The 144179-nt window shown below is 46.2% G+C and overlaps 1 protein-coding gene across 2 annotated transcripts; it reads left to right on the top strand.

Annotated features, from left to right (window-relative positions):
- Positions 1-52178: 52178 nt before the first annotated feature.
- fut8b (fucosyltransferase 8b (alpha (1,6) fucosyltransferase)) lies at positions 52179-120941 on the top strand. Of its 2 annotated transcripts, none has more exons than XM_029254247.1 (10): positions 52179-52405; positions 94026-94630; positions 104579-104697; positions 106804-106966; positions 107907-108021; positions 112045-112282; positions 113697-113943; positions 118511-118687; positions 119208-119358; positions 119715-120941. In XM_029254247.1, exons 2-10 carry the CDS (start codon positions 94428-94430, stop codon positions 120042-120044), a joined length of 1743 nt encoding a protein of 580 aa, XP_029110080.1. In that variant the 5' UTR covers positions 52179-52405; positions 94026-94427; the 3' UTR covers positions 120045-120941. The 2 variants fall into 2 exon arrangements, with proteins under 2 accessions (XP_029110080.1, XP_018590779.2); XM_018735263.2 differs by having other exon boundaries at positions 106801-106966.
- The last annotated feature ends 23238 nt before the right edge of the window (positions 120942-144179 follow it).

Below are 144179 nucleotides of genomic sequence, written 5' to 3'. Positions count from 1 at the left end.
AGGAGCATTTAATGTGGGAAAGATTTAAGATGATGAATGACGCTCCTGTTACTTTTGCAATTAAACGTTTGTACCCTGCTCTTGTTCAGGAAAATGTTAATCATCAGCTTTTCACAGGGTGTTACATTATGGTATCAAGGACCTGTGAGGGGGCAGTTTCCAGTGACTGAGATTTATTTCCATAACCAGTAATGGCATAATAAAAATTTATATTTTCACTGGCATTTATACTCCTGTTGATTCTGTCAAAATGACCACCTAATTTTGACTTTCTATCAAACAAACAAGTCCATCTGACCTTACAGGCTGGAAACAGGGATCATGTCTGATGCAGTGGCACAGTGAGTTGTGGTGCAAGAGGATGTGGGTTTGATCCCTGCAGTCTGCATGTTTTCCCTGTGTTTGTGTGGGTTTCCTCCCACAGTCTACAGACATGCTGTTTAGGTTCACCCATAGTGTGTGAGTGACAGAGAGAGAGAGTGTGTTCCACTGATGTATGGATGAGTGACCCCTTGTAAGGAGTGTATCCTGCAGTGTAAGTCACCTTGTTGAATAAGGTGTGTGGGCTAGTAACACTACATAGAATTCATTTGAAGTCAGTTTGGAGAAAAGCATCTGCTAAATAAATAAATGTACTGTGGTCATATTCATACTTATCATTCCTGCCAAATGCTGATATATAATGAGTTTGCATGCTGTTGAAGTGGTGCCAAATTCCCATTAAGAGTTTTATGCGGCAGAAAAATAAAATTTTTTCTTCTTTTAGTTATTTACATCGACTGTCTTTTTTTGCACTATTTGCTGAGTCCTTTGTTGTTCCAGTCATTTCATTATACAACATATGTGCGCTCCTGTAGTCTTGTTCCTATCTATCTATCTATCTATCTATCTATCTATCTATCATCTGTTTTTAAATTATTCAAATCAATCTTCATGCTCGAACGTGTCACAGTACTGTATGGGAGCGTGCGGCACCTGAAGGTGTGTGGGGCAGTTCTGCCTTGAGGGTACTCTTCCTTTGGCCCATACAGTACACTCCAGCATCAGGTGAACCGTTACTTCCTCTCTGGTTAATGACTGTTAGAGCAGAGTGGACGTGCAGGACTAATGGCTATTCCCAAAGCTCCCGCTGTGTTGCTAACGTCTCAGAAGCTGCGAGACGGAAGGCATGTGCTCCTGAATAGAGCGCGCAGCACGTCTGGACCCATTATTGGTCTGGATTGACAGACCTGTCAATCTCCAGTACAGAAAAGCACAAACAGGGTGTTAATCATTCATTCTGTAGCTAATTTACTTGTGAGAACAGTGGGGAGTTCTCTTAAGCTGTAAGGAAGCAATGAAACAAACAAACAGCTCTCATACAAGACCTCCTGCAAACACTGAGCTACATTCACATGCCTTGATGTGGTTCAGTTTTCTCCTTCTTTGCCCTCCTCTGAATATCCTTGCCAGGCTCTATCTGTTTGCCACCGCTCCACCGCATTCCAACCTTACGCCAGAATTATTTATCAGAATGTCAACATGTTCTGCATCCCCTCAGATCCTCATCACTGCACACCTCTACATTACTATTTATCCAGTCTGGATACTTATTCATACTTCTCTGCTCCAGCTTCTGCTTGTCTGTATCCATAACACTTCTCCATCTCCACCTCTCAGAACCTACTTGTACCCCTGTGCCCCTACGTTTCACTTTTCTCTGATGCGCCATGCCCACCTCCTCTCTTGAAGATCCCTCTCTCTGCACAGTCATGACACTTCTGCAGCGCTGTACAATTTGCAAGATTTAGCAAGTTTAAAATGCACCGGTCCAGAACAAAACACTTAATTTCCAGATCTCTGTGCGCTGCTCTTTTTTTCCCCAAAGGAGCTTCAGAACAGTACGATTCAAACCTCAACTTCTGTTTTCCTCTAATTGCCCTCCCATCTCTTTCATGCCTCTCAAATTCCCTGTTCTCTCCTTCTACACATTTTCTTAATGAGCATCTATTCTGTCCTCTACATTTTACAAGGCTTCTGTAAAGTACGGCTGACCAGATATCATGCTGCTTTGCTCACATGAAACTAAAACCATGAAACAATGAAACAGTGGAGATAGTCAGTATTGCGCGTCCCACTTAGAAACTTATCCCCTGCAGTTCTCCTCTTCTTCTGACGCTCCTGAGATGTCTCAACACAGGAAGAACAGAGTGTGTTGTAAATAATCCATTTTCCTTGACAGACGAGGTTTCTCAGCTTCAACAGCATTCAATAACATACCAACTATCAGCAACTCAAGCTCTCTTTTTTCTAGAAACTTCTCCTCGGAGGCAACCTTGATAGATTAGGAGCAGAGAGAGCCGTCATTCATCAAGTTTCCTGAGATGAATCACAGCCTTTTTACTGGCAACGTGAACATCTTTGAGGGAGAAGGTTGCCGGGCCGCTGGGCGAGTTTTCCGTGGTGATGCTGTCTTCGGGATCTTGGAACAGTTACCACAGTTATGCTCTCTACTGTGGCACATCCGCAGGCTGACACGGAGGCAATCGCTTACAGTACACACAAGGTGAGCAGCTCCTGCGATGAGTCCCGTGGCCTGCCTCATAGCCTCATAATCCACACTGACAGTGCCTGCCTTGGGTTGCATGATTTATGTTCCTTTAAACCACGACCAGACTTGCCGAGTGTCACCCTGCCTATAGCCTTACCTGAACAGATGAGACTATAAATATAATAAATCCTCTGGCATGCTGTCTGTATCTATTAGGTATAATTTATTGTTTATTCTCAGGTGGCTGCTCTGCTGGCTTTTTCCCTGCAGAGCTGTCCTGCCACACAGCCCCAGTGCCCTCGCAAATCTGCCACATGTCATGTGACAGATATCCATGGGCTGAGAGGTGGGGCTTGATCCTGACCCTGCTCCCCTCTGAATTTCTGATTGAAAGGATCACTAATAGTGTTCAGCTTGCATGGACTGTTCAATACTATTAGTTAAATAATGCAAAAAGGAAGTTTTTCTCTGCAGATAGGTTGAGAGGGTTATATCAGCATTGGCAATACGGATGGTACATCTCAAGCTGGCACTCATTTTAACCTGAGTAATTTGCTCCTGGCCATTACACATACACCAAAACATCTAGTCAGAGATGTGGAGAGCCCCCCAGAAGAGGCTCTAACGTTTTGAGGTTGCCAAAATGGAGCGGCAGGGGGCCATTCAGCACATTCGGAAACCATTTCCTCTTTCGCTCTCAATGCTGTGGATCTGTTACGTCCTCATGCTTCCTGAAAACATGTTTACTCAAAATTACACAAATTACACTGCGTATCCGACACATGGGCCTAGTGTAAGCACCGAAGAGCGTTAACCCCGGGTTACGCTTCTCATGCTGCCCATGTCTACTTTGCCCTGTTGACCCAGAAATGAGTCGACCTCAGGGTGTGCTTCTGTAAAACATCCCTCACAACCCCCCATCCCGGAGCACAACTCAAAGCCATCCCTGTCACTTCTCTTTAACATCTACCCTTTGGGTTTACGACTAATGCAAGCTGAAGCCTATTGATTTTATAATTCCCCTTTTGACAGGGAATTAGTACCTCCGGCTGGCCAGGCTGCTGCTTTCTGCTTTTATGAGACAGGAAGGGAGGTAGTGGCATTCTCCTGTCACCCCAGCCTGTGGTGGCTCCACCTGACCCCTGCTCCCTTTTCAGCCCTCCTCTCGTCTCGTTCCTGCATCCTCCTGCCTCTCAAGACTTCCTCTCCACCCGTTCAGTCTTTCCCTCAATTGAAAATGGTTATGTACAGGAAATACATCTTCTTTTTGAAATGTTTCTCATGATGGCTACACTATTTCTGCCACAGTTATTATTTTTAATATATTTTATGCTACCACCACTGTCTCTTGTGTGACACGTCACCTGGCTCTTCCAAAGTCCCGAAACTTCCCTGCTCCAGAAACCCGCCATCATCTTGACCGCTCAAACTCCACTGTGCACCGTGTTAATTTCTGATTGTCGTCCTACGGCACTTTATCACGTCACTTTCGGTTTTCCCAGAAAGTGCTTGCTAGTGGAGAATTCTGACATCATAAATCCAGATCTCACAGAGCTCTGAGAATGAAAAATGGATGTGTCTACAGATAATGCATCATCAGATTTGATTTGTTATGTAATCATAAAACTGAGTCACACTCATTCTTGAGATTCATAGATGTATTTAACCAGTGAAAATAATGACACGACCAGTCATGTCGATGAAAAGAGGATTAAGCACAAAATGCTTTCGAATATAAGGACTGTATGAAATTACAGTGAAAATAATGTGTGCAGTATAAAATTGGGCTCTATTTGTGCATTTATTTTTTGCACCACAGTCTTCTCAAGGACAAGCATGAAGGAAACGACTGACTGATTTGTTTTTTTAACATGAACATGCTGGGAAGCAATTGAGGAGCTTCAGTGCATTAGCGGGATGCTATCAGCAAAACCCGTTAACAAGTACACTCCTTTTTCCATGCAGGATAATGGCATCAGAATAAAAACTCTACCTGTGGGGTTTAGAAAGGTAAGGTAGGCCATGTCTGTGAAGAACTGACAAATATTGTACAGATACAACTTTTCTTTAGGTTCCTGATTCTCAAAAATTCTCAATGAAAAAGCTCTTGGGAAAGCTTACAAGATCTTGGCACGACTACAAGTTCTACTTTAGCCCTTGTTTAAAGTCATTCATTGAGCCGACGCTTTTCTCCGACGCAACTTATAATATTTAGCTCCTTGCAATGATCTGCCAATTTATACAGCCAAGTCATTTTTACAGGAGTAATTTGAGGTAAGTACCTTGCTCAAGGCCACTACAAAAGTAGGTGTGATATGAATCTATGACCTTCCGACTTGAAGGCGGCAGCTCTCACCACTGTGCTACCAGCTGCCCTTATTAACACCACCATACACAAAGCTTTCTTCGACTTATGTGGCACGTGGAGTTTAAAAAGAACTCTGTGCTTTTATATAGAGCAGTGGTGTGAATTGACCACATTAATTGGAAGCAACACTTCATGTGTGGAAATGTTGCACCTGGGTGCCCTTCCTCCTAAGTAAGAGCTGCGGAAGTGTTGATTGCAACAGCTGGCGTTCTGTGGTACTAAGCCTGCTTTACAGTTATTGGTTATGGCCAGGTCACCTTTAATTGGACTTTTAACTATTCCCTACAAAAATATAGAGATATATTTTGAGCTGTATTTATTGCAAATAAATCAAACGTGTTTAATATCATAATGTGACAATGCTAAATTAGAGCTCATTTTATTGATGCTTAGACTGCCAGATCACTGTCAGAGCTACTTAAATAAACCTTGCTGATTTTCAGTTTTTTGATAATTAAAAATCGATAAAGGTCTTTGCCCAAAGAAAATGGGATTGCATGTTCAGCCTGTTTTTCCTCACATAAACCCACCATCAATAAAACTTCCACAGCACAGGTAAGAGAGGCAAAATGAAAATGGCAGTAGAAGCTCCTTTCCACCTGTGAAAGATGATCTCAGATGACCTCTGCAGATTGAAGTCAAGAATGTCATAAGAAAAGTGCAGGAACAAGGCTTGGCTCTGGATCCTACGTCACCCCTTGGAATCTGTCCTGATTAATGCATACCAGTTTTTAGGTACTCCATGCCTTATCTTATGTAGAATTCCATAAAAGATGTCAGGGCGACCCCAACCAAAAAGCCATAAATTATTCCTTTTCCCAGTTCTCAGCCGGGCACTGTGGTCATTGCTGAAAATTGCCTGTCAGCTCTCCGAACCATTCTCCAGAAATGTAAAAAAGGTGTTTTTTCAAGACTAAAATGAAGCTATAATGAAGGGATAAATAATCCATGCTTTCCCAAGACATCCACCCTCGTCAATTCCCGAATTAGTTTTTTTCCCTCCCACATTAATGTTATAGAAAAATTCAAATCAGTCTGATGCTGTTTTTATGAACAGAGCGGAGCTCCAGTCATCAAGTGAAAATCACATTGCAGTTGCTTAGGAAATGACTTGAAATGGTCAGAAAAAACTGACCAAATCATCAGAATAAAGCCATCTCCCTAGTAACCAAGTGCAGTGCAGTATTAAGAATTAAATAGTAATGCATGGCTATTACAACCACCTGAACCACGTGAACCGCCACCTTACCGTGGTGGAGGGGTTTGAGTGCCTGAATGAGTCCAGGAGCTATGTTGTCTGGGGCTATATGCCCCTGGTAGGGTCTCCCATAGCAGACAGGTCCTGGATGACAGACGAGACAGAGCGCGGTTCAAAAACCCCTTATGAAGAAAAAATCAAGGCTTTAGTTTACCCCGCCCGGTATGGGGTCACCGGGGCCCCACCCTGGAGCCAGGCCTGGGGGGGGGCCTCGCATGCGAGCGCCTGGTGGCCAGGTCTATGCCCACGGGGCCTGGCCGGGCTCAGCCTGAAGCCATGACGTGGAGCCGCTCTTCGGTGGGCTCACCACCTGCCGGAGAAACCGTAAGGGGCCGGTGCATTGTGATTTGGGCGGTGGTCGGGGCCAAGTGCCCGACCAACCCAAACCTCGGGCGCCAACTCTGGTTTTTGGGACTTGGAATGTCACCTCACTGGCGGGGAAGGAGCCTGAGCTGGTGCAGGAAGTTGAGAGATACCGTCTAGATATAGTCGGGCTCACTTCCACTCACAGCTTGGGTTCTGGAACCACTCTTCTCGATCAAGGGTGGACTCTCCACTATTCTGGCGTTGCCCAAGGTGAGAGGCGGCGGGCGGGTGTGGGCTTATTAATAGCCCCCCAGTTCAGCCGCCATGTGTTGGAGTCTACCCCAGTGAATGAGAGGGTCGTCTCCCTACGCCTTCGGGTCAGGGAACGGTCTCTCACTGTCGTTTGTGCTTATGCACCTAGCGGCAGTGTAGAGTACCCGGCTTTTTTAGAGTCCCTGTTGGGCGTGCTGGAAAGCGCTCCCACTGGGGACTCTGTCGTTCTACTGGGGGACTTTAACGCCCACGTGGGCAGTGACAGTGATATCTGGAGGGGCGTGATTGGGAGGAACGGCCTCCCTGATCTGAACCCGAGCGGTGAGTTGTTATTGGATTTCTGTGCTAGTCGCGGTTTATCCATAACGAACACCATGTTCATGCATAAAGGTGTCCATCAGTGCACCTGGCACCAGGACACCCTAGGTCGGAGGTCGACGATCGACTTTGTAGTCGTTTCTTCTGACCTTCGGCCATATGTCTTGGACACTCGGGTGAAGAGAGGGGCTGAGCTGTCAACTGATCACCACCTGGTGGTGAGTTGGATTTGATGCCGGGGGAGAAAGCTGGACAGACCTGGCAGGCCCAAACGCATAGTGAGGGTCTGTTGGGAACGTTTGGCGGAGGCCCCTGTCAGAGAGGTCTTCAACTCCCACCTCCGACAGAGCTTCAACCAGGTCCCGAGGGAGGTGGGGGACATCGAGTCTTAATGGACTATGTTCCGCGCCTCCATTGTCGGGGCGGCGGTTCGGAGCTGCGGCCATAAGGTCTCCGGCGCCTGTCGCGGCGGCAATCCCCGAACACGGTGGTGGACACCGGAAGTAAGGGATGCCGTCAAGCTGAAGAAGGAGTTCTATCGGGCCTGGCTGGCTCATGGGACTCCTGAAGCAGCTGACAGGTACCAACGGGCCAGACGGAGCGCGGCTCTGGCAGTAGCCGCGGTAAAAACTCGGGCTTGGGAGGAGTTCGGTGAGGCCATAGAGGAAGACTTTCGGTCGGCCTCAAAGAGATTCTGGCAAACCGTCCGGTGACTCAGAGGGGGGAAGCGGTGTTCCACGAACACTGTTTACAGTGGAAGTGGTGCACTGCTGACCTCAGCTGAGGATGTCCTCGGGCGGTGGAAGGAGTACTTTGAGGATCTCCTCAATCCCTCTGACACGCCTTCCGTAGAGGAAGCTGAGGCTGGGGACTTGGAGGGGGACTCGTCCATTACCCTGGCTGAAGTTGCTGAGGTAGTCAAAAAACTCCTCGGTGGCAAGGCTCCGGGGGTGGATGAGATCCGCCCCGAGTTTCTCAAGTCTCTGGATGTTGTGGGGCTGTCTTGGCTGACACACCTCTGCAGCATCACGTGGAGTTCGGGAACGGTGCCTCTGGACTGGCAGACCGGGGTGGTGGTCCCTCTTTTTAAGAAGGGGGACTGGAGATTGTGTTCCAACTACAGGGGGATCACACTCCTTAGCCTCCCTGGGAAAGTCTATGCCAGGGTACTGGAAAGGAGAATCCGACCGATAGTCGAACCTCGGATCCAGGAGGAGCAATGCGGTTTTCGCCCTGGCCGTGGAACACTGGACCAGCTCTATACCCTCACTAGGGTGCTGGAGGGTTCGTGGGAGTTTGCCCAACCAGTCCATATGTGTTTTGTGGACCTGGAGAAGGCATTCGACCGTGTCCCTCGTGGCATCCTATGGGGGGTACTTCGGGATTATGGGGTTCGGGCCTCGTTGCTACGGGCTGTTCGTTCCCTGTATGACCGGAGCAGGAGCTTGGTTCGCATTGCCGGCAGTAAGTCAGACCTGTTCCCGGTGCATGTTGGACTCCGCCAGGGCTGCCCTTTGTCACCGATTCTGTTCATTATCTTCATGGACAGAATTTCTAGGCGCAGCCAGGGAACGGAGGGTGTCTGTTTTGGTGGCCGCGAGATCTCGTCTCTGCTTTTTGCGGACGATGTGGTCCTGTTGGCTTCATCAAGTCAAGACTTGCAGCGTGCACTGGGGAGGTTTGCAGCCGAGTGCGAAGCGGCGGGGATGAGAATCGGCACCTCCAAATCCGAGGCCATGGTTCTCAGTCGGAAAAAGGTGGATTGCCCCCTCCGGGTTAGGGGGGAGTTGCTCCCTCAAGTGGAGGAGTTTAAGTATCTCGGGGTCCTGTTCACGAGTGAGGGAAAAATGGAGCGGCAGGTTGACAGACGGATCGGTGCGGCGTCTGCAGTAATGCGGTCATTGTACTGGTCTGTTGTGGTGAAGAGGGAGCTGAGTCGTACGGCGAAGCTCTCAATTTACCGGTCGATCTATGTTCCTACCCTCACCTATGGTCATGAACTCTGGATCATGACCGAAAGAATGAGATCGCGGATCCAAGCGGCAGAAATGAGTTTCCTCCGCAGAGTGGCTGGGCGCACCCTTAGGGACAGGGTGAGGAGCTCAGTCACCCGGGAGGAGCTCGGAGTAGAGCCGCTGCTCCTCCGCATCGAGAGGAGCCAGTTGAGGTGGCTCGGGCATCTGTTCCGGATGCCTCCTGGACGCCTCCCTGGTGAGGTGTCCCCGGCTTGTCCCACTGGGAGGAGGCCTCGGGGCAGACCCAGGACACGTTGGAGAGACTATGTCTCCCGGCTGGCCTGGGAACGCCTTGGGGTTCCCCCAGAGGAACTGGAGGAGGTGTGCGGGGAGAGGGAAGTCTGGAGGACTCTGCTCGGACTGCTGCCCCCGTGACCCGGCCCCGGATAAAAGCGGAGGAAGATGGATGGATGGATGGATGGATAGTAATGCATGGCTATGACAAATATCCCTCAATTACCCTTACCAGCTGAGATGTTGACCCATATTCAAAGTTTTCATTTACTGTTACTGTTGAGAACTCAGCGCTACTCACGATCCCTATGGATCCTGCCATGAGACCAGGACTCCTGAAAAAGCCCATATGTACTGACTTGAGTTAATGCTGAACATTTTTTTCAATAAAAATATGTTACGCAGCTGAGTAATTGCTTTTAAAAGTCAAGAACAAACAATATTACAAGCGTTCATAATCATGATATTCAATCATTGTGAAAGAGGTCACTTAAATGAATGAAATTATTCAAATACCTTTTTTGGGCAATTAATTCCATAGCTGTGACGCATACAAATCCTCCTAATTAGACTTCCACCAACCTTTCACTCCCTCGGGCTATATTCTCCATAAACTGCTCTGTTGCAGTTTTCAAAAACCTGCAGAACTTATAATTTGACTTACTTTCATAAAGTAAACATTTTTCATGCGCTCTGCTCGTCGTAACCCTTTTCTTTGAGTGGGGCAGGACTTCCTCTTCCCAACGTCGTTAACATGCTCATCTCCAAGAAACTATGCAGTAATTCAGCATACATAACGCTGAAGATGTCGTCAAGAGACAACAACGACTGAGACTAATATTTCTGCTCCTGCTGCTGCACGGTTGTTTCACGTCTACTTTGTGACAGTAAAGCCCGAAAGAGACCGGTAATAAGCGATTGCTATTCTGAATATGGGTATTTATCATTAAAAGAAAAACAAGCCTCAGATTAATTTTTAAATAGGTAATGTGCGGTTCAAGGTCCCACTTGAGATGAAAAATTACAAATATTGTGATTATCGATTGTTTTGAACTCGGCTTCTGCGCTAGCATCAAAGGGTATGCTAATTATTTGTTTTTTATTTATTTATTTTTTTTTTAAAAAAAAAAGCTGTTGACTCTTAGGCCATTAGCAGAAAAAAAAAGTATAATAATCCTCTATCTTGACTGAGAAATTAAATATTCAAATATTCCCTTTCTGGATGTCTGGGAAGCTTTGAAAATAAGTGTCCCCCAACAGCAGGCATTTCATAAATAATGGAACATAGTTGAGTGAGGTGGATTTAGGGCCAGATGTGACTGGCTCAGCAGGTGCAGCTCCACCTGTGCATGCCTCTTACCTGGTGCAGAGCTCACCTGCGACTGGAGGATCACAGGCACCCCCTAACCCCAGGCCCAACTTGTGTCCGCTCAGCTCCTATCTGCGGGGCAGCTTTGGCTCAGTGTGGCATTTATTTTCCAAGAGGGAAAAGCGTTTGTGCGGCGAGAATATTGAGATGCGATTACCCCAGAGACAGTGCATGATTACAACAGATGAGTCCGTCTCGAGGTTATGCTTTCATTCTTGTCTCATAAAACCCAATTAAAAGTTTTTTGTACTCTTCCATTTAAAGTTGGATCTGTGCAAAACATTTCACACCCTGAAATTGTACTATGCTGCGAAATGTAGTCTTCTCCTTAAGGGAATGCAGATGCTCATCGGCACACTGACATATGCACTATGACTAAATACGTATGTGCAGAACATATTCTTCATGCACACTTTGCACACTGTGGTGACAGTAAAGATTAATATATATAATATTGTCTGTATTGTTTTTATTCCATGTTTTAATGAGCTGTGTGTGGTGAGATTTGTATTTATCTCCAGTGTGATTCCAGCAGTTGTCTTTGCTGCAGGGACTCTTCCGTCCACAGCGTGGAGGATAGCTCAATCAGTCCCTATGAGCTGCATTCGCTCCCAGAGTTCCCTTGCCTTTGTTTTTCTGTTCAGGCTTCCGCCAGAGGTCCAAATTACTGATTTGTTTTGTGATTTAAAATAGACCCATTCAGCTCCTCTGTGACAATGGCCATCAAACCCAGTGTTTGGGTCTCCGTTATTGTGTGTGTGTGTGTCTGTGTGTGTGTGTGTGTGTGTGTGTGTGTGTGTGTGTGTGTGTGCAAGTGACTGTCTGAACTGTTCGTGACTTGGCTCTGAATTTCGAGGTTTGGGAAGGCTGCCATTTAAAGCGCACTCCTTGAACCACCTACCAGAGTACTTTTATCGGAATTAGGAAAAGAAAAAGTGATTTCCATAATAACAAGCACATTTGTCCTTTGCAATGCAAGACGGAAAGAATGGGGGAGAGCAGATATCAATTAGCCACTAATCCTTTGGAGTGCTGCAGATCCTGAAGCAACGAGGAGGAAGATGCACAGGGTGAGCAGTTCACCACGAGAGGGCCTAAAGGCGCGCATAGAATGCGTAAGTAGGATAAACAAGTACAATATTCATCAAAAAAGATCTTAGAATAATTTGGAAAAATGGACAAAACAGGAGTATAAGTATCAAATGCTCCATAGACACTGATAATTGCTCTTTCAGCTGAACCCAAAACTTTCAGTAGTGTAAGTTATACACACATCTGAGATATGCACGCGTGTCTGTGTCACTGTGTGCGTATGTTGTGTGAATTCATATATGTTTCAGCTCATGGGAGATGGAACCATAACAGTGATTTTGGCTGTATTAAACCAGTGAGACTTAGACCTGATACCAGTGAGAGCACAGTCCTAATTGTCACGGTAAAAGAAGCTGTTTCTAGTAGCAGAATATTCAAGAACAATATAAGACACATCTGGACTGCATTTTTGGTTGGGGGTCCACTGCTGCCATATATCAAGTTTTGGCTCTGGTTTCATTTCCCAAGCCTCTAATTACACTCGATTTTTGACATTTTGATTGATAATAAAGACAAAAGTGTTTCCAGTGAAGCCATCCATCCATTCAATATCAATAACCACTTATCCTGAGCAAGCTCATGGTGATACAGAGGGTATCTCGGAAGGATTCCTCACAAGGCTGAGGGGGGTACGCCATGGACAGGATGCCAGTCCATTGCAAAGTTACTACACGCTCACACATAGTCACTCCCCCATTCGCACACTACTGGCAATCTGACATTACCAGTCCATCTGAACTGCATATCTCTGGAATGTGGGAGGAAATCAGAGCATCCCGTGAAGACATGGGGAGAGCACACAAACTACACACAAACTGAGTGGGGATCGAATGTTCTCTCACAACACCCGGGTATTGTGAGGCGGCAGCGCTACTTGCTGCACCTACTGTGCCACAGTTAAACATTTACGTGTTTGTATATTTGTGCACACATTTGAACAAAAAGAGGAGACAGACTTTTAGCTCAAATGTTACGTGCTAATACTCCAAAGCAAAATACTTTAACTGAATTGCTTGTTAAAATCCACAGCCGAACCAAACACAAGCATGTACATTTACCTGTGCGAGTCTCCAGCAGTACAGTCTGCTTATTTTTACATTTTATGTACTCTAGACAGCAGGGCCCTTGATAAGAAAACAATCCAGAGGGACTGTAAGGCATTAGAATCTCAGGGAAATAAGCCAAAGCAAGCCCGTCTAAATCCTTGTAAATCAATAGTAGTAATTTAAACTCCATCTGGAACTGCGGAGCTCTTTTGTGAAGAATTGCCAGAACTGGGCGGTAATATGAGAAAAGTTTGTTTTTTTTTTTCTGAATACCTTCACTGTTTTTCCATAAATAAGGAATTTTGAATGAAAACTTACTGAACCCAAGAGGTACTGCTGTTTATGCTCAAAAAAAGGCACTCTAATTTTGGTTTTGGATAATTTTCAGAGTTATGTTTCACATGATAAAACAGAGGTCAAGGTGTAAAACACGGGTGTCTTTTGTGGGCGCATATGAAGGTAAAAGCAGTTGAACTAAACAAAGTGAAAATCAAAGCTTAAAAACCCCATTGTTGATTTCTTGGTAAAACACAAGGCGAGTCGTCTGCAGTACCCTGACTTCTGCATCTTTGCGATCTACATACTAATGAAGACATTCTCATGACTGTCATCAGAAGAGCAATGCAAGTCAGGTCTTTGATTATAAATAATGTCCCTAAACAGAATGAAAATCATGCAGCTGTATAATTACTTGATTAAAAAGTGTTTTCTTTACCATGTTACGAAAGATAAACTGCTGAGTTAAAGTGTAAAATATAATTTTACTCAATCAATATATATAATCATACATTGTCTCCTAAGTACGTTCTCCATAATTAAAGACTTAGAACTACATTTATCTAATACCTGTGGTTATTTCCAATGCAAGGCATGGAACAGCATCATTTAGTCTGAAGTAATGATGTCCTGAAGTGCCATTTTCAGCATGCTTGAGACATGTTGCTGACGTACGCCTTAGAGGTGTATTTTAAAGAAATAGCACACTTAAAGAAAGTTTATGGAAATGGTATTTCAAGCATAACATCGTTCAGTTACTTCACAGGTACTTAAAATAAATTGAAAATAGATCTAGAATGAACAAACTTTTTGTCTCCATACAATGAGCTCACCTTGAAGGTATAGAGAGCAGTCAGCCGGTCTTGAATGCTGTCTCTGAGCACACTGCAGTAATTTGCCAGTGTTGAACTCCGTGCGTCCTTCCCGTCTTCTCCCTCCTGATGGCTGATATTACACGCCGGTATATACTTTTAATGTATAAGGCTCCCAGCTACTTCTGAGATATACCCAATGAAGAAAAATGGCTACACTGCTGGTGCATCAATAAATCTCACAGATTGGTTTCAGGCACAATTTTTTTTTTCTTGGGGAGTACCTTCTTTGAATGAGCAGATCTAGCCATGCATAGGTTTGGCTATTTTCATGGTAATCAACATCTTGTTATATTCCTCTCATTAGCACAAGCAAATACCGTACATGTTACAGCATCATTCATCATCGCAGGAAGTTTCTGTCTTCTTTCTCTGAATGATTATGAAAAGTATTGCGTTAAATAAACGATGCGTTCAGGTGGGTCTGTCTTGCAATGGTTTTTCCAGTGTACATCAATTTGCAACACTTTTTGTGTGCAGTTATACTCCGCTGAGGTGCTGCTAAGTACAGTGGCACATTATGCAAGCAGTAACCTGCAGCCCACACATCAAACAGCAAAAACATACTCACACACACACACACACACACACACACACACACACACACACACACGCACACACGTACAATAAGTCAGACAATCACTCAACTCAATAAAATGGAAAGGAATCTGAAGGTTACAGATGCCTTACCCGTGTAACCCAGCTCAGTCTTTAAACAGAACGTGTTCCACTTGAAGGGAATTTTCTCATTTGATTGAAATCACTGCATAAATCTACATTTGGAAATAACTCAAGGCTTGAGGTGACTTCTTACTGGTTAAAGACACAGCCTTGCATGTTAAAATTTTCTGTATCTTTAAACATACTGAGGGGGTGCGGTGGCACAGCAGGTTTGGCCAGGGCCTGCTCTCCGGCGGTCCTTGGGTTCCAGTCCTGCTTGGGGTGCCTTGCAATGGACTGGCTTCCCGTCCTGTGTGTGTCCCCTCCCCCTCCAGCCTTACGCCCTGTGTTGCCGGGTAGGCTCCGGTTCCCCGTGACCCCATATGGGACAAGCGGTTCTGAAAATGTATGTGTGTGTGTGTGAATTTCTTTGCCGATTCCTGACCAAAACTAGCCAAAAAGAGCAGCTTCCCCATCTATATGGTAATCAACTATACTTTTATACAATTTACAATTTATATTTTTTACAATTAAACAGATCCAGACCCACAGGGATTAAAGTTCGAAGGTACATGTTACTCTGGAGAAAAGGGGTTGCGAAATTTCTGGAACACTGGCAACAGAACTTGGGTCCACTTTCCCACGGAAGAGGGTCAAACTTCAATGTACCCAAGGGCCATGACTGAGGGGCTCAATGGAATGGACGGAAAGGGGTTGCGTCAATCTCAGCTGCACAGCTGCTGCAGGTGGCTTTTACTTCATAGCTTTTCTGCCACAGGCAGCAAAGGCCAAAGGGAGAATGATATAAAGCCAATCTGGTATTTCAGGCAGGTGGCCATTTTGGCATCAAGGGAGAAACTGCGGATGGCTCTTAGACCAAGGGGCACTTACTGGACACCAGGTGTGCCCTGCAAGAGCTTGCAATTTACAACAACACACTTACTTGTTGAGTTTCTACTGCTGTACCGCTGTGCATTACAGCAATGCTACTGCCAACAGTTTCTTCTTCAATGAGTTTGGGAGCAAAATGTCATCATACAGCATGTAATTGCTGCCTTCAAATCTGTCAAAAATGTACGGGTATTTATGGGTCCCCTCACTTTGTATTTATAAATTCGAGCATCCCTTGGATTCCTGAAAATGGTGCGGTTATTGAAATTTCAGATGCTGAAAGCCTATTTATCACTTTTTTAAATGGGGAAAAATGAGTGCGTTCCCAGCCCATCGAAAAACCCCAAACAAATTTTCAAATATATCAGTGGAAACACCTATATAAAACATCTATATAACTATTAACCTTGCAGTAAAATATAAAACATATTTACACACTTACTGCCCTGAAACAGTTCCTGCCCTTCTTTTAAATTGATCAGTTCTACGCAGGATGAGCAATTAAACAATAAGAGATCAACTAAGCATGTTGCATTTATTAAGAACAGCTTCATAAAACTGTGCAGTGCTGCAAAAATGCACATACATACTCAAAAAACCATCAATTAAACTTTTCCTGCTAATTGCTCTGCTGTCTCTAGAATCATTCAATTAAATAACACACTCAATGGGACCGAGAGACACTTGCAATTCCATACACTTGCCGTCGTCCCCAACTTTCTCAAAGCTACACTCTCAAATTCCTAACGCAACAGATGGTGCGATCTGTATACGGACACGCCAACTAGAGTACATTACTACACTTTCCCTTCACTGTGACGTGAGTTTCATTTCTTTAAAAAGGCTTTGGACAAATTTTGCTGCACTGATTTTTTATTCCATAAATCAAAAACTGGGCATGTAAAATCAAGGACCATTATCCTTATAGAGAGCCTGTAAATTTAGGGATGCATATGTGTGTGTGTGTGTGTGTGTGTGTGCTCAGGTGTTGAAGTGATATGTGCCAGCAAATAACATTGCTTTAAACACATTTCAATCAGGTTTTACCTTCAACTGGCATTTTCACAACAAGAAAAGTGGTGAAACACTTTACCACTGTGTACGATTTTTACCCTCTACTCAGAAAGCGTACCCTTAGGGAATGGTCTGTTATGGAAAGATTGGATTGGTTACCATCCAGAAACACATATATCAGAACAACATATGTGCCATGGGTCTTGTAGAGTAAGGCACTCTGAGAACAAGAACGACAAGGGAGCTATCGCATGCAAGGTTGATTTCAATTGGACTTTTAGTGAATCCAAATCAATGCCAATAACTGGTGCACAAGTTAATTTCACTGTTGTACTTGGCCTGGGCTCTCTTTCTGTGTTAAACAAAACTTGAACAAGCTGTGAAGTACTTAACGGCAACACACAGCATAGTTATGAGTCACACTAGATGGACTCAATGGGGTTGAATGGTTCCAGTGTGACAGCCATGATGTGTTAAGAATGAATACATAGAGCAAGTTACAAAACTGCGTGATGTTTAACTTCAATACTTCATTGAAGTCTGGCAGCTAATACATAGAGAACGTAAGCCTCAGCGTGCGGGGCCTGTCAGTTCCACTGATGTCAGCAGTCACTGCAAGAAAAGTTTTCTTTTTTCTGTACTTTGAATGAAAAATATCATTAATATTGAAGTCATTGTTGTGTAACCAATATAATATAATTTAAGGAAATATAGTCCCTGTGCAAATTGCTGATTCATTATTGCTGTAGCTACAGCTAGGACATTTCCTGGCAAATGTTTGCAAAGGGTACCCAAAGCTACCTGAGTTAGCACAGGCTATCTTTTCGCTAGACTTATTCCAGTTTATCACATGCATCAGAAGCAAAACAATAAGCTGCAAATGTGTTTTCCATCATTTGAAGCTTTTCAACTGATCGACCTGGTGCCAGATACAAATTTATTTTTAAAAAAGTACTCAAACTCTCCATTTCACTTTATAATTACAGGCTTCTTTAACTGTGGCTGTCAGGATGACATGCTACAACACATCTGTTGTGACACAAAATGATTACACCACTTTTTCTTCTGAAACAAGGGTCTCTGAACTAGTTGGAAAACCGATAATCCTCTCTGTAGCCACTGATAAGCCAGTCGAGAAACACTTAGTTGATTTGCAGTCGCCTCAATTGACTTTCACTTCTTAGTAGCAGCAAATTAAAGCAGAACAAACCCTTTTCATCACAGTTAAACCCTTTGTAATTCTGGACAGTATTTGCTGTAGTGTTTAATGTAAACAAAGCATGACTGCAATTAATAATTTAAAAGAAAATAAAAAGATTTCTATTTATCAATAATTTTTCCCCCCTCAGCATTTCTGAAGTTTCCTGCAGAAACACTTGTTTGTCACTTATTTGGCAGCAAAATGCTCTCAAACAGAATGGAACAACGGTGTTATTGATAGGGGCAACTTCATGGAACTGTACGTTGTATGTTCCGGTGGATCTTTTTTTTTTTATTTTTAAAAAAATCCATGTTTCCAAATTATTTATCTGTAATGTAACGTAAATGTTTATATATTTAATTAAAAAAAAACATTATTAGGAAGGTGATTAGAAATCGTCGATGTTCGGATAAAGTTTTATGCAGGTACTCATGTGATGTACATTGGTTCATATGTTAGAAAGTAACAAACTAACTATCTTAGAATCACGTGTCTGCATCTGTGTCAATGCACACATTGTATTTTCCATGAGATGTACATTGCTTTGGAGAAAAGCATCTGCTAAACAAATGAATGCAAACACTCACATTGTCTACAAATGCTTGTCCCAAGCGGGGTTGCAGCTAGCCGGGGCCTAACCGGACAACACAGGGCGCAAGGCTGGAGGGGGAGTGTACACACCCAGGATGGTACACCAGTCCATAGCAAGGCACCCCAAGCAGGACTCAAACCCCAGACCCACCAGAAAGCAGGCAGAGGCCAAACCCCCTGTGCCACTGTGCCACCATGCCCGCTGTAGTCAATGTAAATGTAAATTTATTATAGCTATAGCCAAGACACGAACAGAAATTACCCAACAAATAAGCAGAGAAACATATCTGTTATTGTTCATTCTTGACCGCAGACTGAAAGCGAACGGATACTGACAAGCATTGCACGCGTTTGAGTGATGAATTCGTTGTATCTTTGGCACCAGGTCTTTGTGTCCTTAACATGACAGGCAGTTGGTATTTATGGTCAAACACTTTTTCTCCCCATACTGTCCACCATTGCTCTCCCGTGCCGAGGAATATGGCACTGGAGTGACGACATATTTCTATTTTAAACTTTAATGATTGTCGAAACTGGTAAAAGATAATAAATGCCCCACAATGCACTGCCCTCCTAATCACAGTGTTCACTGCATCTCACCCTGTGTTTACATTAACACTAAGACCCTACATTGGATCAGAGGTTCAAAAATAGAACAGAGAAGAATAAGTCTTTCAGTAAATTTTCTGGAAATTTTTAATTAATTGTAAGTTTATTTAATGTTTTTACAGAGCCTAACCTGTGGAAAAAATCAACGGATTAATCTGCTTTATTAAACATTGCAGTTGTGTATTCAACATTGTGCTTCTATTTACAAGCATTCTGATGCAGACCTCTGAGTCTCAACTCTATTCAAGTTTGGGATCCAAGTGTAGCAGGACTAAGCAATGTAGGTTCTTATATTTTGTCCTCAGTTTTCTCTATACTCTATTTTATTCCTCACAGAATGAAGCTGTGTTCTGTGTGTCACAAATAAAAAATAAATCCAACAAGACTTTGCCCAAACTTACCAGTCCTTCTACACAAAAAGTTTACAAGAACTATGTTTATTGACCAGTTCTCCCACTCCTTTTATTCTCTTTGTCAGCATGAGACAGGTATCAGTCTTGTCAGAAAAAGAAAACTTGGTGAAAAGCAGTTCCATAAACTTTTCTCAGACACAAAATGTTGGTTATTTAATATTTATCTTCCCTTTTCTGGGTCTGTCAGAGTTTCCTGAGACTGAGGGTTCTTGGAGGAAAAAAAACCAGTCTGAGGGTGGAGACTGTGTATATACTGTATGTATATACATATATTTGCATATATTTTTTTTATTCTGATGCACTTTATCTGATTTGCTGAAAGAGTCTCTAAACCCAGATCAGAACATTATTATTCCTTATTATTATCACACCTGCAGTAACAGTTTCAATATTAGGGATTTAATTTGGATCTTTCACAGCGCAAGTGAAATTCCAGTTTTTGTACACCGCCTGCAGTATTTCTTTGTGTTTAGCCAGCTGTGATCTGATGTACCAAATGACGCTCTGACGTAGGTTTATTTTAATTAATTTAATTTTCTGTGTTTCTGTGTGAATTCTTTGTCGACTGAATGCTGTTGTGTTTAGATATCATCCAGCAGAAATGAACAGTGAAAAAGCCAATAACCTCAGTGGTTAACCTCAGTCATTGTGCTCTGCAGAAGATTAATATCTAGCCACTGGCTGGCAGAAGAACAGCAGACTGGAGGCCTAACTAAGAAATCAATCTCTAACATGGGGAATATTGGACTTCTAAGAGAATAAAATGTGAGCCAGTTCTTACCAATTGTTTATTATTTCATTTGTAAGCCAAGGGTATTACATTTTTACAAGAGCTGGAAAGCCAGCCCATACACAGAAAGAGGAGCAAAGGTGGACAGATAAGCATCAATACGCTTCCCGAACAAAACCACAGAATTTGTAATGTGAATTATCTTCCAATGTACTCATAATATTTTTAAGGCAATTTTTAATCTACATAAGTAGGTGGGTTTATACATCTGTATAAATATGAATTTTATCAATATTCTTTATTATCATTATTACTGAGATAGCAATTTGCTACCTTAATGCCAAGCTGATGTAAAGGAGCAATGTCACAATTTCAGTGAAGACCGTGTTTGCTCGACAGCCATGTTTTCATCCAATGAACAGAATATAGTTCTTGAAAATTAAATGCAGCACACCAGCAGTCCAGCAAATGAGTCCCTTGGCAGATATGTGCTTTGATGTATATTTATGAAGTCAGCATGAACCAGAAAGGTTGGTGTGATTAAATAATACATTTTTTTACCCAGCATGAAGATTCTGGAACCTTGGGGGTGGTCTCTCTCTGCGTTGTATAATTTGGTGTATCTATTCTTATTGTTAGAAAACAGGCAAATATTGATAGTTCAAGTTAGCTGAAACCCTGTTACTCTCAGAAAATACTCAGGACTGGGTAACACTGATATTTACTATTAGCATTAGCTGAATAGTGAGGATACAACTCAAAAGCTGACCGACCTCCTGTCCAGCCTACAGTAACTGTTGGTTTTGGTTAATACAGGAATGCTGGCCTCGCCCTCTTGTCATAAGCCTCATACTGATTCATTTATTATGGTTACGTTCATTCAATAGAGTGCAAAACCAAGATACAGAGAGTTATACCAAAAAGGAGTCTACTTCCCATCTCATCATGGGTTGCTATCACCAATGTGCATTTGTGAAGGGTGGAGGGGGGTGGTCGATGGGGCGGTTTCCCCAAACTCAGACGAAAGGCATGGCACTGTAAATCCAAGGTTTTTTGGGTGCGGTGGGGGTGCCAGCAAGCCCACTGAGTAGTAGCACAACCAGAAAGACTATCTTTGACGCAGCGGCGAAAATAAACAGCATCACCGGGGAATCAATTGAGCCAGGCTGTCAGAGGGCTGTCACATCCCCACCAATGATCGACATTCTTGAATGCTCAGAGCCCATTTCCTGCCGCCGGGGCATCCGTGAGTAAGTGAACTGCACCAGCCAAGTGGAAAGATTGCGATGGAGGAGCGCAGGGAAATTTCTTGCTGTTGCAATGCTACATCAGCATAAACGTCAAGGCCACATGTGGGTGGCTTCCGGGGGTGCATTTCGTATCATTAAATTTAAAGAATCATTTGTACGACTTCTCACGGTTTCAATGCATACTGCTGTGAACATTATCTGCCTACATCTTCTTCTTATTAACTATTCCACTGAGGGTTATGAAACAATGCATGTTTAACTTGTTGGTAAATGTGGAAGCTAAAAAGACATTATATATTGTGTCGGATGAATAGTATTATTTAATGAGGTTTAATTTTAAATAAAGGGCCGCACGATGGTGTACTGGATAGTGCCGGTGCCTTACCTCTCCTGAGCTGCGCTTTTGGGGATGGGTTTGAATCCAACTCAGGCTGTGGGAAGTTTCTTGTCCATGTCTGGATTTCTTCCTGAAGTCAAAACATATGCTTCATGTGAATCTGTGACTCTAAATTGCGCTTTGTGTGCATGCATGGATGAATAAATGTATGTGATTGCAATAATGATGATGAGAAGAGGACAGTTATAGAGAAAAAAAAACCTATGCATAGGATGAATGATACTAGTTGGAAAGACACTGTGCTCCAAGTAGTTTGAGTTATACATCATAAGCTAGCTGTGATGTGTTTGCATCCGTTTTAGGGTATATCCTGCCTTATACCCTATGCTTCTAGGATAGGCTCTGGGCCACAACACTGCATTAGGGCATTTGGATATTGATCATTAATGTGTGAGTTGTGACAAATTTTGAATAAATGTTTTGTTGAAAATATCCTAAAAAGTATATTACTCTCAAAAATCAATAGACTAGTAGCCGAGTCTGTTTATTTTGTGCAGATAACATCAAAACATAGTAGCCAAGCATGCCATCTGCACTGTTTTCAACATTAACATGGTCCAAAATGACCATTTTCAAATTGAATATAAATATATTTTTGGCTGAATGTCAACGTGTTGATCAGATTAAGACACATTTTTGTAGAGACACATTGAAGTTTTCAAAGGCTTTGTTACAAGCAGCAGTAAATGGAAAAAAAGGTCAGCAACCTGTTTTCGTGGAAGTAAAAAAAAAAAAAAAGCGGTTGAAGTGGAATACATGCCACGGCAAGGTGCAAGTCAATGAGAGGGTTTGTGGAGGACAATGAGGAATGGACTCGTACACTCAGAGGTTGGCAAATGGTGCGAAAGAGGTTGCCAGAAGCTGTTTCCTCAGCACTTTTCTCAGTACAGGTGGAGTGAAATCAGATAACCCAGTGAGAAATTCAACGCATCCTTGAATGAAGAAGGGTAAGAATTGCTTCCCGTGGGCATATAATTAATGCGGTGACCTTCATAACAGTCATTAGTGATGAAATTTTATTACAAAACAAGAAGCTTTGGACAGGTTTTCAGTCTCTGCAAAGTTGAGATGGGCAAGGCGGGAGAAGGAAGCGCCACTGAGGGGAAGGGTAAATAGAAACAACAGCCATATGTGGGGCGCAGCTGTTGGTCCTGGGGGGCAAAAGCCCAGACCAGGGAAGCCGTGATGAACTTCTGGAAAATTTGGCTAAAGTGGACAGGTGGAAATGCAAGCTCCCACAGAGATCACAGGTGCACAATTAGGTCCATGGCTGCATTAGCAGTGAAACGAGAGGGAGTTGGTCGAAGGGGGGGGGTGGTGGCAGGAAGGAATGGCTGAATCCATTCAGTCCTTGAATTAAGCAGCCCCTGCTGCACCCATGGTGAGAAGCTGCAGCGCTGTACACATCTGTGGAGATTAGAAACGGTTTGTAATGGGAATCCTTAAAGCTGGATGCCTTGCTGACAAGTTGGAGAGAGGCCCTGTCCTCCAAAATAGACAGCTGATAGTGGAATTTACAAAGCAGGGCTTTGCTTTTTGTGCCGTGCATCAGGGCGACCGTGATGTGGAGTCATACCAGTGCATCCTGACGAACACGCATTGTGCTTGTGCCTACACTGTGTGTATAACATTACCGAAGTGTCAGCAAACATCAAGGCACACTATTTTTAACAATGGATAACATGCGATATCACGTCCAACCAGGAATCTCTTTATATTTTAGCCACAATAGCACCTCTGGGGGGAGAACCTATTGAGTTGGACAAATCAGACAACCAGAAGCAAATTGCACTCAAAAAGTACCCGATAATTCTTTGCCACGTATATTGGCATTTTCAGTTAATTATCTATGCCTCCTTGTTATCGCACTGAAATCCCTGCGCTCTCTTAAGTGGCGCAAGACAGAATGAAATCCTGCTACAGCTCCATGCATGGCCAAGATGGGAAGCTGATCTACAGTGAGATTTGGCAATGTACTCATGTTTTCATAGAGACAGAGCAACTGCAGTCATGGGAAAATACTGGGTCAGCGTCACATGATTTTATATCCACCCTGAAAAGGATGTACTCATAAAACCATTATAGCACATCAGCCGCTGATCTCAAGACTCTGGTTTCAGAAGAAGCATTAAGGATGTAGCACATTTGCTTGTGTAACTCCTTAGAAGTCTGGGTTTTACATATCATGCATATTTTTAATGCTGTTAGTCATGTTGTGGTGGGTCTTCATGGTATTCGCGCTAATCACAAACCGGGAACGGGGGCACGGTGGGTACCGCACAGCTCCTGGGGTGCGGGTTTAGATCTGGATTTAAATGCTGCTCATTTTGTGCAGAGTCTCCCTATTCCTTTTCTCCTCATGTTCATGTAAGTTTCCCCTCAGTGCTCTGGTTTCTTTCCAAAGTCTGAAGACATGTTCTAGATGAATTGTTGATTTTTAACTGCCTTTAGTGTGTGGGCGAGAATGTGCATGAGTCCAGTTTCTCTGTAGAATAAATGGGTACATAACCGTTCATAGCTTAGCGTGGTGTATCTAGCATTGGCAATTGTCTCATTCATATTGGCCTCAGCAAAATATAAAATAACGCTGAAAATGATGTTTGGGCATGTCTGACAGTTTGCAGTGGTGTCCCAACCTTAGTTCTTCAGTCCACATTCACTGATTGCGCTGAAACCATTGCAATGACGCTTTCCTAAATGTGAGATTCTTCACACTCAACTGCTCCAGTGTGAATCAGTATTGCTGAGGAGTTATGGTCCGATCAATACACGCCCGTAAATCCACAGTCCCCATGATGGCTATCGATTCGGCATTCAGATCTTGATATCTGCTTCAGGGCTGACCTAAGGCGAATGTAGTCACCTTCTCTATTTTTAGGATATTCTGATAGCAGAGGTAGAAGAATTCTGAAAGATGTACTTTAAGCGAATGTTAAATGATACCAGGGCCACTGCAATATGTACTTGTTACGTGATAAAAGGAGGCAAAGTTTCTCCTCTTCAGGTTTTTTTTTATTATTATTTCAGCTGTAACACTTCAGGCTGTTGACCCCAGCCTACCCAAAACTGAGAAGCCGAAGTGGGTTCAGCAAAAACCTGAACACAATTTAATTGCCTTGTTTTCATGCTGACAAATAGTTGGCATTGACCTTCTTCTGTCAAAGACACACTGTCGCCCATTATTTTTGATACTGCAACACTGAACTTCACTTGAGGGTTTCATTGATTGTCTTGTCCCACTGACTCTGTACATCTTTCACATGAAGCTTGTTTCAAACATAGAAGACCAGCAAAAATGAAGATGATGGGAAAAGGCAATGATTATTGATTACCACTGTAACACAAAAATTTGCTCTTAATCTGTAAAAATATATCATTTACAAGAAACAAAATCTCTTAAATCTTACTTCCACTAAGTGCAATTAAATACAACAGTCTTTAGAGTTTTAAATAGGTTTTAGAACTTCTTAAATACTTTTGGTTGTTTTTGAAGTTTCAGGTTATTATGGCCCTAAGTATGAAGAGTGTGTGCATCTCCTAGTGTTTTATTCCCTAATTGAAATGTATTTTTGTTTCCCCTGAATCACACACACAGTTGGAACCGCGTGTCCCATACAGGGTTGCGGGGAGCCAGAGCCTAACTCGGCAACACGGGGCATAAGGCCGGAGGGGGAGGGGATACACCCGGGACGGGACGCCAGTCCGTCACAAGGCACCCCAAGCAGGACTCGAACCCCAGACCCACTGGAGAGCAGGACCCAGTCTAACCCACTGCGGCCCCACGCCCCCCCCTCCCTTGAATCAGCATATGAATAATTATTATCCATTTACACAAATTTGTCTTGTTAGATCAGCATGTACAGCAGTAGCAAAAATGAGAACCTCATCACCTAAAATAAGAATGAAAATACTACAGTACAAGAAATGAGAACAGCATTTGGATCAACAATCATTAAAATACAATGAAGCACAATGAAATGAAGTGCAACAATAAAAGAATAAACTGATCTCACATATACATAAAATATAGCAAGTGAACACAATGAAAACTGAACCACAAATAATAACAGACAGCTTTCAATGGGGGTTCATAGAAGCTGTATACCTATGGTTGAAGCTCCTCCGATCTACACTTATAACCCTAATCATTGACAGAACTGATGAGATTGAATGCAAAAATAACAGTCGTTTGCCTCTTGTCTTTCCAGGTGTATTGAGACAATCCTTACACTCTTTTGTCTGTCATTTGTGCAGACTTCAGTCTTATACGAAGTCCCCGGCCCAACCGGGTTCAAGTCAAGTTCTGCCGAAACTAGATGGCATTGGTCTGTGTTTGGTCCTGCAGAACTGCCTCTGCAGTAGGTCATTCTGGAACCCGTGATGAAACGTTGATATGAATGCTGAATGCAGCGTTCTCTCCAGCCCACTTCCCACCCCAGAGAGTATGACTCGCGCCGTGTGTCACAACAGCGTCTCCTGAATAATCAAACGATTTAATTTGGACTATTTCCGGGTATCACTGGACTTTTTTGACTTTTTTTTCATACTTCTGTTTTCCGGTTTTGGAGAAAGACTGACTTGAATTTTACAATATTGACTGTGTGATTAGCACTTATTTTTGGTACCCAGGAGAAAGCAGCTGCAGAAACGTTGGAATTCCGAACACCATTTGTGACCAGACATTTGAGCGAATATAATGCACAGCAGGGAAACTGGAACATTAACTTACAAAACAATAATGACTTGTGTATTGGTCTTTCAGTAGAAAAAGTGCCAGCAAAATGTTGCAAGGCACAATTTATGGTTTAATAAAATCTTTATTTCAACAAACAAGAACAATAAACGAGCGGCACGTTGCAGTCCCAGCAGCCTTCAGTAGGATACTGGTAAAAACAACATTTGATAAAGACCGTCGTTCCTGCAACATTTTCTATTGTCTGTCAATATTACCAAGCCCCAGCTGACAGGGATGTGCTTTTATTTTTCCTACTGTCTTCCAAGACTTCTTCTTAAAACTCCATGCAGTTGAAGTTTGTAAGGCTCCCAGGGCCTGCTCCTTTTTTGTTTCTGACTCAATCCTTCAATTTTTTTTTTCTTTTTTTTTTTTTTTTTTTTACGTGACAGGATTCCACGACATCTTGGTGTGTGATGTATTTTTCAGCAACCATACCCACCTTGGCAGGTTGTAAGACTATTCGTTTTGGTTAGTTTGCCAGTGTGAGTATTGCAGGAAAGATTAGGTATCATTTGTTGGATCATAAGCAGAAGTAAAGCAAACTCCTTTGTTCTTGGCCCCATCTTCACAGTTGGGTCAGCTGATGATGGTGACAAGTCTACATGTACTGTACACCACAGCTATTCCACTTTGGGTCTTGAGGGCTAAGTCCAGCAGTTTTACAAATTCTCCTTGAGCCGTTGAGAAAGGTTGATCACTGGCTTCATTCAACACAGCTAGATAAATCAAGTGGTTTGCCGCTTGGTTGGAGAAAAAACCTCCTGGACATAGCCCCTCTAGGCAGATAGTTGAATATCACTGCTGTCCACATTCAGGTTGCCTCATATTTCATCATTGTAATAGCTAGAAAGTAAACATAGTCCTTCATCTCTTCAACCCGCACTTCTTGTGCCCTGAACAGAATCCAGCTTTTGACAGGCTCTACAGTCTATTAACTCTCTTTCTTTATATTTGCCTTTACGGTGCTCTGACCTGTGGGCACCTACATGTACAGGTTTTCAGGCTCCGTAACGCCTGTATGATGGTGTTTTAGTCATTTTTTTGCAACACAGTAATCTGGCTATGAAGCATTCTATGTTGCCAGAAAGCAAATACTGTAAAATATTATAGATGAAGAAGGTCTGATACCACTATCAGCTGTGTAGCTGCCAAGGGAAGCCCATCATGTCGTGCTCTTCACAGTGTAGAAATCCACACTATGAGTTCACTTATCTTGTCACCAAGGCTGGTTTTAGACGAATAAATGAGTTTTTTACGTGTACAATGGTCTCTGAAAATATGTGCAAGCTTTTTCCCTTAAGCCCCACAAATGAACCTGGGATTCCCTCAGGATTTGCAAAAGGCACAAATTTGACTTGTGATTTCCTACTCATGAAATAGAGGGTTTGGCTCTGATTAATTTCCTACTGATTTTCAACCTGACCAACCTGTCTGTAATTTTTGTTTTTTTTTTGTAGAATGAATTTTTTTTTTTTTTTAACCAATTCATTGTGGGATAAATGGAAAGGCATGCCTTAGTCGTGTGTCCTAAAACCAGTCTACATCTGTAGGTTAAATTATGTTTGAGGAAAAGGCCTTGTGAGCAAAAGGTTTCATCTTCAAGTCTTACGGTATACACTGTTCTTGCAGATTCACTGTACTTAGCTTCAGTCAAATCTGTATAACTTGATATAATGTATTAATCTCAGCTAAAATAAAATTCTGGTAAACAATAAGAATAGAGTGCATATACAGTATTGCTCAACATACAGTTCAGGAAAAAAGTTTGTGGCCAGAGATAACAAACTCATACCTAAACTAATTTAAGAGTCAATAGTCAAGAGAGGCTTTATTGTTATTTCACCCATATACAGCTGGTACAGTATACAGTGAAATGAAACAATGTTTCTCCAGGACCAGGGTGCTACATAAAACAACACAGAGTTACCTACACAGGACTACATAAAGTGCATGAGTGGAAGACTTGTACAAACAGTGTTTGACATTTCAACAATCACTAAAACAGGACAATGGGCACAATAATGGACAGTTCAGCACCGACCAGTGCGCAAGTTCCAGTGTCAGTCCAGTCGCTGGGTATTGAGGAGTCTGATGGGTTGGGGGGAAGAAACTGTTACACAGTCTGGCTGTGAGGCCTGAATGTGTCGGTACCTTTTGCCAGACAGCAGGGGGGTGAAGAGTTTGTGTGAGGGGTGCATGGGGTCATCCACAATGCTGGTGGCTTTGGGGATGCAGCGTGTGGTGTAAATGTCTGAGATGGAGGGAAGAGAGACCCTGATGATCTTCTCAGCTGTCCTCACTACCCGCTACAAGGTCTTGCGATCCGAAATGGTGCAATTATCAAACCAGGCAGTGATGCAGCTGCACGGGATGCTCTCAATAGTCTCTCTGTAGAATGTGGTGAGGCTGGGGGTGGGAGATGGGCCTTTCTCAACCTTCGCAGAAAATAGAGATGCTGCTGGGCTTTCTTGGCTATGAAGAAGATGTTGAGGAACCAGGTGAGGTTCTCCGCCACGTAAACACCAAGAAACCTGGTGCTCTTGACAATCCCCACAGAGGTGCCGTCCATGTTCAGTGGAGCATGGTCGCTCCGTGCTCTCCTGAAGTCAACAATTTACATTTACAATTTCCATTTATTCATTTAGCAGATGCTTTTCTCCAGAGTGATGAACATCTCATAATACAATGTGTGGATCACATTAGAAGAAAGAGAGACAATGGTTGCAGACATGTGATTCTTAAGTAGTTAGTTTGTTCCTTACACCATATGCACCAATGTTCACCACACAAGTAGCTGCATATAACTTTATCAGAATATCGACAATTCCTAATCACCTTCCTAGTATTTTTTTTTTTTTTCTGAGATACATATAAACATTTACTTACATTACAGGAGTAGCTGCGTAAAGCATTGATCTGGGCATGATCCTGAAATTATACTGCATGAACATTTTCCTTGCATGAACTTAAGAGATCACGGACGAAGTACGTCTGGAAGAGGTGAGTTTTAAGACCCTCTTTTAAATGTGGACAAAGATTCAGCAGTTCTGAGTGAGAGGGGGAGGTCGTTCCACAATGGAGCAGAACTGAGAACCTCCGTGTTTTACCTTTCGTACGTGGGACCACCAAACAGGCAGATGTGGAAGAGTGTAGCAGTCTGGTTGGAGTGCAGCGGATGATCGAGTCTTGTAGATAATTTACATTTATCGGACGCTTTTCTCCAAAACAACTTCCAATGAACACTATGTAGCGTTATAAGCTCATACCTTATTCACCGAAGATGACCTACAATGCTAGACACACTACTTACAAAGACCCATGCATACACCAGCAAAACGCACTTTCTCTCTGTTACTCACAGACACCATTGGAGACTTTACAGTTACCGGTCCACGTGAAAAGTGTGTCTTTGGACTGTGGGAGGTTGCCACTGGACAGAGGAGTGAGCGCAAAGCAACCCACAGGTGTCTTACATCCTGGGCAATTGCTGCAGAAGAGCTGGTCGGCTGATTTCCTGCTCAAACTTGTTAACCAAACACGTAATAAAAAAAAAGTGTTCCAGCAAGTGTACTCAGCCTTTTGACCGATATTGCAGGCATCACAAGTAAAACCCAAGCAACGAGAGAGTCCTATCTCAGATGTTTTCTCTGCTGCACTAGTGAGCACGCAGACACCATGGGTGGAATTACCCCAAAAATAAACCATTCATCCAATGCTTTTCTTTGAAACAACTTACAATAATCTACCCTTTTATGCAGCTGACTAATTTTTGAGTGGTGCAATTTAGAGTAAGTACCTTGATCAAGGGTACTGCAGCAGAAGCTGAGACTGGAACTGGCAACCTTCAGTTGCTCAGGATGTAGGACACTTGTGGGTTGCTTTGCATTCACTGCTCTGTCCAGTGCATCTCAAGACTTGCCAAAGTTGCATAGGTGTACTTCTTTCACTGCTACTGTAAATGCACCACCAAGGCTGTGCTTCTGCTTTTCACATTATACTTGATCATGTTCTCTCCTTCTCCAACACTCACCTGTCCCCCAAAGTAGCAGCTCATCAGCAGGAGAGAATTGAGGGAGTAGCCCCTTCACACCGAGGCCAAAGAACCCCGCTTTCTGCTGAGGACAGAGCTAGAGCACGTGCACACTCCTTCCAAAGGGTCATGAAGAGAAATTGATCCTGACCTCAACAGCTGCATGGTCACCCACATTCCCTCCAAGACAAGAATATTGCAGTTTTTCCGTCCCACACATTTTCATGGCTGTTCTGTTGTGTCCTGTGACTGTGAGCAGTTTATCGCGACAGCCTGTCCCTCTCACCTTAAAAAGACTCCCTGGGAGAAGCACTGCATGAAGCCTAATCTAGATCAGAGGAATAAAATGTCAGTGTGGCAAAGTGTCTGTAACTGTGGTGGGTATGATTAAGTCTACTCTCTGGGCTGTCTGGGATCCCATCTTTGGCACCCAGACAATGGCAGCCTTCCTGCCTCTTTTCTGACCAGCTTCAAAGAAAAGCTCTGCGGCTCTCATTGATCCCAGAAGCGGGGTGGTGGTGCGAGCGGGGGTTGCTGGAAGCATGTGCCTTGGGTGCTGATGGCATGTAGGGTGTCCACTGCAGAATCGCACAGCTATCGAGGCAAATTCACTTGTGGAATTGGTTGCTGCGCTGTCTGTTCTCTCAGGTCCATTTAGTGTCTCATGTCTCAGCAGCGATAGACCAGCAGAAGAGCCACTCGGGGGAACTAGAGAGGCCCCTGACTGTGCAATCTCATCAAGCACTTTATCATCAAAGTGTTGTGACAGTTTTAATTTATGTTTGAGCATTCGCACTAATATTTGCTGCAGGACTTCACTTGTAATCACATTTCTATTGCTTCCTGCTTGGTGCTACGATGTCGGGCCAGCTCGTTGCAGTCTGAATGCCCCCAAGGTCATCCTGAGATCACGGCCCACTGAACATGCTCCCGCTTCAGCCAGTGAGTTTAGACGGAGTCGGTGGAGCGGGCTCAAAGTGAGCATACTCCTGGATTAAACCCGACCAGTGCCAGCTGGCTTCAGCCCTGCTGGAAAATTGAAACCAAAAAAAAAAATAATAATATTAATTATCATTATAATAAACTCCAATCAGGTGCAATTCGACTGGGGAAATAAGTCCACGTTGAGGGGGATTATGGAGGTGAAAGCAAGAGCTAGAGAGTTGCTAGTTCAAAATTAAATATTTCCCACGTACTGCAGATTTCGGTTTAAGTTCGAAACCAGCTCGAGGTGTGTGGAGTTTGCTTGTTTTTGTCGTTTCTATAATCTAAACAAATGCGCAGAAGTGTGCAATAATAAAGCGCTTTGGTTCCTTATACCATAAAAACCACAAGTGGTTGCCATGAGTTGAGTTCAACTCAATGGCATACATAGATTTTACATTTAGCTGATGTTTTTCACCAAAGTCACTTACCATGTTAAGGTTACAATTATTACACTTATACAGCTGAGTAACTTTATTGGAGCAATTTAGGGTAAGTACCTTGCTCAATGGTACTACAGCTAGAGGTGGGGATCAAACCTGCAACCTCAGGGTCCAAAGACAGCAGCTCAAAACCACAACACTAGCAGCTGTCCCCTACTAACCTGCAACTGCCTAAATATATACACACACACACACACACACACACACACACACACACACCTTCAGAGCCACTTGTCCCATACGGGGTCACGGGGAACCGGAGCCTACCCGGCAACACAGGGCGTAAGGCCGGAGGGGGAGGGGACACACCCAGGACGGGACGCCAGTCCGTCGCAAGGTACCCCAAGCAGGACTCGAACCCCAGACCCCAGACAGCAGGACTGTGGTCCAACCCACTGCGCCACCGCACCCCCATTGCCTAAATATAATTTAATACAAATACCTGATCCCTACATACCAGCAGTATTGCACTAGTGAGAATGGTAAGACTGAATTGTGTATATGTGTTGAGACACACACAGTATGACACACCGCAGAGAGAAAAAGAAATCTCCATTTAGAGAGAGCATTATTCTTATGAACAAGTCAGCATGAACAAATTCAGTTATTTTCAGCATACTGAAAATAAGAATACCTTATACCCTATACATGATACACTATACCCAACTCTATACACTACAATCATGTCTGAAGTCGAGTGTTGTAATATTGCAGGCAAGTCATGGCTTCTCCAAACACTAAAAAGATGTGAATTTCAATTAAATTTTGTTAAGGCATCAGAAATTTAACCACAAATACTAATATTACAAGTGGCAGAAAAGCCAAATATGTGATTCTATTCCTTTTTTCTCATCACAGACACATGCAAAAATTTTTTGTCCCAAAATTCAAGGATTATTAAATGATTCAATCAACATTTTGGCTTTATTCGGTGCCAGAGTTGGAGAACCTTATTGTGTATGAGACAGTGCATTTTACATCGTCCTCCCAGATGGAATTCGGTGTAGGGTCCTGGTAAGGCTCCAGGTTTATAACTTTTTATTTGCTGATCCAAAGGGGTAAAAAGTATATGCCTGACAAATGAGTGCAATTCCTTCTACAAATCTTCAGCTGTTCTACTTGATGAAGTCTAAAACTGGAAGCTACACTGTCATTTTAATAACAGGTTCCTCTTAACAAATAAACCCTGTGTCTTGTGTACTATATGGCTGCACTCCCTACTTTTCACATGCAGGATCAATTTTTATTATTAAAAATAAGAATAATAATAACAGGTCCATTCAAGGACCCATAATTCACAAGCAAGAGCAACCATTTCCTATTCCCTTAGCCGACAGAAATTAAGTTATATTATATTGCCCAAGTTTTATTTCCACTTTTGTCATTACTGGACTGTCACACACAGTTACTCTGGATGTGTGGGTGATCAATGCCCATTGAGCAATCTGAATACTTTAGTTACAGCCATTTACCACTATTCTTTAAAAGAAAGCTGGCATCTGGGTACAGCTGTCCTGAATTATATTTGTGCCCTAAGAGCTTATATTGTGTCTAACCCCATTTGGAGGTCAGCCCTCATGAGTTCCTAACCATCATTTTGACTATAGTGGATCTACAATTTCTTCTTTTTCTCCAGTGAAATGCCCTAAAATTCACTCCTGAAGAGCTTGGCTTATTTTTCACAAATGGGGGAAATTTAGGTTGGGATTTAACTCTTCCATCTTGCCTTCTGGGCCTGTAGTAATATTTTTTGCAGTATTAATATTATGATAGAGATTATACTCTTTTTCTGGTCTTGGTAAAATATTTCTCCAGCTTTAAACTGAAGAATGGCTACAATGCAAAGTAAATGAGCAGAAGAGTGTTTGGTGCTCTCACTCCGTTACCTCTGCAAACTTCTAACAAAAAGTTTCAAGTTCCAACTCTGGGACTGGAGATAAAGCCCAGGCTCTACAGCTTCCATCTGTCCACTGGGGTGGGTAGGTGGTGGAGGGGTCCATTTAATGCAAGGTCATCCCAGCAAGCCGATCAGGAGAGGATAACAGGATGTCCGGGCGAGGGCTCTGAGCAGCGTGACCAGAAACAGCCGACTTTGCAGGTGAGACAGACAGTCCCTGTGTGAGGATAACAGCCTCCGCCAGAAGCAATTAAATATCGTACTGCCTGCAGATGGTGAGAACCTGACAGCCCCCATCCCAAAAACACTTTAGCTGCCGAACAACACCAAGGCCAGTAGTTTCCCAGGAAAATAATGTGAAGGAATCAATCACATGCAAGAACAAACAATAAAAGTGTAATGTCACTGCATTACTGAGCACAACTCAGGCCACTCGGGACATAAACCGCAAAAATGCCTCCCACATTAATGAAGTCCACCTTAAAGTGGTAGAAATGGCGTGCAATGTGTGATGTGAACGTTAAGCGAGGTAGTCAGACCTCCACCGCTGCCTGAGCCTGCCTGACAGAACACATCACCTTGCTTGTTGCCATACTGCTCAAAAAACAAGGAATTATCAGCCTGTTCACCTGCAATAATATCAAGCTTCATGCAAATTGATTTCAGTTGCACCCAGTTTACCGGACTGCTCCCTTATGTGTGCTACGATGTGACGGCATCAACCCGAAATGATCCAGAGGGCCCATGGCGATTACTGTGACTGGTATCGATCATGCCTTCCCAAAAAAAGATGATGAAAGAAGCGTTTAACCACAAGGGCCAAAAGTCAGAGGTATTTGTGGGAGGTTTGGAAGGAGGTCGTATGTTAAAGGAACTTTTCTCTCCTTTTTTACACATTAATTATAGATATTGTCTTTAATAAGTCAATTCATCTTGTGAGAGGCAAGGGCACAGTCCAATTTGCCTCTGATCTCCGAGTCACTTTATTGAGTGGTCTTCAGTGGAGTGGTTGAGTAGTACTTGCCAGGACTCAGGAGAACGGCTGCCTGCAATTGACTTCTTTACAGCCTCGCTCCGCTGCAGGTTAAAGTCATTTCCATACAGAGGGATGAAATGAAAACTCAGATTGTGCTGAATCACTCGTTCTGCTGAATCACTCGTGGCACATCCAGGCATGTACCTGAATTCCGAAGGAGTCCGGCTGATGTCAACGTCCATTGCCACATCTGGAGGTCACTCGGGTGGACGTGTATTACTGTAACGTCCCTATATGGACGTAGTGGTGTGGAACTCACACGCAGAGTGAGAATAAGGGTGTACAGAGTAAGTCAGAACCCAAAGTGCAGGTGTGAGAGGAGAAACATGGAGCACTTTAAACAAGGACCATGAGTGGAACAGGACACGCACATCACCGCATGGCTTAAACAAGGCTGAGACGCAGGACTAGGATGGGGCTCAGCAGTCAAGCAAAGACGGGACAGAGACTCAGGACTGGAACAGCAACACCCCGACAAGAACTTTGGAAAACGGAGAGCCAGGTGGCCTGAGGGGAGCCAGAACCACTAGAGAATGACAGGTGAAATCAGTAGGTAGCTGATCAAGAACCCACAAGTTTGCAGGCTGGTTGTTTGCCTTTTATAGCGTCTTCTCCAGTCGAATCAACGGGAAGAGCTGCGCTGCATTCTGCCAGGGGATTTGGACCCAGACCTCTGCTGGTTCATGACATCGCTCCTCATGGCAGACACAACACCCATACTGTGGGGGTCAGAATTTACATGAATATTTCTGGTGAGGCCATCTGGCACACAAGGGGTTTCAGAGGTGGGAATTTTACCCCTGGCGGCCTGCAAGGTTTCGAAGAGGTATTTTCATGCTGGAGGCCCGAAAGTCCCTAAAGATGAGAATCTTTCATGAAAGAATTTGGCACTACATGTCAGCTTTGAACAGCATGACCTGGGCTCCCACTGGCACGGGTACTCAGTGTTGGCATTTCTGAATTTTAACCATCAGAGTGCCTCCACTTTTCAACATACCCACACCTTATGGATTTTTGTGGGCGTCGCCTTTCTCGCTCCATTCAAGCAACGCTCTGACGTGCGGCGAGTTCAACCCAGAAACTGGACACAATCCAGCCACTGAGCGACTGTAAAACGAAGAGCTTTAAGCTTAGATAATCGTGCTTCTCCGACAAATCTCCAGCTCTCACTCAGCGCTTCAGACTTCATACTCCTCCGACTCCCTTCTGTCTTTTAACGCGAGCTGCAGCCCTGCTGCTCAAAGATTTACGCCCCGTGCCGCAACGGTCGGAACGACAGCTACGCACGTACTTTGGCACAATATTCGCAAGCACACGCTCAGCCTGGAGCGCTGAGTTAATGTTCCATCTAGACCCCATCAAATGCCATCTCTCTTTGGAGCGGCAGCTCGGAAGTCCCACACACAGACCGCTGTCCCCACCCCTCCTTGCTGCATGCAGCTGCCAAGCGACACATTAATAAAACATTGACAATAACCCGGGCGATCAATCAGCTCTTTGGGGTGTGGTGTGGGGGTGATAAGAGCACCCCGGAGCAGAGCGGCACCACCCATTTACAGCACCCCTCACCCCCAGCTGTCTGTCAAGGGCTCTTTGCTTCTTGCTCTCTCTCTGCCCCCCCATCTTTACCCTTTTACTTCTGCTCCAATCACTGCAGCACATGTGTCTCCCAGGCAGCCGGCAGGAGTCCACTTGAAAGAGCTGAGAAGAGGAGGGAGAGGATTGCAGAGAGACGATGCTGAGACATCCGAATGCTTTAGACCCGCCTCTCTCCTCGTTTGCTTCCGACACTCCAGGGTGTGGTGAGGCGGTTAAGAACTGCCCGGGATCCTCAGGCTGCATCTCCCACCTACTAGCTCAGAGCCACCGGGGGATGTGAGCAAACAGGATGTCGAGCTTCTGATGGCATCCTTGCAAATGTGTGATAGCGATTGGGCCATATGGGGCAGCAGGTCACTGAACACGGCGCAATATGTTTTCACTATTGCAGGACAGGATCCATAAACAGAACTGCAGGGGATCCCCAAAGACAGGCTCGGGAACCACTTATCTAGCGTATAAAATGGCACGCTTGCGGAGAGTGTGCCCTCCTCGGGATGCCATTTTTCTTGCTATAGAAGACCGTGATCCACCCGCACAGAGTAATACATGACCGTCAGCAGAGGCAGCTCCAAAGAGAGGAGAGAAGGAAACACAACTATTTCCATCAGGGGTATCACTTCTGGTGAAGCTGATCGAAACGGATGTTTCTCTCCCTAGACCGAGCAAAGATTCCCCTGAAAGCAAATATCTCAAAGTTTAATTTTTTAATTTGGCCATTCGAAATTGGACTCCTTAGAATGCCTTCCTCGGAGCACGCGGGACCAACACCAGCCTAGCAAAAGCAAGACTGGATTACTGATATTGCTGCACGGAGAGGTGCGACAGGATCTTCCATTAACACTATCTCTCCAGCTAATGAACACGCGCAGACGCGCTGAAATGTTGCTATCTAATGCCATTAACAAAGTGCGGGGGTGGGTGGAGTCCTATCGAGCCCTGTGGCTGTCAGCTCGCATTGTGCCCATCAGATGCATCTCATAACCGTATCCGTGAAAGTCCTACGGCTCGCTTTTCACAACTTCTCCCAGGCAACTGTAGATGAAATCAACTCCATAAACAGCTCCAAGGACAAGGCTTGTCATGGTGCGATGATCTCAGCTCCGTGCTGTACTCCTCAAAACAGTCTTCTATGAGGTCAGCCACCAGAAACTAGAATGACAGCCAAGAACGAGTCGCGATCACTTCATTTTCTGCTTTGTGTCACAAGGGGATAGCCACTCGGGCTTGTCTTTTCTGCTCCGTGGGGAGGGGAACGCAGACGGTCCCAGGCCGCTGACGCACCTTAATCAACGTTCATTTCATTTCAGCAGCAGTTCTCACCGTAGCATTAGACCTTGGCCAACGTTGCCATGGGAACGCAAATTCTGAGCACCTCCCCCGCCAAGAGGAGGCCTTTGCAAAGTGAAACAAACCTGGAGGTTGCTGTGAAGGGTGAGCTTGGGGAAGCGTGCTCGTCGGGCTCCGCACCACCACGTGATTTTGCGGGGTAAATCCAGCACCTTGCCACCGGTCTTCCTGTGCATTTCTTGCACCCTCTCTCCCTTCCACCGGCCCACCGCCCCAGATGTACCACTTACAGCCGGCAAAACAGGCACGGCAGACAGACGCAGATTATATTTTGAAATCAGCAATGTCTTCAACCCCGGGAATAGTTCCAGCGACTGAATCAGAAAGCCAGCCAATTTATCCAGCTTGTTGACATATACATTTGCATTCCCAGAAAGAGGGTGCTCACATCAGATGAGCATCATCATAAGCTCCAGAAAAAAAGTAACCACGGCTGAACTGTTGTGTTACTGGAATTGCCATCACGGGGTACATGGGAAGGCCTTCCTTGGGGAGGAATTGTAAGTATTGAATGCATGCTACAGTGGCTTTCGCTAATCCCCTTATTTTTCTTCACTCTGCGTTTGTATCACTGTATCAGACGGTCGTCTAATCACTTTTTCCACGTGGCCCTGAGAGCCACTTAGCGTAACTGATCGGAATCGCAGACGTCTTAACGAAATTGTAGGTCCCAGATTTCTGCACCGCGCTAAGTTATGCTCAGCGTTTTCCAAATTTCCGAGGGCGGAGGGTACAGCTGTAGGGCAGCTCACTGTAAGGAATATTTACCAGGAATTTTAAGCTTGACAGCGAACACAAAGGAGTGTGACGGCAGTAAGGTCAGGAGGGCCGTCTTCTCGAAATCGCCTTAGAGGAGTCTCATGGCAGCCAGACAAAAGCGTTGAGTGGGGACGCCGGGAAAGAAAAGCTGACCAAAGCTTCGAAAGATGCTGTGCCGTCAGGCAACACCATGTTGGTCAACAAGATAAATGCCGCAGTCAAATAGAAAAAAAAAGCTTAAAGGTGAATACAGGTGACAGATAAATATAATGCCCTATTTTCTAATGTAAGATAGATGAAGGCAAAAATAGACGTACACTTGGCCCAGTCTCCCATGCCGTACGGGGTTTCTTTTAGACACCGTGTAGCCTAACATATGAGAACTGTGTAATATTATCACTTCTGGTGGGGGGATGTGGTGGCGGGGCTGGTTGGACCGGGTCCTGCTCTCCCTTGGGTCTGGGGTTCGAGTCCCACTTGAGGTGCCTTGCGATGGACTGGCGTCCCGTCCTGGGTGTGTCCCCTCCAGCTTTATGCCCTTTCTTGCTGGGTTAGTCTCCAGCTCCCCTGCGACCCCTGTATGGGACAAGCAGTTCAGACTGTGTGTGTGCATCACTTCTGGCTCATTTTATAAATGTTTATACTGTGACACCTTGGTCATCTGTAGCCTGCCACATCACGACATAACCATTGATTTCCACATATTGTCTTCCGTGAATTCAGCCATGATGTGCTTTTTATGGGTCTCTTAACCTTTGAGCTTTCACAAGGATGAGTTGCTGCAAATGTTTTCACTCCACCTGATGCAACTGTGGGCACACCAGTGCATTAGGTAAATATACTGTGATTTTCAGAGACGAGTTTCTAGCAAGCGTACTCACACTTTTCACTGGCCCTGCATGCAAAAACTCCCACCGGTAAAATATCAAAATAAACAAGAAACATTAAAAGTAAAATATTAATGTATTGCAGCACATTATAAATACATGTGATAGATGTGGGTGGGGTGTGGTGGTGCAGTGGTGCAGTGGGCTTGGCTGGGTCCTGCTCTATAGGCGAGTCTGGGGTTTGAGTCCCGCTTGGGGTGCCTTGTGATGGATTGGCGTCCCATCCTGGGTGTGTCCCCTCCCTCTCCAGCTTTGCACCCTATGTTGCTGGGTTAAGCCCTGGCTTGCTGGAACCCCGCTTGGGACAAGTGGCTTCAGCCTGTGTGTGTGTAGATGTGTAAACTAGTCAGTTGTGAAATTTAAAAAGTCAGTTTTCCTTAGTGTGTCAGTTACATTTATATTTGCCATTCTCCAAAGTGACATAAAACATCTCTGAGAACAATACAAAGAGTGCACCACATCAACAAAGGAGAGATTTGGATCCAAACACGTGATTCCAGAGTATGTTCAATTTGTCACATACCACAGTATAAATCAGTGTACATTACACCAGTTCCTGCATATAGATTTTATTAACAGATAAAACAAAGGACACATTCATAGAGCACATAGCAGAACAGAAAAGAGAATCTGAAACAGATGAGCTTTGAGGCCCTCCTTGAAAGGGATTCAGCAGTTCTGAGTGAAAGAGGGAGGTCATTCCATCACATTGGAACCAGAACCAGGAACCTTCATGCTTTGGATTTTAGACAGCTTGTGCATGGAACCACCAAGCAAGCAGAAGTGGAGGAGCATAGCAGTCTGGTTGAGGTGTAGCAAGAGATCAGGTCTTTGAGATGTTGGGGAGCAGATCCACTCATGGTCTTGTAGGCCATAACATTATTATTATCATCGATTATTTATTTTATCACTTTTTGAACGCTCATCTCCAGGTAGAATTATATTCATAACATCCATCCATTGTTAATAATTGCTCATCCTGAGCGGGGTTGCCGGAGCCTTACTCGGCAACAAAGGGCGTAAGGCTGAAGGGGAAGAGGCCGCCAGTCTGTTGCAAGGCACCCCGATCAGGGCTCAAACCCCAGATCCGCCACACAGCGGGTTCAGCCGGTATCTAACATGTGGCGGGTCTGGGGTTTGAGCCATGATTCGGGATTGAGTCCTAATTGGTGGCTTGATTGTCAAGACTTGATCAAGCGCTACACCCCAGTCAGACCCCTTCGCTCATCTACTTCTGCTCACTTGGTGGTCCCACACACAAAAAGTAAAGCATGGAGGTTCTCGTTTCTGGCTCCGTTGTGGTGGAATGACCTTCCCCTCTCACTCAGAACTGCAGAAACTCTGTCTACATTCAAGAAGGGTCTGGAAACTCACCTTTTCCAGACCCATTTCACCTAAGATCTCTCCAGCTCATGTATGGTGTAAATGTTCACGCACCGTGTTTTTCTAATCATCCCCAGATTACCCTTTACACAGCCGCTACTCCTGTATTGTATGTGATTGTTTGTTTGTGTACCTTATTCTTTAAAAAAAAATGGTAGGTGGTTACCAGGATTCATCTATCCTGCGTTTTATGCACCTACTCGAGCGATGAACCTCGGTGCATCAAGTGGAAAGTAACAAACTAGGTTTACTTTAAAATCACATGTCTGCAGCCATGTCTCTTTCTCTTAATGTAATGCACAAATTGTATTTTCGCTGAGATGTACGTCGCTTTGGACAAAAGCATCTGCTAAATGAATAAATGTAAACCCACCGTGCCACCACCCTTATATTCATAACAGATTCTCACATTTCAGCCTGACCCTCCAGACTTTACCCCACCCTCCTCATGATGAAATCAGAGTCTTGCTTCCACTGTGTGTGTGGGTAGTGAGGAGGTATGTCATGTGCTATCTCCTGCAGGCTGCTCACGCTCCGTGTTGATGCTGCATTTAAACCCTGCCATTGTCCTGAGTCCTCCAGCGAAGGCTACGCACCGCAGGCAGCTATTCATACTTTTCATCAACAGTTGCTTGAGATTCTTGTTCATTGTCCCGTGGTCATCTGAGCCGGAGCATGATCGGGATCCATAACGCAGCGTCCTGGAAATACTGCATGGTATCTTTGGGCTCATTGTCTCTTCACAATGGAAGTTGCTACTGATGTCATCTAACAAGAGAGGTAGCAGACTGTATATGTATAGATGGGTGCACATTCGGGCCTCTTCTGGATCACACGCATTGGGTGAAGCCGCTTGTCCTAAGGAGGGTTGCGGCGAGTCACAGCCTAACCTGCCAACACAGGGCACAAGGCTGGAGGGGGAGGGGACGCACCCAGGACGGGATGTCAGTCCATCACAAGGAACCCCAAACAGGACTCAAACCCCAGACCCATGAGAGAGCAGGCCCTAGTCAATTCTGCTGCGCCACCGCACCACCGTGCCACCGCACCCCCCGCTTCTGCATAATTCTTACCCCTAAAGGTTCTAACTGATCATCACTCACAGACCTGCCCCATCCACCGCCACTGACAGAGCATTAGCCGACATTTATTTTCTTTTCGTCGCCTTTAGGGACACGTCACTTGCACTCATGTTTTATAAGACAGCAGCCACTTTCTCTGGGCATTTATAGGGTATTTCCTATAGGCTCCTTGCCACCAGAAACTTTACTTGGCGAAAGAAAAAAAACGACTCTGCGACAAAAGAGCCTAAGGTGGACATATTTAGCCTGTTGCCTACTGTTGTCTCTTGCCTCCATATAGTGACACGGCATTGCTCACTCCATCTGCCTTCGCCATCTGTCACTCCGGGTGTTGCCTGCAGCTGCCCTCCCAGAGGAACGGTGATGATGCTTCCACTGGTGCTGGGTGATTTTACCCGCTGTGGGGCAAATGGGACCACGTAGTATCAGATCTAGGTCAGCCCTCTAAGCCTCCTTACTGCTGCAGAGAATGTATCCCACAGAGCTGAACGTCCCAACCTGCTGGATGTATCTGAGGGTCTCCACACAGACATTTCATCCTCCAAGGAGGAGCCGTGCATCAAACACCACTTGGGTTGCCAACTGTCCTGTATAATATGGAGTCGTTCCTTATTTAAAGGACAGGAGTTGCATTCCAGCAGGGGTGCGGTGGCACAGCAGGTTTGGCCAGGGACTGCTCTCTAGCGGGTCTGGGGTTCGAGTCCTGCATATGGTGCCTCGTGACAGACTGGCGTCCTGTCCTGGGTGCGTCCCCTCCAGCCTGCCACCCTGTGTTGCTGGATTAGGCTCCAGCTAGCTGTTGGGACAAGCAACTTCAGTCAGTGTGTGTGTCAGTTGCATTCCATATTAAAACCATACAGAACATGGTTTGTCCTGTATTTTATCCTTTCACACCCAGAGACATTTAAAAGTACTGATTACGTATATTATTTATTATTTCATATGTGAAACAGAGCTGTGTTGCGTGTGAGTCCGACTGTCATTGGGCATTGCTACGTTACCTGGATGCTACATTTGACAGTGGGGGAAGGGTCAAGAGGAACCCCAACACCCCTCCGCAAGAGGGTCAAGACAGGTAGCTACTGACTAGATGTCATCATGGCTACTAGTAGTCGACCTCGTAAACGAAAACGATGAGAGAAGTATAAAAAGAATGGGGGGCGGAGAACCGATGGATTAGTGAAGTCAGGAAGAACGAATTTATGGTGAACTGTAAACGTTGTGAGAGAGATTTTTCCCTGAGCACGGTGGAGTATGCGACGTAAAACAACACGCATCCACGGAAAATCATCGACGGAACGACCGGATGCACAAGACCCAAGAAGCGATTTCCAGTTTTTTTTGTTGCGCCACCTCAGCCGATGCTGATCTGGTGGGCTATTCTTTTGTATACTGTATTTCACAGACACGTTTTCTTCAAATTCTTTTCAAAATATATTACAAAATGTATAATCCATTGGCTAAAATACATTTCTAGTATAAAACTACATTTGATTTGAGTGACCCAACCGGTCCATATGTGTTTTGTGGACCTGGAGAAGGCATTCGACCGTGTCCCTCGTGGCATCCTATGGGGGGTACTTCGGGATTATGGGGTTCGGGGCTCGTTGCTACGGGCTGTTCGTTCCCAGTATGACCGGAGCAGGAGCTTGGTTCGCATTGCCGGCAGTAAGTCAGACCTGTTCCCGGTGCATGTTGGACTCCGCCAGGGCTGCCCTTTGTCACCGATTCTGTTCATTATCTTCATGGACAGAATTTCTAGGCGCAGCCAGGGAACGGGGGGTGTCTGTTTTGGTGGCCGCGAGATCTCGTCTCTGCTTTTTGCGGACGATGTGGTCCTGTTGGCTTCATCAAGTCAAGACTTGCAGCGTGCACTGGGGAGGTTTGCAGCCGAGTGCAAAGCGGCGGGGATGAGAATCGGCACCTCCAAATCCGAGGCCATGGTTCTCAGTCGGAAAAAGGTGGATTGCCCCCTCCGGGTTAGGGGGGAGTTGCTCCCTCAAGTGGAGGAGTTTAAGTATCTCGGGGTCCTGTTCACGAGTGAGGGAAAAATGGAGCGGCAGGTTGACAGACGGATCGGTGCGGCGTCCGCAGTAATGCGGTCATTGTACCGGTCTGTTGTGGTGAAGAGGGAGCTGAGTCGTAAGGCGAAGCTCTCAATTTACCGGTCGATCTACGTTCCTACCCTCACCTATGGTCATGAGCTCTGGATCATGACCGAAAGAATGAGATCGCGGATACAAGCGGCAGAAATGAGTTTCCTCCGCAGAGTGGCTGGGAGCACCCTTAGGGATAGGGTGAGGAGCTCAGTCACCCGGGAGGAGCTCAGAGTAGAGCCGCTGCTCCTCCGCATTGAGAGGAGCCAGTTGAGGTGGCTCGGGCATTTGTTCCGGATGCCTCCTGGACGCCTCCCTGGGGAGGTGTTCCGGGCTTGTCCCACTGGGAGGAGGCCTCGGGGCAGACCCAGGACACGTTGGAGAGACTATGTCTCCCGGCTGGCCTGGGAACGCCTTGGGGTTCCCCCAGAGGAACTGGAGGAGGTGTGCGGGGAGAGGGAAGTCTGGAGGACTCTGCTCGGACTGCTGCCCCCGCGACCCGGCCCCGGATAAAAGCGGAGGAAGATGGATGGATGGATGGATGATTTGAGTGAGCTTAGATTTTAGCATTTATTTCAGTCAAGCTGACACATATGCATTAGCTACAAAGAAATTCTGAGTGTCCCCTTATACTTGTCAGGGATGAGGACTGGACGCAGGTAAGTTTGTGGACCCAGTTGCGGGTTGGACTTTAATCTCGTAGGACAGGTTCAAGGGACAAGGCAAGATCAGAGTCGAGAACAGGCGTGGGTCAATCCAGGGACAAGAGTGGCAATACAGGCAATCCAAACTCGGTGGTCGAACAAAGAACAGGCAAGGGTCAAGACACGAGAGCAGGCTAAGATGTTGAGGAGAGACGCTGAAACTGCGAAGGCACAGAGCAATTGCAAGAATCACGTGGAGCCTCTTATCCCTGGTTTTCTTGAGTAGGCGCAGGTGTCTCTGCTTTGCTCGTTCCCAGGGACGTGACAATACTCTCCCTTGTTTTCCTATAAAGAACCCAAAAGTGTCCTTATTTTCTTCTGCAGGGGTTCGCAATCCTAAAAACCACAGACTGCTACCTGAGCTCAAGAGGTGTCTTGCTTGGTCCACAGGCCTGACTGAAATTTACAATTATTCATTTAGCTGATGCTTTTCTCCAACGTGACTTACAATATTTAGCCCTTTATACAGCTGGGTAATTCTACTGGAGTAATTTAGGGTAAGTACCTTGCTCAAGGGTATTACAGCAGTAAGTGGGTTCAAACCTGCAACTTTCCGTTTTGATGGCAGAAGCTCTAACCACCACCTTTGCTTTTTGCACTTTTCCATTAAGGCCCTTTTGTTTTGATGTGGGTTCAGAAAAATGACACCAGTGTGAATAAACGAAGCCAAGAGTAATTTTACAGAAGCTTTAGAGTTGGAGATTTTTGTCTGGATACAAACCAAGCAAGACCTTTCTGCATTAGAGCAATCTGGGTCTGCGTGCTTTAGTAGAAGACATTGCCTTGTCACCTCTAAGTTGTCACAGGGACAAAAGGTGGGCCGTTTGCCAAAAAAGGGAGCTCCGCTCCAACACTTCCATACTTACAAGGTGCCAGACACATAGTTTCCCCTTATGGGTGCTGTGATTTTCTTGACCTCCTCTTAGTCATATAAATACCATACTGTATACAAGCCTGAGACACATGAAGCAACTGGTGTAACATCCATCTGCTCTAATTGACCTGTCGCACTGCTTATGTACACCTCTCATCTTACATTAATCAAACAGCTGCCATATCTATGTCCTATTAACAGGGGAACAATGGCCTGTGTATTACCAGCACAGATGCCGAAAGATTCTATGAATTATGTATTCATCACACGAGCTGGATTAATTCAGATGAAACTCAGTCATTGATAAATGTGCCATACTGGTTTTAATTCTATAAACGCCATCCTGGACAAGAAGACACATCTGGCTCCAGAAGAGAAGCGCTTAGCGCCGCTGAGATCGTGTTTGTTGAAATTTACTGACATCTGGTGGCGGAACAGGGAACAGCGCAGCGACAGAGGGGTGGCATGTGTCCGCCTTCCAGGGTCCCTTTGATTACACATTTCAAAAGTCACAAGAACAGGAACAACCACAAGAAGAAGAAGAAGAACAACAACAACGGCAATAAGAATAATAATAGGTAGAGTGATGATGATGATGATAATTATTATTATTATTATTATTATTATTATTATTATTATTATAGGGGAATGTGGTGGAGTGGTGGGTTCAGCTGGTGCCTGCTGCGTGGTGGGCCTGAGGTTTGAGCCCTTCTTGAGGTGCCTTGTGATGGACTGGCATCCCGTCCTGGGTGTGCCCCCTCCCCCTCCAGCCTTGTGCCCTGTGTTGCCGGGTTAGGCTCCGGCTCCCCGCGACCCCGTATGGGAAAAGCGGTTCAGATGGTTTGTATTGTATTGGATTATTATTATTATTATTATTATTATTATTATTATTATTATTATTATTATTATTATTATTATTGTTGTCGTAGTAGTAGTAGTAGAAGTGTTGATGCTGAGAATTATTTTCGAAATGCTGTCACTGACACATCACAGCACTAAAATTGAGGCTTTGGATTTGATAGTATGTCAAATTAATGGAATTTTTCCAGTATTTCCAGATAATCACATGACTGCAGTGAAAATAAAATATAACTTTACTGTTAGATGTCAAATCCGTCCCTGCTGGGCTACAAGGAAATGCTTGGAGTTACATGAAGGACTTACAGTTAGGGATAGAATCCGTGTAATTCTACCTGACGAGCTTGTATCTTTGCAGATTTACGGTGGCGCTTCTTCTACCTGTCAAGGAAGCTACAGAAATAGTGTGGAAGTGTTATGTAACATTCTAGGGAAGCCAATTACACACTGTATTGTTAAAGTTTACAAAGCATTTTAATATCCATCCACTTCCAATAATTATAATTTATTCTGATCGGGGGGGGTCGTGGCGGTGCAGCAGGTTTAGCCGGTGCCCGCTGCGTGGCGGGTCTGGGGTTCGAGCCCTGCTTAGGGTGTCTGGCAGCGGAGCGGCATCCTGCCCTGGGTGCGTCCCCTCCCCCAGCCCTGCATGCTGTGTTGCCGGGTAAGGCTCAGCTCGCTGCAACCCCACTTGGGACAAGCGGTTGTTGACGCTGGTTGGTATTTATCCTGATCAGTATTGTAGAACCTATCCTGAAGTCACTGGGCACAAGGCTGAGGGAGAGACACGCTGGATGGGACACCAGTACATTGCAGGATAGCAACACACACACACACACACTATAGGCATTTAACATCACCAGTTTGCCTGAACTGCATCTCTTTGGACTGTGAGAGGAAACACATGTTTTGTGGAGCATGTTCAAAGTCCACAAAGACTGAGCTGGATTTGAATTTACACCCAAAGAGCTCAGACCTTGTAAGACATCAGTGCTATTTGCTGCACCACTGTTCTGCCCTGATACTTCATATGTGTGTATATATATCTACATAACCAAGAAACTGGGAGTGTAATGGTTACAGCTGCTGCCTTTGAACCCAAAGGTCATAGGTTTGAATCCCACCTCTGGCTATAGTACCCTTGAACAAGGTACTTACCCTTAATTGCTCCAACAAAAGAAAAAAAAAATAGCCAGCTGTACAAATGGATAAATAATTGTAAGTAGATTAACATTGTAAGACGCTTTGGAGAAGAGCATCAGCTAAATGAATAAATGTAAATAATTTATGCCATAGACAGACATAATTTACTGAAATGGACTGGCATCCTGTACAGGGTGTACCCTCCCTCTTCCTTACGCACACTGATTCCAGAATAGGCTCCTAACCCCAGCGACCCTGAACAGGACAAGAGGTTTTTAAAAACAGATAGATGAATGGATTTATTTGTTTGTTTGTTCGTGCTGCAAATCCATCCATTCATCTTCATTAACTGCTCAATCTGATCAGGGTCACGGGGGTCCAGAGCTTGTCCCGGAGGCACTGGGCACAAAGCTGAAGGGAGGTACGCTGTAAACGGGGCACCAGTCCAACTCAAATATTGCTCATCTCTCCTGAATTTTTTTATGTGTATCGAGTGCGTGCAAACGGGAGAAGCACGCACAAATCTTTAAGATGAATTTTCATTTGTTCTGATGGACATCCGCAGCAGGTATTCCAGCAGCCGCAGTCACCAACCATTATCCTTCAGCTGTTATCTACTGGCTCCAATTTCTCTCTGTTCCTTAAAGCAAGTGCTTTCCAAAGACAGGTGCTAATGTGGTGATGGCAATCGCACTCCTCCCGTCACGCCGCTGAGAAAGGCCTGGCCGCCGTCACAGCCGGGCTTATCGCTGCTGATAATTTCCCATCGTGGCCTGTCCCCCACAGACTGCCTGGCACAGCATGCGATCGCGGTGCCCGGCTCACCGGCCCGGCGCTCGCTCCTCTGACGCTGCGCGCTCTGGGCTGTCGTACTGCGCAAAGTGTCACATTCGTAGGCTGCCGTGCAGCAGGTACTGTCACAGACTCACACCGCCAAACCACAGAATGTGTCGCAGCTGTAAACTGTGCGGCCATGAGGACTGTCCTCGGTGGAAGCTGTCATACTGAACGCGCTGTCGCTCAAACACCGCGACCCCACAGGAACTGTCACAGCTGTAGCGCGCCACACTGAATGAAGTGTCATCATAGCGCACTTCCAGGCTGCAAAGGTTGTCACAGTCCCTCAGTATGACATTGCAGTCCCTGTCAAAGTAGACTGTCGTACCGCGCAAACTGTCACAACGTCACATCAGAGGCACTGGTATCGGAATACGCCGTCATACTGTACCCACTGTCACAGTGGCACACTGTCAAACCGCACTGTGTGAGAATACACTCTGATACTGGGGACAGTCAGTCTCATGCTGCAAAATTCATACAGTAGGCTGTCATACTATAGTATCTGTACGCTTTACTTCTGCTACAGCTGTCATTATTATTATTATACAGCATATTTAGCAGACGCTTTTCTCCAAAAAGACTTCCAATGAACTCTATGTAGCATTAGCAGCCCACACACCTTATTCACCAAGGTGACTTACACTGCTAAATACACTACTTACAAAGGATCACTCATCCATACATCAGTGGAACCCACTTTCTCTGTCACTCACACACTATTGGTGAACCTGAACAGCATGTCTTTGGACTGTGGGAGGAAACCAGAGCACCTGGAGGAAACCCACACAGATATGGGGAGAACATGCAAACTCCGCACAGACTGAGCAAGGATCGAACCCATGTCCTCTCACACCACCTAGGTGCTGTGAGACAACAGTGCTACTTGCTGTGCCACCATGCCATTATTATTATTATTATTATTATTATTATCATTATTATCATTATTATATAATTTACAAACTCAGCTCTAACAGAGCTTCCTGTTCAAACTACTTAACAAACTCACATTTGAATTGGACAGTTTTATATGTCTCATCAATTTAGCCATTTTAGTACCATATTGCAATATGCTGAGTACTATTATTTATTCATGTAATGTTCTATGAAACCATGTAGGCCTTATTTCAGTGGACACCTGTTCGCTGTTTAAACTTTCATGACAAAAAATGGTCACAGAGAAGGGAAAAGCAAACTCCCTGATCTCCATTTATTAACAGCTGCATTGTGTGTTGTAAATGTATTTGTACAATGTGAACAAAAAATGAAATATGTACTGTACATATATATATATATATGTACATAATGTAACATCACTGGGTGGGGGTGCGGTGGCGCAGTGGGTTGGACCACAGTCCTGCTGTCCGGTGGGTCTGGGGTTCGAGTCCCGCTTGGGGTGCCTTGCGACGGACTGGCGTCCCGTCCTGGGTGTGTCCCCTCCCCCTCCGGCCTTACGCCCTGTGTTGCCGGGTAGGCTCCGGTTCCCCCGTGACCCCGTATGGGACAAGCGGCTCTGAAAATGTGTGTGTGTGTGTGTAACATCACTGAGGGGAGTAAATGTAAATAGTTGGCATTAGTGTTTATGTGTGTGTACATAGTTGTGTGTGGTTTCTGATTGGTTGTTGTTCTATTTATGTTCAGTGTTTGAGAGTGGGATTCTGGGGAGTCCCGGGGGGAACCCCTTAACCATAGGGTGCAGCAGGGGGGCTGGGAGTGACCCAGGGGGATTTTGAGGTGTTCAGGGTCTTGTACTGTCTGAAGTGTCTTTGTTAAGACTGCTGTTGGGGATATGTACAGTTTCAATAAAGAGCACGTTCCTTTTACCGCGTCCGTCGAGCCTATTTCTAGTAGCTCTATGGAGGGACGCTACAATATTACACCAAATATACATGCACATATATACTGTGCCATATATATATTTATAGCACATATAACACATACAGTAGGTATATACAATATATGGCAGGTTTGGTCCCCACCTTAAGCAAAGTCCTTACCCTAAATTGCTCCACTAAAATAACCCAGCTGTACAAATGGGTTAATAATTGTAGGTAGACTAACATTGTAAATTGCTTCGGAGAAAAGCTTCAGCAAATGAATAAATGTGTGTCTTTATTATGTGTGTATGCAGGTATTAGAAATGGACACTAGATGGCGCCAAATCCATTTGCAGATGAGAATTTATCACCGTTTTTTTTCTCCCGTTGCGATTGACAAGGTAGCGGAGGAACAGGAACGCTTTACTGTACAGGGCAGGTTCTAAAAAATGTCCTATACACACACACACACACACACACACACACATTTTCAGAACCGCTTGTCCCATACAGGGTCACAGAGCCAACCCGGTAACACAGGGCGTAAGGCCGGAGGGGGAGGGGACACACCCAGGACAGGACGCCAGCCCATCACAAGGCACCCCAAGCGGGACTTGAACCCCAGACCCACCGGAGAGCAGAACTGCGGTCCAACCCACTGTGCCACTGCGCCCCCCATGTGCTATATAGCTAGAAAAAATAAAAAATTCTTGATAGGTCAGATTATTTTTAATATTTTAATATTAACTTTAATTCTGTGATTTTTGTTAACATTTACAAATAAATTTTACATGGCCAAATGTTTAAAAATGTGGTTTTCCTAGGTGTTGTTAGAATGAGCGAGACTGGAAGAGCCGTGAACACCGTGGAAGTGAGTTGCTCTCAGTGGGTCTCACACTCCTGTTCTGTTTCGGGGGGGGCTTTTCTTGACATCTATAAGCTGGACGTGTAAATGACGGTAAATTACGTTACTGTACTTCAAAAATGTTCGGTCAGTCACGTATTATAAGAAGTCACAGAGATGAGCAAACCTTATGAACCACAGTTACTTCAGGCCAGGGTGTGGAACCACTTTCAGGACCCCAGGGGGTGTGCGCGTGTGTGTCATTCTATATTGCACCTTGATTTAATGCAGTCACGTGGCAGTGCGGAACTTAAACATTGTTTTTTACAGACATGCCTGTTCGTGGTCGTTCGTATCTAGAAAAACACTCGAGTCCCCCCGTTACGAGCCGCTAATACCGCCATGGATCACGTGGGCACGAGGTGTGCGTGTGCGTGTGTTTGAAGGCTTCCTTTCAGCACTCACTGTAAAGCTTCGGGAAGTATTGATTTGCCACTTTCTGCAAAACACGTAACACGGACGATTATTTCCTCGCGATGCTTAATCTGTTACAGTTGCATTTGTTACAGTTGCATTTTCTTTAAAAAAGGCGTTACAAACAAGCGGCAGCCACATGGCGCATGCGACATGGTAACAGAATATTATGGGCTGCTAGTGCCTGGCTTAGTCAACAACACTTCTTATCTTACACTTGTAACACTGTCCCGGCTAGCTGGGATAACAAAACAAGCACGTATTATTATTATTATTATTTGTATTGTATAATTACCATTATTGTTGTTGTATAATTGTATTATTAGTATATAGTTTTATTTTTAATATTCTTCATGAAATAACACAATTGATAATAATTATTATTATTGTTATTACTACCAATAATCACTTATAATAATAAACAACTTATTTTTATTATTATTATTATTATTATTACTGACGCCTTTGTCCTAGGCTGAATACAATGCTGAATAATGAGCTATACAAAAATGTCCCCGTTTCGCACAGCACTGCGTGCCGAAGGCATCGATTCAAGTTGAGTACCGTGATCAAGGGGGGGGCAAGGGGTTCGAACTAAAACTCTTCGGGTTACGGGGCGCCCGCCGCTGACTGGGAGGCTCGCGCTCGCACGGCCGCAGTACCGCAGTCTGCCGGTAGGGTGCGCGCAGCAGCTCCGCGTCAAAATGAGTGTCCCCGGAGCTCCAGTCGGCAGTGACTGTTGAGGTTACAGCCTTCCCAGTTCCTGTTTCCGCCACAGCCTCTCGCCACATTTCTCCTCCGCTGCCTATAGGAAAGGCTGCAGGCTTCGGACGCGGAGGAGCGGCGGCGGTTCCGTGCAGGTAGGTGGCTCTTCCCCGCGCTCGTTCGTTGCGTGCGGAAACCGACCGAGCGCGCGGCGGGTTGATGCGCGCGCTGCAGCCCCAGTGCCTGCGACCTCTCTTCTCCGTCCCCCCGCCGCCGGCCTGTCCGCATCGCTGCGCGGATCGCGATCGGATCGCGACCACCACGAAACACAGCGCGGTCGCTTGCGGGTCCGGTCCTGTTCGAACCGCATCGTTAGCGCCGCGAGGTCCGAACGCCCGAAGAAGGATGGGACGGAAGTGCGCGGATTAGCGCGCGCGGAGGAGCGTTAAATTAATGGGTGTGATGATGATGATGGGATGGCACGAAGGAATTGGTTCGATACCCGCGCGTGAGCATCGTTTGTGGAGGAGGGCAGAACGCAGTCATCGTGGGAAGATGAGGACTGGCTGGGGGCCGATGCTCAGTGGAGTCTGTGGATTTTCCGCCAGTGACTGATCATTTCGTGTACATTTTTTTTTACTTTTTGTGTAATACACAGTCTTAAACACACACACCATTGCACAGATCAGAGCAGCTTACTGCCACTGCCTGTGTGTGTGTGTGTGTGGTCCACTGTGGAGGGGGTGGAGTTGACACACGGAGTTCGTCACTCAGCACACAGTAAGTAACACTAGTTAATGGTCGCTCTTACTGGACAGTGACGGCACACTGGAGAAGGCGCGTGACGGGTGTAACCGCGTGTCGTGATTTCGTGGTCGCGCGAACGCGATTTTGCGCGTAACGACGTATTAAAAATGCCTTTCCAGGACCGATTCCTACACACACGCATGTGAGAGACTGGGGGTGTGTGGTGTTTTCGGTGGAAAGACCGTTCTGCTCTGGCGTGTGTGTGTGTGAGCGGGAGAAAGCGCAGAGAAACGCTCTCTCACTCTGTCCACCATCTCTTAGTCTTACTGCGTTTTTGTCATCGCTCGCACACAGTGACACTAAACAGCCCCAGGCGTGTGCGGGGTTGGGGTCAAAACCACAAGCACAGTCCCGGCTTCTCCACATTTTACGTCCACGTTGTTGTCGTACATTCGTAGTAAAACGTAGCTATAAGACTCAATTCCTGAAACCACGCGGCTGATGCGTTGTTTTGCACGAAAAACCCAACAGGAACGAGCACGGACTTTTTCAAGAAGCAACCCTGAATTTCAAAAACGTTTTATAGCGTCTATAGTGTGACAAATTTCGCGTGCTCTGGTATTTATATCGCTGTATATATTTATTTATTTATTTATATCGTCCTTCTTTTTCACCGTAAACTAAGTCTGTCATAAATGACACGACGACAAACGATAAATCGAGGCTGACACGACAGCAGGCTGTCCGGCTCGCCTCGTGCGCGACTCCATCTCTCCTCACGCTCTAGACTAAAGTGGACACAGCAGCTGCATTAAAAAAGCGACTCCGCGTTGTGTTTTTATATTTCAAACGTCTAAAATTTTGAGTTTACGAGTTTCGAATGTCGAAGTTCGTGGCAGAATAACGACTCGTTTACCGCCCCGGCATCTCAGAGCGCGAGGCAGTTCTCTCCGACTCTCGGCTGACGTCGTTTTACCTCAGGCTCGGTTGAAGTTTCCTTCAGTCCTTGTCGTTAGGAAAAGTAGGAGTTTTTTATTTTTTAATTCATATATGTGTAATATATATATATATACTGTATGATATATATAATTTCAACATTTTAGACTGCAAATGTAGGATGAATCGATAACCCTGTACTAATGACCTCCTGGGCCCCAAATCTGAGTTTTTACACAGGTTCCCTGACAAAGAGCTACTGAGGTGAATTAGAGTCCTAAAAACATACATGAATAAGTGGCGAGAAACTGCCCCGGTGTAACTCCCCATATATTATGGGCGCAGAAATGCCATAATATATCTGGAGCTACGCCGGGCCTGTCTCTCATGACTGTTTAAAAGCTTGAAAGCAGCAGAAACTCAGTAGTGGTAATAAAAGAGTGTGTGTCCAGCTTGGAACTGGAGCTCACACTGCGCCTGTTGACTTACCAAACACCGCTGGCATCACCTTAGATGTAAATCTTTACTTTTCCTGACTTTGATGCTTTGGCAGATCGGAGGCCGAGGGTCGCGGGTTTCGGTCGTTTAACGTAAACGTGCACCGCGAGTACAAGAAGAGCGCGTTGGCTCGCACGATGGCTTTCTTTAAAAAGGCGATTTCATTTCTAACGGGCTTTCGTCACTCGTTGCAAAACTTGTGGGGAGAAGTTTCTGGCCGGTAAAATGACACCCTTGTTATGTAACGATTTTGCAGGCGGCCAAGTAAGTTGTGGTTGGTTTTGCTCCTGGGTGGCAGCGTGAACGTCCGCGGTTCCTTCAGGTTGAGAAGGAACAATGGAGGAGACTTGAAGACAAGGAGTCGAACCCGTTGCAGGGAAACAGACTGGCTGGTGCATAACCTGTATAATAATAATAATAATAATAATAATGTAAAATGGGGCTTGCTATGGTCTGCTCCCTTGAGACCAGGAGTGGGTTTGAGAGATAATGGGGATCCAAAAATGTCAGCATTTGCTGGAGTACTGGGGGACACCTCCAAATTCCACGCTTCCCCATTAGCAGGTGCGAGGGACTTGACGGGTGCCCTGCATTCCTGCTGGCGAGACTTGCGGGACTTGGCGCCTTGTCCTCCCATCATGGGCATTTTGTGTGTTCCTCAAACACGGACTTTCTCAGCGAGAGACCCGCATTGTGACCTGCCAAAACCTGTCTGCAGGTGAGTGGTGGCAAAACACAGCTCCAGACAGAAATCCAGTGGATTGGTTTCCAGCATGTCGGGTCACGTTTGTGTTGTCAGGACATTTTAAAATAATAATGACATCACCACATACTGGAAAACACTGTGACATTATTTATGCAAGGGAAAAAATATCTATTTCAGGGTTTCAGGGAACTGAGAAAAAATATAGCACCTATGGTTGAATTAACAATGTGACACTTTAAGTACAGTACCAGCTGCCCTCTCCATGTGAGTTATATCTTGTTTTCAGACTTGGCCCCTGTTCAGTGCTGAGATGACTGACCACAAAGCCCTAGTGTTTTTTTCTCGCAATGTAATCAAGGTAAATACAAACGCCAGTCAGTATTTTTCAATACATTTCAAATATAAAAAGAAAAGTCTTATGAAAGAAGCTTTCTTTTACAGCTCTCTTTGTTAAACCTGATTGCACTAGTTTTTCTGATTTGTCAGTAACGTTTCTGTGTAGCAGCAAAGGGTTAGGGTGAAGATTTTTTTTTTTTAAATTAAATTTTTACATCAATATGTCTGTAGTTCATAGATCGTTGCTTGCAAAAGAGCATGATTTAATAAAATCTGTCATTCTTTGTTCTGTACTGCAGGAGCGGTAATTAACCGTAGCAGTGTGTGAGCTCACCGTGTGTGTGTCAGCCACAGGTTAAGCAGGCTTGGAGAGGCCAGGGGAGGTCACATTGCTTTTCGGGTATGAGAGGACCTTGGGCTGACCCCTTTCTCCCTGCCGCATCTTAGAGGAACTCGACAAAGAAAGCGAATGGAAACCGGCCTAGTGGGACCTTCCATTATTGACCCTGTAGACGTCGGGTTAAATTCGACGGGCTGTCGGGACGTGCAGTCGTGCAGTCTTTTCCCCGCACTGCCCGTGAAGGTCAGGGGAGAATCTGAAATAAACAGCAAATGGCAGAAACCCTGACCGGAATGTAATTCACCGCTTTACTAATACGATTACGCGTCAGTCCCTCTCCCCTGCACGAGTGTCCTTCTACGTGCTGTGTGCGAGGGCTGTCAGCTAGTTGCGGAGGGATGGGGGTGGCTGCAGGACCCCGGTGTTCCCTCTCCCTGACATCAGCCAATCGCACAGCTTGCCAGCAACGTTTCCATGGCAAACAGAGCGTGGCTGGAGGAAAGGATGGTTATTTTTTAATGATGGTCTTGCTCTTCTCCGTCTATAAAAAAAAAAAAAAAAAAAATCTTGTGCTGCCTCGCCCCTAGCAGATCATTTTGTGGTGGATAAGGTGAATTGGATTGTTTGCAGCAGATAACGGTACAAGACGGAATCGCTGAGCTGAGTTTCATTACGGGTTGCAATATATTGATGAAGGTGTTTATCTTTCATGAAGTGAGACAGCGTAGGGATCCTGTTTGATGCTGGGACTTGCTTTTTTGTGTTTTTCTTAACAACAAATACCACATGATCAACATCAGCTCTTGCAGCATTAAGTCTTGAAATAGACTTTCTATCTCATCGACCCCAACACCCCCCCCCCAATACATTCATTGTATCAAACAGAATGCATTCTTCCAAGAAGCAGGAGCAGGGGGTTCTCAGTATGTGTCCAGCCTTCTTTGATGCTTCCTGACGGTGAGAAGAGCTGCTAACACTTAACACATTGGATGCGCAAGATGTGCTGCCCCTGTGGATACTGTAATGCTGTGGAAATAGCCGCGGGGAGGGAGTTGAGATCGGGTCCACCGCTGTGGGAGATTTTGCCATAGAAGCCACGGTTCCCAGGGAGCACAGTTAAGCACGGCTCTACAGGGCCGGCCCCTGCACCTTGGGACTGAGACACACGTCCAGCCAGGTCATCTATCGTGTTCTAGAAGAACTGCAGCGATAATTCAAATGTGGGTTTGTCAGTCACCCCTGCAAAACCAGTCCATCCCATACTACATACAAGGCAAAAAGAGGTTTTAGTTTTATATTACCTCATCACGTAGAATACTTAGACCTTGCTGTTGGAAATACCTACACATCCATGCAGTTGAAGATGTACTAAATCACTTCACATCAAGTTCCTCTCCCAAAGGTGCAAGATCACTGCTCTACCTCGGGGTTGAGCAGCCTTTTGGCTTCAAGCTGTTGCCTAGACTGGAAAAAAAAAAAAAACATGGATTGAAAGTACTGGAAAAAGTTTAAAAGATGGAAATGATCCTATTTAGAGTAGTTCATGTGACAAGCAGGTAAACACAGATGATGGCAAGGCTCTGTGTGTGTGTGCGTGCGCGCGCGTGTGTGTGACGAAATCAGAGAAGTGCTCTGGGGGACATTTCGACTTTAACTTGAAGAGCCTCGGTACTGTCGATACGTACCAGCACGGGAATAAACGTGTAGGCCTCTGAGCCCATGCAAACATGATGAACCATGATACTAAAGGTTAGAACCGAGCAGGTTTTCTACCTCTCTGCACACCACGAAGAGCTCTGAGCTTAGACAGGGTTGTATGGGTTCAAGACTGTAAGCTGAATCAAGTGGTTCACTGTCCAGCTGGAAGAAAAACTCCTGCTCTCAGCCTTCCCACTCTGCAGTGGAACAGCCTTGCACCAAAGTATTAGGAGCTTTTTTTATTAACCTCGGAAAGAAGCCTACTTTTTAAGTCAGGCTTTAAGTACAGAATTTTTTTTTTTTTTTTTTTTTTATTTCTTTTTAGCTATTTCTTAGCAGACCCTGATATAGACCACCTTGCACTGTAGTCATTTGCACTTCTGAGGTTTTACTGAAGCATCTGGGATCAAGTGTATTTCTCAGCCCTGCAATGCAAGGGCTTCTCAAAGGACCTGATCCTGCAACCCTTTCATCGCAAGCTGGTACACTTAACCTTTGAACTGTCTGCTGCATGGATGGTAGGGCTGGTCCTTGGCCGTTCCAGTATATCTTCTATCTCTGGGGGTGATGCCACCCCTTCGTGTTTCGTCCTACTGGTGTTAAGACACTGGTTACAATATCACAGGCAGACGGGTGGTGCAGCATGATATGGCAAGGTCAGATTGTTGGGGTGGGGTTGAGGGTCTGATTGTGGCTGTTGTGAGGATTCCCAGGGATCCCGGGGGATTGGCCTAATTGGATTCCATGGTGAAAAGTCCATCCATCTGTGTACTGCCATACAGCTCAGTGTTGCACCCTGAACCTGGTTCCATTTAGTCCTTTACTGTAGCCTGTCCTAGTATTGGGCTCTTAACAGTAGGGCAACTCAGTCTAGGGGCAGCCAGAATGTACTCCCCCTACCTCTGTCTGCCTCACATAGGAGAAAAGGCAGAGGAATCACAGTTTGGATTTTAGCCATGTTGTTGCAGATTTTGTTTCCTCCTCTTATTAATATGACCTCTGTGAGACCCAGGAGTAGCGGTATGGTTGCTCTTTCACGCTCAAGTAGCCCTTAGTGGGGGGAGGAGGAGGGTGTAAACCAAGCCTGACCTGGTAAAATGTCTTGTTTGTTTCTTTTTTCCCCCTCACTGTTTTCGCATGGGAAAGATTTTGGCCAGTACAATGAAAACAGCCCCCGGGCCTCTGGCACAGCTCCAGGTGCTCCGTCTTGGGATGCCAGGCCATGGGGGTGACCCCAGCACTCCCAGGAGTGGTTCAGGTGCATCCCCACACCATAGGGCGTCGCCAGCGGCCAGCACACTGCGGTGACAGCATTACCCCCGCTGGCCTTACCGTCGCACTCTCGACCATCGCATGTGTATGTGTGCGGCCGGGGCGCAGCTGGCGCTCGCAGCCGGAGGCTTTCAATCTGCTGCCGCAAACAGCCCATCGCTTCAGCAGCAGTCTCGGCAAGTCACCATAAAAACCTCAACACAACATATATCCTTATAAACTTTAATATACCATATGCCAGGGCTGTAAAAACAGTTTTAAAAGTTGGAGGTGTATGATTGCTCTGGAATTGGTTCTATAATGTATGTATCTTTTTTTTTTTTTTTTTTAACGTATGGGCGGAAAATGTTCCCCGATAAAGCGAAAAGGACAGAGGTTCTCCTCCTGTCCTGTTTTCTCTGCCCTAGCCATAAATTAATTTCTTCAGAGTAATAGCTGCCTGCAGAGCGCTCTCTACCCAATATGTGTGTACGAAGCTCAGTCCCCTGTATCCAGCATAAAACTAAATAAGCTACGTACCCATGGAAAGGTCAGCGTACCACACATCCGTAGAAAGAGTTTGTTCTACAGATGAATGCTGCTGTCTAGCTCCCTGCACCACTGTGCCTTTTGCCATGTGATCCTGGCCCAACGTGGGTGCGGACTGGCAGCCAATGATCGCAACCAGCCGCTTTTCTGGGAGAGCCAGGCGTTCGGCGACTCTAGCGCATCGCTGCAGTCTTGTACTGTGTGTGGACAGGAAGCTGTTCGAAAAGGCTAACAGTCACACGGAGGCAGAACTATCCAATATACGGCAGTTCGCTGGCAAGGTGGACTGGCGTGCTCTAAATCAGTCTGGGAGCGGAAACGGTTTTCCTTCTCTTTTTTTCCCCGTTTTTGTGTGGAGCCGCTTGAACGCCGGAGCCGAGGTAGCCGAAGGGCAAAGCCATTTGTCTGTAATGCGTGGCACAATTCACAAATAACTACCAGTAAAGAAACATTACATAACAGCAACAGAAGCCTGCCTTTTCATTTTGTTTTATATAGAGGGGAACCGATATAGGAGAACCATGAAGCCGCTGTCTCTGCGAAGCACTTCAAGAACTTCCTCTCTTTCAGTTTCTCTAATGTAGATATGAAATAATGGTCACGTGAAAATGATCTCCCTGCCGCGGACCCTCTCCTACTACTGAAGTCACCCTTGAAGGAATCAGGTCTAGACAACAGCGAATGGAAAGGATGCTTTTCTTTGCGGAGGACACCCGATTCGTGAATACAGAAATAAACAAACATTTACTGCGATAATGTTACAGAGCCAGCAGCGTTCTTATTTCATATTTCCATCGGCTGTCAGACTGGCAGAAGTTTTTCTCTCTGAATATCTTTCATTATCATAGCAGCTCTCAGTTATCATGTAATTAGTCCAGTGTCTTTACAGATACTTTAAGCACACTAACAGTTACGCAAGTACTTTGTGAAGATTGAAGGTCATTCCTTAACTATTATCTAAACAGCATTTAAACACAGTCAGTTATTAGGGTTCATTTAATGAAAGTGCGGCCTCAGAATTGTCATTTAGCTGTAGATTTTCGTAATATTCACCCAGTTTAGTATATTAGATGTATTGATATTGGTTTTTTTGAAGTTGAAAATGTTGGATAGTTAAGTTTCAGAATGAGAAATGAATACAGGAGTTATATAATTAATAAGTGAGAAAATCTTTCAAAGGCTATTGTCTCTCGGCTGCACAAAGCAAGTTATACAATTTCTTCCTTTTCCTGTGGGTCCTTTATCATCAATGAGATAATTGTCAGTCAGGTCTGCAGGAACGCTGGTCATGAAGGATTTCTTCCTTGGGATTAGGCGATCAGACGATGAATGGCTTTGTTTAATCCCAATATATCTTTCTGAAGCCCTTTATATTGAATCGCGGCTGGTTGTCTTAACAGGGATTAACAGTCGCGCGGTCCCACACTCGCGCAGCTTTTTCGCAGCCCTGCCGCCGTGGACGAGAGTAAGGAAGAGATGGCCCCGATGCCATCGCCGCCGCTGCCGGTGAGATCGCGGCGTCTTCTTCGGACTGAAGTGGCTGCATCGCAGGCAGAGCTGAAAGGGAGCGTTGTCGTTGTGGGGAGCTCAGTGAAAGGCACCGCTAGGGAACCGCTGATGGGCCGGAACCAGAACGCGTCATTGCGAGGCCGCGTTGCCTTGACTCATCCTTGCTGATGCGTACAGCCAGTGTGACATAGTCATGCCGTTACGGGGCTCACGGCGGGCATTGTGGTTTTGGTCCAATTTATTTAGTACTCATTAACAAAGACAGGAAAGGCATCGCAGTCTTGGAAGCATTCATAGGCGAAGGCATTCACGCTTCGCCTGAAGGACAAGGAGCGCTTTCTCAGCTTCAGTTGTAACCTGGTGAAATTATTTTCTCTCCGTCCCTGTCACTTCTCACCTCCCCTGTATTTTTCAGCAGATGCTCTTGAGGGGATTATTTGCCCAGTAGGTAAACTTGTGCACTAACTCTCTGGGATAAGCTTGGACAGTTTGTGCGTAAAGGAGAATTCAGCCCCCCCAGGCTCAACTCCCTCCCCCCACCAATTGAAGCCCACAGCAGCAGTTCGCTTTGCAGCAGGGGACCTGGGGGACCTCATACAGTATTCCTCCCCCTCCAAGTTCCCGCAGCCCCAGGCTTGTCGCAGTACTGGCGTGCTATGTGGTATCCATCCCCCCACCCCCCACTCAAGGGCTGCCAGGTTCGCCAAGTGTCCTGGCTATTGGCGCAGCAGGGGTGGCGGTGGGGTTGGGGGTATTGGATCGCTGCCGTAATGGAGACATCCGCAGCTCCCTGCTGGGGAGGCGACTGGGGTGGGCTTTCTCCACCAGCTGCTCCTCGCATTGCAGTTGCTGATATGGTCACAAATCTGCAGATGCTCTGGGGTAGGGGTGTTTGGCCAGCAAACCGGAAGCATGTAATTGTGCCTGCTTGACTTTTGCAGTCTGGGGTCCTAAACGGCACCAGGGTTTTCGCAGATAACCAGCTGCTTAAAAAAGAGCTTCTAATCTCATATGCGGTCGGGTCACTTGTATTGAACCCAGAGGAAGTATGTGTTATTATCAGAAGTATAGCCCTCAGTCACACAGGTTCACGTCTTTTGCCGTGCCAAACAAAGATGCTCGCTCAAGGGCCATGTGATACAGTAAGCGTGCAAGCAGGAAGGCTATTAACAGCTTGCTTTAAGCACTTTCCAGCTTAATCGATCCCACTGTACCATTGACACCCGTCTGTCGTACCAGTCTGAGTTACCGATGAGCAGGACAGCTGGAGAACATAGACCTTCCCTTCATCACAAGTTTACTGCTACCTCTCCTGTTCTGCTGCTCTTCTTCTCCCCCCCCCCCCCCCACCTTTCCATGTGGCACGGTTGTTTCATGTCACAGGAAGAAGGCTGCTCCCGGCCGGAGAGAGCAGCACTTTACTGCTTCCTTATCTCATCGCAAGGGTGCCAAGAGTGAGCATCTGTGTTTGCTTGCTGTGTTTTGCAAGATGAAAGTGCCCCTCCTTCAGGAAACACTTGACATTTCTCCACAATGGTCCCAGTGCAGGATCAGATATAACTTAATGGCGTGCCGACCCTGTTGGTGATCCCACCGTGGTTTATCAGATGCAGTCTGGGGAGTTTCTGAAGAAGTTCTGGCCCTTGGAAATCACTCAAGGTGTCCAATCTGTGTCCAGTCTGCAGAGAAAACCCAGCGGTTGAACCATTGGAGCTGTATCACTGTGCTGTATGCTCGAGGCTTTGAACTGGCCCGGCAATGTTTCAATGCGGGGGGTGAGGGGTATTCTCACCGCCTTCAACAGTCCCCAAGCACCAGACAGTGACCTGACAAGCCAAGGTCTGGGGTTAACATTATTGATATTTGCTTAGAAAATGGAAAATATTCCCCTGTCAAGCTACTGTCTTCGTGGTGGTTGACACAAGCTATGCATTCCATGTTTTGCCCTTTTTTTTGGGGAGCTGGATATATTTAAGAATTGCAGTAAAAGTGGGATACTTAAGGGTACAGCATGAACAACTGACTTGGGATTCTAACCACAGCCCCGCGATCCCAAGTCACAAAGGCCTTCCGTTCATGCACCGTAATGCAGCCTCTTTTGTTCTTTGCGCCAAGGTAGAGATCTTCTTAGAATATAAAGGGTGCAATTGCTCACAGACATGGGAGAAATTTTGAAAGAGGAGTTCAAAGGATCTCCGATAACAAGCGGTGACATTTGGCCTTCGCCGACAGCTCACATCAGAATGCAACAGGGACGAACAGGAACCGCAGTTGGGAGTAAAGAAGAGGGGTGACATAAGTAAATGACCTCACTTCCTTTGAAGATGGCCTCATCCATGCCAACTTAAACAGATTCTCTAGCCCGTTTGTACGGCTACCTTGTGAAGGGTGGTATCTGTTGACCATACTGGCGCACGGACTATTCCGATGTGGCAAGTCTTCACTGCTTCAGAACCAGCTGTGGTCCTTGAAAGATTTCGGTGAGATATATGTATGCACATATCATTCCTGAAAACAGTCTGTAAACCAAGGTGTCCTTTCCCATTATTTTAAGTGGGGGAAAATTATGCATTCCTTGACTTTAAACACATGCCCAAGTATATCTAAAACACTCTCCAAACACTTTAAAAGTCTCAAGAAGTAGCAATCAAAACATTAGAATAAGATATTAAAAATAATGGAAAAGGAAATTGTGTGTGTGTGTGTGTGTGTGTGTGTGTGTGTGTGTGTGTGTGTGTGTGTGTGTGTGTGTGTGTGTGCGTGCGTGCATGCATATATTAACATTGAGTCACATACATTAAATGAGACACTGAGTGCCAACCTTGTAAAGTGAAACACTTCAATGTGTCTGAGCAATTTTTGTCATGAATGTCAAGGTTCTTGGTAATTTCTAACAACTGTAACTCTAAACCAGGGGGTGTGGTGGTGCAGTGGGTTGGACCACAGTCTTGCTCTCCGGTGGGTCTGGGGTTCGAGTCCCACTTGGGGTGCCTTGCGACGGACTGGCGTCCCGTCCTGGGTGTGTCCCCTCCCTCTCCGGCCTTACGCCCTGTGTTACCGGGTAGGCTCCGGCTCCGGTTCCCCGTGACCCCGTGTGGGACAAGCGGTTCTGAAAGTGTGTGTGTAACTCGAAACCAGATCACACGGGAGACATATTCAAGTGTGGCCATTGATGAACAGTAATTGTGGTCAATCACACAGCTGTGTGTAATCCAGAGACTTTTTCTGGCCAATGTTCATTGCAGGAAATTTGATCTGCGTCTCTGGTTCTTTGACATCCCCCTACGGAATGCTTAGTGGTCATGAGTGGCAGTTTTTTCCCCAACTAAGTGTGGCCAGTGGGAAGAGGTCATCATACTTATTTTCTTGGCTCGATACCAAATTTTGATTGGTTATTTTCCCCCAGGTCAGTAGAATAAGGTTGCTTTTCGCAGAATGATTGGGGGAATGTATCAAGCCATTTTCTTGACAGTGTTGCATTATGTAAGCCGGTGAGTCGGCCCCTTGGGGGCAAGTTTAAATGAAAGGGAAATGGTCTCAAAATCAATGACACAAATCATATTACCCATGTTAAAATTTATATCCTCCAATCCATCCATGTTTTTCAATACAGTGTGGAACGCTGATGAGCACAAAGATAAGAGCTTCTTCTTGTGATTCTCCGTCAGTCTATCTCCTGCTAGGTCTTTCTCACACACATTGACTCTAGGGTCAGGTTGCTATCGAGCCACAATACAAAGCCTGATGGGAAGTGCTGTGTTCATGTATGTGTGCCAAGACTGACCATTCAGACAGTGTTTCTGTCAATATTTTCTTCCTCCACGGTGGGCATCAAATGCGGCAGCAGCTCACCACCACTTCTTCCAGTCTCACCGAGTTGTGGGGAAGCATTGACGAGTACTGATTGAAGAATCAGGCTCCTGACCAAGGTGATGGGTTCAGATCCTCAGAAGGATGCTATTGTGCTGTTGAGTAAGGTACTTAACCTGAACGGCTTCTGTAGAAATGGGTCACGTAAGTCTCTTTGCACAGCACCGTCTGGTAATGACATAAATAATGTAATAATGGAGTGCCGAGAGAATGTGGCTTGGTGTCTGGCCTTTGCTCTCCCTACAGCAGTACCCTGTATCTCTTAGGCTCAGTTTCCTATGCAGCTCTACTGCATCTCAGGTGTGGGGATCTCAAGACTTATTTGTTCTGGAGGGCCTGATACAAGGAAAGGTCTCTCACGGTTCTCCGAGCCCAGCACTTCCATGGAGCTTGTATGGAACACCAAAGTGGACAGAAATTAGGTGGAAACGGGAGTGGAGACATGAGGAGTAAATACTGTCAACAGTGCCTAGGGTTAAGACTGTGCAGGTGGCCTGTGCGGTGTCTTCGTTAATCTCCGGCTGCTTGTCTTGCAGGTACGTGTGGGGGCCAGCTCTTGTATTCTTCCATCCCACTGGGGTATGCTGTGAGGGTGTTTCCTTGGCTTACTTCATCCCTATCAGGGAGAAAGGGTTACTTAGTCATCATTGATTTGTTCTCAGTGCTGCTAGAATGCAGAGCAGGCGCTAAGCTTCTTGTAGTGTGAAGACTCCCAGCATAAGGGTACCTGCCCCCAGTTCCCCATCGTTGCCACCAGCTCCTTGCATCCTAATGCTGCCTGTATTTCCTCCAGGCCTGTGTTGAGTCTACTAGAGTGGCTTGAAGGGCAAAAGGACGGGTGAAAGATGGAGGGTTTCCGTAGCAACAAACACACTTCCCAGTAAGGAGTTTGATCATTAGGTTGGCATGTTTCCAGAGCACCTTGACCAGGGCATAGATTTAAGCTTCTTCTCATCTGAATCTTGCAGCCCTCAGGGAGAGTAAGACCCTGATCTTGTTCTAATCCTCTTCAGCCAAGAAACAAATAGTTACATATAATTAATGCATACTTTGAACATGTAATTCCACTCCTGTTCCTATCAACACTAGACCAATGGGGGAGATATTTACAAGATAAGAAGTACAAACTATTTGCTAACAAATGGGAAATCAACAATAGCTCAGTCTGTCTTAAGCCACCAGACATCCATTTGTGAGTCTGCCTGGAGTTGTTTATGTGAACCACTGGAGGCTTCTCGCGGTGGAGGGTGCACATCTGACCTCCCCCAACAGTTACTGGTGGTGCATCATGATCCAAGCGATGAAGAACAATCCTGCAGGTGCTTGACCTGCACCCATAAGGTCTTCCACCATGCAAGAAGTAGTTCTCCAGTTTTCTTTTTTTTTTTTTTTGGTCATTATCAACGGCAAACTTCTTCCCTTTTTGCACGTACTTTCCGCACTTGAAATGCCCCACTTGAGAGGCGCATGTAATCAGCATTTTTCTCCAGGGATTGCTTCCTGAAATTCAGCGTAGAGGCCTAGCTACGCAACAGCACTCACTTCAAACACCAGGCCGCCAACACAGGCGGGCGCACGCACACCGCCTCCCGCTTCGCTATATCAAAATCGTGATTTAATGAAATCCTCAGCATCCAGCTTTACGAGTAACCTAATAAGGTGTCTAGTTTTTCTTACAGACCAACAAGCAGAAGGTCTGGTGGAGGTGCAGCCGTGCCAGTGCCTGCTCAAGCTCTCTTGCACCTCCAATGGAGAGAGCCATCTGCATCTCGCTCCCCTGGTGCAAGCAAGGATGCATTTGGGCACCGAAAATTGCTCTGATACAGATGGCTAGTGACGCCATGAGAGGGCGCTGCAACAGCCTTTGTTCTTTGTCCCCTGTCCCACTGTTCTGGCACTGTTTACGTTGTCTCTGTGGCAACCATCAGATGGTTTAGTTTATTTTTAACATGCACAGAGTGTGTGACTTACTACTTAGTGACTGAGCGAAGAAGTAAAACCTGTTAATGTGAGGTTGAAAGCAGACTCGTCACCCCCTGGCAAGCCAGCTTCACTAGGTGCAACTGGTCTCCCTGCACTGGTAGTCAAGACACAGCTCCGTGGCAGAGTGGAGATGCGCGTTGTGTCATTCATCATAGCCGGGGCCTTGGTAAGCGGACTCCGGCTGAAGGCGACACACACATCCATTCTCCGTCAATGCCAGGCAGTGCGCGAATGTGTGTGACTGCCTCTCGAGTGGCACTGTTGATGACTATTTAAAGAGGTGGCAATAAAGAGCAGGTAATAAGGAGAACATAGCTCACTAAAGCTCTGTTGACTTCACTGCTAGCTCTGCCCTCTGTGATTCTGATGCTTTTTTGTGCAGCTGAACTTGGGCTGTTTGTGTGTTAAGCAGTTTTTTCTTTCTTTTTTTTTTAATTTGTATGCCGTGCCCCAAAGAAGTGGAGGAAGCTGGAAATTCAGTGCAATGGGTGGTTCCCCATCATTGTAGTTAAGGGTCAAATATGTGAGTTCTGAGAAGGTTCAGGCACTCTGTGATGTTTGTGGTCTTGCTCTTTTGGGCTTTTTGGGGGGCAGTGACTGGTCTTATAAATTCTTTACTGTACAACCTCCATCCGTTATCCTGTGACAAACCCAACCCTCTTTACACTCTGAGATAACAAGCACATTTTCAGCATGTTGGCTCACCTGTTGTAGTTGAGAGATTGGGGGAAATGTGACACAGGCTGAGCTGCTCAGCCTCTGTTCTTCAACTGGATATGAATGTGTGAATTACAGCAATCCCCAAACATCCTAAAGGCATCACTCCGCCTTTCTCTCAAACAGAAGGGAAGAGGTGGCCGGGAGCTGAAGGGTGACTCGTCAAAATTACCTAAAGCTCCCTGCCGAAAATGTCCTTTGGCTGTTGCTTCCACTCAACTGTCATGTCCTGTTCTCAAGGGGCTTATCGGACCCTGACAGCAGCTGTGCATCTTTAGGATCTCGAAACGGGTTTCCCTTTGTAAAGACGACATGGCTGCGAGAATGTTGTTTCCTTGTATGGCAGACGGACTAGATTGCCCTGACCCCCCCCGTGCTTGTGAAGTGATATGTCTGACCCAGAGCTGCATTAGGAGTCCAGTCCATGAAGTGTTCCAAATGAAAACAGATACCATTTATAAAACGTGGGGGAGAGGGTGGTGGGGGGTGAAGTGGGCTCTGCTTCATGAAGTCCAGGAGGCTGAGCATGCCAACGCATTCATTATTTCAGCCTCAGTGTGGAATAATTACCATTTTCCTTCTAAAACCATTGAAGACTTGGTTGCTCCTGTCAACTGAAGCCAATCATAGATGCTGCTCATTGCCTGCATGAGTGTGTGGGTTGCCAGCAGTGGGAGGAACCTGAATCAAGTGCCAGACAGCGAGACATGGCCTGCAACATTCAGTTCAGAACTGGACACGTGCAGCATGAGGAAGTAGGACCCGAGCCTTACGGCAGTCACCTACTAGCTGTGACAGCCCACAGTGGCACGAGCAACAAGGATTGACGGCAGGTTGGAAGACAGGCTCTTATCCTTGATGCCTGAAGGAAGCACTTCCGCCCCTCATGTAAACACTGACGTTATTTTGCAGAATGGCGCAAGCCCAAGCTCTTTGTCCACAGACGAGTGAGTCCTCGCAAGTGCAGCTTTGGAGGAGTTGAAGCTCAGTGACTCTAGATGACTTTTCTCTCCAGAGAATGTTCCTTCCTTGGGTTCATGAAGTGTCATCGTCTAGGCCCTAATCCCTGGGATCGAGCTCTGTGGCTAGAAATGTGAATCCAAGAATTCAATAGGAAAAATAAACAATGGAAAGGATTCCTTCTGGTGTGGAGTAGAGTTGCTAGGCAACAGTTGTCTACATTTTCAGGAATTTTTACAATGATGAGGGTTATGTGAAGAGGCATGGGAATTTGTAGGATAAATGTCAAATTTTTGGGACAATAACACAAACGATTCTGCATCGCTTTAAAATTTCTGTACGCACAAAGTATGCATACATACAGAAAATGACAATTATTCTGTGATTATATTTTAGTTGAATCATTATTAGTCATAATCATTATTAAATCATGTTACTGAACCCTGTGGTCGCACGCATGCAAATAAACTTAAAAAACCAAATCCTCGCTTTTGACTGAATGACTGAATAACAATGTGTTACACCGTTTGCACAGCACATAAGATTATCCAGATCTGCAGGGAAACACAGCACGTAATTTCACACTTAATCCATTTATACAGCCAGATATTTACTGAAGCAAAACACTTAAATATCAGATCACCATGTTTGCTGAGAACATCTATACGGCTGCTGCTGGGTACCTCCAGTATGATCTTAAATGTACCCTGGTCGATATGTATTATCAAGTCAAATTCTGCTAGGCACTGGCACTTCATCACGCACATCGCCACTTGCCACATTGTGCCAATGATTGGAATGAACGTGGAATGGAAAGTGTCCCTTTATTAACGCATCCAAGAGCAGCCAAAAGAACCAATACGTGGCTGTAGGCCGTGTATTAATTGAAGACCGTAAGACTCTAAGGTCAAATAGAGCCTAAGTTGAGGTCATTGGGCAGAATTAGTCAATGGGCCACAGTTTGCAGCATAATATATGGGGTGAAGTTTTCATTTCAGCTTTTATGTAGCTTTGTGTTCCAGAATTATAAAGTATTTAAAGTGTTCTTTGAGGTACAGGCAGCACTGGGATGCCTTGGGGTTTGACTTCTCTGCAGTGTGAACTAAAATAGATATTTGCGAGCAAGGGTGTCTAACTCCCGGCATAGTGGAGAAGGTGAGCGAGGAAGAGGTTTTACTGTATAAAATGACAGTACGCGATCGCTTCGTTGAAGGGGTGCTCCGAAACGCTGCAGATGACGGCGGCCACGCGACTTGCAAGCAAAAGCGTCGCCTGCGGGCGGGAACGTGCGTTTTGTGTCGGAAAGCCAACCGTGGCATTAGCGGTTGACAGCCACCTTTGCTCATGTCCCACAAGGCAGAGGGTCCTTGCCGACTTCCCCAGAGTTAAAGCGGGATACAGACATTTTCAGCTGTGCTGCAGCCTGGAGGCTTTGCTGTGGGGTTGTCACGGGCGTGGTAGCTGTAGACGGTCTTCTTTGGAAGGATCCTGCTGCTGTCCCATAGCAGTGATCCAGACCACATGCATGCGATGCTCTGTGCGCATAGCTTTTCTTTTCAACGCAGAGCAGTTCCGGCCTTCAGGTCCCACCCTAGATGCAGCGGTGCCTTCAGTTGTTCCAGTTATCTCCATAACTTCCTTGTGCTTCCAGGTTCAGCTGCACACTTTGCCCTCATTCCCTCAAATTTCTGGGGAGCGATGTAAAAGCTTCCTGACTGCGCAAATATCTTTAGTCCTATTTTTGCGTTTTCTCTGTTTCCTTTTCTTGCCACGATGCAGGTTGAGCAGGTGTGGACTGGTAATGGACAGTAATGGGGATAAAATGATACGTTTGGTAGACCCTCTTCTCCTCACACCAGGCGACGGATAAATATAACACCCGCTTGCTTCCTTCCTTTTTTTTTTTCTCCATTTTACGACACCAAGGAAGTTTTGTCTAGGCAGATGGTGGCACATGTGATGGTTTTAACCTTCCGGGTATTTGGCAACTCAAGTGTGTGAGTCACCTATGAAAAAAGATCATGCTCTGAGGTGTCTTCACCAGGTCTCTTAGAGACTACAGGTCAGTTAGAGACTTGGTGTCGTCTCAATAGGTCTTCAGGTAGGTGTGATGGATAGATGAGCATTTTATTATTCCCAAAAGAAATTGCTTAAGGTTACAACAGTATACATATGACACAGTAGTGGTAAAACAATGAGAGAGACTAGAATCACAATGGAAATAAATACAGACACCCTATTACTTATGTAAATCTGGATTTACATTAAAAAAATTCCCGGCATACACATTATTTACGGATAGCGCTTTTATTTTACGCAAAACATCTGAAATGTGCGCAAGTCGGCGTAACCAGACAAGGCAGGAAGCTGCATCTTTCCAGTTCTTGTGAGTTTTGAGCCATGAACGCATCTCCTTTCGTTAGTTTAATGCTTTTTTTACCCCCGTATATTTTTTTCCCTTTTCATTATTTACAATGCCTGGTGGTAAACATGCGCTTGAAGAAAAACGAGAACAGTCTTGCAAGCATACAGCTATCGATTTGGAGATGAAATTGAAAATAATAAGGAAGTATGAAGGTGGACAAAGATTATCGTCTATAGCACGGGAACAAGGTTTAGCCGTATCGACTGAATACGATAGTGAAGGATGCTGCACGTATAAAGGAGCACATGAAAGGAATAGCTAGCTTGAAAACACCAATAATAACGAAGAAACGTCAAGGTGCAATAACAGATGGAAAAGATTATTAATGTTATTATGGTGAATGGTGGGGGAGAAGGGGGAATCCGACATACATAAATTTTGAGCGGTTGAAGAACGATCTGTTTCCGTAAGTCGAGGGGCATCTGTATAAGGTAAGCATGCACAATACAATATCATACGTGTACCGTATGCAGTAGTCTAATTTTTAATTAAATGTATGCTTTATAGAAATGCAAAAATTTATTTCAGTGACTAGGCCTATGTCTTACTACAGTATTTAATATGTCTGACATTTACTAGAGAATTATATTGTGTCATTTTTTTTTATTCCCGTGTTTCCAACAAATGCGAAGGAAATAAGGAGGCTTGTAACGGAGGGGAGGGGGAATCCGACATGTGTGAATTTCGACTTATGTAAGGGGTTGAAAAACGGTATATTTGCTTAAGTCGAGGGGTGTCTGTAGTCACACTTGGGCAAGTACAAAAGAATAAGCAAATAAATAAAAAGAAATGGGAAATAGAAAAGAATTACAAGTAGTAATGATAGCTCAGTACCAGTACTTCGGTGAGACTGACTTGTTATGGTATCTAATGACTGTTGGCAGGAATAACCTCAGGTAGCACTCTTTAGTGCACTAGAATTGGACCGGTGCTTTGCTGAAGGTGCTTCTCTGTTTAGCCGAAATGGTGTACAGAGGGTGAGAATCATTTTGTGGGACAGACAGAGTCATTGTCCTTCTCTATACCACATCCTCCCATGGAGTCCAGTCCATCTCCTAGGACCAAACCAACCTTCCTCATCTTCAGTCTGTTGGCGTCACCTATAGAAATGCCATTGGGCCAGCATGCAACTGCATAGTACCGGCAATATTGGAGGTTTGTCTGGCATTGCCCAGTGACCTGTAGGAGATGTGAGGTCACAGTAATCTCTAGCAAGGTTGGGGACTCAAGTCACGTGGACATGAGACTCCAGTGAGACCCCACAGCAGTTAGCAGGAGACGTATGTGAGATTGCAAAGAGGTCTGTGGGAATTCTAGTGATGGACAGCCAGTCCCGTGCCACAGCCAGCCTCTGCGGTTCCTCGTACCCTCTCCCTTAGTAGTGGGTGAGCGCTTGAAAGTCAAATTATTCCAGGAGCGAGCAGAAGAAGAGCAGGCGAGCACATCCATCTGGAAACAGACTTGATTAAAGCTGACAGACGTGACGGTAATGTTTTGCTTTACGTCGGCAGGGAGTTGCCGGAGGATGAGAGAGGCCCTTCGCAGCCGGGCATATGTTGCAAAATAAAATTGAGAAAACAAAATAAGAAAAAAAAAAGAAAGGAAGAAAAAACAGAATGACGTCCTGAGTGGTTCGGTGGCAGTTCTGAACCAGGTGGTACCAGGTTGCGACGTCTCTGTATTGCGTGTTCCTCGGGTTGCTCCAGGTCGTCCAGTTTAATTTTATTGCGTCGTAAATACTATTAAGTGAGCCGAGAACAGTATTGTCTTCGGTGAAGAGAATATTGCGTTTAAATGCAGCTTGATTCCCATTGGCACGTCAGGTTATAACATAAGATCTTCTCACTTCCTCATCCTCTAATTTGATATGAGTAGCGCGTTAGGGTAAGAGTGGCTGCCTTGGGTGCCAAAGGTTGTTGATTCACATCCTGTCTACTTTTGTAGTACCCTAAAACAAGGTACTTACCCTAAAATTGCTCTAGCATTACCCAGCTGTATAAATGGGTAAACAGGTGTAGGAAGCCTAATGTAAGTCGTTTTGGCGAAAAGTGTGAAATGAATGAATGTAAATGTGTGACGCTTAAACAACTGTTTTAGGTGGATTATAATTTTGATTTGGATAATACTGGAAATACCAATAAAGAATGCAGCGAATACAGTATATTTGAAATAAGGAGCGTCTTCATTTCTTTGCATATGACTAGTATTAACATTTGTAAGTGTTGTCAGCTGAGATGCGCATTCTGTTAGTGAGGGTAGTTATTAATAGTGCCAGGCTGTTAATGGCTTTTTACGAGGATCTTATTTTTTAAGGATGTAATAAACAAGAAGGAAAGGGGAAAGCGCTTGTTTCCAGCGTGATTAAATTGACCTTGATTTTTTGCTATGTATTTAATTTAGCACAATCATTAGCGCACTCACTAACCCCCAGTTCTCACGAATGTCCTTTTCCACGTTGATACACGAGTCCGGTGCCATCAGCCCAGTCTGTGCCCCAGAGGTGCTCGCATGAAAGCCAAGGTCTTATTTAAATTCAGTGTACTGTGGCCATATGGTATAAATGTTTGTTTGTGATTGGTTTGGATGTCCTCCCTCTGGCCCATACTCACAACATCCCAGTGAGCCCTTTCAAAATCTTTGTTTTATATAGACCTGTAACTGTATTGACTGAGAGGGAAAATCCACTGCCAGGGTTCTTATGTGTAAACATTTTCTTACCGTGCAATGGGATTTAAATGTGTGTCTTAGTCCTGCATAATCATGTCATTGTTTAGGAAAGGAAAATCATATTTCTACTGTACCTTTTAGCCTGTATTTTGCCCACATATTTTGTATTTTTATCTGAGTGGTGTGTTTATGGAAACTTTGTGCAGAGTTCATTCCGCAGCAGATGTGACGTTTCTGCCGTGTATGTCTGTTGCGCGTCTATATTTGCGTCCTCTTGTCCTCTTGTGGATGTGAGGAGGTGTCACTCAACGCAGAGACCGCAGTCTGCTCGTAATCGTGTTCCAGCCGTAGGGTCAGTCACGTAGCTCTCGGTCGCGTCATTGTTGGATCGTGCGGTTCGTCATTAGAAGTGAGCCCACCTCGCTTCAGAAACTGACGGATGATGTTCAGAACCGGGGGACCGTTAATGTCGCGGGGCCTTGATTCAATTTACATACATTAAAGGAACACGTCCGCCCACTCGGCGTTCCGGAGGCACACGGAACGTGTTCGTGGGGGGAATTGTTCAGCACGCTGTTATTCCACGCAGCTGTGACAGGGAGGCTCTTTTGGTCTGCGTTTCTTGGCATTTTGTTGGTAAGTTAATTAAATGCTCATCGTTGCGCTACCTTTTGCTGTGATTTAATTTGAATGGCGTTAAACGTCTTTCGAAGCAGGACTCGGCGTAAGGCAGGCCGGTACAGTAGCCATTGACTCTGTGTCAAGGGTGATACTTTGAGGCTGGATGGCATTTTAAAGTAGCCTTTCTACTGAAACCCTGTAGCACATCAATTAATCATTAAGTCCTTGCTTGTAGACGGCTGGTTGGCCTCCTCAAAGAAAGATATTTCCTGCTGGCTACTTGGACGGCAAACAGCTGGCCTGTGCTTTCTGTTAAATGCAGTGTTACTATAGCAACCTTTTAACCTCAACAAAGGCTTGATTATTAATTGATGCGTTAAAGATTTTCAGTCTAAGGTTGGTTCTAATCCCATAGTGCCTGTAGAGGCTCACCTTGACATGGTCTCATTGGCCACCCTTTGAGATGCTCATCAGTCCCCCTTCTTTGTGGTGTTGTTATGGCTTTAGCGTTGTGTTTTCCAGTTTACATTCCTAGTCAGTGGTATCAGTGTGGGAGGTGCTGTTTATCGTAAGCATTACATCCGCAAGGAAAATCTGCTGTTGGCATCAGGATGAGGTGAGAACACAAAGGAGAAACTTAAGATGTTCCAGCACCTTTGCATATGTCAAATATTGTGAGATATATGTCTGGTCTGGTCTGTCGAGAATGTATTTGTAATTAGATTCCATTCTGTGCTGAATTGTTGGGCAATGAAAATGTGTGGGTTTTTTTTTTTTTTTTTTTTTTTTTTTTTTTTTTTTTTGGCACAGTTACCCTGCCTTGGTCAGTCCCCACAGATATTTATTGTTGCTTGGGGTAAGAGGTGTTCAGTGGAAATAATGTGTCGCGCACATACACAGAGGTTACGTCTTCAAGTTTTCATTTCTCGTAATCTTGTTCTGAACTTGATCGGCGTAGTCCGAGACCTTTCAGAAGAAAAAAGCCTTTCTAGTTTATTGATGGCCAGAGGGGTGTTTAGTATTTAAAACTGTTTTGAATCCAGAGACATTTTATCTGACTTCATAACTGTGAAACACAAGAAAACTCATTTTCAGATGCAGCGTTGCCTGTCCCCATGCGCTCGTAACAAAATAAGTCTTTTGTTTTGGTGGTGGCAAATTTGACATCTCTAAAAGGTCTCGTAATATAGGCCCGGGGAGGTGTTTTTTTAGTAACTGCCGACATGGGCTCATCAAAGGGCGTCTTTTTAATAAAGGTTAGAGCTAGCTGCCGGAGATGCGTTTTCTGCCGTGGAGACCGCTGCGTTTCCCCCGTGGCCGGGAGGCAGCGAGGATGGGAGAAGTCTTTAAAGCGGGACGCTGCTCCCTGCAGCCAGCTTTCCAGGTCACCCCGACTTCTCCTCTCGCATGTTGTCGCTAATGAGAATTTACGGCATAATTTGGTCGCCTGCATTTTGCCAGGTTCGATTTGAGATGGAACACCAGTCCTTTTCCACCCCTGCGCTGCCGTACTTAATCGTGTTACGGTGTTTGTTTGCTGTAATGATAAATAATTGGCGCTTTTTTATTGCGGAGTGTGGTCTTGTATTTCACTTGATCTAATCCGCACCACCACCATGAATAAGTGGTTGGGAAACAAATAATATATGCATAAATAATTTTGATACCCATTAATCTGGAGCTCACCCGGAATACTTGTTCGGAGTCCCGGCTTCCGGAAGTTTACCAAATTCTTCTAATCGAAGCCCTTGCTGGTTAGGCTGCATAAAATATGGTCAAATGGCTCATTTCTGCACGTGGAACGAGAAGGTTAAAAAAAAAAAAGTGCTTTATCTAATGTTGTTATGGTAGAAAAAAAGCTTTCTGTTTCCAGACTTTTTAAGTTGGCTGTTATATTTGTGCATTTGCCAACCCTCATGATTAAAGATGAGGGCCAGGCAGGCAGCGGTTTGAATGGTATTCTCATGCCCACCAGTGACACACTTGCTCTGGCTGTTTCTCTCACTCCCTGGCACTGGAACGACAGCCTCGCTGCTGAAGGTGAAAGCCCCTCCAGCTATTCTTCTCAATTTTTTTTCTCATTTTTTTTTGTTTAATCTTTTTTTGTTATTAAGGATGAACGAAACAAAGACGAACGAGGCTGATTAAAGAGAACACTGGAAATAATGAAAGGGAATATGAGAAGTGATGTACCTTGACAGGAACCGTGACACAATGTCAGTGACATAATGTCGCATGCTCCCCCCCTTCCCGTTCCTATTGCAACGGCCTTTCTCGTGTTCCTTTTCCAACTTCTCTCTTTCCCTGGTCCACATATCTGCTCTGCCCACATGACCCCCGTTTCTATTTTTGCGCGGCTGTGGCTAAACAGTTGCGGCCACCGTACGTTCCTCAACAGTTCCACATTTATGTCTGGAATATGTAATCTATAAATCCACATGAAAGTAGCTGTGGTGTCAGTTTCTAATGTTTATGAAAGTGGGGTATGTATGTGTACACAGGGAAATGTGTGCAGCTGAATCTGGTCTGCGGGGGGTTAACTTGAACATGCACAGATCAAATATCTTCTCTGCGCCGATTTAAAACAGCTTTGATTTCGCCTTGTAGATGACTAGATGAAGATTTTTTTTTATTTTTTTTTTTTTAGTGGACATAATTGAATTTTTTTGTGCGCGTGACACACAGTTAAAATATCTGAGTCTCAGACTTGCAAGCGACGGCTCATCTTCCAATTACAGATGAAGGTTAAAATTGAACATCGGAATAATTGGTCGTACAAATGTAGCAGGTAGTACAAGGTCTCCAAGCCCGGCTCCTCTGTCTGCTGTCATACGGCAGTTCGCGCTTACGGAGTAGTAGAGTCGCACCTCGTGCACACACTGGGGGGGATTGCTGCATCTCATAAGCCACGACCGTCACATGTATGCAGGCAATCCCTGGATTACGAAAGAGTTTCGTTCCTAAGTCTCTCTTTAAATCGGATTTGTACGTAAGTCGGAACAGTTAGGTACGGTTCGTACCTAACGTCAGTTAGTCAAGTGTTGTCTTAGTATATATTATATTGTGTACCTTTCTATGCATAAAAAGCATTAATGAAACACTAAAACATCTTTAATATAACAATACAGTAATAATAATACAACAATGTAATGATGACGATGATGATGATAATAGTATTAATAAATGTAACTACGGTATTTATAATAGAGAGAGACATAGATAATAATAAATGTTACTACTGTCATGATGAACTTGAGGCATGGAGGCGGCTGGACCCCAGTGCAGGATCATTTATTCGGAATCAAAGGAGTAGACGTGTTCTCGTGGTCGGGGACACGTGAATGGTTGGTCGATCGACAAACTAACAGAGGCGAGGATCTGAAATTGCGGTCGAGAGACAAGGCGGGCGGTCGTTATCAAAGAGACGTGGAATGGGACTGGGGACCGATGAGGGGCAGGACTTGGAAGAGCAAAGCGAGGTAGGTTTGAGAACATAGAGGGGATGTTGTGTCGAGTGAGATTTCACAACTGGGAAGAGGTTGAGAAGTGTCTTTTATAACCGAGTGCTCTGATTGAAGCTCCTGGTTGAGGTGCGGGGCATGGTCATGACAACTACAGTATTTATAAAAGAGTGAGAGAGAGAGAGTTTGTGTGTAAAACATTAAAGAAACTTTAATGTTCGCTTTTCAATGTTCGTTGATGTTTCAACTTTTTTCGATCACTCTATTTCCACTTTAGTTTCAGTTATGATTGTTTTCCTTTTCTTGGATGCATCACTTGCATCACATTTACACTTTGGTGCAATGGTTAGGAGGGTAAAAACAAAAAAAATTAAAGCCAAATACATAAACACATGAGACACTGCTAACAGCAACAGCAACGTGGTCCGACTGAAAAGAATGAAGTCTTTGTCCTACCTTTGGCCCACGTGCCCATGAGCCGATGAATGTTTTGATGCACGCTGCAAAGTTGCACCCGTTTATCATTATGAATCATTGTATGTAACTCAAATTTTTAATATAGCAGGCTTTACGGGGGTGGTTTGTAACTACAGGTTGTACGTAAGTCGGACCTTCGTAACCCGGGGACTTCCTGTAGTGTACATTACTGCATGTGTTGCCATAAGCTTGAGCTTACATAATACAGTAGTAGTCTTTATAATAATAAATATGTTTATGAGAAGCATATTGTAATTACTACTGCTGGTATGTGGTACCATTAGCGGCGTTATTCAAGTGGAGGAATCAATTTTTTACTTGTCTTTTTCTCTGCAGGAAAAAATATTTTGTGGCTCTAGAATAAATCTGCCGTTGTGCAAGTTAAATGATTAAAGTTAATGGTGATGAAAGATGTGCTTCCATAATATGTGCCTGTGTACTCTTTCGTATACCCTTTCTATAATGTATGTGTGTCTTTGTTTGTTTGTTTTTTTTAATACCTTGAGTGAACATTTTTTGTGAGAAAAATCTTGAAAGTTTGAAGCACTATGCTTCCATTGATCCCGCACATAAAAGTTTAGTTGGTTAAATTATTAAAATGCAACTGGGATGCTAGCTCTGTAAGGTGGACAGCTGTTTATCTTTGGTTTTGGTGCCCACCTGAGTCGTACGGCAGAGTGTTTTTGGATGATTAAAATCTTCATCTCATTTGTTCGTATGATGCTTCTGACATGAGTGCTGCTGAAGCAGATCTCTTGATAGGAAAAAATACATTTTACACATATTTGTTGAGCAGACACTTTTCTCCAGGTCAAAATAATAATCTCATCCCAACATTTGTAATTAGCTAGTACTACATTTACATTTATTAACCGAGCTAACACTTTTCTTAAAAGTGTCTTGCAATGTTAAGCTGCTTCTAATTTTTCACTGAAGCAATTTAGGGTGTACGTGTTCAAGGTACTATAGCTGGAGGTGAGGCTAAAACCTCTGAGCTTTGGCTCTAAAGGCAGCAACTCTTACCACTACGCTACCAAATAAGGTGACTTAAGAGTGTTGGATACACTGAACTATGTCCAGTCTTTTACCATTTATACAGCAGACCAAACACATACTTTCTGTCACACATGCACGCCCTGTGGCCAGTTTAGTCCCCAGTTAATCTGAAACGTCTTTCCTGAAACGGTGGGAGGAAACCGGGGCACCGAGAAAAAATCCAAGCGAACATGAGGAGAACATGCAAACTCCACGAAGACTGAGCTGAATTTGAACCCACTTCTGAATGCACAGTCCAGGTGCTGTGAGCCATTGCACCGCCATATTTACTCATAGCAGTTGATGTTGGGCTTGCAATATCTCCTATGTTAAGGCTGGCTAATTGCTTTCCGATGTACCGTGTGGTTGTGTTCCAATAAGGACGCCAAGAAGTCAACATGAGGCCTTTAACCTGTTAGCTAGATGAGTTTGGTAAATTACTCCATTGTAATAAATCTGCCTTAGCTGGCACGTGGGTGTTTGGCTTTTTTCCCCCCAATTACTGCAGTGTGTGTAATAAATAAAAAATGAAATTGCGAATGCAGGAAGAAGGAACATCTTGACATAAGTCCTTCGGTGTGCATGAGAGTTGGTGGATTTGTGTCTCCCAGGCTGGCTACAATAAGATGTGTATTCAACCAGGGATACAAATTATTCATTTAGTGTTAGAGTAAGAGTAAAAATGAGGTATGCAAAATCACATTGTTTGTCTTCAATGTTTCAATTAGTGAAGCTTGGAGTGTTACACTGCCTTCAGTGGGCGATGCTGGAGATGCAGTGGAAAGAGATACAAGAAAGTGTTGTGTGTAGCCGAGGACAGCTTGCGGGTCCCCGCCTCATCTGTCCCCATCGCAGAGGGTGCCATCGGCTGCCAGCTTCCCTCTAATATGGATATTATTTGGGCAATAGGCCAGTTTCTGGTCATGCATTATACTGTGACGGTGCTTACAATGCAAACCAACTGAGCTTCTTTTTCTACTTTTCTTTCATTGCTGTTATGGTTATAGCCCAGGCAAATATCAAGTACCCTTCGTATATTTTCATATATATATCATGTTGATAAAAAGCCCGCATTCTTTTCGCTTTGAATAGCCTGCGTAGGCCTCTTAGGTTAGAAAGAAGCAAGAAGGCAGTTTTTTTTTAAAAAAAAAAAAAAAGGTTAATTTCCAGGAACTGAAAGAAATGTATTTACTTCCTAATTTCTTTCTTATTTTATAATTCTATATTTCTTACTATATTTAGGGGGCATGATGGCGCGGTGGATTTGGCCTGTGCCTGCCCTCTGGTGGGTCTAGGGTTCGAGTCCTGCTGAGGGTGCCTTGCGACGGGCTGGTGTCCCGTCCTGGGTGTGTCCCCTCCCCCTCCAGCCTTACGCCCTGTGTTGCTGGGTTAGGCTTCGGCTCACCGCGACCCCACTTGGGACAAGCAGTTTCAGTGTGTGTATGTGTGTATGTGTGTATGTGTGTATGTGTGTGTGTGTGTGTGTGTGTGTGTGTGTGTGTGTGTGTGTGTGTGTTTTATTATATTTACATCCCTTATATTTATCTCATATATACAGTCATGCGCCACTTAACAATGTTTCGCTTAACGACCAACCACATATACGACGGTGGTCCCGTAAGATTATAACGGAATGAGAACTTATCGACTAGCGACGTCGTAGCACAACGTGTTACGTGTTCGTGGTGCTGCTGCTGTAAACAAACCTACTGGGCTGCTGGTCCTATAAAAGTATTGCACATACAATTATGTACAGTACATAATACTTGATAATGATACATAAACCAGGAATAGGTGTTTATTATTTACTGTACTGTACTTTTTATCATTATTTTAGTGCATTCTTTCTACTTATAAAAAAGCTTACTAAAACAATATGCTGTGTTAGGCTGGCAGCAGCGTCATAAACGTTGTGTTTACCGCGTCTCTTGCATCGAGGCTATTCCATCTAGGTTTGTATACTGTAAGTACACTCTGTGATGTTTGCACAACGACAAAATCGCCTCACGACACACTTCTCAGAACGTATCCCCGTTGTTAAGCGACACATGTCTGTAAATCACTTATATTTACATGTCTACTTCTTTTAGACTCACTTCTGCCCTGATCTCATATGTTCTCCATAAATATGTACTGTACTGTAGTATCTAATTTTTAAAAAAAAAAAAAACTCTTTGTACAGCTACTGGTGTAATGTACACTGGTTCATACTGTGGAATGTGACAGATTTACTGTACTCTGGAATCACGTGTCTAAATGTGATGCATCTAAATCTTGATGTAATGCACTTTTTGTATTGTTCTCCGAGATGTAGGTCGCGTTGGAGAAAAGCGTTGGAATAAATGTTAATGTGTCGGTAAATTTATTAGTCATTTATTAGACTGACTCCAGCGTGAGTCGTCAAAAAGTTACGTTTAGCTACGGGCCCAGAGCGCAGCGTCCTGGTGAAGGCGGCCATTTTGTAGTCTGAAGGTTTCCTGTTCTCATCGCTGTGGGACAGTTCTTTTTCTTCATCCCGTTTTGAAAAAGTTAACACGCTCTCGTCTGATTTGAAAATGCAATTTAACAAATGCTTTTTGAGTGCCTTTGCTGGCTTACATCGAGGACGTTTTTAATGAATATGTTCTGGGTCAGGGCTGCTAATGACATCACCTTCTCAGCACAGCTCACCAGTTTTAAACTGGTCATTGTTGTTAACAGCGGTTACAAAATACAGTAAGCACCATTTTTATCCTTAATTCAGAACATTTGAAATGTCAGTGAAATGTCAGCTGCTATTCGTGAAACGGGTAGATTGAACACTTCTTAGAGCAGTTATGCTTTTTTTTGTGCTCTGAAACCCTGATCGCTGTGGTCCTGAAAAGTTGCGTGTTCTCACCATGTTCTTGCGGGTTTCCCACAGGTGCTCCGACCTGTTTCAGCGTTTGTATGTGTACCAGGGAGTGTCTGTCTTGACCCTGCTGTAGAGATTGGTGAATTATTGTATGAAGGTTAATGCGTCCATTACTGTACGTTACCATGGACGTGTTAATTGTCATTAGTTGAATTCGTTAATCATCGTAGGTCACTTTGGAGAAAAGAATCTGCTAAATAAATGTAAATGTAATTCCACCACCCACCCACCCCCCCTTTTTTTTGCTTTAATAACGTTTTAAAAACTCACCCAATGTACATATCCACAACAGACGTTTACCATTTACATATTTAGCAGACACTTTTCTCCAAAGCGACTTTCAGTGAACTCTATGTAGTGTTACCAGCCCACACACCTTATTCACTGTGGTGACTTACACTGCTAGATGCACTACTTACACTGGGCCACTCATCCATACATCAGTGGAACACACTCTCTCTGTCACCCACACACTATGGGTGAACCTGAACAACATGCCTTTGGGCTGTGGGAGGAAACCAACACAAACAGGGGGAGAACATGCAAACTCCACACAGATTGAGCAGGGATTGAACCCACATCCTCTTGCACCAGCCAGGCGCTGCGAGACTGTGCCACCATGCAACTATAACTCGCTATAGCCGATCTCATCATTTCCATAAAATAGTCCTCCTCAAATTCAAAAAATAAAACATGAAATGCAAAATTTGCGGAAAAATTACCTTTTGTCCAACAAACTTTTTATATATCATATCATATACAATACCTGACAACTATTACACTGTAATGAATGTCAGTGTAATGTATGGAGAGCTGGAAAAGGGATCCATAGGGGAGTAGACCTGTGTCCCAGTTTGGACTGGTGAGAGGTGTGCTCCAGGGCTCTGGTGGTGAAGAAGGGAATGGTCAGTAATAGTTTAATGAGCATATTGAGGAGCACAGACAATACACGCACACATGTCCCGGGGTCCTTCCTGGGCGAGCAGTATAAGTATACACCAGGGAAGAACATAGTTCTTCTAACCACCTGGATTGTTTTAATACCATGTATGGTATAGTTTAACCAAACAGTGAAAACTTGTGAAAAGCTCCTTTTTTTTCTTTTTTTTTTTTTTTTTTTTAAACAACTTTATGCAACACAGTGTTGGGAGGAATTATGGGGGTGTGGCTTATCATAGGAACCAGGTGTAGCAACTAAAATGGAGACGAAGAGTGGGATTCAGCACAAAAGCAGCTGTGTGTGGACTGCTATCAGTATGTGTGCATAGAGAATGTCAAAAATTTTCTCTTATATTGGGAGCAGGCGTGTGGTGGAGTTGCCGAGGTCGCTCAGGTGCAAAGGAGGAACAGGCCTCTGGGCGTCGACCCAGAGTTTTGAGGCCGTTGGGATTCTAAGCACTTTCTCAAGGGCTGTACTTCTAGGAACCACATATAAAAGGGTGGTTGTACAGGCTGCTGTGATCCATCAGTGTCCTGGCTGGGCATTCAGGGTTCTGTTGAGCAAACTATAATGGAAAAAAAAATTACAGTTCCTTAAAATGCAGTGTGTCGCGACAAATACTTGCAGCACATTGGTGACAGAAGCAGAACAGCAGAGAGCAGCTGTAACGGGTTGGAGGGATGAGGTCCCTGTCTTCCACTTTCTCTCATCGCGTCCTCCTCTGTTGTTAGACATTCCCACTTCACATCCCAGGGCCTGAAGATAAGACACCCAGCCATTTCGGTCTTCAGACGTGTTAATGAGAATTTAACAGTGCTGGCCAAGGTAGGCACCATCGCCACTCAACTGGATGTGGATTTCCAAAGACCTCTCGGTCAAATAGTCCCACCAGCAGACAGCGTTTTCAGTTGCCTTGTTCCAGTTCGAAGCACACGTGATGTCTACTGCTTCCTTTTGCTCTGCTGAGTTGTTCTTTACCTCATCCCATGCTGCTGTTCAGTAGGTAATCTTCAGATGTTCCCAGTATTTCCTGGCGCTCCAAGGAATTCTCTACAGTAATTCCCAGCTGTAAAGGTGATAATCAGCCTGACTTTTTTGTCTCTTGCTTTTTAAAGGCGCCTGTTATGGAGAAATTGGATGTAATTTCAGTAAAACGTATACAGATGCTCATCGACTAATGGTGGGGTTGCGTTCCGATAAATCCATGGTGAGTGGAAATATTGTAAGTCGAAAAAGAATACAGTACCGCACCTACCGAACATCACAGCCAAGATTACCTTAAACGTGCTCAGAACACTTACCATGGTCTACAGCAGGATACATGCACGGGCATTTAGGAGACATGAAGGGATGCAAAAACACACAATAAAAAAACTCTTTCAACATGGGGGGGGGGGTGCGGTGGCACGGTGAGTTTGGCTGGGGCCTGCTCTGTGGTGGATCTGGTGCTCGAGTCATGCTTGGGGTACCTTGCGGCCGACTGGTGTCCTGTCCAGGGTGTGTCCCCTCCCTCTTCAGTCTTGCGCCCTGTGTTGCCAGGTTAGCCCCTGGTTCGCCGCAACCCCACTTGGGACAAGCAACTGTAGACGTGTGTGTGTGTGTGTGTGTGTGTGTGTGTGCTTTCAAAACGGTATCAGTTGTTTACACTTGCAATTTGTTTACACTCATTCACATGATCGCTACAGAGGCTGCGAGCGTGGTTGAGTGGATGCTGCAGCTCACTGCCATCGCCCAGCATCGGGAGGGAGCATCGTACCGCATATCATGAGTGTGGGAACAGATCGAAATTCAAAATTTGTAGGAAGGTGATCAGGATTCATCTATCCTGCATTTTATGCACCTACTCAAGCGATGAACTTCAGTGCATAAAGTGGAAAGGAACAAACTAGGTTGACTTAAGAGTCACATGTCTGCAGCCATGTCTCTTTCTCCTAATGTAATGCACAAATTTGTATTTTCGCTGAGATGTATGTCGCTATGGGGGAAAGCATCTGCTAAATGAATAAATGTAAATGACTGTTTCAATAATTAATGTTTCATTCAGCATCAGGCTTAGAAAATTTTCAGAAATTAAGCACGAATGGATTTTAAAAATTTGCCAGAAGTATAGGTTGCGTCTGCATGGATTGAGTAGTCTGCTGAGCAAATGAGGTAAGTATAAAATATTTGAGCTCTATTATGGGGCAGCAGGGAGTGTAATGGGTAGAGATGGTACCCTTGAACTCGAAGGACCAACATTTGAATCCTGCTGTAGTACCCTTGAGCAAAGAATGTACCCTGAATTGATGCAGGAAAAACTACCAAGGTGAGTAAATGAGTAAATAACTTTAGTAACTTAAACCAAGTCGCTTTGGAGAAAAGTGTCAGCTAAATGCACGTGTAAATGTAATGCAGTATTAAAACGTTCGCTGTTAAATTTTGTACAGCATGGTACTTAATGGATAAGTGTGATATAAATCTGTATGATGTTTTTCCAGAAATGATCGCCTCTGTAGTGTCAACAGCTTTTTGGAGCACTTGGTCTGAAGATTGAGCGATAATATCACGGGTGCCCTTGTGTTGAAGCCAGGGCTTTGGCTGGGTGAGACTGCCAGGTTACACTGGTAAATAAGGAGCCCCACATTAGCCTCTGTCAACCTGTCAGACGGAAATGACAATGACCCCGATCCGGTCCACTATCAATTTGTTTTTTCCTCAGGAAGCAGATCTGCGTGAATGTGGTGGGTGTCCTCTGAAGACAGAACGGTGCAGGACCGCTCACAGCGGTCATGTCCATGTCCATCCCATCACCCTTATCACCCATCCCTCCTCCACACCAACCTTTTCTGCTCTCCTGTCTCTTGGAAAATGCTCCAGCTGCATTTTCATTCTTCTTCATCGTGTTGTTCTTCGGCTGACAGGGAGGATAAAAGGGTGCTAATTCATTTCATTATTATTCATCTTCTCCTCACGGCCCGCAAAAAGAAATCAAGGGGGAATTTCACACATCAGAGGACAGACCTCCTGTGGGGTCGTTCCCACCTCCCCCTGTACCCCACGGTGACCCCCCCCCCCCCCCCACCCTCCCGTTGCCTGCAGCCCATGTCCCAGTAAAGGTCAGCCGTCACTTCTGCTCATTAGCAGTGCCAGCACTTGAGACGGGGAGACAAGGGATGGAATGTGAGATCAGGGCGGCAACGCGCCCATGAGATATGCTCAAAATCCAGGCTTGCTCCAGACTCCGGCAAGGCATAAGTGGAAAGCCCGCAGACGCGGCTGTTCTTTCTTGGGAGACTGCCACCTCAGCATTTTTGCTTTCGGAATACAGTTGAACTGAACCCATAAGCCCAGGACCTCGAGGTGCCCTGTCGAGCACCACCGTGTCTCTCGCTGCCTTGGAGCTGCCTTTTCCGACTCGCTCACGCAAAGATGGGGCTGCCCCTCCCACACACTCCTAAGCTCTGACAAAGTCTTTCATTGGACGCGAGATGCAAAATCTGCTGCCGAGTCCAGTCGAAATAATGCGTGGGAGCTGGAGTGGCGGTCAACCTTGTTGGCTGTGCTTATGGGCTGTTTTTAGTGCTTTCTCTCTCTCACACACACACACACACACACATACACACTTACTGTGGATAAGCTCTAGAAAGATTACCCAGAAAGGTTCATCCCTGTCTGCACTGATATACCAAAATTTCCTCGATAATGCCAACCATGACCTCGGACTTTTAAACTCCTGAAACACCACAAGTCTGCACAGTCCAGGTTGTCATGGCTCATATGGCATATCAAGTGTCTTGTTTGCTGGATGTAAAAGTAATGAAATGGGAGAATTACGGAAGTGTTTTATTAGTAATTGTGTCTCTGTCCTAATTAAACAATTATTTGCATACTAATCGCCAACTCCCCCCCCCCCCCCCCCCCACTGATGGTTTATGAAAGGACTCGCTTTTGGGGATCTGCCTGGCATTTCTCACTGCCCTGGAGTGTACGACTGTCTTGGCACTAAACATCAAGGCTCATGAAATGACCCAAAATGTCAAGACTTCCTCAAAGGAAAAGAGGAATTTGGGTCCCTCTTCCATCTCCTGCAAAAACAAGTGTTCTGCTTCCGTCATGTTCACAGATTCAGAGTGAAATGCATACGAAAGTCATTCTTTGGCATCTGAGCGTGGAACCTCTAGCATCCCGCAGTGTGTTGAAGAGCTGGAATTCCCTAATCTCAGAGATGATGTTTTATTTAATGGCGCATAACTACAGACTACATGTTGTGCAGTTGGCTTCGTAGACAAAGGACACCAGGTGTTCAGTATCTCAAGCTTATGCTAGATACCCAGGGGTTAAGAATGTTCAAATTATGAAGTTTTAAAGATACAAATGTTTATTTATTGATTTTAATTATATTTTCTTCAATTATTCATTAAAGAAAATTGTGTTGCAGAGGAAAAATAACCTCTTTCCACTCCCAGCCGTTAGTCGGCAGTAAAACTTATCCAAGCAGCCTAGGACGATCAGTAATAAAATAAGTGTGGCACATGTTTATGGTTTGATTTATGGTATGGTCAGCAGTTGGCTCTGAACAGGACTTTGTGGAGAGATGGTATTCACATTGCCAGCCAGTTTAGTTTTAATGTAGCTCTAAGTTAATAAAATTTTAAAATGCCTTACGAAATTGAGTGATTTTGTAGTTGCAAACAAGTCGATAGAACAGACTTCCTATCCCAGTTGTATTCGTAAGGCCAGTTTATATCAGATTTTGGAACTCAACTCTGCAGCGTCGTGCAAACATACTGTAACGACCCGTGTTACCGAAGAGCGTCATGCTTCAGCGGGAAAAGATATTCATTGTAAATAGTGGGGAATAAGGAGAATTGCTGGAAAGATGTAAAATACTTGCTCAACCGCTGTGGGGGCTGACAGGGACTATGAGGGTGTTAGTGTCTGTTGGGCAGTGTAAAAAGGCAGCAAAAGCTGGCTTGAGATGCAGGTCCTTTTGGAAAAGTGGTCCTCGGGTCAAGAGCATTATTTCCATTGTTATGCGCCGATACCTCTTCTTGTGCGCCTGCGTTCCAATGAACGTCCATCACGAACGGTGTCTGTGCGTGCTTCTATCACTTGTCCGAACCCAGAGCGCCGAACACAACGATACCGTTACAGGTCTCCACTTTGACATACATATGTGGACCTTGTTCTACCATATTGCTTTCCGGTTGCTGTTTTCCCGCACTTCGGTTTTACCCATGGTCCGGAGCTAATCTGAAGGAAGCAAACGGCAGCTCGTGAAAGAACTAAAGGCCATGGGCCATGCACAGTGGGTCTGAGACAATGCCGAGGTGGCAGGGCTGAACCTTGAGACGCATCTCTCTTACCTGTGCGCTGACACCTGCCTGGAGTGTGCTGGCTTTCCCCATTGTTCTCTTGCCATGGTTCAGCATATCCCCACCCCTCACCCCCCTCACTGAGAGAACAAGAGGGATAGAATTGGGTCATCGAGGCAGAGTGTTTTTGTCATCTTGAGTTCACTTTACTGCATTTGGATACTCTGTTTGGATCTGGGTCTCCACAGCCTTTAATGCACCTCTGTTTGTCGTCCTAGTTCACAGAATGCCCCGCTGAGTATTCTGTTTGTGTTCCATTTAAACCTCAGAACATACCAGGTTCTGGGTTGGTGGAGGGGGGAGGTGTTTACAATGGATGTGAAAATGATGATCTGCAGAAGCACTTATGAGGCTGCAGTCAACTCCCAGCCAGAACCTCTCAACTGTTGTTCTAAAATTTGACAAATACTAGGCAAATGTGGCTCATCGCATCAAGGTAGCAGACAGGTTTCTCTTCTTACATGTTTATTTGGTGTTGATGTCAGGAGAGACGTGGCCGGCTTCACAGCAGACGGGGTATTTAATCCATATGGGTTCTTGAGTAGGTCTCATACCATGACCTTTTACTTGAACAAACGTTGAAGGCCATGTTGAGTACGCAGTGCAGAAGATGTAGGAACGGTCGCCCGGGTGCGCGTTCTGGGAACGAGCAGCGGCTTGAAGGAACTGCAGCCTTAAAAGCAAAACCAGGAAGGACGTGCCACGATGGAGAGCAGGACAGATCGGTAGGAAGCTCTTGTCGGCAACGCACAGTCCAACTTAAATGCTTGCAGCTCACAGGCGACACATCCACCTGGGTTGTGTTCTGCCGTCGTTTCGAAGCGGTGCAGAAAACGGCCACGTCGACGGGCTGGCCAGGATGCGGGTGGATCCCGTCCCGCTTGGAGTTCGACAGCAGGAAGAGGGGGTGTTATGATGTATGATGGAACGTGTGGCTGGAGGCCCAGGGAAGATTGGAGAACTGGCTGCTATTGTTATGCATGGCTCCATTTATTAAAGCTCTCTCTGCTCCCAGTGCCCGGAGGAGCCATGTGCAAATTAAATGAACACATCAGGTATTTCATTTAGACTTGGAGTGGCCAAGGTTTTCGCTCTCAATCGAGTTTTTCTTAAAACAGAACATTTGTTCAGTTGCCTGGTGCAGTACCACTCTCGGAGCTTTATGTCTGCTCCAGTTTAGGAAGCAAGATAATGAAATGCAGTGAACCGAGGGGCTTCGGCAGTACAGAAGGCAACGTATAAATATACATATATGTTTTAATTTTGTAAAATGCAGTCTGCGGTACTTGTGGTGTAGCTGTTGTCAGGGGAAGGTGAAACTCGGGAACACTCAAAGTCGAACGGGGTCAAAACAGTGAAAACTTTATTATTATTGACTGTGCTTTACTTGAGACCTTTTGTCCGTGGTGACTTACTGTCGGGTTTGCATAGTAAGCTGCTCGCAATCCTTTATCCATTTACTGTATAAAGCTGGAGCGGCACGGTGCAGCCGCTCCCTCGCAGGGCCCGGGTGGCGGGCAAAACGTGCGTTCAGTCCGTGTGGAGTTTGCGTGTTCTCTACTTGTCTGCGTGGATTTTGTCTGGGTGCTCCGGTTTCCACCCACAGTCCGAAAACATGCAGTTCAGGTGAATTGGTGACTTTAAATCGTCCTCTGTGTGTGGCTCCCCTGCAGTGGATTTGCGCCCAGTGCTTCTGACATAGGCTCCGGTTCACCGCGACCCTTCTCAGGACAGGTGGTTTCTGAAATTGGATGGATGGATGGATGGGGCTGGGTAACTTTGGCAGTAGCAGCTTAGGGTGAGTTCCTTTGCTCAAAGGTACTACTTTGGGTACTACACCGGGCGGCACGGTGGCACAGCAAGTAGCGCTGCTGTCTCACAGCACCTGGACGGTACGAGTGGACATGGGTTCGATCACCGCTCAGACTCTGTGGAGTCTGCGTGGGTTTCCTCCAGGTGCTCTGGTTTCCTCTCACGTTCCAAAAACATGCTGTTCAGCTACCCCCATAGTGTGCGAGTGACAGAGAGAGTGTGTTCCACTGATGTATGGATGAGTGACCCAGTGTAAGTAGTGTATCTAGCAGTGTAAGTCACCTTGGTGAATAAGGTGTGTGGGCTGTTAACACTACATAGAGTTCATTGGAAGTTGCTTTGGAGAAAAGTGTCTACTAGGTAAATAAATGTACATCGATTCATTTACTTGAAACTTTTCACCAGAGCAACTCACAGTGTTAAGCTAATTACAGTTATTTACCCATGTATTCAGCTGGGTTATTTTTACTGGACAAATGTAGGGTAAGTACCTGGCTCAAGTGTACTACAGCAAGAAGTGGGACTTGAACCCTTGACCACTGAGCACAAAGGCATCAGCGCGAACCAGTACGCTGCTTGCTGCCCCTCAGCAATTTTAAACATTGAGTTCATAAACGAAATAAAGTCCGCTGTTCCGGTGTACAGCGTCGTAGGTGTGTAGCTGCTATGTCTTGGTAATAGACTCTCATTTTTGTATTTGTTCAAACCATACAACATTCTTGTCTTAAAGCTAAATACGCTTGCGGAGAAACGGGAGGGTTGGCTCCCTCGCGTTCGTCGCTGGGGGTGAAGAGAGCATCCCGGTCGGTCCTGCTGCTTTCAGCTCATGGAGGTTGTGTTTGATTGCTGGTTTATGTGCTTTGTTTATTTGTTTCCCGCTTGCTCTGTAAGCACAGCAGGCCCGTGGACCAGCTCTGCTAGAAGTCCTGGCTGGGAGCCTGCTTTCTGGCAGGGGCATCGGGGAAACGATTCGATCGGCGCGCGGAGTAAGCAAACGCGTGGGGAGCAAGACGTACCGCTACCTCGAGCGCGGTCCCTTCTGGTAGCGATGGGACGGTTTGGTTTGGTGGGGTCGCGTGACGGGGATCACCGGCACGCAACGCGTCCGCTTATTCGAGATTTGTGCGTCTTCGCATTCCCGGCACGAAACGCCGTGTTTGTTTATTCGTTTATTTATTCTTCAGGCAGCATCTCGCACAGAGGAGCGCTAATGGGCGCGCAGGCACAGCGCGCGTGCACGGCGCATCGTTATCGACTTGCGGCACGCTCTTCTCCCGACTCCGCGGGTTTGCTCCCCCGCAGCTCTGGAAGCGTCAGGAAGAGAGAGGGGACGTGAGAAACTCTGGAGGTCACTCAGTCGGAGGAGGGTTTCCACGACTTTGATCAGCGGGTCACGTGACGCCGTCACGTCTCATAAAATTCGTACCCGCAGCATCTGTCGCCCGTCGGGCGTCGGCACTTGGCCGGAACGAGACGAGACCTCTGCCCTCGTGCCGCATTACTGCGCGAACATCCCGAGAGCTCGGGAAGACTGCGGTCCGATCGCCACGTTCGCTGCGGCATCCCTCAGCCCTAATGGCTCCCAGTAGGGCGCTATAAAAATACACACCGGGATCTCTCGTTGCAGCCGGTGCCGCACGCAGCCACACGTATGGTTCCTGCACCTCAGACGCCTGTTTTTTTTTTTGCATAGGTGTTGGGAGAACATAACGCTTAACGTTTTCTCTTCCTCCAATTTGCAGTGCACGCATTGCTCGCCTAATGGGGCTGATTAGTTCTGCGAAATTGCCGTTAAGCCAATTCCTTTAGTGCGGGAGGTCAGTTACCATTATTTTTAGGAAAATAATAATTGGCATTAATTTTGCTTCGAAGCGACTTACAATGTTGGTCTTACCAACCAATTATTTGCCGATTTGTGCAGCTGGGTAATTTTACTGGATCAATTTAGGGTAAGTACCTTACTTGAGGGTACTACAGCCGGAGATAAGATTTGAACTTGTAACCTTTGGGTTGAAAGGCAGTGGCTTTAACCACTATGCTACCAGCCATCCCTGTATTTGTTCCTTGACTAAAAATATGCCCCCTAAAATTAATTTAAAAAAAAATACTATAATAAAAGGTGTTCTTATGCATAGTATTGATCACGCCAACATGGCATGGTCCGAACCGCTTGTCCCACACGGAGCCAGAGCCTAACCTGGCAACACAGGGCATAAGGCCGGAGGGGACACACACCCAGGATGGGACGCCAGTCCGTCGCAAGGCACCCCCAGCGGGACTCAAACCCCAAACCCACCAAAGAGCAGGACCAGGACCAACCCACTGCGCCACTGCATATTTGAAAGTAGAATATCGAGCCTTTAATATGTGCTCACCACAAATGTCCAGGAACGATTACTCCAGCAGGTACTGACTCCTCCAAAGGGGCCGCAGTGACCGAGTCCTGGACCGGTGTCTGCAGAGCGCTTGCAGTACACCACACGAAAGTCCATTACAGGCCAGCGAGTGCTTCCGGCCGTTCCGGTTTCCCTCATCACCACTGATGGTTCTGCTTCTTGATCCCTCAGACATATTATCTACGAACACCGGCACGCTCCAAGCAGCGACCCCAGCCTCGGACAGGTTTTCCAAACCCGGCCGCGGTTTGCATATAAACGGTCGCCTAACCTCCGTCACCATTATGTTATGGACGGATATTTATAGTAAATAGGGCACTTCTCCCTTTAGCGTGGCCCAGGGCGACTTCTGGTGCCTTAACCGCGTATGTTGTAATGCCAGGGTGATGGGGCACACCTATAAATACCCTTGCTGTGGTCACCTCCTCGAGGTTAAAGACAGAAGAACCTACCTCACTTATGTGGAGCACAGTATTTGTAACTATGCCCATGTGCATTATAGTATGTGGATAAAACAAAGCGACACACCTACCAGCACAAATCACACTTGTGTGGAATGTTCCCTCTTTTTTTTTTTTTTTTTTTGGTCCAGTGATCTTCATTGTTACAGTGATGTTTTACTTGACCTTATGTGCCTGTTTCATTTATTTGAATGCCCCGCTAATATTTGCACGCGGTGATGAAGACCAGGGGCACGCATTCGTGTCCGCGGTGTGGAGTTTCATCCCGCGAAATCCTTCGTAAGTCAAAAATATCGTTAAGTCGAAAATATATTTAATACACACCTCCGCGTGACAGACCGAGAGATGTGGATCGCTGACCCTACCCGGCATCGCGAGAGCGTATCCCTCCCTATATTGCTTGCCGGAGGAAAAATTAAAATTCGAAGTACGGTTTCCACTGAATGTCTATCTCCAGGTCACCGTCGTAAAGTCGAAAAAAATCGTAAGGCGAACACCGTAAATCGGGGACCGCCTGTAGTCTCAAGTGGGTGTGCTGGGCTAATTTGAAACAAAATTAATAATTGTGTCTTTGATATTTTCATCGACCACAAGTCCCATAAAGGGGTCGCGGCCCTCCAGCCCGAGGAGCACGTCACGTTGAAAGAGATGCATTTATGCTCCAAGTGTTCCAGAAAGGCCGCCGACATTGTCCGAGAGCACAAAGGTGGTAAAATTGAAGCACTTTGGAGAACACACAGCTGTGGATGTGAGCAATATCAACGACCGTTCGGAATAATGATGACAAAATGCGTAAATAACAGAAGCTGGAGATGTTTGCCCTCATTTCAAAGTGCTCCACATTTCCATACCGCAAACAAACAAACTCGTCGCGATATTCCTCCCGTTGGTTGTAATTACCTTTTAAAGTTTGGGAGATGGAGTGCATGGGGGATGGGAGCCGACGGCTCGTTCGCTGTTAATTTTTTGAGTTTGCCCGAGCTTTCGAGCGGGCCGCGTGCCTCGAGGCTGCAGCGGTTCCCAGTGCGCGCCGAGCTCCTCCCACCCCCCGCGCCCCTATCCAGGCTGCACACCCCGTCCGGCTGCGGTTTTGTCCTTCCTAACGGACGTTCTGTCTCCGTGTTTCGGAACAGGGAGGAGCGGACGGAAGAATCTGGAGGAGGACGGGGAGCCAGGGAGGCCACCGGGAGGCCGGGTCGTCGCAGATGGCCGGGGCGGAGCCGTAGACCCACGGCGCATTCGCGAGGACAAAGAGAGGGGTGGATCAGCAAGCGGTTGAAGAGGCCAAGGATGAGGCAACAGCTGGCACCAATAGAAAGGCCATGAGTTAATAGGGGGGTGGGGAGAAAGTGCACCGAGCGACGACCCACCCCAGGCGTTTATCTGAACCCCACCCTGCTATCCCCTCTCGAGCTGTGGTCCTTCCCCTGCCACCCAGCCTCCTCCACCCTCCCCCGCAGCAGCGAGGATGCCCCTGGATGTAGCCTTGTGACAGCAACGCGCTCAACCCTCGACCGTGCCCACTTGGGGGAAAGATGCGCCCGTGGGCAGGCTCCTGGCGCTGGGTGGCGCTGGTGCTGCTGGCCTGGGGCACGCTGCTCTTCTACATCGGCGGCCACTTGGTGCGCGACAACGAGCATCCCGAGCGCTCCAGCCGTGAGCTCTCCAGGATCCTGGCCAAGCTGGAGCGCCTCAAGCAGCAGAACGAGGACCTGCGGCGAATGGCCGAGTCCCTCAGGTAACCGCGTCTGCCCTCCTGAACGCAACGCGTCGGGTGTTAAATTTCCACTTGTGTGGCCAGGGTTCCGCGCCGAGCGAGCGAAAGCGTAGGGAGAAACGGTCTCCCGGTGCCGCTCCGTCGGGCCCTCGTCCGCTTCGTGTTTGTCGTAGAGAGTCTCAGCCGGAGGGCCAGCTAAAGTGGAGCAGGATAACGTATTTAATAAAAATGTGTACATTTATTCATTTAACTGATGCTCGTGATTATCAAAAGCTGCTTACGTTGCCGCCACAGGAGGAGATAAAAGGGCAAATCGCATACGGAGCGCGTCTTGACGTTAATCCGCGTGACGGAATCGCAGATCTGCGCAAAGTGGCAGAAGGCGAGTGACGCGCGCACGCGCGTATTGGTTAAAATGTGCCGAGGGAGAGGGCAAGGATCGGGGTGAAACGAGAACTGTGCAAATGAGACATAATAGCTTCTCAGAAACACCCCGGGAATCAGTTATTTTACCCAGCACTCCTCCGTGCCCATTGACTTTGATTGGGTTCCTCTACTCGAAACCTGCAATCAAGCGCAATCTGGCGTCGGCGCCCGTGGCCCCCAGCGAGCAGCCGAGGTGGGGAGCTGTGATTGATGGGGGCTGCGCGCGCGGAGGGTTCTCGGTGTGTTTGTCACCGCCAGGTGACACCTGGCGCCCCGTGACACCCTCCGTCACACCCCCACGGACACCCTGTGCACGCGCACCCACTTGCTGTGTAATCAGCGTGTTTACTTTGAGAGGCAGCAGGGCGGTGCGAAGGGAGGGGGGGAGAGTGCCCTCATTCAGAAGCGAGCATATTTTTACACGGAGCTCTTTTAGGGCGACGCTGATGGTTCCCGTTGGAGTCGGAACCCTCCTCACGGAGGAATGTCGTTAGATAGATGTGATACGGGAACCCGCTCGCGCATCCCTTTGAGCACACGGTCAAGTGCGTGTTTTCGGGCGCGGGTACGTACGCACGCCTTCGAACGTCACGCTGCGGTTTAGGCAGCTACCGCCACTGGAGGGATCCACGTCTAAGTTTTATAAAAGAAAAAAAAAAAACGTGAAGGGAGTCCCTCAGGATGCGCACGCGAGTTGGAGGCATTCGGAGTGCAGCGGCGTGCAGGGTGCATTGCGGAGTGAGGACCGGGGCGGCGGCGGCGGAGGAGTTGGTGGTAGGGATGGTTGTCGTGGAGATGCTGTCACACACCTGATTAATGACCCTGATGCTTCAGCGCGAGGGGCGGCGGCTCGACGGTGCTGCCCGGCGAACTTCTCTGGGGCGAGAAGCCCTCGAAACGAGAGCTTCTCGCTTTGCGTCAGAAGCCCAAATGGGTGCGGTGAAGGCGTCTGCCATCGCCGAGATCTATCGCGCCCCGGCCGGCCTGGGGCCCCGGCACTGACAGACATGACTGATAATGATTGCGTCGTGGAACTAATGAAAAGAAGAGCGAACGAGCGACAGGATGGCTCCTAGCTCCAAACCTTCTCCTCCGGAGCTGCCAGTCATCCAAAGTCTCCTCCGTCCCCCCGCCACGAGCTCACGTGCGCGTGCGGGGACGATGACGTCACCGGCCGGGCACCGCGGCTGGATCGATGCGCGATGGCAGCCTGAAGGAAAGGCACGGGGCGCGTCCCCGTGAAGATGCATGCGGGCTTGTCTTCGGATGAGTTGACCCAGTGGCATCTCCTGCAGCGGGAGCAGATTGGAAAAAGCGTTGATGAGCGGGTTCGCCCTTCTCGGATGAGCTCGGTGACGGCGGGGGAAAAACACGGAAACGCATCTGCTCGTTCGAAGATGTGCGAAGGCAGGATTCTCGGCATTTCCCTCTTTATCGACGGCAGGCCCGTTCTGAAATTACTGCCGAGTAACGCGTCAACTGGAACGTCTCCGTGTCTCCGTCACTCGAATGTTTGTAATACGGGGAGCCGGTGCGTTTTCCTGCTTGGCCGAAACTTTTATTCAAAGCAATTTAGAATTTCGGGCATTTCACCTGTGCGGCTCCGTGTTTTTTACAGCGGTGATTCGGGTTAAGTACCTCGCTCGATGGAATCGAGGCGCCTCCCTGGACTCGGACCAGCTGCCTCGCAAGTCTTCGTCCTTAACCGCCGCGTTACCCGGCGACGCCTTTGAACGCGCTCTGGCACGCGGTCCTCTCGAGCTTGGAAACGTTCGACGGAGAACCGGGGAGGCACTCGCGGCAAGTGCCTGTGAGTGGATCTTTCGCGGGCGAAGATGCGATCTTGAGATCTGCGCGAGCTCAGACTAATTTTAGTGAAAGAAGAAAGTCAGCGGGGAGTTTCTGGGCCATGCGATCGCTGACGGTCTTGATGTTTATTCCACTCTGCCTGCGCAGGATACAGCAGGTGAGGCACTGCTCGTTTTCACAGCAGCGAAACCCCTCTGGGAGAGGAGGGTGGAGGTCACAGATGGGCATCCGCTGGCAGCAGCACCCCCCCTCCCTCCCCCCCCCACGTCATCCAAACGCCTCTGATAACAAACAGGCAGAGTCACTGGAGTGTGTGCCATAAGGCTGGAAAGGCTATGCTTATTTGCAGTACGTGTCCCCTTCGAGCTGTCCAAGGTCGCGGGATGTTTGAGCCAGCTGACCCCCCCTCGAGCCGCTGGTGGGCCGTGACCCCCCCCCCCCCCCCCCAAAGAGAGTAAACACAGCACTCTTCCTTCAGCTGCAGCAGAGTCGCCGCAGGCTGCAAATTTCTCATATCAGTCGCAGTTCACCGTGCAGTGCAGTGTCCTCACGCCGGTGATGCTTCCTCTAAAGCAGTGGCCTTATGTAGCTGCTCTCCTGTTCACACGTGTTCCCTGTATGGAGGGTCCCCGCTCTGCATTGTTTCATGCATGTATTTCTCTTTACGTTTACATTTATTTATTTAGCAGACCCTTTTCTCCAAAGCAGCTTCCGATGAACTCTGCATAGTGTTACCAGCCCACACACATTTATTCACCAAGGTGACTTATACTGCTAGATACACTACTTACACTGGGTCACTCATCCATTTATCAGTGGAACACACTCTCTCTGTCACTCGCACACTATGGGGGTAGCTGAACAGCATGTTTTTGGAACGTGGGAGGAAACCAGAGCACCTGGAGGAAACCCACGCAGACTCCACAGAGTCTGAGCGGTGATCGAACCCATGTCCACTCGTACCGTCCAGGTGCTGTGAGACAGCAGCGCTACTTGCTGTGCCACCGTGCCGCCCGGTGTAGTATCCAAAGTAGTACCTTTGAGCAAAGGAACTCACCCTAAGCTGCTAACTGCCAAAGTTACCCAGCTCCATCCATCCATCCAATTTCAGAAACCACCTGTCCTGAGAAGGGTCGCGGTGAACCGGAGCCTATGTCAGAGGCACTGGGCGCAAGTCCACTGCAGGGTAGCCACACACAGAGGACGATTTAAAGTCACCAATTCACCTGGAGTGTGGGAGGAAACCAGAGCACCCAGACAAAACCCACGCGGATGCGGGGAGAACATGAAAACTCCCCACAGACCGAGCAGGGATCGAACCCAGGTCCTCTCCCACCACCCGGGTGCTGTGAGACATCAGCTTGTGATCATGTCTTTCTGTACAACACTTTAACCCTTGCACGTACACAGAATACCACAAAATGGTTATTTCACGAGAAGCAGTCTTTCTCACGTGATACAATAGGTGTGTAATGACCAATTCCAGGGGGGTGCGGTGGCGCAGTGGGTTGGACTGGGTCCTGCTCTCCAGTGGGTCTGGGGTTCGAGTCCCGCTTAGTGTGCCTTGCGACGGACTGGCGTCCCGTCCTGGGTGTGTGTCCCCTCCCTCTCTGGCCCTACGCCCTGTGTTGCCAGGTAGGCTCCGGTTCCCTGCGACCCTGTAAGGGACAAGTGGTTCAGAAAGTGTGTGTGTGTGTGTGTGTGTGTGTGTGTGTGTGTGTGTGTGTGTGTGTGTGTGTGTGTGTGTGTGAGAGACCAATTCCATATGTTGCTTTAAAGGAAATCATGTGTAGCAGAAACACAGAAGTAGTGCACGTGCAAAAATGAGGGAACCCCAAGCTGCAGTGGTTCAACTAAGTAGGTAAGTAGAATGAGGTGTGTGAATCAGTCATTTATTCATTCACATAAGTTTATTTTAAGGTTTAACACTTAGATTTGTTCATTTTTATATTTCATACAAGAATAATGACCATCCATATAGGGTTCACATACTTTCCGACAGTGCTGTATGTTTTGACACCCACAGATGGAAGCTGGCAAAATTAATAGTTCGCTAGAAATGTTCATGTTTTACTGAAACAGTGTCCTTTATAATTTTACAAAGGGCAGTTTCTGTATCACCACATGTCTCTATTACACTGCACTTCAGTGTTTTTTCCGCATCAGGTTGTTTTTCCCCTACTTCCGCTCCTTTCAGTTCACTGTGCTACCGCAATGTTCATACAGCATCCAAAGAAGTTCTGCAAGTCCATTAACCGGTACTTATAATTCAACTGGTAAAATAATCGAGAATGGGGGGAGGGAAGGATTTCAAGTGATGGGTATGGAGTATGCGGTGTATAAGTGAAAGAGAGCGTGTGTTCCGCTGATGTATGGATGAGTGACCCAGTGTAAGTAGTGTATCTAGCAGTGTAAGTCTTTGGGTGCTCTGGTTTCCTCCCACAGTCCAAAGACCTGCTGTTCAGATTCACCCATAGTGTGTGTGACACAGAGAGGATGTATTCCACTGATGTATGGATGAGTGACCCATCGTAAGTAGTGCATCCTGCAGTGTAAGTCACCTTGGTGAATAAGGTGTGTGGGATCATAACACTACATAGAGTTCATTGGGAGTCGCTTTGGAGAAAAGCATCTGCTAAATAAATAAATGTAGATGTCAGTCATTCACTTATGTCACATTAGACCACATTAAGTTGTATCAAAACCCTTAAGTTTCCGTCGCTGGTGTCAACTGACTGGGGATTTAACTCTTCTGGATTAGACCGCGTCGCGTAGGACACTGGTTCCAACGTTTCGCTTCCCCTGTTGGAAGCATCTTCAGGGAGCTGCCACATCTTGTAAAGACTGGACTGCCTCTCCAACCTGTAATACGGAAGGTACAGCGCGAGTGGAAAACGCAGCGGGGGCACCGCCTATCCGGACCGCCCGCCGCGACCTCCAACCCGGTCCCGCCCATAATTACTCCCACCCTCGTCGAAAACTCCGGTTCGCATCTAGCCTTCGCAAGATGTGGCAGCTCCCTGAAGATGCTTCCAACAGGGGAAGCGAAACATCTAATCCAGAAGAGTTAGATCCCCAGTCACATTAAGTTTTGCATAATTTCTTGCACCCCATAGATCGTGTGGCTTTAAGCAGCGCTTTTTGTTGGTCCAGGTTGGCATCACCTGGCAAGGACCATCTCCACACGTAATGTGGTGCAATCCACAGAGGCGCGTTTGCTGCGGTCTGATGTATTTTTAGCTGGATCAGGCAGATGAAAAGTTCCTCCGAAACTTTGCTCCAACACGCTCGGTGTGTGGCGTTCGCAGCCTTCGCCGGTGTCCCCATTACCTGATGAGTTCCTGACACGCAGTGCTGGCAGGTTTACGTACCTCAGATCGTACAGTGATCGCGTGCCGCGGAGATCCAGAACTAGCCTACCGAGCCTCTCGCGTTCGCTCAATTAGGAGCTGAGCCATAACAATAAGTGGGGAAAGGGTATCAAAAATCTGTTTATTAAAATTTATTAAAAGCACAAAACAAACGGCGCAAGCAAAAAAACAGGCTCGGAGAATGAATAGCTCCTCGGACGGCGGTAATTAATTTTCCGTTGTCTTTCACACAAGCTTTCCAACGGCGCTTATACTGGTGTCCCTCCGAGTTGGCATCTCTTCCGCTGGCGTGATTGGGGGGGGGGGGGGGGGGGTATTGTTGCTGTACTCCTTACAGAGGCTGAAATTTTAGAATAATCAGCTCATTGTATTTGGACTCGTTCTTTTATAAATTACTGCAAAAGTCCCAGGGAAAAAAAAAACCCAAGTATTTTGGGAAATCTACAGAAGTGGCGTATAGTATATTTCTGCATCCTAATAATGGACTAATGTGGTTCCTCAGTTTACAAACAAAATCGGGATCGGAAGCCCGTTCGTAATTCCATTCGTTTGTAAATCCAGTCACATTTAGAACAAATTCGCAGTCGATACGTGTTTTCACAGTACTGGTATCCCTCAGGTTATTTGCTGGTTAGGTTGAGGGAAAACCTCAAAATAAAAAGCTATAATAAATCAGTAAATTTCTCTGAAACTTGCTTCATTCCTATTTTTCTGTTAACCTCAACCAAGTCAATTCAAAATGATTGAAAATGGGGGGAAAAAAAAAAAAAAAAACCCATCATTTCCAGAACTTCTCAGTCCTCAGCCGACTGGTCATATGCAGCGTTTGTTATTGATCACCGACCTGCACCTTGTTATTGATCGCGGCCTCTCAGGAACACCAGACACAAGCTGTGAACGCTGTGGAATTGAGTCAAATAAAGTCAGTCCCGCACTCCTGTACTGTCTTGAGTACATTTTACAGCCTGCTGATGGCTTGTTGGGCCAATACGTCATTTTCCTTCCACGAGAGAGACAAAAATTTTAGAAAAAATTGTCCGGAAAGCGTTCGCCTATCTGCAATCGTGTTTGTAAGACGAAGAGGCGGAGTAACCGAATCAAGTAACGGAATTCAGCCGGTTTGACGTTAAAAAAAAAAGCCGAACGTGTAGCAGAACCACACGCTAACTTTAGGGGGCTCGACGCCTTCGATGTTTACGCACCTTCGAGAACTTGGGGAGAGCTCTCGGGAGGTACCGGGTTCACATCTCGTTTTGAATTAGTTCGCGGGCTGCGCGGCGCCGCTATTTATCCACGACTTTAGAAACCGGACCGAAAAAAGGTTGCCGGTTCAAGTCCCTGCTGTAGCACCCTTCAGCGAGGTACTTAACTTGAATTGCTTCGCTAAAAAAAAAAATATATAAAAATCCAGCTGTATAAGTGTGTGAAGTGTAAAATCGTAAGCTGCGTAAATTGCTTTGGCTAAAGGTGTCTGCAAAGCTAGAACCGCGAAGGGGGGGAAAAAAAGTAATGTTAAAGCTGGCTCTGCATTGTCAGAATAAAGAAAGGCGGTTGATGGAGTGGCTTGGTGTGGGAAACATGGCGGGTGCAGGAGGCCTCCGTGGTGGGGTTACAGCCCGCGCTACAGATGTACTTGGAACCTGATAGGCGCTAATGCGAAAATGGGACAAAATCCCTCCCTAAGACCCTAATCATCATCCCATCTTTTCTCACACTCCTGCTCCCCGTCTCCATGATTGAGCGCCGCGTCCTCGTGCGCCGCAATCAAAGTGGTCTTGCGGCGGAATCGGTGAACCGCGGCGGGTGGCCGGCGCGGCCCGCTAATGCCGTCTCCCGCCGAGCGGCAGGACGGTGCCGCGGCCTTCCAGAGCGGAGAGAACCCGCGGGGGAGGGGGAGCGCGTCCTCTCGCGCCGCTGCGGACCGGTGCCGCTTTCCGCATTGACATTATTTATTACCCAGCAGCACCTTGGCACTGCGGTGACCTACGCGGCGGACTCCGTGGCAGTTTATACAGCGGGACCTTTTCTCCGGTAGTTTACGCTAAGAAATGTGCTGAGGACTAAAGCTGCAGTTGCTTTCCTGGGATTTGAACCCTCAACCTTTTTGGATCGATCCCAAGAGCAGTTCCTCAACCCTTTTGTTGGCGATACTTCCGATGCTGGGCTTCTGCAGGAGCCGGGCCACAGCGACCACAGAGGCGAGCGCCTGACGGTCTCCGAGGCGTCGCAGCCGCAGTGTCAGGGCATCGAGCCATCCGCTGCCAACGCCGCATCCTCCGGCGGCTCGAGCGCCGACCGGCCGCCGGGCGACGCGAACCGGTCCCGTCGGCTGATGAGTCCGCTCGGCACGGCGTCGCGCTTGGACTTGGGGCCCACGTGTGACCCTTGGCGTGCTGTGTCCGGCCAGACGTCAACACGGCGCAGGCCCAGGTACAACCAGGAAGCGTTTCCGTGGGAACAGGAGCCGTGTGCCAATCTGTGCCCCCCCGGGCTGTGTGCTAAGTGGTCCCTAGTCAGCCACTCGCTCACCCTCCCGCCGGTGTTTCTCTCCGCTCCGTTTTCGAAGAAGCTCCACTTCTACGGCTGTTTGTCTCACTGCGGCGAGAGTTCCATCCTCTCTGAGAAAATGCCATCCGCACGCTGTGGACCACGGATGCGCTTACGCGCAAACAAATGTCACTTCTTTCACTAAGTGGGCCGTGTCAGAGGGACACGTTCTCGAACGGCCCTGTTTGCAGTCGCAAACCAGCGGGTCCGTCGTCGGGAGGGCCGGAGACGGATGGCGCGACAGCGCGGTCGGCGTTCACGCGGCGTTAAAAATTGCGCTACGCCGCGAGGGGTTGTTCGCGCCGGGCTGGCGGAGAGGGCTGTCGGTCGGGGTCTCCCCCCACACCCGAGGCCCATCTGCGCAGGAAGCGGGATCGTTGATTAACCGCGATGCTGTGCTGCAGCTCGCCTGCAGAGGGTGCTCCTCTATCGTGGGGCAGGCCACCGATTTCATTCCTGCCGATGGTATTATTTAAAAGAAACTGCTCGATGAATTTATGGCAGGACTCTAAAGCCGTTCAAAATCAAATATACGCACGATGCCTGAACTTGACAGTAGGCGGAAAATGTTCACTCGTTAACTAGCTGAGAAGCTGAATTGTGTCGCGGCATTCGCATTTACCTTCGCGCCAACCTCTCATATGGCAGCACTGTCGAACATAGGCTTCTTGTGGTGAACAATAAATGTTTTTTTTTTTTTTTTTTTAATACTGTGGATAAATTGTCCTTCAAACAACCATACAATCTCATACACGCAAACGCTGTCTGAACCGCTTGTCCTATGTAGGGTCGCGGGGAGCCAGAGCCTGGCCCGACAACACAGGGCATAAGGCTGGAGGGGGAGGGGACACACCCAGGACGGGACGCCAGTCCATTGCAAGGCACCCCAAGCGGGACTCGAACCCTAGACCCACCGGAGAGCAGGACCTGGTCCAACCCACTGCACCACCGCACCCCCCCACAATCTCATACACTAATTCGAAAATCTTCAGAAGTATTTGAAACTTAATTTGGTTCACCGAAATTGGATCGGCCACACGTTATTTCGGAAATGACCACACATTGTACCCTTTGGCCCACGGGTTGCTCACCGCTGCTCTAGCAAGTCGCGCGCTGGAGTTTCGCCGTACTCCTGGCGCGGGAGCGAGGACGGGTGCGTCGGCCCAGGGTCCGTCTGAGGAGCGCTTCAGCTCGCACCGACTGAATACCGGCTTCCGGAAGCAGGTTCCGGAATTGGATCGGGCCTCCTTATGGTTCAGCGTGTGTGACGGGGAGAGGGAGAGGGAATTATCTTAAGCAGGTATTAAGTCTCCCTGGAAGGTTGACTTAACGCACTGCTCGCAGGGGCACAGCCGTCAGCGGTGTTTCTGAAGCAGTCGACCCAACCCATCCTCGGCAGCGTGCGGTGTTTCCGCAGCGTGTGTATTCCTTTTCTGCCACGTTGCAGTCAGGCCACACTCCAGATAAAGAGGAAGCCCCTGCTGCTATGGCTTTTGCAAGGTCTTGCTCACATAGTCAGTTTAAAAAGTAGATGCTGGCATCAAGTCTGCTTGGGGCGCGTTCTTGTTCGCAGCTTTTCGCCGAAACGTTTTTGCCGAAGTTTCCCACAATGCAGCGCGGTCCCAAGGCACACCCCTGTTGGGTAGGATCCGCTGCGGCAACGCGCTCCGCGCCGTTTCGGCCGTACTTGACGTATCCGCAAACGGGGCGGATAGGGGGCAGGTGGGCTTTGGAGCGAAGATCAGTTCTGCAAGAAAGGAGTTGGTAGCACTCGTTTCGCCTTCGGAAGAAACACGTGGTCTCTCCGTTCCCGTAGGATTCCGGAGGGGCAGGCCGAGGTGGGCCCCGCAGCAGCCGGACGCCTCCGCACCCTGGAGGAGCAGCTGATGCGAGCCAAGGAAAAGATCGACAACTTCCAGAGGCGGTCCGTGGATGGTAAGCGGAGCACTTTGTGCCACCCAGGAACTCGGATGCTCAAGACGGGAAGTCTTTTTGGGGCAACTGTACATGTCTTACATATTTAGACACAGGGTAGATGCTCTGGCTTCCATGATAAGCAGTTAAAAAACAGTTTGGGGAAGCACATACTGTTCCTCTAATGCTAAATTATGTGTTGTCATTTTTATGGTTACCAGTCTTCACTGACACTGGAAGAAGGAAGTTATGTGAATTCAAACATTTCGTTCCAGAATGTATGAAATCCTTTGTGTTTATTCTGAAGTGTCTCGGGATGTCTTGTGTTTTTTCTTTTTTATTTTCAAGACAGCTGAACAATTTGGAAATTGCTTCCCTTTAACACAGCACAAAACGCTTATTGAGCCAACGCTAAAAGTAGTCGCGCAGCGGAACACGTCCATCACAAATGGATCGCAGTGTATATTTGCCCGTCGGGTTACGAACGATTGCATTGCCGATCTTCGAAGGTAGCGTTGATGTATTCAACGTGTTTTTACCTGCCGAACCAACAGGTGGTGGTAAAGTGCACCCAAATTCGGACGAAAGCAGCCTTTGATTGCCTGATTCAGCTTGTTTTCCGCTTCTTGATAATTTGCATCTGCCGTTTGATTCCAATGGGACACATAAGGACAGGCAGATTTCCACCATCGAGACCAAAGTGGAGATCATAAATTTGAAAGTAGCGAGATGATGATTTTTTACGATAAAGCTACTCACGGTTACGGGATGAATTTGCTACCGTTCAGAACCGGAAAAAGAAGTTTGTGGAGATGACGCACTTACCTCAAAGTTTAAAAAAAAGAAGCCTTACTGCACATGTATTATTTATTGTTCCTGTATCTGAGACTTTTACAGAACCAAAGCTTTTACTGATTGTGATTTAGAGGTAAAAGTGAATCTGGAGTTAGAATTAGAACAATTTGCGAACAGACATCCTGACCCAGTTTAGTTTGTAAGTTGAGGAGCCTGTGTCTATGTATCATATGTGTTGAAAGGGATGGGCTCCATTGACTCGAAATGTGATTCGCGCCACGTTTCGCCGTGTCCCAGAATGGAAGTACACTTCATCTGCTCCATTGAACAAAGCAGTGCTTCAGTACTCTGTGCCAAAGTGTTGGAGAAAGTGCTGTCACAAGACACACAGAATGTTGGCGAGATGGGCCTGTTGTTCAGGGGCACAGAATAATGATAGTAGTACTTGTAATAATATAAATAATAATAGGGATTTATATGTTGCTTTTCCTTCTGATGCTGCATCCTAAGAGGTTTATATATTCATTGTAGTAACAGACAGAAACCACCTTGGCGGGACAGTGGCATCCTTTCGACTGTAACTGCGGTGAACCACGGTTTTTTTTTTTTTTTTTTTTTACTACTCATTGCATGTGTCCGGGAGCTGAGGAGTTACGGAACCGGCCGGGGGAGGCGGAGAAGGAATACGTGCGTGGGTTTTCAGGGTCTCTATATTTTCCTTTCGCTGCTCTCCGAGAAGAGAGGCTCCGATTCCGTGGCTGGTCCTGGCGCGACTTTACTGGCTGGACGGCGGGAATCCGCAGCGTGTACCTCGGCTTCGTGTGGCACGAGCCATGAGGTCAGCTGCTTTTTGTTACAGGGAAATGGGACTAAAAATATCTGGCAGGCGGAGAGGAGCACCGGGAACTGGAAGGCGGTAGAAGGCACTCCCCTCTCCAGGGTCCTCGCGGTAACCCGAGTCGTGCTGCGCGTCCTCTTTCTGGGTCAGCCTTTGCAGCCCCTGGGGATGAGTTTCCTTTGTTCGTCGTGGTTCCCAGATAAAAACAGGGAGTGGAGCTAGTGGCCTCCAAAGGATCAAATACCATTTTTTTTCTTTTATAAACCGCAAGATTGTAACAGGCAAGATTGTGATAGAATTCAAAGCCAGGGCTTGTCCCGGAGCTACCGGACGTGCAGATGTGTTCGATACACAACGCCATTGTCTGCTGCCGTGTGAATAGTTTCTGTCTCGGCACGAAGGCCACTTTGCTATGAAGGTCGAAGGCTTGTGCTCTTTTGAGAATATTGTGCGACTGAGAAGCCGTTCTTCTCTGTGCCCGCCCACCCCAGCAGGTCCGGGGAAGAACCAAGAAGTCCTGCGCAGGAAGATCGAGAACGGCGTGCGGGAGCTGTGGTACTTCGTGCGCAGCGAGGTGAAGAAGCTGAGCCACCTGGAGCCGGCCGAGCTGCAGAGACACACGCACATCCTGCTGGAGGACCTGGGTCACCAGCAGAGGTTAGGAGCCGCCAGGGCATCATTAGTGGCACGGTGGTCCAATAGACCCAGGAGAAATCAAAAGTCCAGTATGCCCAGGTCAGGTTGAGCGGATGAACAAGATCAGCCAGGTGGAAACTTGCTGTAGGACACCATGCAGGGTGTTTCGATAGGTAGGCAACATGCGGTAGGAATGTGGTGCAGCAGAACATATCGCAGAAAGCTGGACCATCCTATTGGACCTTTAGGTTCAAAATATTTCACACTCTCCGTAGAGGTGCGTGTTCTTGCTGTCCTAGAAGCCTGCAGACCGGCTCGGAGGAGCAAAGCCTCCAAGAAAAATATTCAGATGGAGAGTTTTTAGAAAACGGCACTTTGGGGGCGCCGCCTTATTTGGCTCTTGATTTATTAGCTAATTGTACACGGGGGCAGTAATTGCCCCCAATTTGAGCTGGTAATGGCTGCTGTGAGCCACTCTCTCCCCCCCACTGCCCCCCCATGCACCCTTGCGTGCCTCCAGTCACATCTCCAGTGCTAACGAATCTGCCAAGCCCGGGATTCCCGCAGCCGCAGGAAATCGAAAAGCCTTCTGGCCGCGCAGCCTGTCTTACCGTTTACGTCGTCTCCCTGGGAAAGCCGGGCTCCGAGCGCCTCACCCCGGGCTTCCGCTTTCACTCCTGGATGCGGAGCGATGTGTACGATGTAGCCAAGGACCCGGCGCCCTGCGCTTCTCCCTGACAAAATATTTTTGGGAAGCGAATAGCAAAGACCAAAGTCCTCTAGGCAAGAGGGTCTTTCCATCTATTCAGAGGGTGTATGTATAGTGTAGGGCATGGTTTTGATGCTCGTCTGAAGCAAGGAGCTTATGCAGTTGTCCGTTGCCCGGATGAAGTGCGCCAGGGTGTTTACGTATCCGTCAGAAGAGTCAGCTTTGACCCCTCCTGCATCTCTGTGTTCCCAGGTCCATCATGACGGACCTGAACTACCTCAGCCAGGCAGACGGTGCTGGGGAATGGAGGGAGAAGGAGGCCAAGGACCTGTCCGATCTCGTCCAGAACCGGATCACTTACCTGCAGGTATGCATCGTGGCATTCCTGCTCCGACTCCCCTGCTTTCGTTTGTCTGCCCAACGCTCTCACCTGCATCTACCCTTTCTTCGTGTGCTCAGACCCGACGGAGCTGCTCCGCACGCAGACGTTCGATGATTTCAAACACCCGGTTCCAAAACGGTCGTTTCCCAAAAAGCGGGTACTTGGCGAAAGTGCCTCGTCCACTGAATGTCCTCAAACGGCAGGTTCTCACACACCTGTTGCACTCAAGAAACACAAGCCCTTGCGCTCCCGCCGTTGTGCTCCAGAACTGCCTGAACTCTCTTTTTATATGTCTGTCTGATTCCACCAGTGTTGTGGTGTTAAGCTGTGAAACGTGCGTGCGGGCCGCGTCGGGGAGACGGCAAGGGTTTGTTTTCTCGAAGCGCTCTACATTCTTCCGCCAGTTCGAGGACGCAGCTCATGCGTGAAAATTTGTCTAAGTGAATTTACCTTGAATGAAGAAGTTATTTCCATTATCTCTTTTGGTGGAAAATTTTACCGTATTCCGCCACCACCCAAAACGCTCTGAAATGTGGAAAAAGCAAAATGACATTGAGTATGGTGTGAAATTCATACATGGTGCAAATGATTATAGTGCTAAAGCACTCAAGGTGGTGCACGCAATTTTTCCATCATCTTAATCAAAGAATTGCGGTTGAGATGTACGCGGGGTCCTCGGCGCGGCTGGGATCGGAAGTGTGTTCATTGTTCGTTTTGTTTGTATCTCGAACGACTGTAGTCAATAAAAAATCAACGATACCGACATCCCTCAGTTTATTCGAGGGTTAGATTGTATCAAAAAAGCCTCTAGAAAAGCTGTAATTTTTTAAAAATCACTGCAAGAATTTCATTCATTCATTCATTTATTCATTCATTTATTTTTCATTGATTGCTTGTCCTGCAGAGGGTTTCTAGTGCCCAAAGCACATACAGGGAACAGCAAAACAAAATGTAATAGCTACCCGAACACCTTTAACGAAGAATGATAGGTAGCATTTAGGTAACTGATGATGAGGGTGATAATCATGCCGTACCATCACGAAATAACAAAATGTGAAATAAAAATGGGAAAATGGGCAATAAACCAGCCACTGACATTTTGCAGAAGATGACAAAGAAAGAAGAGGATTGAGACCAGAGGAAATGACAAGGCAATCAGTTCATTTTCTGTAGCAACACCTAATACATAATCTGTGTACTGTGGGCGCAAAGTGCTTTGTTAAAAGCGGAGAAATGAACCCACCGCTTTGTCCGCTATGGTGCGAAATGATGAAAGAGATATAAATTTGCTCAGCGTAGTATATGCTGGCACCACTAGTTATAGACATTCGTGTTACAAAGTTTAGAAGGGACAAATATATCCAGGGGGGTGCGGTGGCGCAGTGGGTTGGACCGGGTCCTGCTCTCCGGTGGGTCTGGGGTTCGAGTCCCGCTTGGGGTGCCTTGCGACGGACTGGCGTCCCGTCCTGGGTGTGTCCCCTTCCCCTCCGGCCTTACGCCCTGTGTTGCCGGGTGGGCTCCGGTTCCCCGTGGCCCTGTATGGGACAAGCGGTTCTGGGAAAAAAAAAAAAAAAAAAAAAAAAAAAATATATATATCCAGTTAATTTTTAACCATATTTTGTGCACCGGTCTATTTTCGAACATTTCCGTTGGTTTCGTAGAGAAAATCATCTGCATTTCCACTTGCTGCCATTGGTAAGCGGCAAAACACGCTGAGAAAATACAAGGAACGCGGCAGAGGTGAAGAACCGTCTTCGTTCCGCACGATTCTACGGCGTTTGCTGTGTTTGCGGCTGCTGTCTCGCGTTCCTGGTTTTCACGATCAAATGAGGAGTGCTGCATATTTATGGGATGAATCAGTCAAGAGTCTTCTTTGAATAAGCGTGTGGAGAGAATGTATTTTTTTCCTCGTTTTTTAATGTTTTAATTTAACTTGAGATTTTAGGCCAGATGTTCATCTGTAACCGTTAATCTGAAGCAAGTCACAGTTTAATAAACGCTTCTACACGTCCATTAATTTATTTGCAGGTTTGGTTCTGTAAAAATCCCAGGTATCATTATGATCATTTTTTTTTTAATTCTCTGTAAGACTTGCGCCATAAATTTTTATTAACTTCAACCAACATCAGTTTAAATCACTGAAAATAAAAAAAAAAAAACCTATAATTTCCACAGCCTCCTAATCAATTCCGACGGTTGACCAATTAATCCCCAAAGCGCTTGCAACATTCATTAGCTTTTCTCTGAAGTCAGAAGGTTGTTAATACAGAAGTCTTGATTTATTTACGGATGAGGTTCTGGAAAAATCCTAGATGATAATATAAAGAAGCTTAGACTTTTTATTTTAACATTTTTATTAACTTCAAACTGCATCAAAATTAAATATAATTTAAAATGACCGAAAATACCGTCTTTCCTCCAAGTCCTGTTCAATGCCCATTTTGACCGTTTCATAGCGTAAACATGCGCATCGTTTGTCGTCTTCTTATTCGTCACTGTCACTCACAACCACCACACATGAGCCGTCAGCTGTGGAAGTGAGTGGAACGAAGACAGTCGCGCTCCAGTTCTCTACGGACTCATTCCGTTGCCAAAAAACAGCCGGGTGCAGAAACGCGGGCGACTTTAAGAAAAGCAGTGAGGGTGGGGTTACATTTAAAAATAAATAATTTGGAAAATTATTTTCAGTTTTCAACGTGAACGTACGTAACGCATAGAGCTACTATACTTTTTTTTTTTTTTTTTTTTTTAAATTTGATGCAATTGTACCAGGGTACGCTTTCCTCGGTAGATTGACCGATGTGAAAATGCTGCCAGTGGAAGAGTCGCTTGCCCTACATCATGTAAAAGATGACCTCCCAAAAAGTTGAGCTTCGTATGTAGAGAACATCACTTGGTCCTGATTTTAGCTCTTTGCAGTTTGTGCATTCCGTAGTGGAATTTTTTTTCAAGGCTATGTATCTATATATAATAGACACTTGGGGACTGTAATGGCAGGTAGAGTACAGTTCATTAGAAGTTAACGGTCACACCTCGGATGACGGAACTAGTTGCCGAGCGGCTGCGCTAGCGTGAGAAATCCGAATGCATAATTTATCGATCGCGAGCTTAAGGGGCGTAAGAGTAAGCTCTCCGCTGATATTTTCTCTTTTACTTTCGGCTCGTCTTCCGTAAATTATTTTTGCGCCGTACGTCCTTCTTTTGAAGGTGTCGGGGCGGAGATGAGGTTGAGGCGGAAACCCAACGGGCCGCTGACAGCCGATTGCGAGCAGTTCGGATAGCGGCCCCGACGCTCCCCGGCAGGCTGACCTCTCTATGTTCCGACCTCTATGCGTCGTCAGCTCTGCGCGGCCGCCTTGCCGTCACACAGATCTGTCTTCCAGCATCCCCTTGCCCTGCACCCCCCGCCCCGACCCTGTACGCCAACCTCGGGTCTGTTAGCGTGGTCCAGGTCTCGTGCCGTCATCGGGAGGCCGAAACGAGAAGACCGTGGACACGTGGGGCATTAATGGGTCTCTGTGTGTGATGAAGTGTGGCGTCTGTCTGGTGATGGTGGGCCTGGGTGGGATGGGGGAGGGGAGGGCAACGGGCTGATAGCGGCAGCTGTCAACGATGACAGATCAGTGCTCCATCTCCCCATTAGCCTGCTCCTGCCTGTCACATGGGATGATTTCCTCCTCCTCCTCTCCCTCTGCGCTGCGGTACACCGAGGCGAAGAGCCACCTGGGTAGGGCTCCTTTCCCGCCCTGCCTCGGCGTGTCGGTCCTCCCTCGCCCTGCCTAGAAGATTCCGAAATGCTGCCAAACACAACGGAGTGTAGCGCTGCATTTCATTATCTTCTGTCTCGGTCCAAAGTCGTTCAGCAAAGGCCGTTGACGCGGGGCACGCGGCAATAGGGAACGAGCTCGGTGTTTTGGGTCTTCGGAGTCGAAATATCCAAGCGCGTCTACATCGCCAGCCATTTGACGGAACTTTGTTCTTGCTCCGTCGTCTCCCATCTTCCGACAGAACCCGCCAGACTGCAGCAAGGCGCGGAAGCTCGTGTGCAACATTAACAAGGGCTGCGGCTACGGCTGCCAGCTGCACCACGTGGTCTACTGCTTCATGATCGCCTACGGCACGCAGCGCACCCTCATCCTGGAGTCCCACAACTGGCGCTATGCCCCCGGCGGCTGGGAGACCGTCTTCCGGCCCGTCAGCGACACCTGCACCGACCGGGCCGGCGCCTCCACGGGTCACTGGTCGGGTGAGTGCCTCCCGAGTCGGGCCGTTTGACTCGTGACGCGCATCTTCGTCTCTCTCGCGGTCAATAGAAGTCAGACGCTTAGGTCACCTCCGAAGGTCTGGTAATTTGTTTCTTTCTAAATCTTCGCAGCGTGTTGCCTGCGTTCACCCTCTTGTTGCCAGTCGCACCTGGAGCCCAGTCCTCTACATTTCCTCTTAAATTTAGCGCTGGTTTACTATGCAGAGCACAAGTACAGGTTGTAATCGGAGGTTCTGAACTGTGGAGGCACATGGTCATATCTTTGCGCGTGAGTATGTGTGCGAGAGGAGCGGAGGCGAAGCACCCGCCCAGCACGTGACGGTTCCGCGACGAAATAGCGAAAACCCCGATAGTTGCCGTGTGGCCGCCTACCCTTCAGGGTCTGAGGACGAGATGCAATTTAGATTCTCTTTGTGGTCTAATTAGGTTCGGGGGGGGGATGGAAGGAGAAGTCGGCCCTTATCTGTGCAGTTGCGCTGAAAAAAATTGGAGCGCAGGAAAAGCACCCCGTTTCCGCTGGAAAAAAAATGTGCCATTGATGTTGAAGCGAAGGCAGACTTGAGAGTATTTTCCCTTGTTAAATATTTAATGCTTTGCTTGATTTATATTCAGCGCACATTTTCGTGTGCACATACGCACATGCATAGAGACCGTTTTGGGTTTTTTTTTTTTTTTTTTTTTTTCCCCTTTTTCCCCTTCATTTTGCCTTCATTAATAGGACATTGCAGAGACCTGATTCTTTTATTTATCATCCAACAGTTGACTGCAGCTATCTGCTGTCTTATTAGGCTTGTATAATTGAATTTGTCAGTTCGGCGTACTTCCGCAAACCGGTGCGTTTCTTTGCCGCTCGTTCTTGTCCGTGTTGCATTTCTCCTTGTTCGAAATAGCTTCAAACAGACCCGGAAAGAACGAGAGAGTTAAAAAAAAAAAAAAAAAAAAAAAACGGTGCTGTTTTAGGGCAGACCCTGCGTTTACTCTCTCCATTCCGCTCCTCGCTCTTTTTCTCCAGAGCTGCTCGCATTCTGCTTGTCGCATTGATTTCTACTCCTCGGTCTGCGTCCGCCACCATTTCCACGATGAAACGCCGGCGAATCCTTCAGTTCTTTCCAGCTCCGTTGCACACGACGAATTGCCTTTTTTTTTTTTTTTTTTCTCTCTCTCTTAGGCAGAAGGGAGTTAAATTCTCCCAGGAGCTGAAATAGAAATATTATTCAGTGTTATTCTATTATAATTATTTCATTGTTTTTCTCTCTGTGGCATACACATAATCAACAGCTTCTCACTTCCTGATTGCAATAAAGGCTCTCAGATAGCAGTACTTCTGCTGCCTTCCACAGCTCTGCCTCTCTCCCCTCCCCTCCCCACCCAACCCCACCCCACCCAACCCCGCCAGGTGAGGCCAACGACCGGAACGTGCAGGTGGTGGAGCTGCCCATTGTGGACAGCCTGCACCCTCGGCCCCCCTACCTGCCCCTGGCCATTCCCGAGGACCTGGCAGACCGACTGCACCGTCTCCATGGCGACCCCTCCGTCTGGTGGGTCTCGCAGTTTGTGAAGTACCTGATTCGCCCGCAGGCCTGGCTGGAGAAGGAGATTCAGCAGGCCACCACCAAGCTGGGCTTCAAGCATCCCATCGTTGGGTGAGCTCCCCTCCCGGCTGATCCCCAGCGCTCGGCCCGACCGCCCATCCGCCACGGACCCCGAGAATCCCCTCCCTTATCCCTCCGAGCGCAGCGGGCGTGTGCTGCGCGAACACGGAAGTTAATGGCATCGACAAGATATAAAGCATTAGCCTGTAATAAGAGGAGAGATACTTGACTCCATGACAGTAATCCTTCACTGCCACTTTTGGGCTCAGTCTGATTCGATCGTTTTGCGCAGATGATCTTTTAACGTTTCGCAGATTCTCCTTTTCTCCGTAAAGAGCCGTGTCGTTAAACGATCGCGGCACCACGTTCGTTTACCCCCCCCGACGCGCTCGCCGCTGCTTTCGCAGAATTGGTCGGTGCCTGCATTCCGGGTTAGGTCTTAGTTAATCGTGAGGTCACCGTTCGAGACTAGAAAAGAAAAATCCCAAAATCGATGAGAATCCGAATTTTGACTAATTTCGTGTGTTTCAGGGTTTGAGTGCATATAGTTACTATGAGTCTATTATAATATATATATATATATATATATATAAAGTGTTATCATAATTATATATAGTTCAGAACTATGTGTAACAGCTCGTTTGCTTTATTAGGGCAGTTTAATTTCAGTTTCTTCTGCTGATTCAGCATTTCCTCTTCAGCACTCACGAGGTAAGATTCGAAGAATGTTAACAGCACATTGTTATCGTTACTAATATTATTAGTTTTATACAACGCGAAACAGTCCTTCCTTTATCGTTTTTTTGTTTGGTTCTCCTCACTTTTTAAACTTCGGAAGTGTACACTTGCACACAGAAAAGGGGGTGTAAAGGCAGCACGGGAAGGCATTTATTACCAACAAAACAATGATATATGTATATAAAACTGCATAAGTAGATATTTGATGAGCAAAGTAATATTAAATGATGTAACAGCCAGCGTTATACAGAAAAATTTAACGTTCCGAAATTTAACGTTCACTTTTTCGGATAAAGTTTTCTGCAGCTACTCGGGTGATGAACATCAGTTTACGGTGGAAAGAGACAAACTAACGACACTTAATCACGCATCTGCATCTATGCCCCTCTGCTAATGTACACATTGTATTTTCTATGAGTTGTATGTCACTTTGGAGAAAAGCATCTGCTAAATGAATGAATAAATAAATGTAAAAATCGTAGGAGCGGGGACCCAGTATAATGTGATTTGAATGCTGAACTTTGGGTGTTCACTAAGCTGCCTTTGTATTTTGGTGAAATGAAGCCGTTTCCAACAATACGCACTGATTTCTTCCCCGATGATCCAGTAATGAAGTACTCCGCTAGACTGACATTAGCAATTAAAAAACGAGAAACAATAACGATATGAGGTGTCGTGGGGCGGTTTGGGATTTTGTTATGCTGGGGTAACGTGGAAACGATGCCTCGACCAAGATGAGCGAGGCCAGACCTGCAGGGGGTCGCCCCGCCACGCCCATTACCGGCACTGCGGTTAAGGGCCAGCTGCCTCTTTTTCCCCAGCTAGGGACCGCGAGCTGCAGAACAGCAGGGCGATACCGTGCGAATCGATTGCTGAGCTTTTGTTCGTGGCCTGAGACCTTTCTCCGTGGACCTCCAGGCTCACCGCAGTGTGTAAAATTACAGTGTTCCATCCCAGCTGTTTTTAAGGCCCGAATACTTTATTTTTGTTGCTGGAAAAAGATTGGCAAAGCAATTGTTAACTAGAAAAAAAAAACAGCAACACCTACTATGCCATTTTAAAAAAGTCAAATTTATCCATGCAATAAATTGACTTAGAATTTACAAACTTCCATCCGGCATTTTTTTTGCAGGTTCCCATAGTAACTACCGGCATTACCAATGCATTATGAGCTATTGCATAAACACCAGGATGAACTCGTGACGGATCATTCCACCTTCTCTCGCTTTCTCGCTCTTGCGCGCACACACACACGCACACACACACACGCACACACACACACACACACACACACACACACACACACACACGAAAACGGACACGTTTGACCCAGCGCATGTATTGTTGCCCTCGCGTTATACGTAGAAGTTTTGATAAACTGTCCTCCAACAAAGTGACGGCGACCCGGCAGTTCGTTGCTGGGGTGTCGTGGGGAGCCGCCTGTGATTTTGTTGTCCTTGGATGTCTCGAGAAACACGAGGGGAGAAAATGAGCTGCGGGCGCCCGTGAGGGCATTGATTGTTTGCGCTCTGCGCTGAGCACCTCGGCACGTCTCCGTTTGCCAGGAATCATCTGCTTTGGTCTGAGAAGCAGATTAAAGTGGGGGGGGGGGGCAGGGGGGTGCAGGGTGCAGGCACATGAAACAGCTGTGTGGGAATAACTACATAGGCCACCCGGGGCACAGTCACAGCCGCAGCTTGGGCTTCTATTAAACTCAGATCAGAGAGTCAGTCCACAGTGGTCCCCACACCCACATCCACCCTACCAGCACCTCACATTCACCTCTGTGGCTCATGGCTCCAGCTTCACATTTCAATTTGTGTTTCATTTACAAAGCAAATAAAGGTAGCTGTTGCTTGGATGGATATCCCCTGGAGGTGGCTGTCTGATGGGGAGCCAGCACGTCTTACTGGCACGACTCGTGTCTCTCACACACATTCGCATTTATTTATTCGGCAGATGCTTTTCTCCAAAGCGACTTCCAATGAACTTTATGTAGTGTTACGAACCCACACGCTATATTCACCATGGTAACTTACACTGATAGATACACTACTTACAATGGGTCACTCATCCATACATCAGTGGAACACACTCTCTCTGTCACACACTAAGGGGGAACCTGAAGAGCATGTCTTTGGACTGTGGGGGGGAAACGGTGCTCTGGTTTCCTCCCACAGTCCAAAGACATGCTGTTCAGGTTCGCCCATGCAAACTCCACACAGACTGAGCGGGGATCGAACCCACATCCTCTCGCACCACCCAAGAGCTGTGAGACAGCAGCGCTACCCGCTCGCTGTGCCACCACGACGAGGTTTATGTCACCCCACCGCTGTTTTACACTTCCCACCTCTGTCCTATATCATTGTTTTGTACGGTTCTGAAACATGTTTTTCAATGGATTCTCAATGCATTCGGTCACTTTCACTAAACAGTTGTCTTGGTCAGCGTGGTGTGGATGCTATCCCAGGGGGGCTGCACCCCAGGCGGGATGCAAGTCCATTGCAGGGTGGACGCACACACACATCCACACACTCAGGGAAGACCTGCAAACCCCACACTGACCGAGCCGGATTTGAACCAACGCCAAAGTGCCGTAACGTGTCCGCACCGCTCGCTCCACCATCATGCCCCCCCCATTCGTAATATTCATGGTGTTTAATATAATATCATACAGGTATCAGCATATTGCAGATGTAATTGTTTCCCAATTTGTACTTTGCCATGGTGGTTATGAAGACGGCTTTAGATGGTGGTATCAGCTGAATTAATTAGGTTGAATTCCCATTCTTACTATACATGTGATTAATGGTTTTCTTAATTTCATCCTGTGAGGCACCATTGAAGATGCCCTGAAAGTCATCTGAACCTCGTGTCTGTCCTCTCATATTTCTGTCTCGCGATTTGACGAAAAGGAAGCGATTAATGTCCATTCTGCTTGTTGCACCTTAAGTCAATTATTGTTTCCAGTACTAGGAAGAAAAATGTCAGAGCTGATAGAAATTAAGAATGATATCATTAATTTGGATCACTCAGTAATTCCCTGTGTGGCGACGTAAGATGCCATTTAAGATGAAAATTGACACCAGTTACTTACGCTTCATATGGTCACAATGTGCTGTGGTGTTTGGGTACATCATTAGTGGCCGATTTCATCAAGCCCAGTGGTGCAAATGTTTTTCCCCCCCAATTATTAATGTCATATTTATTTTACATCCATATCAGGTGCTTTTTGCAGTTCAGCTTCCATACTCAGCCTTTCCTGGGACTTGAACCAGCAACCTTTTGGTTGCCAGCCCATTTCCTTAACAGCTACGTTACCGTGAGCGACTGCGTTCGTGTTTTCCTACTGAAACTGCAACGTAAAATGTCAAGTAAATCTTTGTAAAAAGAGATTGTGCAGAGAACTGGTGTCCTCTTCAGGCACCAAAGGTACGTGAAGGAGGAGACCGTGATTAAACCGCTTTTGTACCCCCGTCAAGAGGTGACTTTGACGTTGCCATACCCTACAGATTGCGAACTGGTCCTTTTCTGCGCGTGCGTGTGTGTGTGTGTGTGTGTGTGTGTGTGTGTGTGTGTGTGTGTGTGTGTGTGTGTGTGTGTGTGTGTGTGTTAGTTGCACGCACAGCCGTTCCGGAGTTTTTCCCTTCGCCGTGTCCTGGACGTGTACTTGACAGCATCATCCCCGAGCCGCCCGCATTACCATTTCCTCAGTGATGCTCCAGGGCCCATTTACATGCACGGTGGGATGGTCAGCGAGTACTGTGTCTTTAATGGACGGCAAGTACTCCTCTGTCAGCGAGTGCTTTCACGCCAACGCGTACACGCAAAGTCAACGTCGAGGCCTTGACTCCGTTGCCCTCCCTCTCCTGTCCGACAGGGTCCACGTGCGGCGGACGGACAAGGTCGGCACAGAGGCGGCTTTCCACCCCATAGAGGAGTACATGGTGCACGTGGAGGAGCACTTCCAGAGCCTGGCACGGCGCATGCGCGTCGACAAGAAGCGCGTCTACCTGGCCACCGACGACCCGTCCCTGCTGCAGGAGGCCAAGTCCAAGTGCGTGACCGAGCCGCTCCCGGCCGAGCCTCCGGCACAACCCGTCGTTCTCTCTGCTCTCGCTAATCCGCAGGGACTGTATTTTGGAGAGAAGAGGGAGGAAGGACAGAAACCCTCAAACGCAGATCTCGTGTGGAATTCCTCTTTTTTCATGTCGCTCAGCTTTTCGGGAAGAAATAAAAGCACGGAAATATTTAGTTAACGGAGGGTGCGGGGTTGCAGTGGGTTTGGCCGGGTCCTGCTCTCCGGTGGGTCTGGGGTTCGAGTCCCGCTTGGGGCGCCTTGCGGCGGACCGGCGTCCCGTCCTGGGCGTGTCCCCTCCCCCTCCGGCCTTACGCCCTGAGTTGCCGGGTTAGGCTCCGGTTCACCGGGACAAGCGGTTTCAGGTGGTGGTGGTGGTGATGATGATGGTGTGCGTGTTTGTATTATGGATTCTGATGCATCGAGTTCTGCTGAGCTGCTGTTAGGTAAAGTATGTTACATTACTGATGTGTAAATAAATAGCGCGTGTCTGCTGCAGGTACCAGGACTACGAGTTTATCAGCGACAACTCCATTTCCTGGTCCGCCGGACTACATAACCGCTACACGGAGAACTCGCTAAGAGGAGTAATCTTAGACATCCACTTCCTGTCACAGACAGACTTCCTGGTCTGCACCTTCTCCTCCCAGGTATTCTCGTACGTTTTATACACGAAGCTCCACCCGGGTCTCAAACGCGAATCCGTGCGTTCTCGTGTGCTTCTTATTCTCCTTAATAGGTGCAGACGGCACTTGTGCTCATCCGAAAAATGATTCCTACCTTCGATTGCTTTGTGTTGTCTTTCATGTATGAAGGGAAATATCATGGCATCGTTACCCTCAGGAGGTTTCGGTGCTCATCTTCTAATTGGGTTCATGCGGAACCCAGCGGGCCCGCTGGCTCCCAGGACTGAGTTTGAGACCCTCGAGATCCTTCCGTCGCCAGCAGAGGGAGCCGTCCCTCACCCGTCATGTGCCAACTGTGTCAATTTCCCATCGTCCCCCAGGTGTGCCGCGTGGCCTACGAGATCATGCAGACGCTGCATCCGGACGCTTCTTCCTACTTCCACTCGCTCGATGACATCTACTACTTCGGGGGCCAGAACGCCCATAACCAAATAGCCATATACCCGCACCAGCCGCGCGGCGCCGACGACATCCCCGTGGAGCCCGGAGACATTATCGGGGTGGCCGGCAACCACTGGGACGGCTACTCCAAGGGCATCAACCGCAAACTGGGCCGGACGGGCCTGTACCCCTCCTACAAGGTGAAGGAGAAGATCGAGACGGTGAAGTACCCCACGTACCCCGAGGCAGACAAGTTGCTCCACCTATAGGAAGAGCGAGGGGAGGAGACTTGGGCCCACGCTGGAGCACCCTCGCAAGGAGAGCCCAAAAACATGAACCCTGAGCGAGAGGCCGCACTGCAGTTGGGAGCGTGCGGGGGGCCGCGTGCTTGTCCGTGGAGGGTCCTGACTCTGGCGCACGCGGGTCCCTTGCAGCTCCTTGGGAGCGCCTCCTTCGCTGCATCGGGGTTGAGAAATGAAGGAAAAAGGGAGGAAGGGTTCAGCCACCCGCCAGCACAGCCAACGACATGAAGGGATTGTGACTGAAGTCTTTAAGTTTAAAAAAAAAAAAAAAAAAAGGCAAAAATAAGCAAAGACTGACTCGAGACTGATGTCTGATATTGTTTGGATCACTTCTGCGCGGGGAAAAAAAAACATATTTATTTTTTACGTGTGTGTTTTTTGTTTTTGTTCCTGCGCAGATTTTCGTTTCGTTTTTGTTTGTATGCGTTTCTTGTTTTTTTTTTTTTTTTTCTGTTTTACCTTTCGTGCTCACCGAACGGAAAGTTCTGGCCAAATTTTCTCACGCCCTACAGGCGTCTCCATTAAGGAAGCAGCGTTGCTCACCTTCTCTTTCACTTGCTATTAATTTCACCGCTGCCACATAGTGCTTTCACTGCGTGTTCTGATTTTTCCCCCCCCGTGTATGGATGCAGACATCCAACATAGCTGACTGTGTAGGAAATCACTTCCTTTTTCCTGCATTGCGTTTTGTTTTACTCCTTTGGATGGCAGCAGTGACATTTGAACCTTTGGCCACCGGGCACCCTGCACAACAATGTACTGCACATCCTCTTTGGGCACAAAGAACAAAAGACTCCTTGGTCTTATGACTCCATTGTTTGTTTACCTTGATCGTTTGTCTGCCTTTTTTTTTTTTTTTTGCACCAGTTAAACTATGAAAAGAGAAATGCCTACATTTAAAATTGTAGTAAGAGTAACAACGATATTAATAATGGTCATTGTCATAACATATTTTAGTCATGAAGGGTTTTTCCTACTTTATGTTCCTGGGCATTGTCTTTGATACACACAGGTAAAATAAATCTGGTAATCCATACAGTTGTGGTGTCAATCTGTCCACCTCCACCTGTTTCGGGAGACCTTTGCTGGCAGGTGACCTCAACTCTACTGCCTTGTTGGCATTTTGACCTTTCGTAGATCCCCGTTCAATATTTACACCTCAACACAAACACTAGTTATTATTCCTACATTATTATTATAGCAATTTTTTACTATTATTATTTTTTTTTAATTTACATTTATTCATTTAGGAGATGCTTTTCTCCAAAGTGACGTACATCTCACAGGAAATGCAACGTGTGCATCAACAAGGGGTCAGTACTTAGCCGACATCTTCGTCCAAGGCAACTTGCGGCGTTATAATGTCGGCCGAGTAACGGTTAGCGGTTCGGATAACAAAGGAGCGCCGTGCTCCCGAGCTGCCTTCCCTACGTACCTCAGCATTTGATCATTCCTGCGCTGCTTTCTGTCCGCCTCCACTGCTGGATCGGAGGTGTCAGTTCTGAGAGCTGATGACACTGATCATTCCCAGCAGCTTTGATGGACAAAGTGACACATGAGAGCAGGGAGCTTGGAAGAAAAACCTTTACAATGAGTATTTAAAATGAGAATTGGCATTGCTGCCTCTAGTTACAGTTAGCAACAGAGTCACGGTGACACTTTGGGTTCCCGCCCCTTTCAGACGCACAGCGGTGTCACGCAGAAACCCGGCGCGAATTGCTGAACGTCTCTAACGGAACGGGGGAGACCCCTCCGCGGCTCCAGACTTTCGAAATGCAAACGTTAACGAGAGGCCGCTAATTAAAATGCACTCAAAGCTGTCACGACGCTCTGTAATGGCCCTTTTATAAGGAAGCGTCGCTCCGGCTGGTTGTTTCGTTAATTGGCCAGCGGTACCCAGCCAGGGTTCCTTTTCTATGCCGTTGTTCACCTGTGGGTCCTGGCCGCGACAGGAGCGCACGGCACATTGCTCTCCCAAGGAGGCCGGAGAGAGTCGTACCGGGGCTTCCGAGAACTAGAGGGGGATCACGCTCGGCCAGCACAACGCACACGCTCTGGCAGCATCCGGACAAGCTACGAGCAATGATACCGATTACTTAGAAAGCCCAAACTGACAGCTTGCTGGCAGTGCCATTTCAGAAGAGCAATGTGTTCTCCGTATGCTTCGGTGATGATTTTCACACTTGTTCGGTCCTGAACTGAGCTGCGTTTGGACGAAACGCATTTACATGTTTTTCGGTCTCTTTGAAACGTACAGTAAAATGGTCTTTTCATTGTACTTTTAAAAAACCTCTAGTCCAATACAAGAATACTCAGCCCTAACCCTAGTGTCAGCTCAGGGCAACCACACACTCAATAACACACACATACACGCTAAGGACAATTTCGAGTCACCAATTCACCTGGAATACATACCTCTGGAGTGTGGGAGGAAACCAGAGCACCCAGAGGAGACCCAGACAAATAGAGGAAGAACATTATATGTTAACCTACTGTGCCCTTGTGCTGCCATTACACTTAAAATGCTTTTCAAAAGTCATGCTTTTAGTTTACCTACAGTAACGCATAAGAAGTTGTCCTAATCCGTATAAAAACGTTTTCATTTAAGTACCTTGCATATAGCCAGGTGTCCCAGGATTAATGGTCCATAAACAGGAAATGGCAGGAGCGCTTAGTGTGTTTCCCACTATCCTTCTGTTCTCATGCTTCCAGAGACTGACAGCACCATAAGTAATCTAAGTCATAACAGAAAGTGTGTACGGAGAGCTAGCAAAGCTGTAATTAAGGCCTTCTTAACACACCTTAATGCAAAATGGTGCCGAATGCTTTAATTCATGAACGCATATCAACATGACCACAAATCTATAATTAACCGTTTAAGACAATTAAACTGAAACAAATCATGCAGAAAACAATTTAGGCACATGGGCTTATTCTTTAGTACTATTTCCTTCTTTACCTGTGCTTTCATTCATCATACATAACTGCTTTTCCAGTGCATGGTTGCACAGGACCAGAGTTTGTCCTAGAAGAATAGGGTGTGAGGCGCGATACAGCCCTGATCAGATGCCAGACAGCTGCAGTGCAGTTGCACGCACACATTCATTTAGATGTACATTTACTCATCGAGAAGTTCCCAAAGCTTTTCCGAAGCAACAGACACAATTACTGCGGTAGTTTTTATTTGTTCAGCAATTTTTAGCTGGAGCGCATGACACTAGTTGTTCCCCATAGGATTGAATCAGATATGACAAATGAAGATGATCATCACAACTTCTGTGATGCAGATTTATACACATGTATGTAGCTGTTAGGAGATCGAGAGCGAATGGGTCTGAAAGGGAAGAGTTTTGCAATCCTTCTTTAATGCTGGACAGAAATCAACACTTCTTAGTTCCACCACACTGGAGCCAAACCCAAGAGCCTACAAACTTTCCTTTTGTGAAAGGAACCACCAAGCCACCACAGGTGAAAAAGCACAGCCCTTTTGATGGGCTATAGGGGGTAATTAAGTCCTGTAGGCACTGCTGTGCCAATACTTTGACCATCTTGTAAACCATAACCAGAATCCTGAATTTGAAATGGGCAGCCACAAGAAACCAACAGGAAAATACAAGGAGGGATTTTTCTGAGAATATTTTAGCAGGTCAGATACTTCTTGTGCCAGATCATTCTGGATCAGCTGGAAAGGTTTAAAGGCAGAGCCTGAAGACTATCAAGAGGGTTATGCAGTCATCCATGTGGGACATCACTATGGCCTAGTTAAGGAACTCTGTTGAATGAGGTGAGAAAAGAGAGGATGCTGTGAATGTGTTACAGTAGGTACCTCGAGGACTGGGTTATGGTGTCAGTTTGCAGTAAAAAGCATGATCTTGACTCTCAAGCTTACTCTCAAGCTTTCGGCCGACAAAACAGATAAAATTGACTAGACTCTCCAGTTCGATGGAGTTCCCGACGGATGAATGGATCTCCTAGAGATTGAAGGGAAGATAGGGAGCCACACCAAACCACCTACTAAGAATTACTTGACTAGTAAGACCAAGACCGTTTCAGCATAGATCCCTTGAGTCCAAGCTTTTTTACAGAGAAAAGAAGGACTCTGTGGTTTACAGTGTTAAATGCTGTAGTGAAGTCAAAGAAAAGGACGAGTGAAGAAAGGGAAGCAGGTTTAGCCATCGAGAGCGCTTCTAACATTCGAAGGAATACAGGCTCAGTAGAATGATCCATCTTGAGTACAGACTGATATCCAGCGAGGAGATTGTTCTGGGCAAGGGATGCAGATTACTGGTTGTAACCCAGACATTCAGGAGTCTGGGAATAAAAAAAGAGAAGAGAGACTAGCCTGAGTCTGGGCTGAGGTTGAGTCCATAGAAGGTTTCTTTAATGATGGGGTGGGCAGGCTCAAAGGCAGATTGGAAGTAATCAGAAGTGGATGGGAAATTAAAGTTGGAAGAAGGAAAAAAATAGTGCATTCTGGGGAAGTGGACTGTAAAAGAGGAGAAGGAAAGGGATCAAGGGAGCAGTGTGAGGTCAGAGATTTAACTTTCAGAAATGGGTTGAAATGCTGGGAGTTGAGCTTTTACTTGGAGTCCAAGCATGGTTGGAGGAGGTGGATGTTGAAAATCAGTTAGTGATGGGATCAACTTTATCTCTAAATCTAATTGTCTTCTGTAAGGGCAGAAGAAGGAAGTAGAGGAGAGGAGGGTAGAGAAGTGACGAGTTTGGGGAGACTGTGGGTTACAGACAATAGCTTTTTTCAGAAATTAGATTCCAGTAAGGAAGCTGTAGAGTGAAAGGATGCAAGGAGCTCCTCTAGAAGCTATTAAGTTTAGGAGACAAAGATTTCCTCCATTCCTTACAGCAGTACAAGGTTTCATTCTGTTGGAATGATTCCCCCCTCCTTCTGTTCTGTCTTGGAGTTCACTTAATTTTGCACCTGCACTACTTCTGTGTTTCTACTACACATGATTTCCTCTAAAGCAACATATGGAACTGGTCATTACACACCTATTATGTCGGATGGGAGAAACTGCTTCTCATTAGATGACCTTTTCATGGTAAGACGAAGACACACAAGGGCTTCACATACTGTAAATACTGCACAGGCTAAGATGGATTGTACCCTGTCCAAACCTGCAGCAGAGGTAGCTTTATACTCTTTATAAAGGGAGAAACCCGGTGACCTGTTGTGGTGTGTTGACTGCTGAGTTGAGAAGAGTCGCTTGAAGTTTGAAGACAGGGAGCTCTTTATTGAAGACGGGGAGCTGTTTATTGTTTTACACTTTATATTGTTTACCACAGTCTCTCCAGGCCTGGCCAGTCTTTGAACCAGACGCACCCCAGTGTGTCACGATAACTTTTCCACGTAAAGTACGCATCTGGTGCTCTGGGGAATATGTGAGAATGAAGGTTATTCCTGCAACATGTTCCACTGAAATGTACTTTAAATAAGTGACTCCTTTGTTTTTGTCTTTCAATTAACATGCAGCGCACCATGCTTTTAATACCATTTGACCTTTAATATCAGCCACCTCATTGCTACTGCACTATTGCCCACGCACAAACTCCAGAGCCCTTTTTTATTGTTTACTGAAAGTTCTGACTTTTTTGTCCTTTTATGCCGTGTTTATTTTTTCCCTGCCAAGTTTCGTTTGTCCATATCATGGTTGTTCCCTCAATAATACAGCCTCTTGGTGAGGAGCAGCGTCACCTCTTTAGGCGACATCACCTTTCTGTCAATGACATCACCCCTCAGTGGCACCAGCTGCCCTTGCAACATCTCCTCACTCTGTGACATTCCCAAACCTCTCGTCAGAAATCACCTTTCTGCCAGCAAAATCACCTTTCCCTCTAGCCTCTCCTCTCTCTGTGACACCAGCTCTCTTAGGAACATCTCCTCTCTGGAGAAAGCAGGTGCCCTCAGTAACCCCTCGCTGAGAGCGCTCGTATCTGAGAGTGGCTGTGCCGCGATGCGCGGGTGACGACTGCTGTCGCACCGCAAGAGGAGAACCGCTCCCCCTCCGGTGCAGCGTGCCATGCGCGGTGGCCATTAGCACCTGTCTCCGTCTGGAGGAGATAAGGAGTGATTTAGGGCCCCGCTCGTCTGCATGGAGAGAAAGAGATGGCGGCGTAGCCGTTATCGCCACAGCCGCCATATTTCCACCCGCTTCTACATAGAGCTTCCTGTTCCGCTTCATTTGTCTTTCCTGTCGGCGTTTAATAAAAGTGCATCCATGCCACATGCTGCCCCAAGAACCTCAAGCACTTTCTTCATTGTCTCCTGTTGCAGCAAGTGACACTGTTGTCTTTCTAGACAGAAAAACTGAGAACATACTGTAGTGCACTACACTCCGGGTTCAGATGGGGCAAAGAAGTACTTACTGGCAATATCCGTTACAAACGTTTTATTTGGGGGGGGGGGGGGGGGGGGGCAACACACAGGAATATAATACTTTCCATCCAAGGACCCCTTTCCCTCAAAGACTCTCTTCCCAGGCTGCTTGACACGCCCACAGTCATTCTATTAAATTCCCTGTAAGTCCCCCCAGTGGTTGAACACTTAATTCTAATTTTCCCACAATGCAACTATTTACAACAGCCCCGTTCTCCCGCCCAAACTCTCTGTAATATGGGTCGTTACAATACCTGCGCTCTGCTTCTCTAAGCCGGGCACTGTCCTGTCCTGAGTCTGGAAAAGGGAGACTCAGGGGCATTTGGGAAATTTTATTGCTCTGATAGTACCACTAAAACTAACAAAACTGGTGTATACCCATAATGAACTCCAGTGGCGCCATTGATACCACCTCATTCTCCACCCTTCCTCTTTTTACAACACCCCTGCGTTAGTACTATGCCCTGTCCTATCCTAGATGCACAGTGGATCGACCGACCCAAAAGATGCTACAAAGGTTTGTTTCTCATCGGTTATTGTCTCTTTTTCTGGGAAAGATGGTATAAAGGAATTACTTGTCAGGAAGTCATCATGAAAGTAGTTTGAAGGAATTATCTAATATGATGCATCATAAAATGTTGGCACACGTGAAACGGCACCAAAATGAACGGCGGGCAGAAACTTTGGCGATACGAATGCCAGTCCATTGTGACTGGAAGCAGGCGCATCAGTGGTGCGGATTCAGTCTCAGTGCACTTTCTACACACCTGCTTTCTCAATTTAAATAGTCAGTGAGGGAATGTAAGAAAATTAATACTGCATGCACTAAACAGATTAAAAGATTCTATCAGTGCTGTCCCTGTGTGCTTTTACACACCCTGTATTTACAGCACAGCACTGAGCACCGGACCTGTGCTCAACCCTGTCTCGCGCTGTAATTACTTTGTCTGACATCTCAATACATGTGTGATGAGCTCTGGGAAGGAGGAGCAGCCGTCCGCCTGCTCTGGGCCCTGTTCCGATTAGTGGCTCCCTGCTCGTGACTTACTGGCGTCCTCTCTGTAATTCAGCGCAAGACAGGGGTGTGAAAGAGGGCCTCCTGCCATTGTTCTCATGAACAGCCAGGGCCGAAAAGCCGTCCTATTTAATTAAACGCGTTTCAGAGGTTAATAAGTTGCTTTATTTCCTCCCCCCCGAAGCTTCTTTGGCGGATTGTCTTCATTAAACTGTGAGCTGCCTTCAGCAAAGTGCACTTCCACTAACTATTTTGAGTTCATCTGGAAAGTGAATAAATAGCAGTCTTGCTTTTGTTTCTGCCTTTTTCATTTTGCCTTTTCATCTCCAACTCATATTTTTTTTAAAAAAGTTCTGCCACATTCCAGTGAGGAGTCGGGCACTGTGGGGCTTGTGGGTCCGGTTGTGTCTCGCCTTTGGACCTTTTGGTCATCTGACAGCTCTCCTGTCCTGCTACATTGTCCTGGCTCGTCTTGATCTTCACGAGGCTGGGATTTTGGGCGCATTCGTCAGCAGTCGTTTCTCCGGGTTGCGTGCTGACTGCGCTTGCCGCCCCTCTCTGTTTTTTAGAAAATAAAATCCGACAACGCTGGACTCAGAGAAACAATGCCTTGTCAAGCAGGATACCGTCACATTAGGTTGCAATATGGGTCCTGGCTCCTCCTACCATGGCCCAATAAAAAAAAAAAAAAAAAGTGGCTGTTGCAATGTTACATTTGTGCTTCGGCAGGTGGTTGAGTGGAGGGGGGATCATCTTGCAATGAGGGAAGACCTCCACCATTATGGCATGAGATGACTGGCAAGATCCATGTTCTAATGTTTCATATTTCATTCACAGATTACTTTCTTAACTCTCTTCTAAATCTCACATCTATCATCAAGGTCCCAACATTTGTTCAAACAGATTTTTGGAGAAGATTTTTCATTTTCTCTATCCTCTACAGAAAGAGTTGTATCTTGTTGGTCAGTTCTAATCATAGAGTCTTCACAGTATGATCAATCTGGCCTCTTCCTGAGATGGGCCTCAAAGCATCACACTGCCTCGGGAATCAGCCAGTCAGCTATGACAGCGAACGCGAGTGTGTGTTCGCCGTCAGGTCTGATTCTGCACATCTGTCTCTGTGAAGCTGTGGATAAGATGGTCTGGTCTGAGATGGGCCAACTTCTCCCCTGGGCAGAACCTATCTGTGCTGCTCTACTCTGAAGAAGCCCATGGCTAATAGGTGCTGTCCAATAGTATTTCTTTTGTTTTCCAAGCCCTCTCACAGGGAGTGTGAATCTTTTTGCCCTATTTTTGGTAGCACTTTTTCCATTAAAAAAAGAGCTGGCTGGCGCTGGCTTTCAGAGAGTCGATGAAACAAACACACCGCACATTGGTGGGCTAAATCCATATTTTCTCAATACTTTTGAAGCAAGCTTTTTTTCATAGTCTAAACTTGTCTGCTGAAGGACAACCTCACATTTTACTCCAACACTCATGGAGAGAGTCAATGAATATTTAATACCTTGTAGCTAAGTGCTTCTCATTCTCTGTCCTGCCTGTATACTTCACACACACAGTGTTGCTCTAAGAACCCACACACACCAGTCTCAGCCCAATGTAATGTGACGGGTACGTCTTAATAGCTATACGTAGCTTGGGGATGACTTGCATGGAATGTCACAACTTGACATGAATGCCACGTTGATCAGACACCTAGCAACTACTTAAGGCACATACCTTCCTTAGGCACCGTGTGTACTGGAAGCACTGGATGGAGGCATGTTGGGGAATGCAGATTTTGGATTTGGATGCTCCAGGACTCTCTCACAGGAACTGCAGCCCAAGGTCTCCTGGTTCCAACAAAGTTTCACCCCAGGCTGTCGTGACCCATGATTGGCGGGATGTCGGGACTGCCATCCACGCATGCATACCGCCAGTCGGTGATGGAAACAGAGTAGCGGGAGATTTTGTCTGGCATGGATGTGCTTCTCCTACTGCCAGGGTGGCACCCATTACAGATAAATGCAAAGCACTTGCCCTGAATAATTCAAGCGTACAAAGAGCTTCTCTGGCTACCGCTGACAGAACTATCTGTCCCTGTCTTTCAACTCATGGGTAGCAGCTGTGATAAGGATGGGGTGCTCAGTGGGGGTTGATACTGTGGGTCAATGGTGCTAAGTTGTGTGGAGCAAAGGAAAGGGCAGACTTCCGCAAATTTGAGAAGAACCCCATTCCTCCCAGGTCCAATCCTCTGCATCATTGAAGGCTGGTTCTGGGTGCTGCACTACAATAAATAGTGTGATTCTCTGTTCACCTGGTGACTATTCACCTTTTCCATTCCTACTCAGGCCATCAGTAGCCCAGGTATTTGACACTTCTCAAAGCAGCTTCTCGTAGTCTGACTGCTCTTGACAGAAGACTGACCCGCAACGAGTTGAGCAGTCTGCTCTCATGGGAACCATCTGGAACAATCTTTTGTTTCTGCTGAGTCCAGATTTACTGTGTTTTGCTGATAGGGGAAAATTAAATGATTTGATTCAGCTGAGAAGTGCTGACTCAGGTGAGCATGAGGAGGATCTCTCTGAGGAGGTTCTTACCACCCGGGATGCATTCCCCCATGTGGCTCATTGATAAGACTAGAACCATTTCCAATGAATAATTAAACAATAAGAGGACATATTTTTCTGAATTCTTCTGAAAGTAAGAGCATATGAGCTTAGCCTTCTTCAGCACCAGTCCCCTCCATATTCTGTTCTTATGTTTTACAGCATCCATGTCATACTGACTTCACGGAGTGTCAATGTGTATATTGGTCTTCCAATTCACTTGCTTTAATTAACTGTAATTAGTCCATTATTAAGCCATACAGATGCATTCATTATTTCAAGCCACTTCTGAAATTTACTAACATTATAATTAAGAAAAGCAACTGAGGTATATCACAAATTCCATGCCAACCATTGCAGTCTGAGTTGAATACTGGAGCTTGAGGGAATATTAACAGGTTTGGCATGTTGAGGGGTCATCAGCTGGTTATGACATGGCAACACAGCTGCAAATGTGCCTTTGGACATAACATGCTCCTTTCCTTCTGAACTTGTTCTGTGGAAGAATAGCAAGGACTCTTGCGACCACTAAAGTAAAATATTTTATTAATGCATTCGAGATTCAGCCAGAGCACTACACAGAATACTGCAGCAATAGGAAGTCATAAAGTGCTTTGAGGTACCCCCAAATACGACAGACATTTATGTCCAGAGAGGCCTATGTTCACTGCATAGTCAGGGCTCGTGAACCAATCAGACTTAAAACAAAAAAAAACCTCTTCTATTAAGTGTGAGAACTAGAAGATATGCTAACAGTCCAAACAAAAATACACAGTCGAGTAATTTAGGACTGGCTAGGGAGTTGATTCAAAGTGCATCATGGCACCACTGCCCACAAAGATAACCAAGATGCAAAACTAATTAGACGGAACAAGTAAGAATTTTTCAAAGGGAAAGATTTCACTAAGCTGACCAGGGTTTCACCCAAGATGAACTTTCCAAAGCCTTCCACAGCTCTGCTCCAACCTGCAGTGTCCAGTGAGAGGTGCTGAGGAGCTCTTGGGAGACACATGTTCACAAGATCAGTGTCCAGCAGGTTTCAGTTGAGAACTGAGGGTGGAGCTGAGAAATTGGGTTCCCAGGCTGACCTTTCTCAAAAAATGTAGACATACAACTGCCATGAAAAAGGTGCCTACCACCATAAATGCAGTCAGGCATTTTCCTTTTTTGGAATACACCTTCTGATGACTCACCTTAACCTGTGTTCCCAACCCTCATGCATATGAATAAGAAGGAGATTGGCACCTTGTGGTAAGACAACAGGCACCATCACTTTGACTCATAACCTTGTCCTGTCACCCAGAGCAAATAATGGCAACCGTCAAGGCAACACTGTGCATGCATGTGCACCGAAAGACTTTAAATTAGCTATGATTTGCATATATACATTGTGATTTTCTTTTAACCTTACTGTGACATACAGGGAGCTGGGAAAAGTATTACTATTGCCATGGTTGTTTCAGGAGACTCCTTTCTCTTAGGAAGTCCTGCATGAACAGGTGCAACTGCTTACCTCCCTTCTGCTCATAGGTACTCTAAGCCAAACCATCCTTTAACCTTTTGCATCGTCCTGTCTCTGGAAACAATTGCCAACATAAAGGTGAAGGAGACCAAAGGCTAGTATTAAGCAAGCAGGTTGTTGTGGTTTGAGTGCTAGCATGAAAATGAAGGAAATTAAGGAGGAGTACCAAGCTAAAATGGAAACAAAGGAGACAGCAGGTTTGCATGAACCTAGCATGTCAGAGTAAGGTTAAGACTCAACAAGCACAAAGACAAAAAAAAAAAAAAAAAAAAATAAGGGATAGTATGAAACTAGCAGGAAGATTTGAGACAAAGGACTAGCACTGAAGCTAGCAGAAAAGCAAAGCCTCCTGCCATCTGTTCATTGATAGTAAATCAAAATATTATTTGGGAGCAGTCTTTAAATTCATAGGTATTCCACATCACAATGACTCAATAATCCCCTTTCTTGTGATTAATAGGACCCAGCGATGGATGTGGGATGGATGTAAAAAGTGATATATTGTTCTGTTATAGATGCTTATAAGAGGAACTTTGTTCACTTGCTTGTTTCATCTCCTGAACTGAGTGATTTGTGCTGTGCTCTCCCTCTCGTCCATGTGAGAGACCTGTAAAACCCAAGAGGTGTCCATTTGTCAAAGCAACAAAAACTCCAATAAAGAGGGGCACATAGTGTTTTTTGGGTGGAAATATAACAACACAAAGGGAGATAAGGGAAAAAGTGATTGAGAAGCTCGGGGTGGTCTGGACCAGCAAGAAGAGTTTTGTTGCAGTTTTTAGGGCAGAGGGAGCAAGGCAGTAAATGAACACTGGTGCAAAGAACACAGCTTGCTGTCAAAATCTCCTAAGTTATGGCATATAAGGGAATGAGAAACCCCTCATTAATCTTAAAATGAAAGAGTGAGCCTCCATAAAAAATGACCCATGGTTTTGCAAATCAAAAATCTCCTTCAATTCTTTAGTTTCATCATACGTAATGGAAATTGGGCCTTCGAGACAGATCTGGCCCAAAGATAAGACGTCTCCTTTCTCTTGTTCATTGGCTCCACTGACGTATGAATGAAAATGATTGTCTTTCATTCTGCAGAGACCTTGAAGAGTTTTTTACTTGGACTTGGAGGTGGCGGCACATGTGCTATCAGCGTGTGTATGTGACAGCTTCCCAGCAGGGAACATTTCAATGGCATCCATGGAAGTGCATGAGATGTACAACTCTCATGACAGAGGTACACCTCTCTGAGGACAACTGCCTTTCTTGATGTGTTCCAGGCTCACTTTCCCCTGAGTGCCTGTCATACTTCCATGGCAACAAAGAGTGCATAGCAGATACCCCTGATTTTATGTAAGACAAGTGTGTGTTGCTTTCAATTTGAGTTTACTTGTTTTGAACCACTAATTCCAACAAGGTGAATAGTATGTTTAGCCATATGATGTTATTCACTCAAAGTCATTTTGAAAAATATTCAGTAAATGCATTGGTCTGTTTTCTTTGTAATGTATAACAAAAAATCTAGTCATTGAGGCACAAGGGGGATTGTCCCAATATCGAAATTAAGTGAATGCAATGAATGGCAGCTTATAAAGAAGTAGGAAACCATCTGAAAGTATTCATAACTCTGATGCTAGTGAACTGAAACACATGCAAGTTTGTAGTCATCCAAATTTAATAATAATAATTGTAATAAATACATGCTCCTCGACTTACGATGGTTCGACTTAAAATTTTTAAACTTTATGATGGTGCGCTAACGATAGACATTCAGTAGAAATTTTGAATTTTGATTTTTTTCTTTTTTTTTTTTGTTTGCCTGGGCAAGCGATATTCAGTACAATACTCTCTTGTGATGCTGGGCATTGGCAGTGATCCACATCTCCCAGCCTGCCACACAGTTGCTAGTGTATACAACTGATACTCTGCAGTATTCTGCTTTTTCAGCCTGTTTTGGGATACCCCCCCTGTATCTACATTGTGTTTTGTGCATCCATCATGTCTACAAAATGCCCATCTGTGTCTCCTGCTACTGGCGAGAAGAAGAGGAAGGCAATTACTCTTGATGAGAAACTCTAATTAGTATATTTTTATCTATAGTATTTATTATTATATTGTATATTGTCCATCGCACGTAAACTTTGACTTTCGTAATCAATGATCTCGACCATCTTAAAGGATAAGAAGCAATGATATTTGTTTGGTTATGTGTATTAAATACATTTTCGACTTACGATGTGTTTATCGGAACGTAACCCCATCGTAAGTCGGGGACCGCTTGTAATGTTATAATGCTAACTGAGCTGATTTTTCCTTCCATCTCAGTCCTGAGGATATATAAAACAGCTGGAAAAGCTGCCCATACTTAACATCGGCCACAACCCCTGTCCTAGAAGGTATGAGGGGAGGATAGCCTGCCAGGAGATGGAAGTGCAATAAAATGTTCCATGGAGAACATGTGGTCCTTTGTGCTCTGTAATGATGGATGCCTTCTGTTGGCTTCTCTAACAGCAGTGAGAGAGCTGAGCTTTCACTGCAGGGCAGGGACGAGCCCACAATCCAGATGCCACAACAACCCTCCCACACAAACTCATGTCACCACTGTGTTGGAGGGACAGGAAAACAGGAGACCAATCAAAATCCCTTATTTGCTCCTGGATACCCCCTGGTGTGCCGGCTGAAAAGGAAGACCAGATGGTGATGTGGGTCCTGCGTACACAGTGGGAGGGGGTAGAAAAGTGGGGGGGTGGGAAAGGGGTGGCAGCAATTTTGCAAGCTTGGCAGGGACACAAAGTCATGGAAGTCAGTATTCCTGAAAGGTGGTGCTCTGATTTATCAGAAGGGAGACACAGTCAGCGTGTTTTTCACGTCTGTCTGATTCTAGGATGGGCACTCAGTGGGGCAGAGGACTTTTTGGGGTAGGCCACGGGAGGCTGTTGCCTGTCACTGTGCTGCTGCTTCGAAGCACTAAGCTCTGTTCCTGGGAACTGCTGTCAGAGCTCATTTCATCCTGGTCATTTCTGGACCACTTCTTAGCATAGGCCTATGACTTAATTAATAAAAAGTGATAAAACTCTTCACTGCACTGAAAACAGGTGCTCAAGGCTTGTCATATATAACAATTCAGTCATAAGAATTTATCACATATAGTAATGTCAGGTTTGAGTCCGGATCTAATGACTAGTTCATTACAGAACTGACTTCATTCACAGCAGGGGTCAAACCTCAGGTAAGGTCTTACTTTACCCATGCCATCACACTGTACACATACGCTTTGGTGCTACGTTTGGTGCCTTAACCACTTTACTCATTTATATACCTAAATGTTCTAACTGGCCCCCCTCAAGTAACTGTCTCCAGGGTACTACTAACAATTTTCTGGTTAAACGCCTGTGTCTTTAACTACTATGCTACCTGCTGATCTTGGAGAGAAAAGGAGCCAGTGGACTCAAAAGCACTGAAAAGCATTCTTAACGCTTTTATAATTTATCCCAAAGGTGAGTGGAAATTCTCACTGCTTTAGTTGCAGTAATGTGTGCTTTGTGAGGGTTCTGTTTGTTAGTCTACAAGGCCCATCACTGGATGTTAAGTTTTTAGGCACTGTAAGTTCGCTGGAATAAAGACTTATTGCAGAAGTCCTTCACCATTACTCTTCTGCTACCTCTCAATAGTTTCCATGGTGACTGTTTACTGCTCTTTGTAACTTAAATCAAAGCTGTTCCCTCACAAAGCAAAATGGCTAGGCTATTTTAGCAGGTTTCGATGTTTAAAAGCCTTTTGTAAAAAGTTTCACTGTATTTTAAAGTGCACTTTCACTCTTAAGAGAAGTCCAATGTACCTGTAACCTCCCCGTGCAAATGAACACATTGATCCCTGTGATCAAGTCAGACAGCTTGGCACTTTTTGCAAAACTTTCTCTGTTCCATTGCTCAAGGTCCACGGGGTTGTCGCAGTTTAACTTGCGCACACATGCGCACAAACACGTGCAGGCGCGGACCAGGCATACAGGAACATTTATTTGCTACTGTGGATTTTACTCCACTCTTTGATCCCCTTCTGACGACAGATGTAACACCCTAAAGTGAGGCTGTGTAAATCAGTTTCCATGGCAACGCAGCCCCGTCTTAATTTGGTTTTTTTTAAACCACAGAGGAATAAAAACCTGGTTATCGCAAATGATTCCTGAAAATCGAAAGCTTTGATGATTAATGTTGCACGTATAGCACGGGGAGGAAGAAAGCGGATATCTTATTTCATTTGTGTTATCTAATGAGCCACTAATATTGCAGATTATAGACGTGTCGTGTATTCAGTAGCTGCTTTAAGCAAGTATAGATTAGTTTAGTTTTTAAATGAGTCACTTTTCATTAATCATGTGCTATAGTGTTTTTCTAATGAGTACACAAGACTACATAAGGTGCTTTCTACAGCACAGGGTCTTTTTACTGTATTTTTCAATCTATAAAGCAGTGCTTTGTTACCATTTGCCACCCTGCAAAAAACGACCACGTGGACCCTATGCCACAGTGCAGGGGGTAAAACAGTGTACAGCACCACGCCTTTTGACAACAGGTTCCTTCATAGCGCAGCGAGTGGTCTTTAATTTTCAGCGTATAAACCAGGACCTTTCTAGAGCGCTGCAGTTCATAAAGTAAGCAGTTCCTTATAAAACGCGCAAGATTTCCACAGATTTCCGAACGACTACATCAGCCCAGGGTGCCAGTCACACGGTGAGAAAGAAATGTCTACAGCAGAGGAGAAGAGGACAGCAGCGTCGGTGGAAGGAACAGTATTCTGCAAGTTCAGAAGAATCCCCTCTGAAATAACAAGTGGAAATAACTTCAGAAAGAACTTTTGAGGAGATAGATGGCTGTCCTTGAGGAACAAAAAGATTCTCCGAAGGCTTCGCCGAGCACTGAGTAAGGCTTAAGTACGTTGAACGTTAAGGCAGAGATGGATATCAGAGGCCAAAGGCAAAGTTGCAGCCAGAGTCAAACCCCTCGCAGGTCTCCAGGTCGCTCTGCTGCTTTAGTGGAGCTCGTCTCTTTTGCCCTGATTCGTAGTGAGACGGGAGACTGGAGCTCCTCGCTCGTCTGTTTGCCCGAGGAAGGGCTGCTCGTTGCAGGGAGCGTGTGCTTGCGTCAGGCCCGTGTGTGTAGGTGGATTTCTATCTAGGTATGACAAAGTACTACCCTCGCACAACACTTCTGTAGACAAATCATTAGCCGTTGAACAACCAGTGGCAAAACGTTTGGTGAACAACTAAACAAGAGGCAATATTGTCATCTTAGCCGTTGATTTACAAAGAAATAATTTTGCTATCGCAACTTATGCACAAACACTTCAGGAAGAGAAGAGGGACTGGATGCTTTGTCATTGCAGCTATTTTAACAAAGAATCGGAAGGCTTTACTCCATCATACAACGCAATTTCGTAGATGGCCTTGATGAAAGTTTCTCAAATGCTGCTTTGTGGAGAGACACAGGGGAGTGATTCTTTGCAATCTACATTCCCTAAACCTAGGGGCTCTACAAGGAGTATCCTGCGTGACAGCTCCTTGGAGATTCACTCTGACAACAGCTGGTGAGCCAGTGAGAGGCGTCGTAGAAGCACGAGGCGGGATTGACGAGGGTGGATGGATTTCAGCTGGGAGAGGAGTTTGCCACCCCTGCACGTACTCCGGTGAATAATGCCCAGCTGGCTCCGGTTGAGCGGGAGCCTCCACAGCACAGAAAAAGTTTTGTGGAAGAAGGGAGGCGGAAGTTTGTTATAGTTACGGTAGTTTTTGTTTTGAGATTTCTTAAAGGAATGGCCTTCATATTACGATGAATTTCAAGAAATGCCTTTAAGTTCCATTCCCTACATTCTACCACCGGTGCTTGGTGCTGATCTTTTTTTTTCAGTTTTCCTGTTGCCGTTTTAGGAGGACTTTGCAATGCTTTACATCTCTGAGCGGTATTTGGGCTGGGAAGGAGGAGAGCCAAAGGTCTCGGTCTTGGTCCCCCTGCTTGCACACATTGCACTAGCTTTTATTGTCACCCTAGGTGCAGTCCAGTGTCTTGTGGCTGATTTATTGTTCAGTGAAGCGAACGGAAGAGAAACCAGATTAAAGAGCACACCTTTCGCTGTCCCCTTCAGCGTGGAGATAGGACGCTCCTGTTCTATTGCTCACCACCTCCTTGTTTTCCCTGAGTGTTACGATCCTCAATGATTAGAATCAAGCATGGGGGGGCAATGGCCCACAGCCTGTTCTGTGTACGGTGCGGCAGGACTTTAATTACTGCCCTGCAGACAAGCAGGACATTGACTTGTTGCTGCTCCACAAGCACAGATCTATGACTTCCAGGGGAAGCATAAATTTATTCTATTACCCCTACCCTTCCCTGGAAGAGCGCCTATCCATCCCTTATGAAAAAGCAATATATTTTTTGCTAGTCATATAATTTTCGTACTTGCTTGGTCCTAAATTGAAAGTATACCTGCGCGTTTTCAATATATGTGAGGTATATTAAAAATGAATAATAAACTAAGCAGTATGCAGAGCATATTGAAATTATGCATGTAGTAAGTTATTAATAACTAAGTATATTTTAATTACTGCATCCTCATGAACTGGCAGGGTAAATGTATGCTTGCATGAGTTTTTCCTTTACACTCGAGAATTTGGGCTGCCACCAGCATCCGTCCACTCTAGGTACTTGGAGTCTCAAGTTCACATGGGTACTGCAGCAGGTGTTTGAAAGCACGGATCAATCACACTGGCTGTCATACTTCCGTTGAGCCGAGGAGCTTAGACTTTCAGAAATTCAAGGAGATTTTGCTGTTCGCAACCACTGAGAAATCCTTTTAAATGAATGAGTCTTGATTCAGTAGGCGCAGCAAATGGGATTGGTTCTATATCCACAACAAGGGCAGGAAAAAGTCTACATCTCAATCCAGCCAAAATTGAGTGTCTGACACAAAGACACAAGCTCCTTTTAGCATGGTGTACAAGAAACGTTGGATCAGATCTAAGAGAGATGATTTGAAGCGAGAACTTATCAAAGGTTAGGTACAATGGGAGCCAACAAGGGGAGCAAATGGCTGGAACTACAGAGACAAATGAGAGGAACTCGGACCGTTTCAGAGCGGCAGGGGGCTCTGCTGCCCTTGGGAAACTGTACAGCTCTTAGCACTTTCATCTCTGCTTTGTTGGGGAGCTACTCAGCCAACATGGGCACAGTCAGAGGCACTGCACAAGTAACTCCCTGTGCTCGGCGATGAACTGTAAACGCTTTCCTTGGCAGTCAAGACAAGTAGGCCAAGCTTTAGTATGGCTGAGCACTCTTTCCCAACAAGGTCTTACTTATTGTCATCCAACATCCATGAAAAACAAAACAAGAAAGCGCTTTAAAATTAGCACAGGTTACGTATGTTTAGGATTTGCAGTAGATATAAAATAAGGCAACTGGAGTGACATTGTACTCTTTCAAACTATTCCTCAGGCTAACAAATCCAAACTCGGATGAAGGTCCTTACGTTCTTACCTTTATGGATAGAGCTCAACGTTACACCCCTTGTGATGAGCTCACAAGTCCAAACAGCAGCATTATCCCTTCCACCTTGGCCCAAGGACCGAGCCAGAGTACCGTGGGGGTGGGGACGATATAAATGGCAGCCTGAGGGAGGAAAAAAGAATCTTAATTATGGCCATTACCTTTGTGCAGCAGGTTGTCCCCACACTGTCTGAAAAATACAATAATAATGATCCTGGAAAAGAGCATAGCTGGACCCCCCATTAATCTTGCTCTTCATTAAGTGAAAAAGCTAAATGAATCATTATTTTCAATATGCTTTTATGAACCTCCAGGCCAGCAGAGCAGCATACTTCTGTCCAGGCTGCAATTAGTGGCTTAACGGGCTCAGCAGCTTAGCCCTGGACCTCACTGGCACGCCACAGCCAGTGTACTTCTACATTTCTCTGTGCTGCACAAAATGATGGCCTGCGAGGTTCCCCAAAATAAACACAATCCATCTATGTAGGCCACCAGTTAGCACCGCTGTGAGAGCTGCGGTCACAAGGGGAAGAGACACTTCGAAAGTTGCCAGTGCCGTTGCAATGCTTTACCCCTCTGTTTCCGACCTGATGTTTTGAAGGTTTCGGGATTTGCAGTTATATGGTTCTACCATTTTTTTTTTTTTCTAACCATGTTAAGATTCCCATGATGTCCTTTGTGGGCACCTAGCAGCAAAAGCTAGATGTTAAACCCTGCATAAAACATGGAAGCTATCAGGGAGCAACATATGAATTTTTTTCCGTGCCCCGAGAACCATTTGTGCGAGAAACAAATTGGATGGCGCCAGATTCCGCAGCAAGGCACTTTGCTCAAATTCCTTCAGCAAATATCTTGCTGTATAAATCGGTAAACGTGTGGAACTGTAAGCTACGTAAATTACTCTGGATAAAGTCGGCGCCTAAGCAGGTAAATAATAATAATGTGAAAGGGGATTATTTGCTTCGGCTTAGCAGCGAGTTCCTCACACAGATCAGGCATTCACGACAGGGGTGCACTGAGGACCCGACAGCCTTTCCGCTGTTCGTTAATGAGATGAGACACGTGTGCTGCCTTAAAGGATGAGCCTTGTGTCCCTGTGAAACCTCTGGCCCGTCCGCCTTGTCTGTGGCATGGCCTTGTTGAACATGCCTCACTACCTTCATACAGACTCTGTGATGTTGCTGACATTTCCATTCTGGTTCCTTCCCATGAGTGCCAACCCTAACCGTGGGTGACTGGAGAGCTGTGATTTGGCAGACTATAGTTTTAACTGCCAAGGAGACTCTTTGGATATAGACTTAGTGCTGCATTGTTTACCACTGCCCCCATAAACTCCAGGAGGGGCCCTTCGCTGTCACTTGAGGTGCAGGTGTGGAAGGATGTTGCTGGGGTATGGGTGGGTTTTTTCAGTTGCTGCTTAGAGTGTTTCTGCTTTCACTATCATACCAATGGGCTTTGTCATTCACTATCTATGCAAATTAGCCCCTCAGGGCAGAGGGCTGGGGGGGGGCTCACCCAGGACGGGACGCCAGTGCTTCGCAAGGAACCCCAAACGGGACTCGAACCCCATACCTACCAGAAAGTTGGACCCTGCCAAGCCTGCTGCGCCACTGCACCTCCCCTTTCTTTAACACACTCTCTGAAATGTTCCCACAAGCCCAAGGAGCCCTTCTTCTACCAAGGATGTCCCTGCTGGTCAATGAAATCCTCAGTCTTCCTCTCTCTCTCTCTATCCTCTACTCATGACGGTTGCACGTTGTCCTCTCCTCTTGTCCCACAGGGCAGTGACCAAGGCTGGCCTACTGGTTTATATAAACTCAGAACTGGATGTGGACACTGAGCTGCAGGGTGTCACCGGTTGGGGGAATCTCTAGAAGAATTAACAAGCACAGTGGCACTGAGCAAAGAAGCTGCACAGTTCCCTGCCCTGTGGACCTTGCTGGGCTGACTAGCAATGGAACAAATGATGCCATCTACCTCAAAGTCGTATATTTAAAAGTTCGCATTGGGGGATTAGAAACTAGGGGCAGTTTTCTTCCTCCATCAATTTTGTGCTGTGAGTCAGGTAAATCTGAGAGGAACAGAACCACAAGAATGTATGACACCCCTGACAATGGTAAACTGTGGCACTGCCAGAATATAAGAACTATAAATTTGGGTTTACGATTGAAGCGGGAATTAGGGTTAAGGTTGGAGGGAATAAAAAGTCAGTAGTGGCTGGAAGGGAAGGAGGCGGGGTGGTTCTATAAAGAAACCTAGTCACAAAATACCATGGAAACACGCTGTTAAAAGAGGCAAAGTTTAAAAATGGAGACGCAGCATTTCGATGAACCTCACCATGGGTTGAAATGCTCTGAAGGGAGACATCTTCCCAGAATTACTTGCAAAACTCGTATGTCCCATCCTGGAGAGTGGAAAAGTTCACCTGCTCTTCTCCAGATCAGGTAACCAGCACCTCCATCCCTTAGCCTCAACTTGATGCTTTTCTCCAAACCAACTTACAGTATTTAGATACCCACATTCCTACAGCTGGGTAATTTAAGGTAAGTACCTTGGTCCAGGGTACAGGGTAGGTGGGATTTGAACCTGTGACTTTCAGATCCAAGGGCAACAGCTCTAAGCAACCTCCTTACTCTTCTTTACCAATAAGTAATTTCTCTACTGTTCTTGAAGTTTGCAATGTATTTTTAAAGTCTGACATTTTCAGTCCATATGAGAGAACCCCTCCTCTACAAGTTCAAATGCTCACATGTTTCTCTATGAATATTAATCTGTGCACTTTGCTGACCACTCCTTCAGCTGCCCACTGAGGCCTGGAACTGCGGGGTCTGTGGTCAGGGAGCCACCCACTGCTGTTCTCCCATGTGCTCTCCACCCTCCTCATCTGATGCTAATTTTGCTGTCTTGTCGTTGGCCGTGATCTACCAGCACTCTCTAAGCACACTAGGCGACCGAATGCAAGTAGACAGCAGCCTTCAGAAACAGTACACTTTCATCTTCGCAATAACCATGAGCCATCGTGGGCATGATGACTGAAACAGTAACTCGTAGTGGGTTACACAAAATATCCAATTCCTCTACAACACTAATGTAGCAGCTATTAAAATATCAGTAACTGCATTTATTGGCATTTGTTATAATATTAAGGTAAGCGCCATTGAGTCAAAAATCAGATCATGGTAAGACAGGTGTCACGTCCATGCCCACAACCCAATCGACAGCACCTAACTCCAGTTCAGCACCTACCCGTTAAAAGACACTCCACAACTCCCAGACCTTTGCGGAATCTCGTCAGGGACAACCGCCTTTTCTCGTGACTCTTCGTTCACAAGCATCGCAAGCTCTTCGTTCACGTCCTCCGGTTTCTGACTCTTCGCTTCGTTTCCCAACCACGTCCACAGATCCTCGTTCCTGTCCTGTTCACCATTCGGCCGACCCTTCGCCTGTCCCCGACACCGAGAACTTGCCTCATCCCTCGTCTCCGGACGAACGGCGCTGCACTTGGGTCCAGCCGTCCCAGGCCCCTATGTTTCGCGTGACAACAGGGTACAGCAGTGGTTTACCATCAGCTTCCTCTCCATGTGTCTTAGGATTGTGGAAGAAATCTCAAACCCAAACATTCAAGCTCTGCACAGAGAACCGAGTCCTAGGTCTGAAACCACAGCCCAGGAGTTGTGAGATGTGAGCTGTGATGCCTCTTGCAGTAATATTGATACTGTATAAATGACTGCTTGATACAAACTGTACAGGAACAAGAATACTGTATATGCTCTTCAGTCAGTAAGTTCTAAGACAGCAGTTTTACTATGGTTACTACAAGTTTTGCCTGATTTAGCAGAGGCAAACATCTTGCCAGCTACTGGAGGACCAAGATATTAGCAACAGCATTGAAAAGGAGGTGAATGCAGACAATGGGGGGAGGACCCATTAAGTCTAGTTTGAATTGAAAGGAGAAATCCCCCACCACTGTTAAACCTACATGTTTTAAAATCCTTTCCCAGTTTTTAATATCTTATTATTACAGAGAAATGTGTTGAATACTTTTCACATATGAGTAAAATTCATTTTTCTTCTTTATGACTAATATACTTGTTGAATTATGTTTGCCTGTGAAATCAGAGAAATTTATGTACTCTTACATTACCGAAAGTTTTTGTGTTTTTTTTTTTTAAATTTTCCTTTATTTGCCTTTTTGTTTGTGTTTTTAAAACAAATGCATTCATTAAGCCATTTGGCTGGATGTGCTTTAAAATTGTGGCATTTCATTGCTCTGGGTATGCATCTTGAGATCTTACATAATATGTTCAGGTACATAGCAGATAAAAACTGTGTGTGAGTGACAGAGAGAGTGTGTTGCACTGATGTATGGATGAGTGATGCAGTGTAAGTAGTGTATCTAGCAGTGTAAGTCACCACGGTGAATAAGGTGTGTGGGCTGATAACCCTACATAGAGTTCATTGGAAGCTGCTTTGGAGAAAAGGGTCTGCTAAATAAATAAATGTAAATGTAAAAAAAAAAATATTTCTAGTCAGCATATGGCCAGTCTTTTATTCTGAATGAGAAGGCTATTTATCATATGGTCTGCAACATATGTGCTTTTATGACGGCACTCGTATTCTGTATTACAAACCGTTGACATGTCTTGATTACTCTTTATCGGTTTCAGTCTGCCCCTGTCAGAGAGGTCTTCAACTCCCACCTCCGACAGAGTTTCAACCAGGTCCCGAGGGAGGTGGGGGACATTGAGTCCGAATGGACTATGTTCCGCTCCTCCATTGTCGGTGCGGCGGTTCGGAGCTGCGGCCATAAGGTCTCCGGTGCCTGTCGCGGCGGCAATCCCCGAACACGGTGGTGGACACCGGAAGTAAGGGATGCCGTCAAGCTGAAGAAGGAGTTCTATCGGGCCTGGCTGGCTCATGGGACTCCTGAAGCAGCTGACAGGTACCGACGGGCCAAACGGAGCGCGGCTCTGGCAGTCGCCGCGGCAAAAACTCGGGCTTGGGAGGAGTTCGGTGAGGCCATGGAGGAAGACTTTCGGTCGGCCTCAAAGAGATTCTGGCAA

This window comes from Scleropages formosus, chromosome 1 (assembly GCF_900964775.1).
Source record: "Scleropages formosus chromosome 1, fSclFor1.1, whole genome shotgun sequence".
Taxonomy (NCBI): Eukaryota; Metazoa; Chordata; class Actinopteri; order Osteoglossiformes; family Osteoglossidae; genus Scleropages; species Scleropages formosus.
Note: the sequence above shows the minus strand (reverse complement) of the source record. Positions and strands in the feature narration are given on the sequence as shown.

What these genes read in the sequence shown, in the direction of transcription:
- fut8b (XM_018735263.2), top strand. Translation starts at nt 94,428, where the DNA reads ATGCGCCCGTGGGCAGGCTCCTGGCGCTGGGTGGCGCTGGTGCTGCTG. An exon ending in CGAATGGCCGAGTCCCTCAG is followed by an intron (nt 94,631 to 104,578) that starts GTAACCGCGTCT and finishes CCGTTCCCGTAG; the next exon opens with GATTCCGGAGGGGCAGGCCG. An exon ending in TTCAAGCATCCCATCGTTGG is followed by an intron (nt 113,944 to 118,510) that starts GTGAGCTCCCCT and finishes CCTGTCCGACAG; the next exon opens with GGTCCACGTGCGGCGGACGG.